This window comes from Ammospiza nelsoni, chromosome 3 (genome assembly GCF_027579445.1).
Source record: "Ammospiza nelsoni isolate bAmmNel1 chromosome 3, bAmmNel1.pri, whole genome shotgun sequence".
NCBI classification, from domain to species: Eukaryota; Metazoa; Chordata; class Aves; order Passeriformes; family Passerellidae; genus Ammospiza; species Ammospiza nelsoni.
In genome coordinates this window covers 52,661,205-52,783,100 of record NC_080635.1, presented here as the reverse complement: position 1 = coordinate 52,783,100, position 121,896 = coordinate 52,661,205, and the positions used below count along the sequence as shown (strand labels likewise).

The 121,896-nt window shown below is 38.0% G+C and overlaps 1 protein-coding gene across 4 annotated transcripts; it reads right to left on the bottom strand.

Moving 5' to 3' along the window:
* Positions 1-3,307: 3,307 nt before the first annotated feature.
* Positions 3,308-113,773, bottom strand: ADGRG6 (adhesion G protein-coupled receptor G6). Of its 4 annotated transcripts, XM_059467641.1 has the most exons (26): positions 113,574-113,773; positions 107,943-108,043; positions 70,581-70,922; positions 65,307-65,927; positions 60,544-60,612; positions 57,406-57,489; positions 50,180-50,265; positions 48,751-48,803; positions 48,617-48,670; positions 39,145-39,287; positions 38,343-38,457; positions 35,286-35,347; positions 33,689-33,896; positions 33,060-33,225; positions 29,669-29,809; positions 26,495-26,611; positions 25,350-25,395; positions 23,575-23,681; positions 20,787-20,914; positions 19,222-19,490; positions 17,532-17,646; positions 16,213-16,496; positions 12,242-12,343; positions 10,143-10,295; positions 8,106-8,152; positions 3,308-6,059 (listed from the first exon to the last, which is right to left on the bottom strand). In XM_059467641.1, coding segments are annotated over exons 1-25 (3,582 nt in total). In that variant the 5' UTR covers positions 113,576-113,773; the 3' UTR covers positions 3,308-6,059; positions 8,106-8,138. The 4 variants fall into 4 exon arrangements, with proteins under 4 accessions (XP_059323624.1, XP_059323622.1, XP_059323623.1 ...); XM_059467639.1 differs by lacking the exon at positions 8,106-8,152; XM_059467642.1 differs by lacking the exons at positions 3,308-6,059; positions 8,106-8,152 and adding an exon at positions 9,324-9,871.
* Between the last annotated feature and the right edge of the window lie 8,123 nt (positions 113,774-121,896).

Genomic DNA, 121,896 nt, shown 5'->3' with positions numbered 1-121,896 from the left:
GAGGCTAGAGCAGGCCATGTCCTTCCCTGCCTTCCCTGCTCCATCTCCCCCAGGCAACTTCTCTCCCCTTAGCTTGGTGCTGGTACAGTGTGCATTCAGAGGGACATGCCAGTGAGAGTCCAGGGACAAGCCAGAATTGCAGATGAGACATTTTAATTTCGACAGGGTGCCATTTTCCAATGGAGCAGCTTTCTGGTCAGCCCTGCCCTATGACAGCATGGCCATGGGGCAGCTGGACAGCTCGCTCTGTAGCCCAGTAGTTCTACACCTTTCTTGAGCTGACTGGGTAATATGTGCCGTGGGGAAGGAGTATCTGAACAGAGGATCCAGCTGACAGCAGATCTGTTCCTATGTCCTTGATGGAAAAAGTGGTAGGGAGGTATGAATTTATGTGCCACTGTCAACAGAGAGCTGCTGGAGTTTTTTCCTCCCTGGACAATTATGCATACAGTGAATTTCTGAGTCACAGGCTGACATTCCAGAAAATCAAATTGTTTGCCCAATAGTGGAATAAGTACAAGTGTACAAGCCTGAAATGGTGAGCTGATTCTGTTCGCTCAGCTGACAGAAGTGTTGCAATTGCTCGTTCCATTGCATCTCCTCTAAGCAAAAAAGGAGATGTAACAACCAGCGAGAAAGAATTACAGAGAGACTTTGTATTGCTCTTTCCACTAAATATGCCCAAATGCAGGCAGACAGCTCTCTTCCCTTACTTCCCTGAGTGCAGAGTGTTTGCTTTATCTGGTGATGTAACTGATTGCTAAATAATAGACAAACCTGGTATGAACTCTCCTACTTATTTCTGCGCGGGTGCACATATGGAGGAATCTTTCTGCATTTTTCACTGGATTTATAACTAGAAATATGCCACTGCCCTCTGCTGGAAAAGCGGGAGCCAGACAAGAAGAAAAGAAAACCAGAGCAGAATCTTGTGAATGCAAAATATTATTGCATTTACTGCACTTGGTGCTGGAGACACATGAAATGCAGCAGGACAGGGACAGTGGGAGTCTTCCAACCACTAGACAGAGCAGGATCCACTCCCCTACCATGGCTGTCTTATCCCCTCACTTTGGAGGGCTCCCAGACTGGGAAAAACCTGGCAGTGGAAGAAAGCATCAGACCAGAAGGTAGCAGCATTTGCTCTTTCTCCTGCACTTAATGTATGGAATACAGTTCGAATTTTTGAGAACCCCTTTCTATCTAAAGGTATGGTTTTTAAGAACTCCTACCAGCATAGCTGGGATAAAAAGTGCCCAGTTCAGACTATCTGTTACAAGCTAAAGAATCAAACTGCATTTATTTTGTAAGGTAGATCACTCAACACACCTTGAGAGAACTTTGTCACTCAAAGGGCTGTGGTTAAGCACAGATGGTTGTGGTTAAGCAATCCATAAGGACAGTACCAAAATGTGCACTCATATCATGAGTACTAAAACTGTTCCCTAGTGAGAACAACAGCAGAATTGGCTTTGAGTGAGCAGATGCCTCTGGGGAAGGGTTATCCTTCCAGAAAACATTTCCATGGGATTTATTTAGCCATTTCTGGTGTGGTGCTTATCAGTCTGATTTCTCAACCTGAGAAGAATTAGCTTCTTTGTGAACAACAGAAATATTATTCTAGATAAGTCTTCAAGCATGGAAATGCTGGAATTGTTCCCTTGAAGAATCATGAAAGATTTTCAACTTAAAGCTGGAGAATCGAAAACAGTAGTTCACAGTGACAAATGCACCAATAGCGATGGTGGTGTGTCCTACCTACTCCAATGGCCTTGTTCCCATTGTTGGCCAGGGTGACACAACCTGGGCAAGGGGCAAAAAATCATGTGAAAAGTGTAAGATGCAAAGTAGGCCTTGGCAACTACCTTTTCCCTTCTTTCAGTTTCAGTTTCCCTTTCTCTTCTTTTTGTCCCTCTCTTCCTTTCTCTAGCACTACAGTAAATGGTTGTCCCGAGGATGGAAGTGTCACCATGGTTCCAGGAGCTCTGACAAATAAATGGACCGAGTAACCAAAGCCCAGCTAAGTGGAAGGTGAAAGGGAAAGCCTCCTTAGCACATCAGTAGCTGGAGTGCTGGGCATGAAAGCATGAAAAGTCTGCTCCACAGACTGGTTTGCATGATTGACTTCCCTGGCATTAACTTCCAAAACCCTTTGCCGAAGTCGTTGACCCCTATGTGGGTTTGCATCTTTATATACAGCAAATGCATAAAAAGTTTTTATAATGACTCCATGAATGACACATTGCTGCCCTGTAACTCGGTAGCTGTCCCTGAAGTTACATAGATGTGTCTGATTATAGCTCAGCCTTTCAAAAGTAATAAAATGAAGTGGCATTTTATGTAACTCAATGGGTTACAGTAGGAAGCTGTTAACAGTAGAGGATTAAAATAAAATTGTTCTTGGTATTTAAAAAGTGATGAAATGAGGAGAAAAATAAATCCACCCCCAAATGCTGCAAATCACTCCTTACAAGTTTGGCATCTGCCAAGATTCTACTTGGGAAAAAAAACCTAGGCTCCTTCCCTCAGAGGGTCCTCCCACACTCTTTGAGGCATAAAGCCCAAGGGCAGTGTTCACTGTCCACAGACGCACACAGACAGGCTGTACACAGTGCACCCAGCAGCCTCATTATGAAATTACACTTTTCCCACGGGGTTTTTTACATGCTTTCTAAAAGAGACCTCTTATATCAATCCTTGTATTCTGTGCATTTTCGAGACTTAAATGCAGGGGAGCAGATCTGACACATTTCAGCATATTTCCATCTTCTTTAGAGGTAAGCAAGTAAAGGTAGGCCATTAGTGTGTGACATTTGTTGTTTATACAGTAGTGTGTATTTATCACGTGATTGGCTGAATCAAATTTTTCAGCGGTGATCAAAGTATTATAGGTTGAATGAAAATATTGATAATGAGGGACTACATCCAGCTGCAGAGAAACAAATAGAAAGGAATAACTCCTGAGTTTTAAATTATTCATTTGTATTACTTTAAAATACCAGCCCAGCATATCGTCAGTTGCCATGATTTTCTTTTAATTTCTATGCCATGACTGCCACCGTAAATAAATGAGATTGCATAACTTCCAGGTCATTCACTGAATGTGGCATTGAATAAATTACAAAAGGGAAAGGCATATTCTGCAAAATGTGTTCCCCTGATGAGATGGAGTTAGTCTTGCACATTTATTTCCAACATTTTGGCTAGGCGTGTACCTGTCTCAAGTACTTAAAAAAACCACAAGATTATTTTCCAGAGTTCCACTGTGTAATTTTTGCCATTAAACACTAAAAAGGAAAAATAAAAGTCAACCATTCACTATTAAAAGACTTTAATTATTTGGAACACTAACATAAAAATGTTTACTTGAAAAGGTTTCTTTCCATTTTAGTCCATCTTCAAACCTGTTACACTATATTTCACTGACTAGTATTACAAATTACACTGAAAAGTTTCCTCAAAGTTGCAAAAGGTAGAGCTACAGTAAACTGTTTCACAATTTACTTAGAAAAAACATATAAGAAATTATTCATTCCCTCTTCTTCTATGATGAAGCAGAAACTTAGCATTAAAGTAACAAGAACAGTCATTATAGTGCTAAGTATATTTGACATATTTAACCTCACAAATAAATAAATATGTACAAGGGAGGTTACAGCATGTCAACTACAAAACAGAAAGCTTTACATTGTAGAATTGAGAGCATTCAAGAGCAGCTAAGTGACACAGACAGTTTATGATTACTACATGGTAGTAAAAAAAGAGAAAAAAATCTTAATTCAGCAACAATACAGGTAGATGTACATTAAACTGATAGGTTACAGCTCAGCTTCATTCAGGATGCTGTGGGTTTTTTATTTATATATTTTTCATCTGTTATAATTTATTGATTCCTCATTTTTTTCAGGAATGTTTGCTTCTCCTTCTCTTTACTTTTGAACATCTTAATCAGGTAGAAATCTCACAGTAAGCTGCTATTACCTACAGTAGTTAAGCAAGTGGGAAGATAAAATATAAGTTCAGTAAATGCTTGTACATAATCTCTCTGTAAATTATTTCAATTATTAAAGATATCTGACAACACTCCTCCCTGTTATTAATTACAGTTTGAGTGAACGGGGCTGACCTCCATTCACACACCACAAATGTATTTGCAGTTATGAGACTGGGGTTTTGCTCAGGTCTGTGTAGTGACAGCGGTGCTCCTGGGTGGGATCCATCGGGACATCCTCCTCCCACCAGGTGTTTGCAGCCAGGGGAAATGTGCCGTTTGTGCGGTCACAGCATTAAATGATCTCTGCACACAAAAGCACGTGCAAAGAGCAGAGAAAGCACAAACCCACGTCCCTCATCACTGAGCATCCACCTGCTTGGCAACCAAAAAATCTCAGCACAACTTTATGCTCTCTGAATGCAAATAATTAAATACGTGGCTAAAAATATTTTGGCTAAAAAAGGGATAATTGAAAAAATTAAAACCTCCATTAGGAGACATTCTCCTCTGAATGCGGTACTTGAAAAAACCCTTTATGTTTCAGCACATGCCTTCAGAAACATGCGCAGCTACAATTTTTATAAAGCTCGTCATGGGGTGAAACATGGTTCATGATGAGAAATGCCCTTTTGGCACTCAATGTCACTTGCTAATATGTCACACATTTATAGAGAGTAAAACAAGTAAGCATTTTATGCTCTTGTCTGTTCTCTGCACACAGCCCCCAAGCCCCTCAGTGTCGTGGAGACAGCATAGCAATGTGAAATCCCTTAATATTGCCTGAACATTTAAACTCTGTGCATCCAACAACCTCAGTCATGTCATCCAACAGGGCAACAAAGGGATACTGATAGTGTTATGTGCCCAGAAAAATGTTATTTATTTTTGGTAAACGTGTTCCAGATTATCCTAATGTTGCAATGCCATCTGATGGAGGTGTCTATACATACAGTATATGTGAAGTACAGAGATTGACACTCATGGGTTTACAAAGAATTCATCTTGCATTTAAATATTTAGTCTTAAATTTTAGCACCGTCCATAGCTTTTAGATTGTCTCTGGTATATGCTGTCATATTTACCGTGTGTATTGTTATAAAAAATATGTGTAGAGAGAGTTTTAGGTATATGTTTATATAACTATATATAGTTGAATGCCTTTTTGTTATTTTGTTTTGTGAAAAAAGAACACTAAACACAGACTTGAGATGGAAGACACTGCATTTCATGCATACCAATCAATAAATGCTGAAACACAACTCTGCGTAAACTGTTTTTCTATGTATATGGATACAAATTTGCCTGCATTTACAGCATATGCTGTTTTGGTGAGTAAGGTTTGCATGATCAGGTATATTTAGGCAAAAATGTTTTAAAATAACCCTTTAAGTGGTGGTAGGGTTTTATTCACTTATGAATAAAGAGCACTAGACATTCAAGAAGCAAGAATCTAACAAGTGCCATAGGGAAAATCCATATTTTTCAAAACAAAAAGACCATCATAAAACTTCTCAATAAAAGCTTGCCTGTACTGCATGACATGTCTGCTATTTTCTCCAGGAGTCAAGACTTGCTTCTGTTTGGATTATATTATTTTAAGTTAGGCTTGTGGTTCTTCAGTCTTACAAGATTATAATTAGCTGTCCAGGCATCATGCTGGCTGGTACACATTTAAAAACAGCTCAATACCATGGTAAAAAACTGTCGTTTTCCGCAACAGTAAAAACTTTAAAAAATCAGTCCTTAAGTGGAAGCTGTTTGCAGGAGAACACTATAAACTGGGGAAAAAATAATTTAACAGATCACATTTTATGACATTCAATATTCTCAATTCCAGGCAGACATTTTGTATTCCTTTGATTTAAAAAAACAGCAAATCAGAAACCCAGTTAGAACTTTGTGCTGCGACTAAATGTGTCGGACATAATATTTTTATAGAAGCTGTCGGAGTGAGGATTGCAGTATCCTTTGACTTTGTCTATAACCTGATGGACAGGGATGATTGATGTCTGTTCTCCATCCTCCTGGGCAAAATTTGAAGATGGCTTGTCAAGAAAAACATTCTCTAAGAGGAAGAAAAAGCAACAAGAAGAAGTTAGAGCCTCTTAAGCAAATTCACAGTTCAAAAGATGTGTCACTCCCACATTGATATGCCTTCAATTGCCACTACTGCTGAACTAAATTACTGCCCTAAAATAAGTTTTTGGCTTGAGATTGCTTCTTCTAAATTCTGTTGCGATATCTGGTTTTGTGGGCAGACCTTTCAGGTATCTCTTGAAATTATCCCTCTATTATTTTGCCTAAAGTGTTACTGACTCCTATGACCTTTTAACATATTAATTTACTGCTGATGCTCTGAATCTTACAAACTAAAAATATTTTGATAGCACTGGATCTCCATAAATAGTATCTCCACATAATAAAGTACTGTAGAATGACTGTGAACAGATTTAATTATTTCAACAGTGGATGCTTTGAGCTAGGCACAGAAATAATATAATCTGCGCTGAATTTAGCAGAGGATGTCTTTCCTCCTGAAGCAGATAACCAGAGCCAAAACTTTGTGATTGCCTAGCCTCACCTTATTTTTTCCATAATGTGCAGGCTGAAAACTAAGGAGCAGAGGATGTAAAACAGGGTCTCCCTTCAGAGTCCATGAGCTAGATGTCAAGGGTGAACTGAAGAGGTAAAGAAGCAAGGCAATTCCCAGCCAGACTGGGAAAGTCCGCTTCAGCGGCTCGCATTCCTGCTGTTCAGAGAACGGTCAGTAGGTAGAGCTAACGTAGCGAGAAATGAGAAGGAGAGAGCTTGTCTCTCATTTTCTCAAGCATGCTGTCCTAAGCGAGCTCTCTGTCGTATCTCTTCCACGCAGTGAAGCTGGAATAAATTCCCTGAACCTGGGCAAGATCTGTACCACTGCAAGCCAGCAGTAAGGTGGAGCACCCTGGGAAGAAATGTCTTCTACAAGTGATATTTTTGATGGCTGTTTACAAGACCTCAATGAAGTAATCTCCTAAAATTCCTTGTTAAAGGATCATTTAAGAATTAAGCATACTACTTGAACCATGACTTCATAAAAAACTTTTCTTAGAAATAAACCAACTAGAAATGAAAAGAAAAGTAACCCATCCCTGGAAAAGTCATGATGCCAAGCCATAAAAGAGCACAAAGGAGAAATGGATTGCAGACAGAGAAATCAAAACAGTTTCACTCATTAAAACAGAAACAGGCATGTTGAGGCTTATCAGGATGAATTTTCAAAGCACGCAAGAATGTTCATGAATTACAGTGAGTAACTCCATGTCCAATGGCAAATTTCTGAGTACTGAGAGCCTTTCAAATGTATGCATTTACTAACCAATGGCTTCACATCTAAGTACAGGGTCAAAATCATGTATCCCTGAAGTGTGAGCTGTATGACCAAATTCTCTGCAGAGATCGTCTTAAGTTCTGATTCACTGAAGTGTTACAGAGAATATTTAAGTACTTTCTATAAGTAGTTTGGTTTGGGTCTGTAGACAGCTGAGGCACAAGATGCCGTAGTGACCTCTTTTGTTCACCCATGAGGGTTGATGCATTTTGTATTCAAGCAGCAGTTCATAGGTTGGCTTTCAGGCATATATAATTCATCATTAGGAGTTATTTTGGGTGCTAATGGATATAAAAATCTCAATGTCTAGAAGATTAATCCAGTAATGGCCACAGACCAAATATAAATATATTAAATTTTCTGTAATAACTTTGATAAATACTAAAGAATCTTCTGGAACCCAATCAGATTGGTTTTGCTTTTTAATGTATGCTTTGTGTATGGGTAATTTCAGGATAATCTCCTTTCCCCATACTACTGCTCACAGGCATTAATTTCAGGACATTAATGTCCGTTTTCTAAAATGGTATCCTCTAAATGCTGTGTGCCCCATGCAGAGTGCAGACACCCAGAGTTTGAAGCATGCTTGTCCTTTGATTGAGCATCAGTGGTGCAAGATGTAATAGAAATAAGCAGCGTTTCTGATTAGCAAAATCCTCTGTGTCAATGAGGACATCATGCAAGAAGCATCCCTCCACCCTGTTCCAACCATGCATTCAACAAAAGCAATTCTCACTTTACCTGTAATGCTCCACCACTGATGAGGAAAGGGCCTTAGAAGACATTATCTACACCACAAACACATGAATGCTTGTGTCAATTCCAGGGAGCACATTATTACCGTATGTATCAACAAGACTTGCCAAGACATGTAGCTATGGCATTCTTTGCCTGCAATTTAGCTAAGTTGGCAAACTGAGAAGTTCAGCTGTATTAACAATCAGAATCTGAATATTATTTTATATTACTTTTATTATTTTTACACATGAGAAGATATGTCAGTATTTAAAAACCTAGTGTTATCAAAAATTCCCGTGGAGTATCACAATAACATGTATTTTGGAGAACAAAGTGAAATGTATTAAAATTAAAAAAATAAAAAGAAAACTGTTGTATTCTCTTAATGTCCAAAAATTCTTCATATTAAAAACTTTGATTGCATTAAGAACTGCAATCCTTTTAAGCAATAATTTACGCATGGGATTAAGCTAATAATTTTTGAAGAATATATATGAGCAAGTTTCTTTTAACTTTACTATTTCTTATCTGGAACAGTTTATTTGTTTTGCTTCAAGAACACCTTGCAAAAACTCCAGCACTAAGTCTTCTTAATTGATAGCCACATATTAAAGATGCTGTTTGTGGAAGACTGCTGGCAGAAGTGCTCCTGCAGGGAAGAGATGAATGAACAGGGCAGCTGGGTGCACTGCACACCAAACCTGACCTGGCAGCAGGGACAGGCAGCCCAGGGAGGCAGGCACCAGCCCTGTGCTCTCAGTGCAGTTGTGAATAGCAGTCCTGAGAGCAAGCTCAGGTGCTATCAGTCATCAAGAATTTCTAAGATACTTCTCATTTTTACTGTATTCAAAGCAGATGTACTTTCTGCATGTCCTTGATAAAGTTTTAAGCCCTTAAAATGCCTGATGCACAATCCCTCATGCTAATGGACACACTGAATCTTGGTCAGTGAGAAAACAACAGTGTAATTAATTTTAAAAAAAGGAGTGTTTGTGCCTAACTGGAGCAGGTAATGATCATCAATTAAAATAATAGAAGGTATTTCCAGAAAACTATGCCATGCATCAAGAAAGGTGAGTGTCCCATCGTAAATGAGACATTGGGGGCTTAACAAAAATAATTAATACTTCAGAAATAACATAACTTGCATTCTAATGAAATCATCTGCTTCATATCTGAACATATTTTTCTGATAAATATTTTAAAACAAGTAAACACACCTTCGAGTTAAATATGGTCGCAGATTTTATTTCCACTATATTTATAAAATAGTATTGTATAATAATGCTATGTGACTTTACACAGGACAAAAACATGCAGTCACAAAACCAGAGTAACAAAAAAAATCTGAACTATATAAGTGAATTTCTGAAATATTATCTCAGACACAACCAAACTTGCAAATCATTCCAGCTGCTCTCTTTCTTTGCTCCCTTAAAGTCTTAAGATTAGCACATTTTCACGGTATGAGTGGAATACAGATGATGCCTTTTATTACATATGCCATTGATATCTAAATAAATAAGCAGTAGATACGGCTATTTGCAGAAGGGCAAGACAATGCATACTCTGGGAACACAGTATCCATTTCCGAGTAGGCTCCATTTGTCGTTTTACCCATAAATGTTTTACAGTTAGATGAAAGGAGTTTAACCAAGACAATCAGCTGTGGACTTGAACTCTGAAGACTTGATTCCTATTTCCAGCTGTACTGCCAGCTTTCACGTTACCTTGGGTGAAGAACGCCATCTCTCTGTGCTTTGGCTACCCTGTGTTTACAATAGGATAATAAGCAAAATTTGCTTTCATCAAGCCTATTTCATTTAGTATGGGAACATATTGGAGCTCAGATCTATATATTGGATATATTGCACATTAGGTAATGGTTCTTATTAAAGAGTAACATATATTTAAAAAATACCGGCACTATATGAATTGATGAAATTTTCTCTCTTTTACCTTGGGGTAGAAATGCTTGCTGTGCCTTTAACACAAACCTGTGTGCTCACAGATGCACTGGGTTGCAATGCAAGAACTCACCTGTATGGCTGTTTCGTTTGCAATATGTATTTGTCGTAGATTTTGACTTGGATGTTAGGTAGGTTGAATTGGAGCCAATGGAACTAGAGGATAAGGATTTCCCAAGATTATCGGAACTCTTCTTTATAATATTGGTTGCTGTTTTGCTCCAATCTAAAAATGATTGAGAAGTTTTACATTTAATAACTACCGTAATAAATACCTAATTTTTTCAATTATGATTATTTCAAATATCTGATGCATTTCTTAGTATTGCTTATAACAAATACCCCTTCCTTTTCCTGTTAGGTATCCTCTTTGGTTCTTAAGAATGATAAAAGTATTCCAACTTGATTTACTCTACTAAAACAGTTGAAATTGGTGGCTCTAACATTCTAACAATAGTTTGTCTGTACAGCAGAACTGCAAGTATGACCTGGCTTTCCAGAATGCAGAAGAGCAGAGGAGCTCTGTAGCAGTATAGGGCTTTCCAGACCTGAAGAGCAAAATCCAAAGGTGATAGGATCATTTACAATGATCTTATCATCCGAGGGCTTGATCTGCAGCTGCTGCTGTGGAAGATACCACATACTAACAACTAGCTTGTTGTTTGGCATATTGGTGCACAATTTACATAATAAAGTTTATTCAGTAGTTCACATTTAAAGAATTTGGTCCAAACATTAACACAATAGGCTCCTATGCTGGAACAACTTCTAAAATGAAATTAAATAGCTAATACCATTAAACTGACTGAAGAAAACTAACATTTAAAAACTCACCACAAATATCCCAATACCAGTAGAATAAAAGTAGGTAACTAGTTTTTGTACCATACAATTTTGGTAAGTGCAGGAGGTTTCACAATTTAGTCATCTTGCTGTTATTCACTGTTATTTCACTTCAATTAAATTCACAAAATGAAAGAGAAGTCCAAGCCAAAGACACGTGGGCCATTTTAGTCTTGATTTAAATCAAGTCAAATTATAGTAAATTGTTGCTAGAGTGTTCAGTTTTGCAAGTTCACATTTGATTTCTATTTCACTGTTCTGCCTGAAAACAGTGTCAGGTTCATGGAGATTAAAACCAACCCATGGAGATAAACTGGTTTACGCCAGACATAATGACATCACATTAACCATACCACTGAAATATTCAAATCCTTAATGTTTTTATTTCTACCATATTCATATTTATTTCTACCATATTCACAAGCTGCCCAACAGCAGCTCAAAAAAAAAAAAAAAAGGAAATAATTTGATCTATCTTTGTTTATCAGTTCAGGAGTTACAGGATTAATCACATAGAAACTGAACATATGAAATAAATTGGATGGCTGATCAGAATGAAAATGATTTTCCTAGTTTGTATTAACCCTTTGAAATAATGAATGAAGTTCTCTTACTACAAAATGAAAGTTTACCATAGAAAGCAATGACCTTATGTCACCTTACACCAGCTGTAGATTTGAACACTGGTCCTTGAACAAGAACCATGTGAGAAAGAATTATATGGTCCAAATCACCACATCAGACAGCAAAGGAAGAGCCAGTAGCCTGAACAAAGCAGTCCTATGGCCATCCAAGATGGCCAAAGGTGCAGGAAACTGTAAGTATAGTGGCCCAAGCATTGGACTTCTCATGCGTCCAAACCAACATCTCTCCTTTCACTCTGACTGTTCCGGATGAAGGTGAACTTCATTTCTAGAACCTAATCAGGCTTCTGTTAAGGGAATTTTCTACATTTCTGAGTCTCTAATAGTCTCTGAATTCAGTGGCAAAGGACAGGACAAAAAGGCAAAGATTAAAGCAAAAGAAGTCGTAATATTTCTATGCAACTTTTTAGAATTGTTCGCACATCAGCTTAACCATACACGCAATTCAAAGTCAACATACTTTATTATAGGAGAAAATGAATAAGACTGGGCTTGGAATGACAAAGTTTGAATCTCTGGATTTTTTATGTTTTATTTTATTTTTAGGGTCTGATGGGCCTTCCAAAACCATCACCCATATCTGTGGCTTACCTTGTATGATATTAAAATAACATAGCAAGCTGTTTTCCTGGACTTTTATAGACAAATGCAGCACCTAAGGAGGGGAGCAGTGAACTGCCTTTACCTGAATTGTCTGCCAGTCGGAATCTGCCACAACAGAGATGTCTCCTCCACTGTTTCTGCACATTTTCTTTCATAGCACAATGGAATACAAATATAAACAAACCTGTGACAAAAGAAAATGAACACCAAATGAAGCATGTACTTATAAACAGATTAACTGAAATTTGTAATCAGAAGACAATGAAGTACAAACAAAAAAAAAATCATCTTAATATTTTGTTATTGCTATCCATGCATCATTTAAGAGGTATGGAAATTAACTAAAGTTTTCCCATCTTCTAGTTGCCATGTAAGTATGTGTAAATATACTCTGTATATCAGAATACAGAGATTAGGATGCCTTTTATTGGCATTGCTCTGTGTTCATGTTTTTTTCTTTCCTTTTTATTTTTCTTAGCGGAAAATGATTGAAAGGTCCTTTCTTTGAGGCAAATGACTATTCTGCACCCAACAGGACTGCAAGAGAGAGAGACTGCAAAATAAACACCAACAGTATTATATTAGCAAGGAGATATTTTATCCCCTGGATATGGTTCTCTATGTACAGAACTGTGGGATGTATTCTTTTAAAACCAGACATCTTGTAAATAGCATTTAGGGGTGTCCTAATGTAGTGGGTTGAGTGCTGGCCAAGTGCTGAAAAAGCACACATGGATTTATGTGCATCACATGCACATACTTTAATGATTATGAAAATTAATATGCTCACAAGTTCTGATTAGGAGTCCAGCTTCTTGCTCCCAAAGAAAACTAACAGATTTTCATACTCAATTGTAATAAATGTGTTTAAGAATGTTTTTGTGGAGTTGATTTTTCTCATGAAATTTTAAAGTTTTTATTTTCAAGACAGGAGATAAGCATCCTACCATGTGATAAGGTAGGTCTTAACAGGGCGTATGATATGTTTTCATCACCTACAGATGTACTTTGGAGCTAAATATAGTAGTTGGAAATGCTCCTGAATCTTCTCAGGCTGGCACTGGCTGTGGAATCTTTTGTTGTTCTGTGGCTTAGCCTATTTCTTGTTTTACTTGTACTGTCTGTGAGAGAGCCAACCCGAGGCTGAACACCTGACAGCAAAATGCTATTGCAAGGTTCCTCATGATTTTATCTTAGATGTGAATAAATGCTACATAATGTGTGCAAACATGGTCAAGTAGCTTCCTCTAAAACCATTTCTTTATGATCATCATGACTAGTTCTGAACACTAATGTCTACTATGTTTCAGCTGTCATAACACAATGGCAGGGTATAGCTTGGATTATAATGTTTTGGAGAATCAAATTATCTTGTCTCCTCCAAACTGCTGAGGCCTAATTTTGCAGTAATGCATGTCATTGAATTGGACTTGTATTTGCTTATCAGGCCATGTTGAGACCTCTGGAATCAGTTAACTACAGGTAGGGGCTGGGTCATGAGACACAATATTTCCAAAGTTTTTCAAGAGCTGATGGGGAAAAAAAGGAAAAGCACATTTTAAAAAAGGCATGACCTAATGCATCTCAAATGTGACCTTTCTTGGATTATGGTTACTGTATTAGCATTTGGTAAAATATTTTTCTGCAACCACTATCAGCTCTTATAGGGCTGGTGATATGAAGCTGTTTGTGGCCCAAAGTTCTTCTTAGGGCTTTTACACAGCTTACAAACTTAGTAAATCAATGCTTAATTAAACTGCAGTGAATGTTCTGAATATTTAAAAAGAAAATGCATATTCCATAGTAATGCAAAACAAATGTACTGCATTAAGTACTTTGCCTTTGCCCTGTCTGGGCTTGGTCTCCAGAATTTTTTTCTCTGTATTTCATTATTCATTAAGTTTACAATGTGCTTTTAGTAGTACAGCTTTGGTTTTGGTTCCCAGAGACAAATCAGACTCTAGGCTTGGTTCTAACTTGGCTCTGACTTGAAAGTATTTGGCTTGTCCAGGCATATATATAAAATGAGCAGCCAAAAAAGAAATGTTCCCATATTTTTTACTCTGAGCGTCAAGGAGAGAGCGTCAAGAATTTCCTTTGTAGATGAAACAGCAAAGTACAGTAACACTAACAGTTGCTGCAATTTGCTTTTTCATTGCCAGTGCACAGAAAACTGCTGCTGGAGGCTGCTGGTATGGCTTGAAATACTCATGCAGCTTTCAAAAACATGAGAGAGAACAGATGCATTTACCAACATCTCCATAATTAAGCTGCTAATACTGATGAGAAACTTGCCATATTGAAATGCTTTTTGCTGCTAGGGAATGCTTTCTGATACACATTTGCCCCATTCCATCCCCTTACTGCTACATGAACACTGCACCAGTTATATAGGATGTGAAACATCCTCTTCCTTTATTCTTTAGCTTTGCCTAGCTCTTTCTGACACAGCAATAAGTACCTTCAGAGAGAAGATTTTTATCTCCTATTGCTTGATCTGACGTGCCTGAGCATAGACGGCATCATCATTGCTACCACAATCCATGAAAATCTCATCACTCTTCTTTTTACATTTACTTCTCATCTTTTTCAGTTTCATCTTCTGACTCAGCTGTGTTCCAAATATTCATCTTCCATTAAATAGTGCCATTACCCCACTTAGGAAGTGTTGATCAACCTTGTATGCACTCTGCACATACAAGCTTAATTGATTGCAGTGGAAATTCTGGTTACAGAGAACTTGTTCAATTTGACCCTTGGCAAGATTTTCAGAATTTAAGTCTTTTTTCATGTTCTTCCCATACTTCTGATCTCTCTAGGCCTGTCTGAATTTCTAACACAGACACAATGCTGTAAATACTTCATTAGGCTGCTAGGGGAGTATCAGAATGCGTCCTTTGGAAAAAACAGTCTCTAGTAAGAACACCACATCCAAATATTTTTTGTTATTTTGCTTAGCATTTTAGGTTGAAACTGACCCAAACAAAAACCCACAACATGATTCTCTTTCCATGAAAGCTCAATAAATCTTTCAGCACAGTAAATGCATCTCAACTGTATCAGATAAAATCGGCACAGAGAGATATTAAGTACTTTTTCCGTAAAGAGAAGATATTTTGCTGACCCTAAGAAAATTTCATTTTTATCTCAATATTTGTGTTGCATAACATGTTTCCTTCAATGACATTCTTGAGTTTGCTTTTTGGGGTTTTCTGGGTTCCCATTCCCCTTCCCCCCAGCAAGTTTAATTTTTATGTCAATATGTATGTGGCATAACACATGGGCTTCCAATATCCTCAAGGTTTTCTCTTCATTGCATATTTAGCTGTTCTTTATAGGTGGATAGGGCAAGCACTAGTAGAGAATTTTATGGCAATTGAGACATATGCAAATTTTAGCTCTGAGTTAAATTTTTATAAATATCAGCTATATAATTCTGTAATTTATAACCACATGATTATAATTTACAGCATTTTTTAGAAAGACAAGCTATGCTGGAAAAGTGAAATATTGAAAACTTGAGTAACAGAAAGAAAAATAATCTGACTGTAACAGTCACTGGATTTTTCTTAAGCAAAGAATATCCCATATGTCTCTGCTATCTCTCCACAATGAGACAGGACTGAATTTTATTTTATGAGTTTCTCATGCCTTAATAAAATATTTATGAGTTTCACAGATTCCCTACAGAAATAAAGTAAGGAAAAAGGCTTCCTATATTTGTTATAATCAGTGAAAGGAAATGCTGAAGGTCATATAGCATGTATCTCAACAGAGAACACTACAGAATGTTAGCTAGGGAGAGCTCTATTTATAATATAGCTCATTTTATGGAAGAAGACATTGAAACCATAATTAATTTACATAAGATATTCAAACACCTGTAGCTGATATTGTTATTCCACATAAGGGGAAACTAATGATGGTTAAATATCAAAAGAAAACCTGGAGAGCCTGGGTATGAGTTTCCCTGGTCCAATCACTGGGCATAGCATGCCCCAGAACAGTAATGGATCAAATATTATTCATTCACGGCACAAAAATTCAGCTTACCTTGCAATGAATTGAAAATTGAGAAGAGGTACAGGAAAGCAAGAGTTAAGGGACCCCAGGCAAAAAAGGCAAAGCCCCATGTCATGCCCAGGAGGAAGGTCAGGCTGACCACGCTGCGGAGATTCCTCAGGATCTCTTCCTTGAGGCTCCGGTTGGTTCTCTTCCCATTCCTCCCGCAGATTTGCACCATCACCACGATGAACATGGCAACATTCATTAGAAACATGATTCCAAAGTAGCCGGCACAAGTCACGTAAAAGACAACTTCATTCTTGATCCAGCAGCTGCAAAAAAATTTAAAATAAAATAAAGTAAAATAAAATAAAATAAAGGAGCATTTTTGGTTAATGGAAACTGTCCTTCCATTAATCATACAACTAAAGGAAAATGAGCTGATTTCTGATACCACCGATGCAGAAATATAGTGTAGAATGAAACATTTGTCCATTTTCTGTTTGGAAACAGGATGAAGCCCAGAGGCATCTTAAGTGACTATGGCCTATAGTACTAAAATATGAGAAATCTGAGGGTTGTATCACATTTTAGTTAAAACTAGTTAGAAAAAGTGGGAAATGGTGGGAACTGTAATCCCATCATGAACAAAGTTCGGACTCAGTACACAAAAATTCACTGCTGTCATCTGTGTGAAGCATTGAGTGCTTTAGAAACAGAATGGGCAAACTTGGATCTTCACTGTCAAAATCTCAAGTTTCTACCACTGGAGCTAAAGAAGAACTTGAACATGACTGTAGAAGAAGCAGGACTTTTGAGGTAGCCATTTGACAGACAGCCATAGGAGAGCTCTAACTAATTCTTCTTGCAGCAAATGGCCTGAAAGCTCAGCATGAAACTATAATAAAATTTAAAAAATTCAAGTTTTATTTATCATAATGAGGCTTTGCCAGGCAAGGAAAAGAGCACTCACATAAAAATTTTGGCATTTGGAGTTATTATCTGGACTTCAAGAGAAGAACATAGAGGACTATTGAACTACATTGGCAAAAGGCTGCTTGATTTACAAAGGAAACTATTTTTATACAAATTCTTTCTTTGGTCTTACCTAGAAAAAATACTTTTCATTTAAGACAAACCAAAACAAGTATTTTTATTTTATTTTCATGAAAAAAACTTTTGCCAGAGGCATGTTTGTTCCTGGCATTGGGTAATGCAGATTTACCTCCAATTTTCGTAACAGCCTTCTTCACGTTACAGATCTTAATCATTCAGAGTTTTGCCCCTTTTTGCTTGTTTAATGCACCATTGACTTTTCCAAAGCAACTATAAATGCTAAATTTCAAGAGATCAAAAGAAATACTCACAAGTCATCTCCTCCTTGCCCGCTCGCATCTCTGCCATATAACTGTTTGCCATAAATATGACTTGCATTTCTATTAGCACTTGCTAAAACAATTGCTATCACCAGAGCTGGCAAACCTGTAACACAAGAAAACTCGTGAGCTGTCAAATCTCCTAAACTTTCAAATTCACAGGGCTAAGCTGAATTACTGATATCTCTATCCCTATTACTTTAGTGCACAGCATCCTGAGAAAACTGCACTGAGAAGGTAGAAGGAAATAATTTTCCAAACAGTACAAGTATATAGAACTATCAAAACAATTAACAGGCATTAATGAATAAGCCTTGTAATGTTCTGTAAGGTAGAAGAAGTTTGGTATGTGATAAAGAAAATAAAGTAAAATAATTAACTAAAGTAAAATAATATCCCTTAATTGCCCAAAGTTAAATTTGCAGCTGCACACAGGCTCTCATCATACAGAGAAAAGATTAACAAATTATTGCAAAAATAGGATCTAGTGGAGGAATTTTTTGAGGTATTTTTTTATGCTAATGTGAATTCATAAACTTGCGTAACTGGGGAACACGAACTTAAATCTGTAATTTTTCCACTGTTTCTTTCAACCACATTATATTATCTGCGCCATATTATATACCTTCTACAGCACTATACATATTATATGTGGTCCCTTTGCTTCCGTAAAGCAAAATATGTATTTTTTAATAAAAAAGCAGAGGGAGTATTTGGGAAAATGGACAACTACGCAGAAGAAAACTCTGCAGAAAGGTACAGCTCACACAAAAGAAATGCATGTTTCCTGATATGCCTTATTTACATGTCTTATCCTTGCTATAACAGAACAGATTCAAAGGGGAAGAGGTTAATTTGCTTTTCCGACCACTCAGTCGTTGTCCTCTGCTGAGGTTGCCAAAGAGGATGCTAGTTGCCAATGGAAAGACATCAATTATCAGCTGCACTGAGGTCAGTGCTCTAGCCTAAGGTTAATGGCTTTGCATTGTGTTGTATTATTTCAAACACAATATGCGCATTCAGGGAGAAACCACAGATTCCTGATACAGACAAAAATGAAGAATAAAAGTCTTGCTGCCTGAGCCTTGCAGTTATTTTTCAGTATTACTTTTTCCATTTCTGTCCTGCTGTGTACATTGCTTAGGGCAGCCAGGATCTCTTGGTGGTTTAAACGCTGTGCTGAATCTCAGAAAATTTTGGTTGTTTGTCATTCCACAATAGGCTTTGTGCTTGTTGGCAAGAAAATTTAAGCTGGAATTAAAGTTTTTGAAAGTCAATGCAAAATCTCCATAGGCTTTGCAGTAACTGCAAAAGTTTCTGCATTCATTGTGTGACACAGTGCTCCAACTCTGACACAGCACTCACATTTCCCCTCTGCCACTCTGGCCTCTTTGGAAAACAAGACCAGTTTATCTGGTCTCTCCACTCATTCTGGGGCTGGGAGCTGCCCTGGGTGGGGAGCGCCAGGGAGAGTGTATTTACACAGAAGCACACGGGGGAACTCTGTGACAGAGAGGGCTGGCTGCTTGCCGGCACTGCTGCAGGCTGGGGAAGGAAACCACACACTGATATAAATTCTACTCTGTATTCCTGATAGAGAGCTTTTATATAGCAGCATTTACAAAAAGCATTTTATACAGCAGCATCCATCCTATGTAAAGATTGTGTCTATTGAACTCACCCCAGCCAATGATGCAAAACTTCAGTATGTATCGCCGTATGTACGTGTTGAACACCTTCACTAGAGCAATGTACATGTGAACAGCTTCCAGTCCCATCCATGTAAAGGTGGCCAGAAGAAAAAAGTGCAAAAGTGCAGCCACAGCTATGCAGAGGCCATCAATATCAAAGGATGCAATCCAGCCATCGAGCAAAAAAATCAGGTTAAGAAAGAGCAGGGCTGTGCTCAGATTCATCAGGATTTTGGATGGATAATCTCGTCGTAGCTTCCTAATGAGAGAAGCACAGGTGCACATGATTAACTTGCTGCAATTACACAAACTACCTCCTGCAGCTGGGCTTACCCCTTCACAAAGTCAATAAAAGCACAAGGAACCCCTTCCAACTCAGTTTGTGCAATAAGACATTGTGTATTTCTGTGTGGGATTGTTGAAGGTTTCAGCTGCATGTGGTGGGAGTAAGCTACCAGTTCTTTGGGTCCATGATGAGCTAATTAACTGCTGCAATATTTTAACAACTGATTTTTTTATTAAAAAAACCCCAAACCTTTAAACTAAATATAAACCAGTACTTTTTATTGTAAATGAAAACAAAAATAGTATAGCTGACCAGAAGGTCCTCTGTGTTCTATTCATATGTGGCCTTATATGTTAGCTTAGTTTTTGGAATATATTGTCCAGTGGATGTGGTTTTCTGTTTGTTTTCAAATAGTCTCAGGAAGAGCGAAAAACATGTAATTTTTTTAAACTGATCCCCACTGAAATGTGCGTAATAAGGGGCAGCAAACAATTTCTACCAACTTGAACCAGAACACTACACTATAGGTAATGTAATAGGAATGCAATCACTGAAGATATTTAAAACTTGAAAAGTCCCTTCTTCAGCCCCCCTTCCCCCTCCTGTCCCCAGAAAATTATCCTTCTTTAGCAGTTACTATGTCCTGCCCTGTTACTGGCATAATGCTTTCTTTGTGTTGACATGACTTCATTTTCTCTTTTTACTGTTCACAGAACTGTACCACTGCAAAATTTTTGCTTTCTCTTGAGTCACTTTCACACTTCAGCAGGACTTCTGTCGAAATTGTTGTAACAGTTGAAATTTATGTTCATTTTATCTCTTCCCACTTCTGTCTTAAGGGCTATAGAATGTAATTGCTCTAGTTGGAAATTTCTCTTCTTAAATTTGGAAATTGTTATGCTCACATAGGCAAGCTTTGGGGTTTTTTAGTAATAAAAAGCCTGTTTGACAATTTTAGAATAATATCCATCTGTTCAAAATCTAGAGGATTCTGTCTTGCCAGAAGGAACATTTTGATACACATTCCTCTTATTCCCCGGTCTTAGCAGCACAACACATTAGAAACTGGAAGAAAGACTCTGAACTTCTGTCCCCTTGAAAAAGTTTCCACTTTACAACACTGTGACGCTGGTTTTGCAGGTTTGATTTTTTTTCAGCCATGGACTTCCCCTCCTAGGGAAATAAACCACACTAACCACGTAACTAATTTATTTTATTCTGCACATACAGATTCTTCTTTGTGATGTTCTTCACGGAATTAGTACTTACTCGAAGGCAATGTATGTCAGAAGAGTTGCAGCTGAAAATATAGCAGATATTCCACAGCCTATGTAAGTGATAAAGGTCAGGACCTTGGTGTTCTGTGGGTCGATTTGCGTCACGGCTCTCTGCAGGTCCTGTGAGAGAAGGAAGAGACATTGGCCATAGGCAGCATTTCTGCTGCGAGCACAGCACTCTTTCTTGGTAATGGGTCGAGTAAAACTGAAAAAAAGCACTCTGGCAATACCACTGTAGCCTTGACACTGGGGTTCATTTTTGCTGCGTGTTCTCGGTCTGCAGTTGTTACACCTCTCACTTCCTTCCCACAGCTCTCCAAAACATTGTGCTGTAAGTATTATAACTTCTGGGAACAGCAGATAGAGCCTGATTCTGATCCTTATAATTCAGTACTAGGAATTGAAATGTCCTTCTCTGGAAAAGTCTCCAGTGTCCAAACTTTTTAATTCTGTTGCTTCTATACAACTCTTTTTCAGAAGATGCAAGATTTAGAAAAATACAGCTTAAAAGTATTCATACTGAAATGTGCAACATTGTAGGGAATTTTTGGCCTTTTTGTTATTTAAAGTCCATAGGAGTCGATGCAACTAATCATGTACAGGTGAAACCAAGGGCAAGCTATTGCATTTTGGATTTAGGGTCTGTTTTGATATAAGAACTACGCTTTTAAATATAATTGGTCAGAAAAGCAGTGATAAAGACAACAGGAAAAAAAATTGGAAATGAAGCAGGATTCTGCTTCACAAAATTCCAGGGATTTTCTTTTTTTTCTGTCTAACTGTAACTGACACATGGTACCCTCTTAGAATGAATGTCAGTGTTATTTCCTTTTTTTAAGAGTGTTCAGATTTATATCACAGTGGAGAAAATGCGTGCAAACACTAAGATATGGTTATGTCAATTCTACAGTCATTTTCATTGCTGTCCCTAGCAAAACTAGCTAGCAAAAAGAAACATTAAATGCTACAAAACTTTGCATGTTTTGTAGGAAGAGGCAGGAGCAGGTTTTTCTTACTATCCATACCAGCCTTATATGACAGTTTATTTATATGTAAGGAGATTGTTTTTTGGAAATAACTTAGTATTTAAATTAAAGTCAGAAAAAATTATTAAAATGGAAAAGCAACTAGAATGGTCAAAACTATGTAAAAATCTATTGGAATGCAGCCCAAATTCAAAGACCTTCTGCCTTATTTCCTACTGCCACTGAAGCATTCAGAGAAGAGAAGGGGCTCATTGAATATATCCTAAAGAAAGCCTTTTCTTAATCCCTTTGGGGATGAAAAGGGGAACAAGACCATCATTTAGCTTGCAAGAAGACACAAAATTTGTGGCTTTTCCATATCTACATCTCAGCATGCTGTGACGAGAGCAGTTCTATTAAGAAGGGTCTGGAAGGCCAAAGCTGAAAAAGTCAGTGTATGTGGCTCCCTTGTGTGGTTTAAGTCCTATTTGACACTGCCACAAGTTACTTCAAACCCCAAATACTTCCACTTAGGAATTATTCCTGCTGATTCCTCCTGGTGACCAGGAGCCAACATATTTTCTGCAGCTATGTTTTACAGGCCAAAGAATGTTAATTTCAGCTGGAAAAAAATGTATCAGCCCATTATTGAGCATAAACATCCACCAAAAGTTCAGAAAAGATAGCACTATTCCATTTTTTTCCTGTTGGGATTTTTTTTTTTCTTCTGGAAAACACTTCACAAGTGCGAATTGCTGGAGGCAGCTGAAGGCCGGAGGCTATGCTGCTGAGGCTGAAGTGCCCCCATACGGTTCCCTCTTTCATCTCCTGGACAGACACTGCTCTGCCAGCCACCCTGACTGGAGACTTTGCTTAAGGCTCTGACAGAGTGGGCCACGTGTTCTGTACCAGTGCTCCGTGAGCAGCTTTCTCCCAAGAGAAGGCCTGTAACATAAGGCATCCCCAAAACTGAGTAAAGGCAAGTAAGAAAACAGCCAATATGGATTTACACATTGTGCAAAAGGTGCCACTTCATAGTTTATGACATTAGATAAATCTTGTCAAGTTTGAGAACTAGATTTGCGAGGGACAAGTCAGCCTTTCTATCTAAGGATGAAAGAGAATTATTGTGCTCCCTTGACTTTTCATCCTCATTACTATTTCTGCTGTCTGGAGGATGTTTTTCTTTCCCTGTTTTTCCCTACAATGATTCATTTTTCTTTTTGTTCTGAAAACAGCATTTCTAACTATTTCTCATGCTTTTTTTTTTTTTTTTTTTGTCAGATTATACTGTTAAGGGATATGTCAGAGATACCCTAAAACTTAGGACTCATTAAGATCACTTTTTTTCTCCTGTCTCTCTAGGAGAAATATTAGTACTGAGCCTTAGTTGTATTAAGTTGGATATTATAATATGTTATTTGTATTTTGGTATCATTCAGAAGTTTTATTCTCAGGTCTTTTGTGGCACAGTATTTTTAAAACATAGAAAAATCTCATGGGTATGTTTTAATTATTTAAAAAATAATATTTAGCTACTTTTAAAGAATTTAATAATGATAATAATAACAACAACAATACTATTCTTCCACTGCTAACTTTATTCGTTATCTCATTCCTGAATCCTTATTGCTAGCTACTTTGTTATGACAAGATAACTTATGATAATATGGGGAAATAATGTATTATTTTTATTATAAATTATATGCAAAAGAAAGAACCCAGGTAACAAAAATGTGAGTTGTCTTGCCACCAGATAAAGGCTGTGTTGCTGTTCCTGGGAAAAGTAACATGGTGAGTAGTGAGCTTGCCTACCATTAGCACCCCAAAATGTGTGAGGTGGTTGCATAAGCACACAGTTTCATTTTCATTGGACTCTGCATCCACCTGGCAGCCCGCAGGGTTCCAGCCACCACTGCCACCTGTGGAAATGAAACATGAGAAACTGGTGTCCAACAAACACACGTCAACCTCTCTTTTAGAAGATTTCTCACTTCATCCTGTGCAAATGCAGAACTGCTTTCTCAAATTGAATGAGCCAGCATTAAAAACAACTGCAAGAGAAGCAGATGTCAGATTTCCTAGTTTCTGCAAAGAATCACCCCAGATGAGTGCCCAGAAATGGACTAATGATGAGAAGCAAGAGATGGAGATGTGTAATAAAGGTAGGGAGCTTTTTGGTTGGTGAGTAAGACGTGGGTCGCGCATTAAGACACGCCTTAGTTTTACCCAATAATAAGATGGTTTTAGAACTCCTTTTCCCCCCACTGATGTGATGTCTACACCTGCCTGCCTCCCACTCATCTATCCTCAGGCACATGAAGGCTTTTACGGCCCAGGAGCAGAGGGTCCCACCCTTCCTCTCTGCAGCACGTAATGCAGAAGCTCAGAATGGGTAATCCCAATGATCTCTGGTGGCCTTAAAAAAAAACATGAAGTGAGCTATTCCCAACCCACACTCCACATGAAAAGGCCATTCTGAAAAACAAGTAGAAAGATTTTGGTTTTAAAAATTAAATGTTGAAAAGTAAAAAGTGTTTCTTTATTCATTTTTTCCCTGCCAAAATATGAGCTAGTTTTGTGAAATCATTCTTATTCTCTGACTCTTAAAGACATTTTTCTCATGGCTCTTGACAAAATCCAGCCTAATTTGCTCTGTAACTTCAAGACAATCAAACACTACTCAAATTCAAAACATTCTCCAAAAATACTGTGAAGAATACTGTGAAGATGTTCCAAAACCACTTAAAACTATTCTCCACTCAAGTAGACACTGAAAATAGTTTCTTCCCTCTCTGTGTGTTTCTCCTTTAATGTGATTCTTAAGTTCAGCTTCCTAACTAGTTTCTATGATTTTTTGCTCATTTTAACCCTCACGAATTCTTCTCAGTTGCTCTGTCTGTATTTCCTACTTTGAAATACAAATTTGGATGTTAAATTTTATTTCTTGCAAGACTCTGTGTACTGAACCTCTCCACCCAAAATCCTCAGCTCTGTCTGTTTCATTGTAAGGAAGAGAAACTTCTCAGCAGTGATCTCTAAAACAGAGACATCTGGAAATTCATCCCAGAGGACAACACGCACAGGTTTGGCACTAGTGACCATTCTTTGATGAAGAATGTTCTAAAATGTTCCTTTATTAACATGAGTCTCTGTATGTGACCAAAAAAAGCTTATAATCTGTAACAGTCACAATCTTACACCTATATAACCCAGTTCTTAAAAAACTGAACAGTTAAAAGTATGGCTAAGAACCATTCATGTGTCTGAGTAGCATTAGAATTTAATTTGCTCATACAGACAGATCAGAGAAAAACTGCAGATATGGGAAAAATTGGAAGAACTTAATGGAAAAAATGTAAATGTTAAAAAAACATTTACATTAAAAACAAACTTTTTAAAGGAGTATTTAAAGTTTGCTGTTACAAGTAACTTTGTTACCCAGAAGAAATTATACACTTCATTGATGGGACTTTATTGAATCCTGAAAGGATTGATTTAGGAGCAAAATAGCCAATACTGCAACCAATTTTAAGACTCAGACATATTTATCCTCCTCATCAAATAAATTACAGTATTTTCAAACTTACCATTTTTGTTCATATCCCAGAAGACACAGGTAGGTTTAGGATCTTCCTAAGAACAGATGTAAAAGTAGACTTTGTATATCTCTTCAGACATAAATCTCATCATTTAAAACAGATGTTGCAATGCATATATTTTCATTTAATGAGCTGAAGAATCCATATAATTAGACAGTTGAATATTTGCCTAGTGTCAAATTAGAGTTTTTTTCTGCTAGAAAAACAGATTTGTCGAAATTGCAAAATCTAGAGCACTGCTTCTATGTACTGTTCAACAGTTACTTTTGCACATCCTCAGAATAATGAACTTTTCTCATTACTGAAGTTATCCATGAATGTGATGTCTTTATATAATCTGAATACTTTTACCTGTTTACTGCCTTAGGGCTTCTCCATGAATCCTCTACATAAAGCTTGAAAATGTACAAATGACTGCTGAACCCATGTGTAGGTTGTTTTGCCTCACCTTAAAATATTCATTATAATGCAATGCAAGACGAAGTCAATTCAGCTGTGACAATTACAAACCAGGTTCTCATTACATAAAAAATTTACTTAGGTATTGCATTTTAACATTTTCTTTAATGTTTCAAGTGCTAGTTCCTCTTTTGGATTAGATACTGAGAATGGAGTCAAGCTCACACATTTTCTAACTGGAACAGTATGTGCCAAAAGGCTGCATTTGGTCTGCATTTCCCTAAATTTACTGTAGTGATCTTTTATAAAGGTGTTTCTGTCCATTCCTCTGATGAAAACCACATAACAACAAAATCATTCTGGGAACTATTAACAAAGCAAATAATGTTTGGTCAAAGAATTTAAGTAATCATGAAGTTACAGTGTAATAAATTGTCATGAATATGGTCATTAACAAAGGTTTCACCAACAGTTATTGGCACAAAATTACTTCTGAGGGGCAGAATCAATTGTTTTGCAGATACATGTTAGGTCATGAATGGAGTATGAATGTATGAGGATGGGAGAGATTATTTGTTTCCATGTTGTGCTTGCATGCTTTTGTCCTAGACTTCTTAATTTTGATTTGAGTTTGATCTTACTCAAAATCCATCCATATAAATCAGGTTATAATATTAGCCTTTACCATATATAATCTGCATTCCTCTTCCTCTGAATAATCAGTCTTGTTTTACCTGAATTTTGGTATGCTTGATTGTAACCTTCACATAATCCTGAAGATCCTGAATGGTTAAGTTTCCAATACTGCATGCTACCACGAAACTGGTCAAATTGGCAGGATTTTCTGTATCCTTCAAGAGATTTAAGAAAAATGTAGTAAGTGCTTACATGGCACATAACATAAAAGCCAGAGTACACAGTTTCATTTTTGCAGCGTGCCAGAATAAGTAAGTTGTCAGCATTTCTGTACTTTTGATCACACAATATAAGAATCTTACATTTATAAAATCAAATTATGGGTTAGTCTCATGGAAGCTTTCCTATTTTTCTTGTAGTCATAAAGCACAGGCACAATTACAGACAGAGGTTAGAAGGCAAACAAAATTATAACTCAAACAATGTGGCAGATAACAACCCATGATATGATTAGCTCATTTCCCTAAACAAGGATGAACGAGCTCACTTATCTTATTGTTGACACGGTCCTTTAGTAAAGGCTAAGCTTTTAGTGAATAAAATGTTTTCTGGATATAGTTGCTAAATCACTCTCAATCTTACAATGAATGACTATGAAGTAGTAAATAAATTCAAAGCAATGTTACATACTGAAAAGGATAGCATTTTCTGTAAGGTCTTATTCGATAGGAATTGAAATAGAATTCTGACATTATCACTGACCAGTAGGATTTTTAACCTGCAGCTGACAATTTTCCAGAAGAGGTGGTTTCCTTGGAAACGAATTATTTATTGAAATGGGAGTGCATTAGCAGCGCTATTTTCTTTTGATAGGCTTCTATTGGAACCTGCATATTTACATGCCTGGTTGGAAAGCTTGGTTACTGCCTGTGGCAGATCTTAATTTAAAAAAAGTTTAGTCAAAGAATTTAAGAATTTATTGCCACTCACTTTCCCTCCCAAAATCTGGTCTGCCAAACTCCTGAACCCTTGATTCCTTCCATTTAGGAGTTTTGTTAACATAACAAGACGTCAGGTTTCAGCTCAGCACTGGGCTTGTGAGATCCCACCACTCATGGGAGACACAATAGCTCCTGTTATTATGTGGATATTATCCTGAGAAGAATATTTTATTTCCCAAGAAACATATCCAAGAATTTTCAGACACAGTATTTCAGATTATACTGGTGCTTTGTGGCAAAATTTCCTCAAACCTTAAAAACTGAAGAGGAAAGAAAATGCAAATCTCTAGGCAGTTCTTTAGTATTCAGACAAGAAAAAGTCTCTTGGCTACTACCTAAATTTGAGCATCCAACAAAGTCTATGAAAGTCCTTGGACATATTTCCACAGGTTTCAGTGGATTCTGTCTGTAGCAGATAAGAAAAACGAGACACAGTTGGTCTCTTTAGTGAAGGCAATTTAATGTATTCTTATGTGTGCTTTAAAGTAAAATACAGATTTCTACTTATTTAGCCATAAGGCTGTGTTCAGCTGAAGTTCAACAGTTCAGGTACAGATGTTTACACTGAACACACCTGTGTTTGATGAAGTGAATCCCACCCTGAACAGCTTTTATTTAGCCCTGTAAGTAAGGGAACCATCTATAATGAATTACAAGCCAAAACTTACTGTAATTCTCTCAGTTGCAATACAATAACCCCCCACTTCCAATAGTGCAAAGTATGTTTCACTGTTATGTTGAATTCTTTTAAGGAAGACAACTAATAGCATTCAGATATTTGTAATTGCACATGGAAGAAATATGAAATGCAATACAAATAAAATACTCTTATACTAAGGGATAAAGTTATTTGGTTTGAGATGGCAAATTGAGTTTATTTGTAGGCCTTATTTTAATCCCCTTTTTCTTTAACTTCCTTTATTTTTAGACTTCCTAAAAATGTGAGGATTGCACATTTAAATTCATTGTGTTAAACACATCACCCACGAAGACTTTGAAAAACACATAAAAAATGAAAGGCATTTTAGTTGCAAATTAAGGTGCAATTTTTATGGTTTTTGTTTTTCAATGGCTTATTAAGTACCACTTAGAAACGCATTCTGGCACCATTAAGGGACACATTCTGATTTCATATGATTTTATGCCATTATGACCAGCCTCCATCTGTATTCTTCTGGGTTTTTTTTATTAAAGATATTCATCCTGTTTTTCTCAAAAGCAGGCTTAAAACGAATACAATTTAAAATAAAAATACTTTGGGGTGTATTTCAGAAGGCAACTGTGGGTCATGGGTATTTTCTTGCCTAGATTATCTGAAGAATCTGGATACACTGCCAATAAAAACGATAATATAGGGACAATACAATACTACGGAGTTCTGCGGATGCACAAGGGCCAAAGGTCACTTGAAATACTGATGGGAAAACAAACTCAAGTCTTCTGAGACACATTCTACAGTTCACCATGAAACAATGTTTCCTTCTTAATTAACTCTTTTTTTTTTTTTTTTCAAATAGCTGTGGTTTTGGTTTTCTTTTTCCAAGCTGCAAACTCTTCCTAACATTTTTGGCACCTACCATTCAGGCACTATTTACAATTACCATTTGATAAGACACAAAAAATAAAACATCAAATCTACATGAGCATGTTTAGGTTTCAGGTACAAATATTGTTCTCCTTATTCCTATTAAAATATGGTATGCTTATAAGAACACAGGTATGAAAAGAATAGTGTGTGTGTATATACAGATGAACAAAAATTCTCTGGCTCCTAACCATCAGCTTGGGATTCCCAACTGAATATAGAGCAGTCAGCTGGATATGACTGCTAACCAGCTCTTAAAAGGAAAGGAGAGTACTTGGCAGTGTTATATGCCAAATTACCTCCTGACAGAAAAGAACCTGTCTCCACTGAAAATCAAGGAGTTATATTAATGCATTTTAACAGAATTAAAGGCTTTTTTAAAGGCCTTTGCTGCTTTCCTCTGATTTTAAGCAGTTGGGATACAGTTTTCCATAGATTACCCTGAGAAAAGGTTTATTTCACATGTGAGAGGAATTTGCAGTTAAACCACTGACTTCAACTCAACTTGGGCACTTCAACTATTTTGTTGCTCTGAACATAAGACTGTCTTTGGTGCCTACATTTGCTGTCATCTTTTAATTCCTGTAACTCATTAAATGCTGTGAAAGGATTACATTACGGGAAACTTTTAGCAGATGGCTTTGATTCACCCTATCTGTAGTGACTTCAAGCACATTAATGCTTACCTGAAAAAGACCATTTTTATTGAAGAAAGTAAACTGAGCCCTGGATATAACTTCAAACTCATCTTGACTTAAATTCTTCAGTAAACTTGGTGGCAGAACAACAGAAGCGATGGCACTTGTCTGATTCTTGTCAAAATCTATCTGTTAAATAAAAACAACAGGAGAACATCTTCAAACAATAAAGAAACCATATGTCGTCCACAACTGGGTTCACACTCTTAAACAGAAATATCTAGATATGGGATTAGAACCAATCAACACTAAAATTACTTGTGTCTACATTAGAGTTGATGCAATAAATAAACTTTTTAAAGGCTAGGGAGGTTTCCCACTTTTCCAGCATGAGATCAGCCTTCTGCTACAAAAGGATATTAGATACAACCAGCAAAGAAACAAACTCCTTCACTGTTATAATGATGATTTGGAAACAATGAAATGGTAATTATGACAGTCATAACCATTTTCAGTGGCATTCAGAATAGTTTTCCTCATAGCAAACAATGTTGAGAACTATAAGATATGCTCTGAATCTTTGTTTATTAAATTGTATTAGTTGCCTTGATCTGCACATCTGAAATAATTTTCTTATGAGCTTTTATAGTTTCTCTGGAAAGCAGATTTAAAAACTATTAATGTCAGTTTTCCATATTTATTGTGCTCTGTAACACAAAAAAGACACTTTCTGACATCATATAAATTTAATCTTTATAGACAATGTATCAGAAATCTAAAAGCCCTCTGTAGCCCAGGAATATAACAAGTGAGTAGGAAATAAAAGAGGATGCAACCCTGCATTTTATTAGCAATTCTGTGACTGATGCCTTTCCCACCATGGCCTACTCAAGGTGTGGCACCATATCCATTGAAGGAAGGGGAACAAGCCAGCTCACAGTATAGTAAAGCCAGCTCACTCTATAGTAAAAGCACTTCAGAATTTACTGTGAGATATGGGAACTCCCACTACTGACTCCCCCAGAGGCATCCTGGCCATGTACTTATGCCTCTCATGGACAATTGTGTCATTCTAAAAGCACCATTAGCTAATAGAAAGTTAAAAGTCATAGGCTATTGACAGATTATTCACCCTTGGAAATCAGTAAGAAGTAGTCCACAGACATCTCCTGACAGGGATAAATGCAGTTCAAAACCAGGTTGATTCTGCCACAGTAAACAGAAAGTGTGTACGTGATAAAGATGTCCCATTAGGCACTGTCCGCAAATAGAGTAGAAGAGGCTTCTCCAAAGAAGCATGGATATATTACAGGAACAATTTAATAATATGAATCACCAAAACCTAACTTAGTCAAAGTTTTGGCAAGAAACATAAAGACACAGGGGACTGAAATAGAATCTTTCCAAATTGCCATGGATAAATTTGCTTGGTATCTACTTTAAGAAAAAAATACAAGAAAAAAAATATCTGGAAATATTCTGACATACAGCTTGAAGAGTTTAATGTTCCCTGATGAGCCCAGGATAGATCATCACTACACTGGTGAAAAACGTGGGCTTTCACAAGGGAATCTCCCTCCAGCAGGGACAGAAAATATCTTTCTGACAGGCATGGAAAATATAAATGGTGCCCACAGCTGCTGCAACTTTTCTGGTAGGAAGGATGCTAAGAATTCTCAATCAGCTGTTGGAAATGTGAAAGTCTGAAAAGAAGCTCATGTTCCAATAGGAACAGTATAAATAATTTGACGAAGTTTGGATTTTATGATTATTTAGACAGTGCTGTAATAAATGATTCCTGGACGAGAAAATTCCTGGATGTCCTCAAGCCACAGATGGTAATTCCTGTTCTATGTATGATCATCTAAAACCTGGCTTCAGAATTTTCCTTTCCTCTTTCCATAAATAAAGGATGAAATCTGCAGGAGAAACATTCCTTTGATAACAAAGAACTATTCAGCTTCACAAACAGCTATTGAGCTTCATTAATATGAGAGCTAAACAAAAGTAGATTTATAATCACCAAAAAATTCTGATAAAATTGATTCAAAGGAATTTTAACTAAAATATCTAGGAATATAGATATGTGAAAACTCAAGTACATTAAATCTATTTTTTATCTATTTAAAAAAGCATTTGAGTTTTGATCCAAAGTTTACATATATGCACAAGTACTAAAGACTATTATATTACTACTACTTCTTCTAGGAAGTAGACATTTTTCTGTCTTCATTCTTTTTTTGATTTTTACAGTAGATCATATTTTATAAAATGATCAGACATTTATTAGGATTGTTGTGTTGCCAGTTTGCAGCAGAAATTTTTTTGTTTCCATACAATACTTATACTCTAGTGATCTATACAGTCTTTAACTGTATATATAATGCCATATTTTGTTGAATTCAGTTTTAGTTCCTCTGGCCCAAATGATAGCAGATTTTTTTCTTTCTGTGTAATATTTTCTGTGTTTTTCTCCAAGTAAGACTCAGTGTACTTGAATGGTTAAACACCCAGGAAACTGAGATTACATTACCTCGGTCACAGACTTCCCATTTAACTGTAAAATATTAAAATGCCCTGCATTTTTAAAAGCATTTAGGTGTCTTAAGACGTAGTGAAATTTATAAATTTTTGGCACCTCATCACTACTGATTTCAAAACGACCTTTGGAAAATCCTGTTGGTGCTCATGTGCTGCTCAAGCAGTATTTCAAATTTTAACACGTCTATTTTTTTCTATTTGTGGGAAAAAAAGCAAAGAAAAAATATTTTTGAGGTGAGGATAAATATCTTAACTGTAGTATCCTGTCTAGATCTTGTAGCACTGGAGACCTTCCTAAATTTTGTGTGATCTCTGTTCATTTTATTTTTTATGTCTAGGCTGGTAAAGCTCCACATGAATGACTTGAATGCCTCAGATATCCTAAATGGTACAAGCCAATCAACCTATGTGTGGACAACTGGATTAGACTTAGGTTTCTGTTAGCATTTAATATTTAAACTGTACTGGAAGATTGAAGAACTTTTATATCTGCAGAAATCTATATGTAGATACCTATATATAGGTGTCTTATTTTAAAGCTGAAAGACATCAAAAGAGTTGTTAGATATTGTTTAGTGGTCAGTACCACGGATTGTTAAAGGTTATTTTCCTTTTTCACTAGAAAAAATACCCCACAAAACTAAAAAAAAAGGTCAAGTGTGTTGCGGATTTATAAGCCAAATTACTTTTTATCTGCATAGAATGTGAATTTATCTGTGTTTCCTGTCACTCAAGGAAATACTACATTAATCTGTTATCTGTTTGGATGGTTGTAGGAAAAAGGAAATAGAAAGTAGGGGGAGAACTGGGAGTTGTAAGTGGATTTATAGGAACCACAGTAAACACACTTGGAACAAGAGGCACATTTCATGTTCAAATACAGCTGCTTGTTCTGTACCTGGAAATCAGATGCATTATTCTGTGGACTGACGCTGAAAGCACCACCTTTGAATGAAGTTGAATTTATAGAAGACACTCCAAGTGCGAGATTTCGTGTTGAAATACTCATGGATGGTCCAGCAAAATGGATCTTTAAAGCCAAGGCATCAATAGTTTTTAGAGCTCTAAAAACAGAAATAAAAATTACTCTGAAAACTGAATACAGGAAAAAATCCCACCTATGCTCTGCATGCCCCTCACTTAACAAGATGATCCTCTTGTTACTATGCTTCTATTACCCATCTGTGTATTCACAAAGAGAGTGATGGACTGTAAATTTATGCATGTTTCTTGAAAACAAAAGCTTTTGACTGACAGAAATTGTGTGACTACATATCACTGGTCCTGAAATAATTTTCCAACAATACCTCTATCTATGCTGTGTCATGTATCAAAAGACTTGTTTTCCATCCAAATACTTTTTCATGCACACTAAAAGAAGCAATATTTGTGTATCTCTTTTGGGAAATTGTTTTTGATGGAAATCAGAAAACTTTTATTTTCTTGTTTGTCTATACATGCAAGAATGAATCCTTACAGTCTTGCAGGTTGCTCTCAAAAGCTTTTCTCAAATGCAGAAATACTTACTCTGAAGATGCGGCTGCCAATACACTGTCTGAACTGGCCAGAATATTGGAAAAAATTGTCACCACGGTAGAACCCAGAGATTCATCAATTTCTTCATCGTTCACAATTTTTTTGAGCTTCTGCACAACATCATTTACTTTGTCTGAGGTCAGCTGCTGCCCTTCACCAGTGAGATTCAGAAGCTGATTGGCAATATCTGCTGCATTTTCTGTGAGCATACAGAGTAAAGCAAAAAGAGAAAACAATGCATTACAGTCCTGAAGTAGTTCAGAAACACAAATTTTTATCATCACTATTGTAAGCTAGGGTATGTTCTATGGTATATGTAATGAACATAGGATTTCATCATTTTGTCAAACTTATAATTTTTTTAAAAAAGTATATAGGATGTGCTAATTACATACTATCCTCATTGGCTATGTCTTTCTTTTCTTTGTTTTGATTTGAGTTTGTAAATCAGAACTATTTTAGAAAGGGGGGACTGAATGAAAAAGAGAGGAATACAATGAATAGTATCTCTTTTTTTTTCCTCCTTATGCTATCCTTTCTTTTTCACTGGGAAAAAGTTTCACTCTTGAAGTGAAACAAACGCATCCAATTTCTCTATTACTGAAAAAAGTGTTCACTCTTTTAAGCTTTCTGAAGAAAGTCTGACCCCCTTGCAAATGCTTCAGTTCTTTCAGAGGATGCTACTCTTACTTGTCAGAGTCCTGTCAAGCACAACACACAAGAAAATTCATTACAAGAATCTCCCTGATAAGGAAATTTTGATAGCATATCCAATGGCAAAACATGTTAAACTGTAATTTCAATGCCACCTGGACAGAAAACTAATATAAACACTAACCTTTAACAACATCAAAACATTTAAGATTTAGTGGAATTTGCAAATAACATTTTGAAAGATCATCCTTTTTAGTTTCTCAACTGTCTGTGGGTTGTTTTTTATAATACATTTTTCTGATATATTTACTTTGGAATGTTCATTTTACATCTTACATGACATGATGTTTTTCACATAATTTGAGTGCAAGTACCCAATTGACTGAGTGAGGCAGCCAGGCTCCCTAGGACACCAAAGAGGCTTCTCCAAGACAGCAATTCAGAACAAGAGCTTACTGTAGGTGCTCTGCATATTATACATATGACTGTATAATTCTCTTCACTAGCTTTGGCACTAAAAAAGGGACCATAACATTGTTGTCCTTTTATTTTATTACTCTTTCATGGCCAAAATGACATAAAAGGGTATTTTAGAAACAGAGAAAAAGTCTGCAAATATCTCATTGTAAGTCCAGTGAAGAGAGCAGGAGTCTTTCCCCGGCAGGCATTCAAAATATTTAAAAATTTGTCCTAACTTGAATATCAAATAGAGGCAAGATACAACCTTCCTTTACTCTTGATTAAATTGCCTGAAGAGTTTGATTTAATTCAGTAATTGCTCTCCAGAGCTCTAAATGGGTGAGCTGAATTGAACTTGGGTGCACTTCCCCAGAGTTTAATTATTTACTTTGCACTGATTTTTGAGAAATATTTTTAAACAACTTAGCATAAAGAGAAAATATATTCTTCCAAAGACCAACACTAATACACCCACCTGTGCAATTTCTAAGATCAGGTTGACCCCAGTAGGATGTATAATTCTGCAGACCCAAATAGCTAAAGAGGGAAAATGAGAAAATTCATATGAAATATCATAACAAAATTACATAAATATTTCATAATTCTTATGTACGTTTCACAGTGGTCCACTCTTCTCAATTCCCAATATTTGTAGCAACATGGCTCCTAGTGAAACACAATATATACACTTGACAGTGAAAGTATATGATTGATTAAAAGATAGTGCTGAGAGAAATCCCAGTTTTTCAGTGGAAATTCTGGCTTTGTGTTTCAGGAAAGACCCAAATATTGACACAAACTATTATGCCTGTATTATGGTCTAGGCATATGCTGTTTCTATAATTTCTCCTTGATATAAATGGCTTTGATCTAGCCCATAGCAAGACATACTGCCTCTCACAAGAACATGCACAGGAGCCACGTGAAGGTATAAATTTATTCCACCAATGAAAACTAGGGTAACTATTGGATTCAGGTTCAAAGTTAGGGGCAGATATACCGATTTCTTTTTTGTGGTTGTTCTTAAAGACTTACCATAACAAAATACAGAATCACAGAATGGGTCAGGTTGGAAAGGACCACAGTGGGTCGGGTCCAACTGCCCAACTCAAGCAGGGTCATCCCAGAGCACACGGCACAGGATTGTGTCCAGACTGTTCTTGAGTAACTCCAGTGAGGGAGACTCCACACCCTCTCTGGGTAATCTATTCTGGTCCTTGGTAACCCACACAATAAATAAGATCTTCCTCACATTCAGGTAGAACTTCCTGTGCATCAGTTTCTGCTCACTGCCCCTTGTCCTATTGCTGGGCACCACTGAACTGACCCTGGACCCATCCTCTGGGCACCCTCCCTTCAGATACTCAGACATTGGTGAGGTCCCCTCAGTCCTCTCTTCTCAAGGCTGAACAGGCCCAGCTCCCTCAGCCTTTGCCACCCTATAAAAATGGCTCCAAAATTTAAAACACTTATACCTCAGTTTTCTTTAAATACAATCATGCTATCACAGCATGGAAAGAGGAAGGATGGTAAAGGGGAAAAATTTATCCCTTTACTCAGCACATGATAAAATAACATTATTCCTCAGCTGATCACATTTATTGTAACAACACAGGTAATCATCTACTGTGGAATGCAGATGACAAGAAGAGACTTTTAGAAGAGCTTCCTCTTCTCTCCAAACAAACAGTGTTCCATATTGGCAAAAGCTAGCGGAGGCACAGGAAGACACAACACAGGGCAGAACACAGGAATTATTTTTTTTAATGAGAAGTGCCATACACAATCATTTGTAGACCACAAATGAATAATAAAGATAAGCAACACTTGAACAGTAAAGGCCAGAAACCTTAATTTTTAATGATTCTGAGGCTCTGACATAAAAACAACTTGATTTCTGCACTACCCACTGTTCAACAAAAGTTGGTCAGTCAGAATCAGTTCTTGTACAAGATTAGGAGGCTGAGGAAGTGAGTTATTTAAGTATAATGCGGGTTGCTTTCCTGTTTGGCACTGAAACTCAAAGCTGATTCATATCCATGTTACCATACTATTTGGAAAAAGTAAGAGATCTGGTCCTCTCAGAACATGTTCCAGATGCAATGTGGGTGGATACAACTAATATATTGCATTTAATAGTAATCTTCCTAAATACTGAAGCAATTAATTAATATTGCATCATCATAACCATGTTTTAGGCACTCAAAGGAGATCAAAGCCATAATGTTTTGGTAATATATTAACAGAAGTAATAATATTCCCCTTTTACAAATAGGAAATGGACATACAGAGTCAAAGTCTTTTGTAGATGTTTGCAAAAAACCCCTTACATTGGAGAAAATTTCTTAAACCTTAAAAACTCAAGTTCAAATCTTTAAGCATAAGATTATCCCCACCTTCAATTTTGACTAACTACTGGCAAAATATTTGTTACACAATTTCTTTTACTTTTCCCCTAATGAGATGGGGTGTTTTGCATTAAACCAAATACACGGATCATCTTCATAGAGTTTTATTCTAATTCTTACACAAGTTAGATAGTAGTGGTGGAGTGGTAGCAAATTTGAAGCTTTGGGTATGGTAACATAAAGGTCACGGCCAAGCGCAAGGTCCTGCATGCGAGTCAGGGCAATCTCAAGCACAATTGGAGACCTGGGAGGAAAAGAGATTAAAAGCAGCCCTGAAGAGAAGGAGTTGGGGATGTTGGTGGAAGATGCAGCCCAGAAAGCCAACCACATCCTGGTTGCATGAAGCTGCATCCATCTCTGGGGCCTGCAAGATAAGAAAACTGTGGACTTGCTGGAGCAAGTCCAAAGGAGGCCCACAAAAAATGATCAGAGGGCTGGAGCACCGCTCCTCTAAAGAACCTGAGAGAGTTGGGGTTGCTCATCCTGGAGAAGAGAAAGCTCTGGGGAGTTTCCAGCACCTAAAGGGGGCTACAAGAGATCTGAACAGGGACTTTTTACAAGAGCATCATAGTGATAGGACAATGGCAAATGGTTTAAAACTGAAAGAGATTAGGTTTCAGCTAGATATTAGAAAGAATTTTTTTTAGTTTTAGGGTGGTGAAGCACTGGCACAGGTTGCCCAGAGAGGTTGTGGAAGCCCCATGCTTGGAAGGGTTCTAGGCAAGGGTGGATGGGGCTCTGAGCAACTTGGTCTAGTAGGAAGTGTCCCTGCCCAAGGCAGGGGGATGATCTTTAGGCTCCCTTCCAACACAAACCCATTCTATGATTCTGTGACTTGAGTAAAACTGTTTCATTCTGTAAGAAGATTTTATTTTTATAGTCCCATTAAACACGTATTAATTGTGGGCCTCAATATGCCCTACAGAAGTGGTAGATGAGTTTTTTTCTTATCAATGAAATAGAAAATATTACTGCACCTCCCTACTCTCTCGCGGTATAGAAAAAATCTTCTTGATATACAATACTAGACAACAGCAGCCATTATATATAACTAAATAATAACTATATATAACCAGAAGGTTGCATCAGAAACAACTCATCTTCTCAGATATTTGAACACCTACCAAGTTCTTGATGCAGTCTGAACTGAGCTCCCGTGGCAAAATGTGAAGTTGGTCACAGTAGGCCTGGTATCTGGCCAAAAATAGTTTGGAGGGTTTTCTTCAGCTAAACATTTTTCTGTAAAAATGAGCATATCAGTGTTAATAATGAATTTCTTCCCCTAATCATCTTCCATTTGTTGTCCACAGCTCATCAACCAGCCTGCAGCACAAAATTGTCTTACAATGAAATGCTTGGTTGTTTGCAATAGAGGGGTGCACAATAGGGAATCATCCATGCTGCTGCTGCTCAAAGGTAAGACCTGAATGTGTCTGCTGCATCCATGCATCCAGCAGCCTCCACCTCCTCCCTTCCAAAGGAAGGGCAATCTTTGCTAGAAGCTGAATGGGAAGAGATTAGAGCTAAAAGAAGATTGATTAAGGGCAATTGTTGTCAGAAACACAAACACCATTGAGAAGTGGGGATGAGGGGCCTTGGAGGTCCAAAATGTCTCATTTTAGCTCTGGCTGTAATGCATATTTTGTTATCCTCAAACCACCAGAGGAGTTGTCAGGAACCTCCAAGCCTCTTTCAACCAGACAGCAAGACATTGTCTGAAGCAATTTGGACAAGTTTGTTTGCATTAAAAGTGGTATTTTGAGCATGGCTCTTTGAGATTAGTGGAACAATTAGGTTTATAGAGACAATTTAAAATCTGAAACCATCATACTGTTTGGAAATGTGTGATTATTTTAACACAGAAGATGCTTATTTATGAACAAGCAAAAAAAAATTTGTTGTGTAACAAAGCTGAACACTACTCACCCACTGGATCAACATCCACAGTATGAAGTTGATATCCCTCTTCCATGCTTCGATTGTTACTTATGAGCTTCTGTCGGATGTCTTCCTCTTCTAAATTGATGTTGTTGGTAGAATTATAAACCAGAAGAGCCAAAGCACTGAAACTGCAAAGAAAATTATCCAAGTGTTTCAGTCAGGAGAGCAGAGGCCAAATGTGTGGAAATAAAAATATCTGACAAACTCTGGTTTTCTGAGTATGGAACAGTGTCACCAAAATAGTGTTGCTCATTATCTGTAAATTAATATTTAATAATTAATATAGGACCATGAAAAGAAAATATGGCTGGGAAATTTCATCTCCTAGTTACCTTTAAAAAGCACCTCATCAAAAGAGCTAAAAAATGTTCTCAGAAGAGTTCAGAAGATGAAACCATAGAGTTGTAAATTCTAAATGGGCCCTAATTAATTTTAAACATCTGGTTGCTAATGGCTTAGGAACTTAAGAGGTGATTCATCCCACCTCACAAAACTTGTCAGGGTGGGACAAGTCATCCTCCAGAGGATCCACCTCTGGAATACAGAGAAAGACTAGGAGATGAACAAAGAACAGATGCCTAACATTTAAATCTTTTAAGTTTTTTTATGGAGTGAAAAACACCCTGACATACTTCTGAAGCTTTTAGTCATAATTAGGAAAGTCGAGTCCCTCAGATGACTAATCGAAGTTTGAGCACTAACAGTTGTTTCTGTATTGTAGCCCACTGCTACTTTCTTGGACATCAGAAGTAGTTCAAAGTGCCCAAGACTCTTTCCTGTGAACAAAATAAAACAGTCCCCACCCTTGTCCAAAAACATTGCTTTTCTGGAAGAGAAATCATGAACAGCAAACCAGTTCTAGCAGGACACAGGAAATAAGCTCAGAGTGGAAGGCACAGAAATTTCCTCCTGGGACAAAAGGAACTGCTGGAGATGAGAATATGTTGGTACCCAAGAGCATTGCTTGTCTCTGGCTACTAGGAGGTAAGCCTCTAAAGCATGGAACATTGGATGTCCATGGAAGCCAAAATGTGGAAAAAAGGAAAAAGCAAACATGCTTTGGGCTGTCTTCATCTAAACCTTGCCCTTGGATACCCATCAGCCTGAATAAAGACAGACCTTTGGAGCGTGTGAGCTGTTCCTGGCAGCCTGGGGAGCGGTGGCACTGCCAGCACACATACAGTGAGCAGGGCACACACCCATCAGGGTGCTTCCACCCGTGGGCCCCTGTGCCACAAGAAAGCAACAGTGAGCTAAAGGGGCTTGTGGACTATGGGAAGAAGAGTAGGAGAAAAAAATCTGTAGGGGTACTGAAGAGGGCCAGTAGGGTTTTCAGGTAGTCCTTCCTAGACAGACCAGGACTTCAGCTAAAAAAGTCTTTCAGAAAGACATCCCCATGATGACAGCTCAGAACTGCACTTTCCAGATGTGTCTAATTTTCTTGACATATTCAGTGCTTTACTGGTTACATGTTGCTGGAGAAGAAAGATAAAAATGTGACCACCTGCAGGCTTGGCTTTCTCCTTTCCCACTGGAAGTATTTTAGCAGAGAAATTCCAGCTATCTCAGGCCAGGTCTCTCCTTCCCTGCTCCCAGAGATACTGAGTTCCTCCTAACATTCCTTTGGTCTCTGTAGGGTGTTTAACATTTATATGGCAAACAGCCTCAGTAGGGTGGATATACATTAGCAGGCTTTTTCTGTATACCTCAGATATGTTACCAGCACAAATTTATTACAGCATTTATTTTTAGCAGAAGTATGGAAATTGCCTACAGGATTGCCAATTCCTTCAGCCCTCAGTAGTTCAGGCCCAGAGTCTCCTGGCATTTAACCATCTTTCCTAAAAGATTCTGGCTTCAGTCATCCATTCCCTTTACTTCAGAAGAGGAAAACTTAATATACTGATGCCACTCCCTACCTCAGCACTCTGGCTGCAGAACGGACATCCTGAACAGCCACCACTACTGCTTAGCTGCCTGTTTCTTGATTCCCAGCTAACCAAACTGATATTTAGTATCCATACCTGTGAGGAAGGACAATGCCAACAAAAGAGAAGGGATAATGATAGATGAGGTAGAACTGGTTGCAGTTATATTGAAAAATTACAGAGAAAAGTATTGATTGTGAAGCACTGGCAAAAAGAATCCCTTACAATCTGTTGTTTTCTGAGAAACTCCTAAAGCACAGGTCATGTATACTGTATAATAAGAGCCTACTCCATAATATGATGAAAACAATTTCCACAAACTTGTCAGAATGACTCATGCTAGCTTCCCAGACTAAATAAATACCTTTTAACTTGACAGCTGACGCAATATGAAGTTCAGTGCTTCCTTCCACTTTTGTCACACTCAGATCTCAGAAAGAAAACATTATAATGGTGAAGAGCAAATTCTCATTTTGGGAAACAGTATGCCTGCATTCAAATAAATGGCAATGCTGCCATGCTCTGCTGGTGTCCCTGGATTTGCTACATCCAACTTTAAATCTTTTATTGTGTGGCAAATAAAGGCAGATAGATTCTCACAGCAGTAATCAATTACAAATTCCACATCATCTATAGTAACCTGTACTGCCAACCTGTACTGCCTGTTACTGCCATCAATATAATTTAAAAAAATGGACAGTGGTGTAGGTAAACACAACAGGGATTAGTATGTTTCTCTTTTCTTTGACTGAAAAGGTGACAGCTGGAGCAAGCAGGAAAGCTTGGGAAGACCAGTGCCTATCCCACTTTGTCCTGGTCTGTTGAGCTAAGCTGGCTCAGAGAGAGGAATTTACGAAGCTGCATCCTCATCAGAGGCACAGGAGGAGGTGGTGGAGCCTGTGCTGCCATGGCCCGGACCACAAAGCCAGCTTTCTTCTCCGGCAGCGTGACTCAGAGCTATTCCAGGACAGTGTGCCTACACGCGGGCTGTGGTCGCGCTGCTGCGCCCTGTGAGCAGCCCGGAGGAAGGATTAACAAACCACGGAGCCCTGCAGCACAGGCTGCCCTGCACCTGGAGAGATGCAGCTGGTAATTAGCAATGCACATTTCTCCTTTCTGTTGTACTACACAGGCTGAACTAATACTGAATTACTGCTGTTGAACTGTTTCACAAGTCACTATTAATTTCCTTCAGAGTTAGTATAACTTGATTTAAAGAATATAAACAACTATTTTTAAAGAACCAAAATACTTGCGGAATCTTAATTTCCACTAAAAGTCCTGGGAATTTCAGAGCTGACTACCCTGGCATATTTTAAATAGTTTTCAAATGTCAACATTAAATTCTTTGCTAATCTCATGGTTTTGTTTTCTCTGAAGATAAGTGGTGATGGATAGCTATAACTGAAGACTGACCACACAGGTAGGCCTTCAGAGTCGCTTGTGAGGTTTTATTTCATATTTGCGAGGTTTTTTAGATAGAGAAAGGAAATCATGAATTTGACTTTATGTTTTTAGAAGGTTAATTTATTATTTTATAATACTATATTATATTAAAGAATATTATATTAAACTATACTAAATAATACAGAAAGGATATTTACAGAAGGTTAAAAGACAATAATGAAAACTCATGACTCTTTCTAGAGTTTCAACACAGCTTGACTCTGATTGGTTGTTAAGTTAAAACAATTCACATGAAACTAATGAAATAGCCACCTGTTGGATAAACAATCTCCAAATACATTTTAAAGCAACAAAACACAGGCAAAGCAATGAGATAATTATTGTTTTCTTTTTTTATCTGAGCCTTCTCAGCTTCCCAGGAGAGAAATCCCGAGCAAAGGGATTTTTCCAGAAAATATGACAGTAACAGTTTTAACTGCTTCACATTAACTGGACAGACAAAAAAGAGCTGACTGTTCCATAAGTCACTCAGTGAAGGTGCAATACAAAGAGCAGATGAAATGTTAGAAAACTCGCAGAGTAAGACAGAAATAAGTTTGAAAGCAGAGGAAAACTAAAAGAATTCCACAGAAGCATCTGAGTTGCGAATAACCTTTTACTCGAGGTGATTTTGACTGCAACACATTAAAGTGTTTAAAACAGAGAGCAAAAAGATATGACTTAACAGACACATTCAAAGAAATGTCAAGGATGAAGAGTTTCCTTTCCCTGGAGAAGGTGATGTTATAGTTAGAATATAAAATCTGAGACTTCATGACACAAAACTAAAAATTGCAGCTACTTTTTGGACTACTAAAATAAAAGCATCCTAAGCCTTCCTTTTAAGTTAATGACCCTTGTAGCAGAAGAATTTTGCAAGCACCATGGTCACGCCTTGGCTTGTGTCTCTGGGTCTTGCTCCTCCTTGCAGATCTGGTGTGGGAATATAATCAACTACAGCCTTTCAACAGAAAGCACTTTTAATCTGTGATAATTTGGTATGAAGGCTATTCATTACTAGAGAATGTTGCAAAGTCAAACCAGAAAGGACTGGAATCCCTCACATGGAACAGCTGGTCTTTGCTGAAATGGGTTTTTGGCTACACTTGCATTATGTTCTGGAACAATGAAGAAAACCCCCATTCCCTATTCCCCAATACATTGCTTTTCTAAAAATGGCATCTAACAATGTCAGATCCTCACTAAATCTAGTTAAAGTCAGTGGAAAGACAAAATAAGTCATTGGAAGCTGGAAAAGGGCAGGAAGCTTCAGCAGGAGACTAAGAAGGGATCATCCTTCAGTCACTCAAAAGGAAATTCCAAATTCTTGAATCTGTGATGAAGGCTTTCTTCACAGGTCATGGACAAAAGATGCCAACGGGGCACTGTGGAGAAACCTGAGGATTTTCACTTGTTCTTTTTTGATTGGTTTTTCAAACAGAAATATTACATATAATGCACATGTTATGCAGCATTTTGAAATATTTCTCAGCCCGAGTTAAGGCTGTCCCTTACTACCTTCAGTAACACTGAAATTGAAGTTGTGTGGAGTAGAGGAGGGCCAGGTCCAAATCCTTCGTAAAACCTCACCGGTAGAAACCCAGAAAACTTTTGAAATAGGAACAGACATCACAGATTTATTAATTTATAACAAGAATAGCAAAGTTATTTATTTAATAAAAAATAAATTGAAGTAATCTACAAAGAATGTAAAAAGCCCAATACTTTACTTAGGACTAGAAACACAAAAGTTATGCTGTTCTAATGTTGCTACCTCTTGTCTAAAACCATTACACAATCTAATTAACATTTTATCCAAGTGTATTACACTTTCCATTAAGCAAAACAAGACCCAAGACACACAGCATGCAGGGGCCTGAATATGCCTCACTAACATTGGTGGCAAAACTCCACAGACTTCAAAAGAGCAAGAGTGGGCATGGGTAGCTCTGATTAACTGCTTTCCACTCTATTTTTATTTCCAAGACAAGGGATTTCTGTTTAGATTTAGTAGTTTTTACACAGATGGCTACTACTGTGGTTTTTAATTTGGATGAGATGTTTAACAGTGCTAACATTAATAACGTTTCCCATAGAAGGAGCAGCCCAACACTGGAAATAGGCCAAAATGATGACAATCAAGCAGTGATATTGGAACAAGCATAAACTTACTGTATGTTAAGTGGAGAAAAATTCATAAATTAATTAGGGCCTGAATTCTCAAAACTGCTTGCAAAATAGGAGAAGAAAGGAGAAGCAAGGGAGCCGAACTCTTTAATAAAGACCATTTCCCCTACTGTGAGGCAGCCCTATGTAGTCATCTGACAAAACCTAAGATCAGTAGGACTTTTCTGAGAAAACCAGCAGCAGCAGCAGTCACAGGAAGTTTTGACAAAGCTGCAGAGTCATAAAAGGCAAAGAATTAATGAAAGAAACAAACACATTTATAGTTTATCTACAAAATTGGTTCACATGCATAAAATCCACAAATTGGCTTAATTTTCAAAGGTTTGTGCAAAAATAATGGGGACAAAGAAACAGCTATATCCATAGCTCATGCTGAACTCCTGTCTATTTTGAACAGCTGCCCTTTCATTAAGAGGCAGAAATTGTACAACCAGGGGAAAACATGAACATTGACAAAAAGTCAAATATAGCTTTTATAAGACTCTGTCTATTAAAGTTGTTAATAATCTACCAAAGTATTAGCTTGATACATACTGCTGTCATCCAGAGATGTCACGGTATTAGAGGTGCTGATAATAATATGCACTTTTGGACTTAGCACTCTGTCTCTCATCACTGGGTACATAAACGCCTAGCAAGCATGGTGTACTTTGGATTTCTGCAGCTCATACAACATAGCAATGAAAGAGCAACAATCCACTTCAATAATTTTGTTTTGTTTTGCTCTTCTCCTGAATGCAGTAGTTTAAAATATTTTTTTGGAAAACACCTATTTTTAATGTGACAAATTAAGCCAGCTTCCTACCTCCCACTTCCAGCTACTATTTCTTCTGTGAATCATTCTCTCTAACGATTTTTCCTCTCTCATATGCAAGAACACTAGGTGGGGAGAGTGACAGCTGTCCCAGCTTATGGATCTCAGCTCTCTCAGCTTTATGGATCTTCCTTGATGAGGAAGCAGTGTGGTAAATATGTGTGGAGCAAAGCAAAATGCATAGAACAGGCTTGGGGATGCTGGTTTTTTGATTTTGTTTTTTTTTTTTTTAACTGCTGTATAAAATACTAATCCAAAAGGAATGCAAAATATATGTGATCTGAATTACAAGAATATGAATTCATGTAAAGAGAGGAAAAACCTTCTCAAAGAACAATTTTAAGAATTATTATACTGCCTTGGAAAAAAAAAGGCTATGATCTTGTAGAAAATTCAGAAAAGAGAAATAAGGCTTAGTGAGTTAAAACTAAAATATTAACTTCTGTAAAATATAAAGTCAAGGCCATAATATTTCTATGTTAAATCTTAAATTTTAACTGTGGAGTGAATTTCTGTTTAGTTGAACATGAAGGTAAATAAAACAAGAAGTACTTAAAAACTAAGGGAAATAGTAGAATGTCTAAGACTGCAACAGACTTATCCTTGACTATCCAAAATGAAAAAATAAGAAAATACTTGGGCAACTTTCCACAGAAACAATTTATAGGAACATTAAATTAATAGTAACTGCATGAAATCACACTGAGTGAGTTACATTCAAGAATTCAGCCATAACATTTCAGTGAATCCCCTAGGCAGCCAGCAATTACCATTACTTCCACCAGGTATTTAGAATTTCTACCCTCTATACTGCTAATCTTCTATACTCACAAGTGTTACCCTAGCATCTTGTAGGATTTCCTAAGAATCCTATTCAGGAAACATCCAAGGAAAGTCTAACAAAGAATCTTGACAAGAATTATCTGTAAGCAGTAGGAAAAAGGTTTGCTTTATGGATCTTCAAAAATTCAACAGATTTCTTCCCCACAAAATTCAGAAACAGATGTGTGAGCCTCAAAGAAGCAAGGAACGGGGAACTAAACCTAGGAACACTGAAGACTACTGGGAAGCTAATCCTTTTCTGTTTCAGAAGGGAGGGACGTACAATCATAGATATATACACAGAAAACCTAAAGATGCTTCAACCAATTTTTTTCAAATGTTTCTTCTGTAAGAGGTAAATGATGCATGAAAATGTATTCAAGACATGAAAGCTATATGAAAAAGGCAGAAAATCATGTGTGTATATATTTCTATATATGTGTATATACATATACAGTGTGTAAAAAGCGTAATTTTTGTAAGTCATGTATCAAGTACCTCACTTACATTTTTAACTATCCTTGCTTTATCCCATCTGCATTTCTAGGTTGAGCAGGATCCTGACTTGTCTTTTTGCTTTGTTTGATTTTGTTTTGTTTTGTTTTGTTAAGAAAACATTCACAGCATGACACTCCTGATTATTTGGAGAACATTAAAATTTGGTGTGACATGACCAGCATTTATACTAAATTATTAAAAATTATGGAAAAATGCCATTTGACCTTGACGCAAAGTGCACTACAGCCCATGAGAAGACCAGTTTCTGATAAGACGAGGCCTTCCTTGGAAAATAACATATTATGAACATGTAATTCCATTGCCTCTGAAATTATATATAATGAACAAAAGAAATAGAGATGGGGTTACTTCCCCATAAGAGTAATACATTATGAGAAGTAATTTAGTGGCATATTCACCGTATGTCAAAAAGGGAGGCAAAGGAAAGGAAAGGGAAAGGGAAATTACTGAAAGAGTTTCTGCCTCTTCAACTGTTTTTTGAGTAGACTAGGGACAATAAAAAACCAGAGGTCAGGATGGTGGGAAGGTGAGACAAGAAGAAACCAGGTGTACAGCTCAGCTGCTAGACTCATAAAAAGATACAGAAATAAGGATGGGGAAAGCTTTACATTCCTCAGCAATCTTGGACTGTTGGTAAGACCCAAGGTGTGGTCTCCGCTTGAAAGGCCTTGCTGGCATAACCATATCATTTAGAAGTGTGAAAAAAAATCCTACCCACATCACTACACCCTACTGTAAATGTAGGTCAAGCAGCAAAACAGCCCATTCAGAGACTGGGCTTACAGTGTACCAGTTAAAAGGTTTTGCTAATAAAAGCTGTCTTTCTGCTGTGGCTATGTGGGAAGGAGATACTACCTTTCTACAGATCTTTTCATGTCTAGGCAAACTCTTGAAAACTAGAAGCACCACTAACTACTTCCTGATGGTAAATTGGGAATATTGGTCTGATATTAAAATGATATTATCATGGCAGTTCTCAAGAGTCAGCAGTTAAAATTCTTAACAGGAATTTTGCCTACACTTCAAAGACATAGATCCCATACCCACTTATTGCCCCATCCTCAGAAGACTAATTATATTTTGGTTTCCTCTCCTTAATTTGGTCCTAAGATTCCCTCTCTCTCCAGACATCCCTCAGAAATCAGCCTGCTGCTTTCAAAGAAGCCCATAGAGGCCAGATTTTCAGGGGGTTGACCCATCTAACTTTCTCTGGCTGCCTTTGAGGTCGTTCCAACTCCAGCGCCTCCAAGCCCAGCAGTAGTCAGGAAATGAGAGCATATGGTAAATAGTTTAACTCACATCATTTAGCTTTCAATTCTAGCATGATTTTTCAGTGTTTTCCATCTAGTAAGATGTCTATTAACTCAAGAGTGTCTGGTTCAAGAGACAGTGGACAGATACCAGTGTACCAAAGCTTGTTGCTAAGGAAAGCTGGGTATGTAGTACAACTTAAATATCCTGAATCTATTCAGTTTTGTGACAGATGAAACCTGAGTTCTGAACAAATTATCTGTTAGGGTTTAAAGTGTGATAGGTTTAAACCAAAACAAATATGATAACCACTATTAGGTTTCTAAGAACTTTCAGAACACTGAGATTGTCAGCAGTCATGTATTTAGAGACCTTCAGCATCTGCCAAATAATAGGCAACAAATCCAATAATAGACAATAAAGCCTCTTGTAAAGCCTCTTGCAAAAGCAGCTGTTGCCTCTATTGAGAAAATGTCTTTCAAAATATTACCTTTTAATACTTCGTTTTTGTCTTGCTCCCTCTCTTATGGAGGCAGGGTGGATGCTATAAAAGAAACAGACATTAATTAGGGTGGATTAATCCTCCAAAGGAATACAACATGAATATCTTTCTCTTTAATTTACCTGATATTGACCACATACACAGTGTAATTCCAGTTCTGGAAAGTACGGTTCAGCTGAAAAACAGGAAGACATTGATCACATGAATGGCGAGATGTTAATGGGGCTCTTTGTTGCTTAAAGCTGTGTTAGAATTTCACCCTTCAGCCCCTTGAGAAATCCCCTTCAGTTTTGTAAAGCAAAGAAAACACTCACTTTTCAGTGAGGTGACTGTTGTACAACTGGTAGTGAGAGATTTGGCTTTTTTGTGGACAGAAGGAAATTTGTATGAGGTCACGACAGTGAACAGGAGAGTGCACAGGATCCTGACTTTTTCTTTTCTCCCTCTCTTCCACATCTTAAATCCTCAGATACACTTGGAATAGACTAACTGAAAAAGCTATCGGCTAAATTTTACCTGAAAGCCTTCAAACTTACAATGATCTTCTTTGCAGACCTTTGTACTCTTTATTCTGAGTGTTCAACAGCTGCTCAGTTTTCCTCCAAGAGATACCTTTGCATACTCTTGCACCTTTCTAGTTTCTTTGGCTCAGGCATCTATGTACTTTGCCTGGGTACTGCTGCTAAGGGAACAGCCTTGGAAGGTGTGCATGACTGCAATTCTGTTCTGTAGATTATTTTATATATATATATATATATATATATATATATATATTCTGGTTTATGGGTTCCTTTGCTTCTGATAGCTGAAATCTCCAGGTTTTTTAAATGAAAATAAAAAAAGAATAGTTGTTATATTTCATGATGTTGTTATATTTCATGATATTCACATAAGTAGTTGGCATAAAGGTTTTACAAATTGTGTGAGTGGGACTATGTGAACTGCCAAAAAGGACAGGGAATATCCAGACAAGAAGAACTTCTAGAGGCAACATCAAAAATTCCTCACCCAGAGACAAGCTTATATTTGCTAAAATGGGCTGAAGAACCAGGGACTACTAGAAACCTCAGCAGCTGACCTACGGCAAAAACCTTTTGAAGTAGCAAATGTTAGGATAAATTGGAAAAGTTTATTGCTTCACACAAATCAACACTGCTGGGTGTTTCTATGATTTCTGCCATAATATAGCTTCAAAACAATATTAGCACTTGGGGAGAAAGTTTTTGTCCTGTACAGTGATGTTTGAACCCAAACATGTACCTCTTTTTGTGGACAATTCTGATTTCTCCATACTTTCCAAAATCTCACTTACTACCTACATTTCTTAGGAAGCTAGCTAGTATAGTGCAGACATTTTAAATTAAATCCATAATGCTGAAGAGCCCAAGCTAGACCTGAATTTATTACTGCATAAATAAATAAAAGAAAGATATTCGGAGAACACATGTGAAGCATTTTTTTAGTAGTCTCATTTTTTGTGATTTTCCAATCGATAACAGTGATGGGACAGATTCATATAGGTAATCACATAGGAAAGAAAACTAAACTTACCCATTCTGCAATGACATCATGTACTTTTGACACAGAGTTGGAGTTGGAACTAGAGACAACTATTGATATCCTGTAGAATAGCCCACCTGTCCATTAAAAACAGCATCATAATGTTAGAAACTGAGCAAATTTAGCTTTTGAATAATGAGATTTTAGCTTCACGATTAATATAAAAATTGTGCTGAACCCCAGATACAAGGCCACCTCACACTCTCGTTGGCATTTAATCTCTGAAATGAATTACCCCTGCAGGTCTGGGCCCATTCTCACTAGTCCTGTTGATTTTGACAAGAATTCCCTCCCCCTCCATATTTTCAGAGGCACTTGAAATGTGACATGGAAACTCACAGACAACATACATCTAACCAGTATTTTGCATATGCCTCTAATGTGGTGTGTAAAATCAAGTTCACAACAGTGTCAGGAATTTTAAAAACTATTATATTTAATGAAGTCTGTAAACACAGATAAATTCTGCTCCTAGACATATTGTTATGATATTGTTATGTGTTCCAGAATTGAACCACTGCAGATTGGAGTTTAAATATTGTGAGAGCAAATAAAGCTCATCAATTAAATGTAGCAAGGTAACTGAGGACAGAATTAGGTGTGAGAAGGGATATAGAGCTCTTCTTTCCAAAGTACAGGCTTGCTCTGAAGCCTGGCAACGGCCAGACAGTAGAAGAACCCATATTAGCTTTACAAAACTGGCAGCTGAACAAACCATCTTTCAGTCACAAAATGTGTAACACTTGGCTTGGTGCAATTTTATATTCAGAAAACTGTTTTGAAATGGCACAGTGTAAATATAAATTCTCTTTAAGCTCATGAGTGGGTAGGCAGCATTACAAGATTTCACATCTAATAAATAACATCAATTCATTTCATAGTTATGCTCTGTGTTAAAAGTCTGTACTTTCCACAAGCCTATTTTTTTCATTAAGCTACCAAATATTCTGTAAGCTCTAGCTGGGTGAAAGTTCCCAGGATGTGGGGGAGGTTTAAGAACTTCTGGATCAATTCACTTGCACTTATGTGAATTTGTGGCATTGCTTGGTTTTGGGCTGTTACCAAGGCTGTGGGTCTTGATCACAGACACATGCATTTATATAATCTTATGTAAATCTTAAAGAGACACTACATAGGACAGAGCAGGACATGAAAATAATTATACAGAAATCCCTTTCTGTCTCAGATTGGAAAGGAACTGCTCTATCTTTTGGAAACGAAATAAAAGACCTTTTATTCTAAGTAGAGCAAATGTCATAATTTTACAACTTCATAAATAATTACTGTACAAGAGCTTGAAGTAAAGGCACCTGGAAAAAATTTGACATGAGTATTTTCCAATTTAAGTGTGCATGCATTGGTTACTATTCATGAAATGGTTGGAGAATTGTTCTTTCTTTACAATATGGAATTAATTATATTAATAGTAAGACTGGTAAAAAAATTCCTTTATGATAAAACAGTAAAGAAGATGGTTTACTAGACACTTTCTTTGGTAAGCTATGATTAAATTTTTGATATGAGCAGAATGAACTTTGTTTTGATTTACTTCTTTAACTCTCCTGAGGAGACACACAAATTTGGTGCATAGTTTAATCTGAAAATGTGCTTTAGCTTATTATTACTGCAATGGTGTAAAAAAAAAGGATTAAAAATTATATCTTTGGAAGTAGAAATTTGGACTTTGGGCAAATTGAAAACACTTGCAATGCCTCGATGTCCTTTGTATGTATATATCTCTGTATAAACACATATTCAATTTTAAATCTATAATGCACCTTTTATATGTGCCATACAGATACACAGATACAGAAAGTATGCATTAGATACTCTTGTTAAAACTCATATGTAATGATTATCTAATTATAACCTTACTTAGATAATTATGTATAGTGACAAAATCACCTTAATATAGGAATATGCAAAGTATTTTAAAAATCATACACAGTAACTACAAACTAGGCAATAGATTCAAGATCTCCACCAGATGGTGACCCAAAGCACTTTTTAATGAGGCATAAAAAAAAAACAAACAAGAACTAATCTGCATTTTAAAATACTCTCAGGAGACTGCAAAGTAGATAGTAAAAACTAAAACTTATTTATCCCTCTTCAAGTTAAACAGTTGAAATCCCTCCCCAAAATGCTGAATGAAAACAAAAAAAAAGAAAAAAAAAAAAAAAAAAATTGGTGATAAGTAGCCAAAGAAAACTTGAAAAAAAAGAGAAAAAAATAGCCTGGAAAACAATGCTCCTACACCCACCACCAACTACAAAAATATAATGATCAATCAAATGTCAGTATTTTTAAAAATATTCAAACTCTGAGTTTTGAAAAATCTTCTATTTTTGAAAGTGAAATCCTCAAAAATATGTCAGTAAAAACCATTCATATACTCCCAGAAAACAAATTGTCATTAAATCATATAAAATAGATAGAAACCATTATATTATCCTCACAGTCTCATGAGAGCTGTCTTAAAGAAGTACACAGATATGAGAAATCACACATTAATGACATTTACTACCACTAAGATGTTACAAATTCCCTTCTACTGTAATTATATTATTATTCCAAAACATCTTCATATGCTAAATGGTCCTACATCTAAAGGATGAAAGACAGCTACTTCTACATTCAGTCTACAAACTGAATATCTAATAGATAAGATGATCAGGGGTTTTTCTACATCTAACTTAGCAGCTTGACATACTGTAGTGGAACTCGGGTCGACACAGGCAGCCCAGCTCAGTGAAGAAGTCGCACAAACAAGGCAAAAGGACTGCAGCAGAGCTAGTAAGTTGTTTCAGTGGTGGGTAAGAGGTGCTGTTTTGGCTTGTCCCAGATGGCAAATTGGCCAAGGAATAAACATGGGCTGAAACTGATGACTCATGGTACGTCACAGAAGAAAGTGATGTTTGGATCTGCACGAGAGAGTGATGGATGGCTGCTGCAGCTCTCGTCAGAGTGCCTGTCAGGATGGTCTCTTTGTGCTGAATAAAAACTGTGCTATAGGAAGACAGCAAGGGTATCACATCATTCATTACTGCAGTTCTTGATGACTCCAGAACAGAAGAGAGATTTGCAAGTTGTCCATAATCAGCATTTTCAAAATCCAAGGCATTCGCAGTAATGAGAGATATTGCTTCTCTGTTCTTGCTAAAGGGTCTGTACACCTCCCCCTCTGAATTCCATTCAGAAAGCTCCAGTATGTTTGTTGATGTCAGAACAGGAAAATCCCTTATGTTTTTATCACTGTCAATGATTTCTTGTTCTACTGCCCAGAGAGAGTATCTTGGACTGTCCGCTTGATTTTCAATGGAGTTTTGTCCTAAAACAGTTAGATGATTTCTTGGTGTTTCTGCTGTTGGCAAGTTTAACTCTTCTACATCCCACTGAGGGAGCAAGCTTGGAGAAATTGTGTCAAGATGATTTTGAAAACTTTGTGGGAGTGGAGGTGTGGAATAGGTGTTAGGAGTTACACTGTCTCTGAACTTGGACTCTGAATGAAGAAACTGCCTTAATTCCAAAGACACTGGAAAAAAGTCAGAACTCATTGAACTGATGCTTTTTAAAAAAATACCTGCATCTTTTTGAACTTTACTTCTTGGTTTACCTATGGTATTTGTCATAGCATCATTCTCCAGAAGACTTTGAGACTGCTGTGTTTTGTGCGTTCTTGTACTGCTTGTCGAACTCATAACTCTCCAAGTAACCTGAGTCCCAGATGTACTGATCAAGAAAGGAGCTTGGCTATCCCTTGAACCAGAAGGCTGAGTTCCTGAATGTGTTGGCAAGACAGAAACAGGCTGATGCCTATTGTTTAGGAAAGTCATGTCAGTTTGATCACTTACTATGTCAGTTTGAATTTGCATGTGCACACTATCTGCAGAGTTTTCAAGCACCTGATCAAAAGGGCTTACCTGTGCCCATACAGAGGATTGAATGGAAGGTGCTTCCAGAGAAGGAAAAAGAAAATAAAAATAAAATTCACTGTTGGAAGTCACAGTTAGGTTTGCAAAGCTCATTGTTGACTGCAATTGTGATATTGACCGGCCATTACTTTCTGAAATTCTCTTTGAAATGCCTGGAATAAATGAACTAAACGTTTGTGTTTCCAATGCTGATACATGACTAGAAAAATTAATTTCTTCAGCTCGGTGATCTAAAAATTTAATGGCAGATGTTTGTTGAAAGATATTGTCAGAGTTAGCATATAAATTAATGGACAGCAGTCTCTCTGTTGGGGAAGGAAGCAGTTTATTAAATGAGAGCCAGAAATTTTCTGATGGCTCCTCAGAAAACAATTGAGATGATTCTTCCAAATGGTGGGAAACAGTCCAGAAACTTGCTCTTAAAGAGGGGGATATATCTACATATTTTGTTGGAAAATCCAAGTAATCTGATTCCCAGGAGTCAGCAACTGGATTCATGTTCTCTGGCTCTAATATGGAAAAAACTGATTCTTCATTTTCATTACTACCATGAAATGCATCCAAATTGTTCTGCAATGCTCCATTTCTGAGGGTCTCACTTGGATTTTGAAAGTATAATGAATGCTGTAAATAATGAGACCAGTAATTACTACTCGCTATAAATATGCTGTCACTTTTCAAATATGTGTCAGTCAACAGCTGTTGATAAACAGGCAGGGTTGTTACAACATGCTTAAATACTGAGCTTGTCCAGCCTGGTTCTACTAGAAATGATGAAAATGTTAATAGTTCTCTACTGTGTCCTTGGACTGAATATGTCAGTTGGCTGTCATGCATAAATTTTGTGTATGATTTTTTCATGTTCTGAAAAAAACTTGTTGGTTTGCCCTGTAGAATCTCCACAGAGGTTAAATTTGTAATGCTTCCTGAGTGATAGTCTTTAATGTGAACAGATTTGCTAAACTGAAATTCACTGTTTGCTGATAGAGTAGAAAACATTTTCCTGTCAGCACTTCCTTCTATCATTTCCAGGTAAAAATTTTCAGGTGCCAAGTTTAGCAAATCTAACCTACTTTTTTGGAATGGTGGTTTCTCATCTGTAGGTGGTACAGACAAGCTAGAAAGAAAATGTCTGTCTTCTTGAGTATCAGAGGTGATATGATGATGAAATACAGGCTCATTCCACCACTTCCCAGGCTCCAAGACATTGCCTGTATGCCTGAAATTGTTTGGGTCGCTGTTGGAGGATGAAATCCACAGAGTTTCTTTTTTGTGTTCATAAGCAGTGCTGCTGCTGCTGCTGCTAACAGGAGAGTGGAACGATGGCTCAGAGTCAGAGAGATGGAGCCTACTTGCCAAAGTCTTTGCTAGCTCTGCACTGGGATTTCTGCTGTGAAGAAGAGGAACTGCTGCATTCACAGGCAGCTCTGTAGCTGCATCGGCTGCACCAGAAGTACCACGCAATGGACTTCTAGAATAATTCAAAATATTTTCGTTTGGCAACTGATTCATAACAGTATAATCTAGGTTGATGTTTTCTGTATGAGCAGACAAGGTTTTGTTGCCGTTCTCCTCAGAAGAAGCTGGTGTGGACAAAGCTGGAAGGAACAAGCTGTTGTGTGGGCTTTTTCTCTCCGGGTTATCATCTGCTGAATTTTTACTGAAATGCTGGGGCCTTTGCTTCACTGGCCAAACAATTGGGGTTGAGATAATTCCTATTGTTTTGATCCCTTCTATCTTAGATTCTTGCTGCCTCTGTGGTCGTGAATGGGAAAATTCAGGTGAATTTCTCTTCATTCTGAAGATAACTGTAGCAGGAAGTCTGAATTCCTGCAGGTCTGTGTGTAGCAAGCCACATAGTTAATGGATTAAAAAAAAATATATGTAACTTAACTCTCTGTTCTTGGTCTAAAAATCAGCTTACCAAGAGTGGAAAATGATGCTTGTTAGCTGAGTGAAAATTTAATTTGCTTCTACCTTAAGTGAACTTGGCTTATTTTCCCAGTCTTCCTACTTTTTCTCTGGATTTTCAAAGCTGGACAAAGGACTTAATTGTCAATTTTTTATTCATACTATTAATAAGATTGGGTTCATTCTGTCATTAAAAAAAAGCAGAATTAACTGCTCATGGTGAACACTTGTGAGTAGCTCCACAAAAAAGAAGTAAACACTACTTGGAAGAAATTTTCAGTATTTTCTTCTTACTTCTACAGCTTATTAAAACCAAACAGACTGGATTCAGATAAATTCTTTCACATTATGCACTGTACTGCCTGATTGCCAGCGTACAATAAATATCTGCCAAGAGAAAAAATACTTCAAGAGTTTTAAGTCCTGCAGTAACAACTGATGGATTGGGGAAAAAAAACCACCCAACCAAAAAAAAAAGCAACCCAAAAACCAAACCACAAACCCCACCCAGATTCAAATTTATTTCTGTGGAGTGCACTGAAAAAATAAATCTTAAAAAAATATACATTTAAGCCTGTGATGAAAATTGGCAAAATCTATCTCTGTGTTTAACAACCAGCTTTAACAAACTAATAAATATTTTAGCAGCACTTCACAAAATGATGCTCAGTCTTTAGGAGACAGTGATATCACAGAATTTGAGAAAGCCTCAAAAGAAATCCTGGCTTTATTCCTGTGCTAATAATAGGTTCATTTACTACCTTATTTTTTCCCTTAATCTTTCTAAATGAAAAGTAAATGATATCTGATACTGTCAACATTTTCCCTAGTAAAGTCCGATCCAGCTCTTCTTTAAGTCAGTGGAAAGATTTCTGTTGACTCAGTGGAAGTGGCTTTGCTCCATAGGAATGGTTCCACTTGGCTCCTGCGCCTGAGGAACAGCGAGGAACTAGTGAGGAGCAGACAATCCGAGCCTACTAGCACCCTGGCTGCACCGGCAGGAGCTGCACAGTGTCTGACAATCTGCAGCCTTGAAAGCCTTCCACAGCACGGTTCTTTTCCGAACCTTTCCAAACATCCCTCTCCCTCCCCTTGTTCTTTGCATCCTTAAATGCAATGGGTGACACAAAGTTAGTCCCTTTCACAGAAGAGCCAGGTAAACACGAAACAAACAAACACTGAGTTTGGTTCTGTTCTCATTTACATCATTCTGACATGGTCCAGAGATTTAATCCTGGGTTATTCCGTGAAAATGAGATCAGAACTGAGACATGACCCTTGACATTATGATGGTAGGAAAAACACACCTAAAAATACAACAAATTTGCTTTAGACACAGTACAAGGAAAAATGTAACACAGGATTTCTTACCATTGTTTGGCTTATCGTTTCTATTAGTATCGGGCATGTTAGTGGTGACAGTGGGTGGTGTAGGAGTAGTAGCATTTACAGTAGCTGGTAATAAAGATGAGAAAGAGGTGAACTTGAATGAAATATGAATGTTAATAAGGTAAGACAAAATGGGAACAATGCATGACAATGTAAAATGAAACCATCTACACACAATGCCATAAATGTTAAAAAAACACATTATTTTTTTCTGTACGAAGTGATGAATAGATAAGAACTGAGGCCCCAGTCCTGCAATCCTCACTTGCACTCACTTCAGTGGGAATTTTGCCAGTGTAAATTTTGCAGGATCAGTCCTGCACTCCTTTCATAAACTCAAAATCCTCTCATGAGAGCCTTGGTTGTGTGAAGACCAGAAAATAGGGAAGTTCTAAGATGCATGCACTTAGAATGCTGCTTGTGAAAAGAATCTTTGCCCCTCCTCTGACTGAATATGACAAACAAATGAGAAACTAAAACATTCATGTAAGGATTCAATTAACTCCACTGAACTCAAAACAATGAAGAGAATTGAGATCAGGCTTGGAACAGGTGAAGTAAAATACCTATTTTGAAAGACTTATGTAGAAACTCAGCTTCACTCTTCCCACTGACACCAACAGGAGTCACTCCACAAAATCCTGGAGAACCAGCTGAACACTTTTCAAAATTAGAAGGAAGAGCCAAACCTGCAAATTTCCCCCACGATGGACTCAGAGGGTATATGTGCTAGAAGAATTCAAAGATCATGCCACTAAGTTTTCAAATAATGGTTTGGAAAATAATTTAGTTTTGTTCAGTAACTCCCAGGGAATGCTAATCCATTCACTGATAGATTTTTTTTCCTGAAAACCCTTATTTAAAATCTGAAGGTTGGTATGGTAAAATCTCCCAGTGTTATATGGCTTTGGAAGATTTTGGAAGAATCAACCTAGGAAGTTTAAGCCGTTATATTTTGGACAAGAAATCACATTTTTTTATGTTTTGCTAAGTTGATTTATCTAGCTTTTTGAGTCCAAAAGTCACAAACTTGTCACAGCTTAGGGAGCAGGTTCATGTTCAGGTTAAAAAAAAAAATAGGGAAAGAGAAGGAAAAGCTGGACATTGGAACAAACAGATTCTAACTGGGAAAATGAGCATATGAAGTTACACCTTGAAATATAAAAAAAGCTCTTCCATGAAACTTCAGAGGAATTGTCTGAGGAATAATTTACAAAGTTTCTTACAGATTGTGTCTTACAGCCAGTGCTGCTAAAGGAGGCATCTAATGAACAAAAATGTTTACTAAGCATAATGGAGAAATCAGTTCTTTCATCAGACATAGCTGACATAACCTGGCATCCACAAACTATTTTAATGTTGTTATTGCACAAGACCAAACAAACAAAGGAATCCAAACTGGCCTCTCAGGTTAGACAAAGTCTGTGGTATTGACAGAAAATAGACAGACATACTTTTATGATTTTCATTATTATGACAATCATTATGATGATGTTGAATGGGATAAATCTGATCTGGCATCTTATTCCAAAGTGACAAACTGAACACAAGGGACACTTTACCAAATACTTTTTAGAGAAGGAAAGAGTATTACCTTCATGAAAATACTCATAATCTTTATTGAAGTCTTTGTTGATGGTCTAGGAAGTTACAAAGGCAAGTTTGAAAGGCAGCATCTTTTATCAGAGGCAATATCTACCAGACAAGTTAATAAAGCTGGGACAAAGGATGAGGTTTTTAGAAAAGCAGGCTTGTTCAGCAGAAAATGTGTCCATTTCTGTAGCCATATTCACTGATGTCATGAAGGATATTTTCTCCCTTCCATACCATACTATTTAATGGAGGAAAACACTCAGAGATCTTCCAAAAGAATGGACAAAGATATTTATACAGCGATACCCTTTACATATAGAAAGACTAATATTGAATAATTGTGGATGCCTCATTTACCCAAACTATTTTAGTTGCAGTATTTGGATTGTACTCTGCTTTGTGAATATGATGCCTGAAAATTCCTGTTTAAAATCTGATCATGGACGTTAATGGCATTTCACTTTCCCCAAGGAGACAAGTACAATATGCTCCAAGAACCTGAACCAAATTACCTCAGGAAAATCTGGGAAAAGTACACTGAAAGCTGACATAGATGTCTTACTGGCTTTCCAAGTAGATCGCATTTCCCCTTTTATTTTTAAGCCAAATCTGATTTATTTTAAAATATTGATTTTGAAAGAGTTCTAAGACTTCTTGTTCTCCTCTTATATATATTTTATTTTCTCCTGTCTCTTTCTTAGACCATATCTGGAAAGAGGTTAGAAAGCTAGATATTTTTGGTGCAGTTGCTGCTGTAATTAAAGTTTAACATAGCATGCCAACACATTGTAAGGCTGGGGTTCATGAAGGCATCATGGAAATGGGCTAATGTTCTATGGAAATTCAGCATCTGAGCAGAACAGAACAATCCTTGCATGCCCATTGATTCATGTGACATGGAAATCTGTAGGATTCACCTATTCCTTGCATTCAACTGAACTGACTTTAAAAACACATAGTGAATTTTCATATGTGGCCATTTTTACATTATTAATCCATCACTAAGTGATGTAGCATGTGCTTCTTTCTTTAAAAGTTGCTGAATTTTGCAGTCTGATGGCAATTATTTTATACCTGCTAATCTCAAAGTATCTAGCCTCAAAAAAAAAGTCTTATTGAAAAAAAGCCCTGAATAAAAGTTAGTTTCTTTATTTACATCTCGTTTTTTTGTTTTTTTGGGTTTTTTTTCACAGATTTACCTACTACTTATAGTGGTTAATATTTTACTGTGAAAATGTGCAAGAGGAAAAGAGGTAGAGAAAGAAATGAAAGCAGTCAGTTAATTTAGCTTTGAAATAATTGAGACTATTTGGAAAATGTATTATCAAGGGAGTGATCACATTTTTTCCACATATTGTACGAACAGGACACCCACATACTAGATGAGACTAAAGAATTCCTTTCCTTGCTATTTTTTATTGCCACGCACCCTCTTATAAACAATAATAAAAAAGAAATGGAATAAAACCCTGAGGCAAATCAAGATTTCCCAAAGATGAAACTGTGAAAAGGATCTGGGTTTCTTACCTTGGCAAAGGCTTCCTAGGTTTGCACAACTGGTTGGTTCAATTGAAGAAGAGGGAATTAGGTATGAGCCTTTAAAAGGAGAAATCAAATAATTCAGAAAGGGTTAGTTACTGAGCCTAAAACACATTATATCACACAGCGACACATTCCTCTTCCTAATTTCTCTCAGTTGCAAAACTGACACTGCCATTTGCCTATAAAACTTACAAGTTTTCAGTATCTGTTGTAGCTCAGGCATCCTTGAAAACCCTGCTGACTCGCAAGTCACTCACGTATCCTCCCGCGGCTTTCTCAGCTTTCACTGAATAACATCACATTAAAGGAATGCAGCTTGTGTGTGCTCTGTGAAATGGGTTTAAGCAAAGGGGTCAGTATGGCCATGGGATTTATGTGATTTTCATAACAACGTGTGCCTTGGAGGAGTGACCACGCTCTGCTGCTGCAGCACAGGCTACCCAGCACACACTTGTGAGTAATCTGCCTGGGACAGACACCAGCCAGATAAAAGGTGATTAAACTTGCTCCTCTGCCCTGGGCAAGGGTGTGATTAATATGCTGGTATGCATGACTTATAAATAGATAATGTTATAAGTCTGTATCTCTACAGAATTATTCATAACAACAAGCATTATTACACTCTGATGATCTGGAGACAAAACCAAGGCACCCAAGAATGGCTACAGAAAAAGAACTGGTGCAACTGCATTAATTACACTTCACATATCTCAGAGGTTCAGCTGCATATACAACTGCCTTTGCACACTGTGTTGAACACAATGAGACCATAGAGCTCTGGCAAAATGTGAACCTACTAGGAGTTTTGCCCTTTTGGCTTTTGCTTTACCACTTCAGAATCATATTGAATCAATGAGGTTCTCTCATGAAACTCACTATCCTTCTGCAAAATTAAATAGCCACCACGCATCAGCTTGTAAAGATAGCTAAGAAAATATTTCCTATGATGCGAGAACAAATGAAGCATGGAGCTTTGACACAGAAATTGTAGCATGACACAGATACCACTACGTGTGTTGCCAATAAATACAGGGTGTAATTAAAACAATAAATATTAAATGATCCTCAACAAATATTAAATTTCACTGAATTTTTTTAGTGGATTAAGAGATAGAGGCAAATTCACTTTCTTGGTACAATTCTTATGAACTCCAGGAAGAATGTTCTAAGTGAGCATACTGCCCCCTTCATGAGGTAGATTTTTCTCCCAGAATAAATTTGTTAATATTAAACAGTCAGTATCAGAACCTATTCTGTTTCACCTCTGTTGTGTAACATGGAAAGATGACCTGGGATTTGGCTGGAAACACTGTGGGTGTTCATATTTGCTTCACTGAGTATTTTAAACAAGACTGTGATTTTATTTGGTGAAACTAAAAAAAAAAATCAAATCCAAATCTACAAAACATTTAAGTCAGAAGACTATTGCATTGATTTTGCATGGCAAGTGTCTGGCAGCAAGGAGGTAGCAGGGGCAGTTCTTTGAGAAGCCTCTCACAGAAGCTTTCCCTATGTCCAGTGGAGCCGATGCCAGCCAGCTCCAAGATGGGTGCGTTGGCCAAGACTGAGTCTGTAAGCTGCAGTGGTAGTGTCTCTGGGATAATGGATTTTAAAAGGGGGGAAAGTTACTGCACATCAGCAATTGCAGCCAAGAGAGGAGTGAGAATGTGTGAGAGCAAAATCCCACAGACACCAGGGCCAGTGAGGAAGGAGGGGCAGGAGGTGCTCCAGGTGCCTGAGCTCAGATTCCCCTGCAGCCCCTGGTGCAGACCATGGGGAAGCAGCTGTGCCCCTGCAGCCCATGGGGTCTGTGGTGGGGCAGAGACCCACCTGCAGCCACCACATGCTAGAGCAGGTGGATGCCTGAAGGAGGCTGTTACTCCATGGAAAATTGGCCCTGGAGATCACTCCTGGCAGGACCTGTGTACCCATGAAGACAGGAACCCATTCTGGAGCAGATTTGCTGACAAGATTTGTGACCCCAAGAACTTGTATTACAGACACATTGTGTGATACATCTCACTTCAAATGTCTAAAACTCAGTCATCCATATCTGCTAGGCTTTATAGCCAGTGGAGAGGAACAGGCACTCTCACAGCAAAAGAACTTTGACTTCACTGAGATATCTTTTCCAGCATGAGATGCACTGACCTGTGGAATAGCCTTTTTGATTCTACTATTCATAAACAGAACTGAGGGCAATTATCTTAGCCTGAAACATTGGCCAGCTGCCTAAGGCGGACACATCCCACACTGAGTTAAATCTGAGAGCGAAATTAAGGATTCCTTTGGCCTTTGGGAATGAAGAATCCATGAAATGCACATGAAAAGACAAACAATTGCAGGCATGGACAGCTATGTGGCCATGTTACCCTTAAATTGAGTAGATCCTATCCTGCTATAGTTGTAGCCAGTGCAGGCTTCAGAATCAGAACCAGAAGTTGATTAAATGCTCCTCAGTTTGCCGGCACTGAACTCTGAACTGGTGGGCAGTAGCCATACTTCTATCATTACCTAGGTTACTTGTTTTCAAATAAGTCTGGATGCCTAGGGCTGCATATGCATACCTTTACATGCAATTTGCACAAAGGCATGGCAATAAAACCAGAATTCTGTCAAGTCTTATGCAAACACCCCACCACAACTGCACAGCTGTGAAAACATTAGTCTAAGGAATAAACTAATAAAAGGTAAAACTATGAAAAGATTATCTGAAACAATTTGCCCGTGTTTTATACCCCATAAATCTACTTGTAAAAGCTTTGTCTGAGAAACTACAAAAATAATACCCCTTGAAAATGTAAGCACTGCTCAGGCAAAGATATGATGAGATCACTGCTAAATGCTTGGTTTGCTTTTCTTTAAGTTACAGGCCACTTCCTGGTGAAGCATTATTGGAGCTGTGTGAAAAACTCTTTTCTGCATAAATCCTTTCACTGCTGTTAAATGAAGCCTAATTAGAGTCAGCTCCCCAATGTCAGTGGTTTATTCATGGCTGATAGCCTGACTCATCAACTCTCCTGTTGAAGGCTGATTTTACAAAGAAGGCTTTTACTTGAGAGGAGGAAGGGAAGACAGTTCTAACAATTTCATCTCTGGGATTAGTAATGATCTCTGAAATGGCACTGCACCCAGAATTTTCTTTTAGGAATACTATGGCTCAGGAAAGCCTGCATCACAGAGGGTGATTTCGTGTCAAGGAAAGAAAAAGACTGGCTAGTGAGTCAGTTTTCTCATAGGCTTATTTAGAGGCAACAACAATATTTATATGTAGATATATTTTAAATTACTTGTATAGATACTGGGCCTAAAGCAGGAACATTAATATACTTTTTCTAAAACTATGTTCTGCTGCAGGAAAACTGCTGATAACTCACATCCCAGGGAATAAGGTTGTAGAATGAAAAAAATTCTATCTACAATATCACAGCTGTGATATTATATTTGTGTCTTAGGATTGTACAGTCTTTAGCAGAAACAAGAACAAGACTCCTACTCTAGACAAAATTAAATGATATCACAGCTTTTACAGAGATAAGTTGTTTGGTAAACAACCTATGGTATGGTAGACATCATGGTGTAACAGAGTAAGAAGAGCATGATTTTCTGGGAAGCTATTCAGTTTATACCAATAAAATAGAAACAGCTCTTTTTTGTCAAAAAAACCCCAAAACCAACATTATCCAGAAAAAATGTTTTTGTTCATCACTCATGGTCAGATCAGCCTTTTCTTTGTTCTGGTAGAAAAGCAAAGGTCCCTAGTTGCTTGGGGTTTCATACAGGTGTTGCTTAATTTTTTTTAGCAGTGGCATGTTGAGATCTTTCTGAGTAGTTCTAGCTGTGATTGAGCATCACACGCTTTTTATGAGTACAATAAAGCAAGCAAAGCAGCTTTTTTAGCCACCTTAATCCCTCAGGAGCTACTAGATACAGAAGCTAGAATCCCTTAGTGACGGCAGCTTCTCTTCTAAACTAAGGATTCTCAGAATGCTGACAGATGCTCAGTCGAATATACAAAAAACACTCCAGGACATTTATGTGAATCAAGTGTCTGAGACATAAAATGAGAATAGGTTGGTAAATGTATTGAAATTTATCTTCTGGAGTAATCTCCAGGAAAAAACACCTTCAGTAAGTACCAGTTAAAAAGGACTGATAATATGTCGTCATGAAGAAAAAAATCTTATGATTTTTATCTCTAACTCTTCCTTCCTGTCCATCTCTTCTAATTTAATATTTTATTCTATTTTCCTGTCACCTATGCACTGCTTTTGTCAATGCTTTCGCTGGCTCTGCATATACAGCACGAGGCTAGCATGGGCTCCTCTGACTAATCAAAGGGCCAAAGGGCAGGTACAAAATCATTTAGTAATTAATTAGCTAACATACATTTTTTTCTCCAGAGACCACAGTAATCTTATTTGAGGCTAGTAGGCACTCACCGTTATTCCTCTTTTGTGTGAGCCAATACGGAGTGTTTAGGAAATCTTTGATCTGCAGATCATTTCAAGCAGCAGCTCAATAAACTTAGGGGATTTGTCCTTTGCCTTTAAGGAATCAACTCCATACTCTTTCAAAGCCTCTGTTTGTGGTAAGAGTTGTGCTAAACTCTAATAAAGGTAAGACCTTGCTATTTTTCTTTCATGGGAATGCTCTCATTTTTTTCCATCTTGGTATGTGGTATATTCAGCACAATACAGAAGAGTAGGGGGGGAATAAGCAAAAAAGTTTTGGCAAGGCATACTCACCACAACTCAAATTGTTTTCTGCTTTCAGCGCTGAAGTTGGAATACTCCAGAATTCATTTTCCCAGTCTACAATGTTCCCTTTCACATCGCAGCTGAGGTTGGCCAGTGTTTGCGCATTCATGGTGAAATTCCAGAGGCGGAAGTTGTAAATGTCCCCATTTAGAGAGCTCACTTCATTGCTGTTAGAGCCCAGCACCAGCCTCCCATTTCCAGGGATAACTTTGTCATAGATCTCTGGACAGTCCACCACATGATAGGTGTTTTTGGCATATATACCTACAGTGCCCGAGAAGCTGTCCCATACAACACACAGCTGTTGAAAGGTTCCTGTGAAAAACTCTGCATTTCGGGGCAGTGCATTCTTAAGGATGCACTGTGTGCCTGAGATGGACAGAAAATGGCCTTTTGTGGTCTTCCCAAAGCTGAAGAGCTCTCTCAACAATGCATCAGTGTAGGAGAAAACCCTCCAGTCGTCATTGTCATCGCTGTTGCCCTTGGTTGCCTCAAAGCACAGTGTAAACTGTCTAAGCTCTGGCACTGAGACGGTCTCTGCCACAGACACAGCATCGATGTCAGGAACCTGGGGAATGATGACTTTCTGATTCCTCAGAGACACAGCAACTAGAACCAAGAGCAGACACGTAAACTATCAAAGAAAAAATTCATCATATAGGAATAAAGGCACACTGGCAGCAGGGGTTAAAGTAACATTCATTAAATCACACATTCATCAGGTCGTTTTTATCACTGTAATACACCAGAAGCACTCACCAAGGGGAATCTGACTTGGGAGTGAACTCAGCTGAAAATATGCAGTGGTCCCTTCAATGTCACAGAGAAGGCTGTGTGACACCCAGCTAACAACCCCCTAAGTTGTGTTAAGAGCAATGTTAGGACATATTACCTACAGACCTCCAACTGTGCTTCAGCTCACTTAATAAAAATTACTTCTCATTCATCTAGTAAGGATGCATTAAGCAATGGAATAAACCAGTTATTAAGCAATGGAATAAACCAGTTATTTGAAAAACACAGTATGACGTGCTTTTAAGATATATTATTTAAATTACTTGTCTGCATTACTGCATTACACCAGTGAAGTTCGAGCCTTTCTTCTTGTAAATATCGCAATAGAAGAAAGGCCCCATTACATTCCTTGGCAAACTGAAGCCATTTGTTGCTGAATTCAGCTAATGGGTATTTCTGCATAGTATTAGGCATCTTCTCATTTTGTCTCCAGCAGCTTTCTGGTCGAATACTGCAATTGTGTGCTCATGAGTATTTCTATGCAAGCTGTTCCCTATTTACTAACAGCTGGGTCAGCAGTTTTGGACTTTGCACAAGTATCTAGAAATTTCTAGTCCTACAGCAATTTATATATTGCTGTTAGAATATTTAGGCAGAATTGCTTTAATTGTTGTTAAGTATGCTCATTTGCATGGGCAAAATAACAACCACTAAATGAGAAAGTATCGCATGACACATACTTTTTCTCCATAAGTACATGAATGAAAATTCTGTTCACTGTATTTCAGAGAGCACTGTTTTTCAAAAGAGAGCGTCAATGTGCTCAGTTTTATTGCCACATTTATGGCAGCACAATTCTTACAGCAAATTTCTCCACAGAAAAGTTTCTGGCTACCAGACGTGCAAAGGTGTCTGGTACAGATTGCAACAGCCCTCGGTTTTATTCTGGCTCCTCAGTTCTGCCTCAGACCCATATCTCCTGCAAATGTCTGCTACCTCTTACACATTTTCACAGTGCATATGCTGGAAATGAAACTCTTTCTTGCAGAAGGTGAAAAATAACTGCCACAGTAGTTAATTCCCAGTCTCCTCTGGGATTTATCAGTGATGTCACGACACATACACTAATTACTACACCTATTCTCTTCTCAGATTGAAACAAAACGCTTTCAAACATGAGAGTGAGACCTGAGGGAAGGATGACTGTCACTTCAAACCCAGGAAAAGACACAGATACATGGTATATAAAGATTCTGTGTTGTCTGAAGTACTGCAAATTCCCTTTGCCAGCTGCTTGCAAAGACTCTGAGCTCCAAACTACCATATTTGGATATACACAAGAACATAATTTGACCAATATATTACATAGTAAAATAACATAAAGCATTGCACATTATCTGCCAACCCAGCAACTACATAATAGGAGGGAAGAGAGAAAAATACTGGGCTTTTATAGTTACTGGATTTACTTCATAGATTTATTTTTCTTCCCAAGGGAAAAAACATGCTGTAACAATTTTATAGATAGAAAATGCGTTCAACTCTCCATTGAAAACAGGGGCATTTTTTTAGCTGGTTAATTATACCGTAAAAGCTCCTTTACGTAACATGGAAAGTGTTCCAGAAGAAGCGTAAGGATTCAAGACTCGAAAAAGAAGAAAGCTTATTCACATGGGCACTATCCAGACCAGGTGGTCAGAAAAGTTATGGACCACCTGGTCACATTTAAACAGTGCAGAAAGAGAAATAAATGGACGGACTTTGCTCCTGTACTGAAGATGTCTACTCCATTTTGCTGAATTCATTGTACAGATTTAACCACTGGCAGCTTCCCCATATACTGAAAAGACAAAACTGACAAGTATTTTGTCCACATGTAGAAAACCGAATCCTGCCATCAATATTAAGAGCAGATCACTTTCCTAGTTGCTGTGGCAGAGTCAGTCATCACACCAATGAATTTAAATGTTAGTATCAGAGAAACTAGTTATTCTCTGAGGAAGAATATACATATATTCTTGGAATACTCATCCAGGTGTTTCAGAATGCTTTCAGAATGATGCTAAATTTTTTCTCTCAGGAAGATCCTGAGATGAGCTCAGCTGTGTAGAGGATGATGTGAATAATGCCAGGGTTGTGGGTTTGATCCCTGTATGGGCCATTCACACCACAGCTGGACTTGACGATTCTTCTGGGTGCCTTCCAACTCAGAGTGTTCTGTGATAACTGGATTACAATGGGTATGGGGGTTTTTGACAAATTCCCTTATGAGGAACATACAAACATCTACCTTACTTGCATCTCACTGTCTCACATCTTATACACCCCTTCACGCATAAGCAAGCCAGGAGTCATTGGCTCCATCTTGCAGGGAACACATGGTCTCCTGCTAGCTGATGGGCTTTTCAGTACAATTTGGTGCTTAAAAGGAGCCTTCTGCTGTTTCTAGCTCCCCAGCTTTCATCTTCCCTGTCTCTGAGGCTGGAAGAAATGTGTCAAACTTTAATGAGGTCTGCAAGCGTCCACATACAAACTATGTTTGGGGGTGTTTTGATACTACCTCAGCAAATTGTACTTTTAATTTGGGCCACTGCAGTCCTGTTTAACTGTATGCTAAATTGCCTTGAGCACCTTTTGGTGACTAACTTCTACTTACTGGTAGAGTTATTACTTACAGTTAAGTGTTACTAGGAAATGATTTACCATGACAGCTCTTCAGCTGGTGTAAATTGAGATAATTCCCCTAAGAATGACATAGCTAGATTGGTTTACTGCAGCTGAGGATATGGCCTGTCCATCTGCTATTGGTGTGTTGCAGGAGGTGGCAGGCAGGAAACAAACATTTGTGTGGGTGACCAATTTGGTATGTACAACAGGACTCTGGAAAACTCAGTTTGAAACTTAAATAAAACTGAGCAGTCACACAAAACTTGTTCTATTCCCCAACTATTCCCTCCCACAACTCACTCTCTTATGCCTGTCTTTCCCCACATGTATTTTGTCTTGTATACATGCTGCATATTAGGATGTTTGTATCACTAATGTATTTTAAAACTTCATTTCTAGATAGCAAATCGTGTGTCTTAGAATGGCCTTTTACTTTCAAATTTTGCATTACTTTCTGAACTTCAAAGTGGAACAAACTAATTTTATTATTATATATAAAATATCATTTCTTAGAAATGGAAAAAAAATATAACAGCATTCCCCTAGTTCTGGTAAACACAGCTGAGGTCACCATTGCATCTTTTAATTCCAATTGTAACTCATCTCTTACAGTGATACTTAAACATTAAAGCATTAAATATTTTGCATAATCTGACTGCATGTTTTTTTTTATGATCCACTTGATTTTACAACTTCTTACAATACAGCAAGAGTTTTGTTTAATTTTGTTAATTTGTTAAATAGAAAGCCTTTTCCAATAGAAGCCTTTCAGAAAATTTGCTTTGACTTTCATAAGAAAACAGGTGCTCCTACAGTTATTACTACATTATTTTGTCAGCATGAAAGGACCTAAAGATAAGTAGACCCATTTTGTCAGCATGAAAGGACCTAGTAGAGGGAAGTATTTTTAGCTTCCCTGTGATGTTACCTTTTTTCTTTTCAGGACTGCACACAGATTTTGATGACATAATCATGTCTACTTTTGTCTTATGATTCCTGGGATTTACTATCTTAATTATATGAAATGTGTAATAAATATTTTTAAATAATCATGAGGAAGATGTGCTTGTGACTGAAGAGAGAACAAGCAGAACAAACTAATTCACCATAACCTTGAAGTGGAATGAACAGTGAGCCACACATGGGGCCTGGCAGTGACTGTCCTAATGCCCTTCATTACCTCACTGCCCTTTACTGTCTAGTTAATTCTAATTAATGCTCCAACCATAAATTATTTGTACACTTGTCTTCTAGGGAAGAAAGCATGAGTGTCTTTTTAAAACCTTTAAAACCCTTGTTACATATTTAGGGAAGGGAAAGCAAGGTCAAGGAACTGGGATGACAGGTAGCCATTTTGCAATGTCAGCTCATCCCTGGGAGTTTGTTCCAGAGGCTGGATGAACCCTGAGAAGTTCTGCTTTCTGCACAAACTTCTCCCCACTGCTGGGAGTTACACTGGGCCACAGGACCAGGCTGATCTTTCTGGCTTAACAAAGTCGCCTCTCATGCCCTCCTTTTAGGTTCCTCTGTCCCTCTGCAGGTGTGCTGACCTGAAAGACACCTGTCCTGCTTCCAAATCCTCCAGCATAATTTGGCAGGGAGAGAACTGTCAGGCCTAAAATCTTTGCATGTGAAAGGTTTTACTAACACACTTCTTGTCGAGTCCTGGAATAAAATATCTTTGATCCACAGAAAAATAAATTAACTAATAAAAGATACAAGATAACCCTGTAAAGTGCAGCCTCACCCATTCATTCTCTTCTTATGGAGGACTTGATTTCTTTGAGAAGTCATTCTAATCCTTACAGGACATTTCCTTATAACATCTATAATGGGATGAAATGCTTTGGACTTACTTACTTCGTACATAGCTGGCATTAAAACCTTTCTTTTGGATACTGAAGTCGCTTTTAAATGACACAATCATTTCATTTCCGGTAGAATTATAGGATAATCCTTTGGCAGTGATGCCACAAAGGTTCATTGGGCTTTCTCCATTGTCTAATGTCAGTGAATCATAAATGCAGCCTGGAGCTTCTTCAATGTCGAAATCAATAAATGTTAGCTGGATGATAAATCCATGAGGCGCTCGGATGATCCACCTGCACGCTTGGCTGTTGGGATAGTCACTGGGGAAGCATGGCGAAGTGAAAACCCCAGAGGGATCAGTCAGCACAGTCCTACAGTCATAGCATCCATGAGCTGACAAGGAAAACAGAGAAAAGCTGGAGGTCAGGCAGAGATGTAACTTAAAAGTAAAGTAACCATCAACACAAGAACTAAATGTATGTCTGTACATAAAAATAGAGGTGGGAGGAAGAAGGGCAGAAAAAGGCCTTGTTTCTAGTGGGGAAAATGTTGGAGGAATAGCATAGGAAAAGCATATTTTATGTAAGAAATCCTATAGCAAAGAAATATAAATTATATTGCTAAACAATAATTTGTACACGTGACATATATATATATATACATTTACCATGCATATTGGCCTGATGAAGGCAAAGTAAAATCAATGTTTTTCAATCCAGAAAGGCAAATAGTAAAACTGCAACTTCTAAAAAGATGACTGGTATCATTCACATTTTTTGGCTGCTGGTCTGAGTGTAGGTCATCCCAACAGCTCTATGACATGCTGTTGTTTCCAGAGAAGTGTCCCTGGAAAGGAGCAGCACAAGAGTTGGGCTGAAGAGCAGCAGAAGCAGCAGTCCCTGAAGGTTAGTCATCTGCATTTCCAGCTGATGCATTCCACATCACCCAGAAGGGTAGCAGTGAGCTACTGGCTTTTGAATCAACAGTAAATTACTGTGTCCTTCCCATGCTGACTCAGCTCCATTGACATACTTGTGGCAGTCAGGCTTTAAGAAATTCTTACCCTATTTGTCATACTCTTTTGCTCACCTGCTGTGTTTACTCATGAGAATTTCAAGCCCAGTTAGTGCCCAGGGTTGCATTTCTTGTTTGGTTAACATTTGCTCGTTTATCATATATTTACTTAGTGTATTATACGATATTATTACCGTGAACTGCCTGCTGCTGAAATCTGTAACAGTTTGCCAAAGCAGCACTGAGAAAAATAGGTGGGAGCTGAATATCACCAAGAGATAACCAAGGAAACTAACTGGCCTATTTATGCTGAATTATTTTGCAAACATTTCATCAAGCCACAACCCCGTGTTAAATCCTACAAGGATGAAAAAACATGAATTATTAGTTGCTCAAACTAAAAACAACCTAAAAAGTTGTTGAGTGTAAATTACATACAGAATAGTTATAAAATAGGAATAAATGCAATTAATTCCCCCAAAGAGCCCTTGATGTTTCTTTCCAGAGAGGGTCCTTGTATTTTTCAGTCACATTTGGCCTGAACAAATGGACCCTGACTCTGTGAAGTTGCATGCCAAAAATGCAGTTTACATCTGCAGTTAGAATTTAGAGGTATATTTTAAAAAGTTTTTATAATTTTTATTTGCAAAGCATGAATTCATATGGCCCCAATGAGGTAAAGAGACTGTCTGGGCTCTCAGAGCCAAATGCAGGCTCGTTACACTAGGAAAGCTCAGTGGGACACTTCTTTGTTCAAGTGAGAAAAAAATGTTTTCTGAAAGATTTACAGGTAGCAGTGGGAAGCAGAGGTGGTCCTGGAATTCAAAAACTTGATCTGCGAAGTACAAACAAAAGCCTACCCATTTTTAATTTCCCTGCAAATCTTTACAGTCAGAGGACTATGCTCACCTGCCCTGCAATCCTGGTATTCCATTTATTAACCAGAGAGGGAATATTTACTTATTAGTGATTATAAATCCTGCAGTTGTAGAAACAGATGACAGCTTCATCCCGTGGATTTTGCACAGATAGGTATCAGCTTTCAGAGAAGCACCTTAGACTGACACGAAGAGGGGCAGGAAAGCATGCTGTGTGCCACAAGCCACTGCAGGCAGTCTCCCAGTCCAGGGCAGTGAGCCCCTACAGGGCAGAATCCCTGTAAGAGGGCTCTGGCCAGAGCAGTCTCCAGCTGGAAGGCTCCGTGATCCAGGATCCTGACTGCCAGGATGAGGGCTTACAGGGGCTGGGGATTTGGCAGCACACCTCACTCACTCTCCTTCTCATTCCTGCCAGAGAAACAAATGACACAGAGCTCTCTGGGCAGATGAGAAGTTTCCTTGGGCACTCAGATGGACTTGAAATGAGGGACTAAGGTGTTAAGTGATGTAAATACATACAGGAACATGGGTGTTAATGTACACTGGTTAAAGTACACTTGTGTTAATGTACACTGTTAATGTACACTGGTTAATGTACACTTGTGTTAATGCATACTGGTTGATCCCAGGACACCTAAAGTAATCTTGAGGGCATTATAAGATATTGCCAAACCAGATAAAATATGCAACTTGTCAGTAAAAGTGTATGTCCTTAATTGGTAGAATATTACACTCAGCCTGAGACTGGAAAAGTCAAATTTGTCCATCAGAGAGAACTCTGATGTTCTTTGTGTTTATTAATTCTATTGATCATCTGCAACCAAAACCAGGACTCAGCTTTTCTATTTATCTCTGTCTTTTGAATATTTATCATTGTTACTAGGCTGCGTGAAAAGAAAAAGCCAGTACATATAACAAAAAATACTCTTATCCCCGATGTCACAGTAAATATTAATAATTTAATCTTTGCAGAAATGTATTCTAACTTTATTACATCCATATTGTTTTTTTTATTTTACAGAAAAAAACCAGGTATTTTCCTACCCTAAATTTAGGTAGGAAAACAATTGCTCGAAACTTTGCATGCACAGAAGAAACAGATTTGGTAAGTAAAATGGTTGGGTTTTTGTTTTAAGTGGGTTGGCTCCATTTTGGTATAGTAGCTATTCTGTCCATGACTGCAATTTGAAGGAGAAATATCCTGTTTTCATGCAAATGTCCACAGTAGTAAGTAAAAAGAAAAGAAAACAAACAACAAAACTATATATAAACAGAATGGCTTAAAATGGAACGTTTTGCACAGCTTCTCATGAGACACTTATTTTTCTATAAACATCACCTATTTTACTCATTAAAGAGAAAAATTGCTGTGGCAACGTTAGGCTGTCAGCCAAAGCTGACAGATATTTTGCAATCCCATTGGCCCAGAGCTGTGGAGAATGAATACTTGTTGCAATACACACCACAAACATTTCTAGAAGCAATCCAAGATATTTTATTGATTTTAATGGGAACAAATTTAGCTATGATATTCCTGGTTAGGAACCCCACATATCCATAATCTGCCTGTCAAGTAATTTTCACCACCATAGACCAAAGGAAACTCACTGTCTAAATATAGTTTATACAATAAAAGCCTTTCTCTTTCTCCCCCTCCATTCTTTCCCAAATCAAAATGAACACCCCTTTCAAATAGTGAAATCAAGCACTTAATTTCAACATTTCCTAAAATGAAAGCTTCACTGGGCAATTCATTTGTTTCCATCATAAGAATACACTGGAGTATGGCATCAATGTTTTTTCTGCATCATACTCATACCTCCCATAGTAAAGAATATTGAACTATTTAGTGTGATACTTCAACACAAAACTGAAAAGGGAAATTAACAAATTCCTCTGGAGCTAGTTAGAACTTACACCAAAGTTATCTAAGTGTTTCAAAAATGCTAACTGACTTCAGAAGTGGAATAGACTGTAGGGGAAATGGCTTTTTCCTATCATGGCATAGAGATAATGGGCAAAAATGGAAAAACTTTCCACAGATTTTTGGTTCCTCACAAATGAAATAAAACTACTGATTTTCCTTAACTACTTTGTATTTGTACAGGGTTTTATATGTGCAAAGCACACTAACAATGACTTTAAACTGTAGCTGGGAGAGCACTTTGACAATCTGGCCAACTGTAGGAAATCAAAAAATGAGTATTTAGTGCCCAATGGAAAATTTGGGTGAAAGCAATTTGACCACTTTTAATAAGAACTTATCAGTAAAAGCAGGAATAAAATCCCATTTTCACAATTGCCAATTTTCCTAACCATGAAACCATTCCCTCTCTTCTAGTATTTTCCTGACTATTTTACATATATATCTTTTAACCTGTGTGAGAAATACCCTATCCTAGTCTTTCCTACACCATGCTCAATCATCTGACAACTGCCATAAAACTCAGGGGCTAAGGAAATCATATCAGACTCATTAATGATTGCACCACACAAACAGTCATGTGTACATGCAAACCTCATATCCTATTAAACAAAATTAATTGCCCAGCTTGTTCTGTCCACTGCTTTTGCCTCTTTAGAGTCCCAGCACTGAATTCCACCATATGAACTCATCAAGACAACTGCAAGTACTGATATACACAATTTCAAAAGCGACTTTCATGAGTCATTTTTGGGAAGCTAAAGCCACAGCCAGACACAGAGCTACAATGCCTAACTGTGGATTTGGGAAGGAAACAGTCTTGATGTAGTCTTATCCCATACGTACGTACTTCTCTTTTAAATTTTTTTTCTTGAATGACTAACACATTCCAGCATTTGCCTCCAAAATATGTGCTAATATTCATTCATATTTTTCTCTAATTTCTCCCACTTCTCTCCATTGTCATAGTTTACCCCTAAAACCTGTATTTTGTCCTATTATACTTAGCATTTCTTTCTCAGGCATGAGTTTTGACCTCTACCTCTCCATCTGCTTTTATTTCTCCACTTATCCAGCCTTGGTAAAGTGCTGGACAACAAATTTTGTTCAGCCAAGAATTTTTACAAGAGTGCAAAAGCAATCCAGTTTGGAACACTGTCTATTTCAGCCTTAAAGACCCAAATTTTGTGAAGGTTAGATCAAATGAAAACAAGGTCACTGTGGGGAAAAAAGCCTGTACTTGCAGTTTGTGCATTATCCAGCTTTTTTTTACACTAAGTTACACTTTGCACTGGAACTTTCTTTTCACAGCTGAAACACACAGAGTTTCCCACCTGAGAGGAGTGCAAATGACTCCACATGCTTAGGCAGTAGCACAGGATACCACTGACAACTGGGGTGGGTTGTATTAACACTACCAGTACTTTTTTAAAATACAATAAAGGGTTCCCTCATAAAACAAAATACTTCTGGATTTCATTCTGGCATAAAATTAAATCTACTTCTCTCTGTGGATTATACAATTTTTATAGGAAAACATCCTGAAATAAACCTATGTAGCTCTGGAATTGAATTTTCAGAAAAAAACCCCAAATATTTTGTGTTAAGTCTAGTCATATTCAAGTGAGCAACAAAATCTCCCCTGCCTGACAGAATTAGGCCAATTCTAAGCCATAGAAAATCTTAGCTAGAGTGCCTAGCACTTTAGACATAAAAAAGCAGTACATAATTAATTATAATTTGCTTTCATGTTGACATCTGGGAACTTTTAAGCACTTTACATATATTTTAAAAGACAGTACTAACAAAGATAGTAATTTGAACTGAGAAAGAACAGGCAGGTGACACAGCAGAGGTACTTCCAAGTGTGTGGTGATGCCCAAAATAAAAGAGAAAATTTACAATCATTTCGTGTCACAGCATAAAAAAACACCTAGTTCGATGAACACTGGGTGGAAAAAAGTTTTCCTTTGTAAGAAGCAATTAATTGTTCAGGGTTTTTTCTATTTCAAGGATATCACAACACAAATATGGCCAAACATTAGGTTAGATGTATTTATGACTGCAAATAGATGGGTGAATGAGGTCAGCAATGGGCACACCTGCAGACAAGCAGAAGGGCCAAACCACCAAGATGTGGGTGGGCTGGAATGGCTACAGAACAAACAAACCCGTGTTATTCCAGCAAGACACAAACACCAAACCAAAAACAGCTATCCTATGGCATAGGCTTGGAGAGTAGCTTATCTTCACCTCAAAAATAATTTTGAATGTAAAGGCAATCTGTAGATCTAGAAAAATGCCCATATGCAAAGTGGGAACATATTAACTGCAAAGAAATGTCCCATTATTCTCTCTGAACATAAAATAATATTCTGCTCTGCTTACTCACATTTAAGCTAGTAATGAGATAAAACCTTTTCAATTTGTTTATGCAAAACAGGTAGCCTAGCACTCTTCTGGAGCCTCTGCAGACCAAACCATGTACTCTGCTCTCTGTGCAACCCACACTTTGATTGAGCTCAGTCTGGGAAAGTTCAAATGAGGAGATGTGGCAGGTTTATTTTTGCTTCTTTATTTACTTTCCGAATTGTAGAAGCTGTATGATCTCTCAAAAAGATTTTTATTCTGCTACACTATGCTGATAAAAATTACTATGGTCCACACCTAACTTAATGTTTGCAGCTACTGTAATTGTCAAATTAAACAGAAAATCCTAATTCTATTTAAACATTCAGATTTTAAAATAAAATAAAGGATTATCTCTGCAATAAACAGAAAGGAAGTAAGACTCTGATGTGTACAAAATTTTGTCCCTTCACAAACAATGTTACCAGGTTGAGGTCTACTGCTTAGAAATATGACTGTGATTGTGTATAAATGCAGATACCCCTGGATTTGTAATCATCATACGGAACAGTATCTACTATAGCATTTCTACAACGTTTCTACAACTTTTCTAAAGTTTCTAAAACATTCCTACAACAGCTCTAAATTTCCAAAAGTTTTGGGCAAATCCTATAACCTCACAGATATGCTTTGAATTTAAGCACGGACTTAAAATTCAGCAACTGTTAAAGTCCTTTTCTGCACAATGGTGTCTTTGAGTTCTGTACTTGAAGCTTTGCAGTCCTGTCTTCAGCCTTGCAGCCCCCTCAAGTCTGAATGGGGGAGCATGACTCCCTGACTGCTCTGTCTGAAAACCACTCGGGAGGCACCGCACAGACCCGAGCAGCGAGGAAGGCTGTGCCATCCTCCCCAGGTCTGACCATTTTCTTTTCCTTTCAATGAAAGGAATAACCACTGGACCAACATTGGTAAACATCCATTCAGGGAGAGAGATCCACTCTCAAACACAGAGCATGCTTATGGAAATGTGGTTTCCATGTTACTAGTAATGTGGATTGAATTTGGTGAGAGAAGGAGGTAGATTTTTTTACACCAAAATGCAATGAAATAGTTCCTTCCAGACTTTGAATTTCCTTACCAAATTACTTTATGCCTAAAGATCAGGAAAGGTAAGGTTTAATTCTATGTTGGCCATGAACTTCCTAAAAATGTCCTTTTATTCCCTGGCTTCCCTACTTAAAAATATAAGCATTATTCCTCTGTGTAGGGCTCAAACTCATCTCACCACCCTTTGTTAGTAGGATGTTACGCTAACTTTCAGCTCTGCAAAGGCATCAGTAGCAGGCTTTGATGCTGGACAGTTTGGGTGTGGAGAAATATATTTCACTTCACCCTTGAGTTTTTTTTACATTTCTCCAAACACTGAACAGTCAAACTGCAGGTCATAAAAATCCCAGGCAGCGTAGTGTGGGTCATCAAAAAATGGAACTTGGTAAAACTTAAATAATTTTTAAAAACTTAAAATTTAAATAATTTTCAAAATGTTTAATTTTTTAAAATATGTTTAATGATTTAAATAATTTTAAAATAATATTTAAAAATAATTTTTAAATAATTTTAAATCTATTTTTTATTATTAATAATAGCTGTAGAATACAAAGAATTCCCAACAGGATAAATATTACAAGTTTTTCTGTGAAATCATTTGCATAGATTCATCAGTAATATAACCAGCATATTTTATAAAATAAAATTTTATAAGCCTTATATGAGTGAAACTTTACATTGTTCTTCTGCAACACATAATCAGATATATTTTGCAGAGCACAAGTACAATAAAGTTGTAGTTAGCAAGAATCTTTTGAATCTGTGTTAGTCTTCATTTGCAAATGTGACTCTTTTGTTTGATTTGTAAGGAATCACTATTTTAAGCACTATTAAAAACTCAGTCCAGACCCTCATTCTGCATCATTCCCATTGCCTCATCTTCAGAGCACTCCTTGTACCCAGCAAGAATTTAAAGCCTCCATATTCCTGACTGGAAATAGCACATAACCCTGGCAGAGTCTTTTGTAATTCAATGAAAGACAAGATTGTGCTCTCACAAAATAATTCAACAATTTGGTTTTGGCCACTGAAGCCAGGAGACAAAGAGTGTACTATGCCCTGGCCAGTCCTATCAACTTGCCTTGCATCATCGTTTGCTGATGCATTATGTCCTGCAATATATGCTTTGAATGGATGAACTGGTTGGCACACCTAGGAATAATAAAATGTAAGGAAAAAAAAAATCTCCTTACAGGCTAGTATAGAGACTTATGTGAAAGTGTAATTGTTGTCTATGAATTCACTTATTATTTCTGCTTCCTGTTGCTCTAGCCCATATTGTTTATTAGGTTATTAGCAAATTATATTTGTCATCACATGGAATTAGAACTGATTATTTTCTCTCTTTTGTAAGACAAGAACAAAGCACTTAATGAATGAAATGATATGTGGCAAATTGAAAACTGATAAAAGACAATATTTTCTCTTATGTAACAATGCCAGCCTGTGAAACTCGGACCTGAAAACTATGAAAGCAGGGAACATAAAACTCAGAAAATGCACAGACATTTTCCCAAGTATCTAACAGGATCTCAGAATCCCTCCAGACATAAAATAATTGATGAGACATAACTGTAAGAAATTGTAAACCTCCAGGCTTATGTTTGAAGTCAATCTTAACTAACTACCCAGGAACAGCATTAATAGCTCCACCTTGGTTGTGGACACAGTCCCAGTCTCCTGCCCATATGGCTGCAGCTCAAGGCCAGCCCAGGCCTTCTCCAAACCCTTCCAGGGTACGGCTGAGCAGCCAGCACAGGTCAGAGGCCATTGCCAGCATGCAACCTGGATGCAGCTACCCCAGTTTTTGGAACTGTGTGCACTTGAGACACAACATGAGCTTGGCTCTGAGGCAGAGAGCAGCCCTGGGCATGTCCCTTTCACTGGAGTAAAAGTGGCCACGGCACTGAGGGAGAGCAGACAAAGCCACGTGAGACCGAGCACAAGGCTCTATCTTGTGTATCTTTCATAGGAGCCAATTGAGAAGTTCTCATTAGTTTTGATGTTCCAACACTACACAGAAATCTGGGAGAAACAGGTGGTATTACATCCTGTTTCTAACATGACAATCAAAATTATCTTTCAGGATACGCTTGAAGTCAGTAGCAGTAATAATGTAACAAAAAAATCAGGAAGAGCAAAGCTTAATTTTCAAATCAGGTTAAGATTAGAAAAGCAGACATGAGAATAGTAAATTACTGACTTGGGAAGCATTTACCATGAACACAGGCAGCAACTAGCTACTACTAAATCCAGGAGCAGGTTTTTCACTAAAACCAGAAATCAGCAGAGCCTGATTTGCACTTCCTCTTGACACAACTGTGTAACATGATCCTACACTGAGATTATGTTATTTGTTTTTTTCATAAATAAATATGTAAGCAACAGCTTGGCTTCTAATCTTTTCATTAAGCACACAGATGGACTGGAACTTTACACAGGTTTAAAGAGTATCATTCGTTCATATGCAGGCTGTTGACACTTTGGACAGGACATTTCAGGGAACTGACATCTTGACTTCTCAAGATTAACATCCTATCCAGTCCTCAAAGGAGTCATCCAAGTACTGACATTATCAGTATTTGTTATGTGCTGGATCTCTAAAACTTTATGAAAGTCTTGAAGAGGTAAGAGCTGAAGCTCTGGAGTGGGATGCCCGCACAATACAGAGACTATTAGAGATTCAGTGTGTTTCAAGATGCTCTGTATTGCCCCAGGCCCCATTTTATGCTGGAATTCAGTAGGTATTTATTTCTGTAGGGTTATCATTGCCAGTAAAATGCTCTGACCCCTCTTGATCACTCTAGCACAGATATCCTACTCCCTGACAGCAGCTGACTTTATCACAGCAGTGACTCCAGCAGGTTTTGATTGATCTGGGAAATTGAGGGAACCAGCTACAATAGAAGAAAATACGTTCAGAGCCAGGGTGGGGGCCCTGCACTGCCTGTTTCCCCTTAGTTGTTTGGGTTTGTGCCAATGAAAATGGAAGTGGAAACAAACACACTGACTGGGTAAATCAGCCCTGACCCATATGAGTGGAGTTCACAGTGTAGACAAAGTTATGGATTTCCCCCAGAGGGAGGGGGTAATGTGAAAATCCTGTGTTACACCCATTGTAACTTAAGAATATTTTCATTGGCATTCCTGTGATAATCTTATAAAAATAACAGAATTGACTTGCTAGTTTTGGCTTGAGCTGGACATTTTTTTCCACAGAGTAGCAGAAGTTTGGGACAAAGAAAGGTATTGACAGTTCAGTTTATATATGCTGGTTTAAAAGGCATTAACTAGTAAGTATACAGGTGAGTGCATTAAGCACATAAGCTAGCATACATGTAAGTAAAAGGAAAATTAAGTCAGGGAAGGAATAGGCTAGGAACAAGTGAGAGGTATTTTGGGAGGTTGCTGCATGTAACCTAATGTTTTTCAATCTGGGATCCACATATCACACTCCATCACAAAACGTACTAAGATTTACAGGAGGAATGGTGATCAAGAATGTTGTACTTTTGTCTGCTCCAGCCAGATGATCTGGCTGCTGGCTCCTAGCTGCGCTGCTGCTGCATTGCTACGATGAGGATCACATCCTCAGCTGGAGTAAAGCACTGGGTGCAGTTAGATCTAATACCAGGCTGCGCAAACTGAAGAGCTGTATGGCTAAATACATTCTCAGGTACCACTTGTGCAAAAACATCACACTTCTCTGGGAAGTAGTTAAAAAATTGAGTGGAAAAACAGCTGACAATCTTTTAGTGAGCAAGAGTGGTTTGTAGGAGCTTGAATTCCCACCAAACTGCACAGACATGGGTTAAAATAAGGTTACAACTAGGCACAGGTGATCTTGGTAAACTCCGGTCATACAGATGCACACATTTCTTTTACACATACACTGGAAACAGACTAAAGAAGTTGTTAGGATTAAATTCTTGGGTAACAGAATATTCTGTGCAGTGAAAGTAGAAAATACTGCATTTACACCGAGTGCTTTACCCAGCAAATCCAACACACCCAATATCCAAAGCAGTTTCCATTTGATCCATGATACATTCAAAATGTTTTATTATTTATAAGAGGATAGGTCAATTGCAGAGTTTTCTTTCTGAGGCTTCAGTGATGGAATGTCTTTTCTGGCTGCTACTATCAGTATTTTGAATAGTCATCTTTTTTAAGTCTTATGAAGACCTCTAGAAAATATATGGTAGTAGGGTTATTGTATGGTTTGTCAATTATATTCTTCAAGCTTTGTCTGCTTACAGGTCAAATTTTGTGTCCAGATTTTTAAAATAAGTTTTTTACCTATTCCAGAAAATCTGGTATTGGTTACATGGATCTCTTTCAGTAGATGTTGAAACTACATTTTGCTGTTGTTTAACAAATTATAGAAACTATGAAAAATTACTTTACACTGGAATTCACTATTATAATAAAATACCAAGGCATTCTAGACATACTGGGAAACACCAACTCAAAACTGATTTCATACAGAGTCTGAAAGACTTTAAGCATTTTATTACTGTCCTCTCTGTGAATTTTCAAAGTAACTATTTCGGTATTATTTGGGCTACTTATATTTCAGTACTTTAGTGTTTTCTGGGTCCTTTTATAAAGTTATTAAAAATAGATACTATTGGTGATATATTTGTCTCATCTGATCTGCAAGATGTAGCAATCTAAGTCAAAAACTTCGGGATTTTTTTTAACATTACAAATTTATAAAGAGTTTTTCCTATTACACACAGAAATATTTTGTTCTACTCCATCATAGAAAATCAGCCATTCTTTCACACTCCACAGACAATAATATTCCAAGTTAACACAATGAGTTCTGCCCAGACCAAACTGAAAAGATATCCCGAATAAGGATATCAGATATTTTCTTGTACACTTTCAGTGGAAGTGTGAGGAGACTGGAAAAGGTTAGAGCCTCTTTGTTAAGCCAAGATTTCAACTTTTCTACTTCATTTAGGGAGTTTCTGGAAGTTAGTCCAGCTACACAAGTAAAAGTGAGATCAGAATTTACCTCTCAGTATTTTTCATTGATGAGAACAGAATAATGCCATGTACAATATGGCAGACTAATATCTATTGTGGTAGGGAAGCGTGTGCATTTTGGACATTTAATGCTACTCTGATATCTCTAATGCTGTTTTTTTCTCTATATTCTCAAGCAAGCCATTCATTATAATTTTGAATAATTTCAGTTATACAGCATCTAAAGCTGCTTTCTTATCATATTGTTTTTATCAGATGTAAAGATGGAAGGGATTGGCATACCTAAGTCAAAACAGTAATTCCTTCAGTGATGTATTATTAGTTTCCACCCCTGGTATGTTGGTGTATTTCTCTTCACATAACAGTTGAAAAGAAAACTTTGTGAACACAGACTGCAAAGTCTTGTGCTGACCAGCCAAGTGTCTCCTTACTGCTTCCATTAAGCTTACAGTGACTGATCTTTGTGTGACTATACCTGAACCTTTTATTTTTCATCAGTCGGGGCTATGTGATTTATTTTTCTAACCTCCATCCAGTACTGCAACTGCTCTAGACACTGAACTCCCACTGCAATCAATCAAAAATTCTCCCCACACATTCCAGCGCTTTTTCCAACACTAAAGCCTTTTTCTACAAGTTCCCTAAATAAAAATATTCCACGGATGAATGGACTTCAAAATTTGGAATTTGATTCTGATCAAACTGCATACATTTAACTCCTTGAGTATGGATACTATGTGCCTCATCTCCCTTTTTGCATCTTGCTTCTTTACTGAAAGAAACCCCCAAATTTACAGGGATCAGATCAGAAAGAAATTATTAACTGTGTCCTTTTTTTTTCAACTATTACTGCTTATCACATAAAACCTGAAAATATTTTCTCCTTAATCAAGAAAAACTACAATAAGCTTGACTAAGTTTGACTTTAAAATCTCTCTGCTAGTTCCTAAAATGCTTTGTCTTGTTTTTAGTATTTGTCTTAAAGAAGAGGTTTACAGCTATTGGAGTGATGTTTTTTAAACATGTCTACAAAAATGTTAAACTGGTCTCTGTGTTAAAAACATGTACAGCACTTAGTTACACAATACTCTACAGCTTCAATCTCAAATACCATGAGAAATCAATTCTTAACTGAAAGAGGAATTCTGAAAATAGACTTCTTGTTTGTTTGGGGAAACTTCTTGTTTCACCAAATCAAAATCAGCAAGTTATTCAGCTTAATATAAGACCAGGAGTGTTTTCTTAGTCTTAAGAAAACTTGCTTCATGGGAAGGAATTTATTTTCTGTAATGGTTCTGCAGTCATCAGCATTATTTGAAAACAACATCCAAAGCACTGGCCATTTAATGGAAACTGCAGTTTTACAATTGACTTGCTCTGCAATTTCTGAAACCAAACCAAGCCAATCAAGCAAAGGAAACTTCTTTCATGAATCTGTTATTTACATATAAAGCAGACAGGAAAAAGGTATTTTGTTAGCTCTGGAGACACTGTTTAAGGAGGTTTTAAAAGATTAGGAAGTATAATGACAGGTGCACAGTGTTCCTTAAAATGAGACGGGAAGTGAGTATGAGAAAATTTTATGGCATCATCCTTCTATAACACTAAGTGAACAAACTGTTCTCTCTTAAAAATTACTATACACTCACATTTACAACCAAGTATTGTCCCTTCACTTGACCTTTAACACATTGTACTGCATTAATTGCCTTAACTATTCAATAAAGTAAGCCAAGTACTGGGTAGCTTCCATATTCCTTCTGTGTGAGGTTATTTTTTAAAATATTTTCCCAAAATATTTAAACTCTGCTGTTGTTTTGTGTTAACAAAGCTCTGAAGTTCAAGCAAGCCAACAAGCAAGCCAACTTAACATCCTCACTGTGCAACTTTTCAGCTGATCTCTCTAACAAAACCTACCTCCACACACACCAGCAACTGTGGTACTCTCCTTAACACCATTTCCAACACCACTTAATATTACATTTCAACTGTTTTTAAGGAAAGCCTATTTCAAAGCCACAATTAAAAAGATACCTTCTTATTTAGAGTTGGAGTCCATTTATCAATTTTCTGTCTCTGCACCCTAAATATGAACTAATAACAATATGAAAATAATTTGATTATCTAGACAGATTATCTGGACACCTCTGAGAATTGAAGCCCACTTTGACTGCAAGTTTTCTATTGCTGAAATTCTCAAACCCACAAAGATTTACTCCTTCAGGATAATAAGCCCTGGGTCTTCCAGTGATGAAGCCTGGCAGAGATCAAAACTAAACTGGACCTAATAAAAGGAGTAAATATGGAAGAGACACTAATCAAATTCAAATATTGAAAATCTGACTCTGAAGTCCCAAGAGACCTTAGAATTCCCACTGCTTTCACATTACTTACCTTTTACTATAGTTTTTAAGCACAATTACTCTGATTCTGCAGATACTGAAAATTTTAACATTCACAATACCGTAGTTTTTGAGCTATCATTTGAACAAACAATGTTGCAAGCCCAAAGATGGAAACATAACAGCACGGAGAGTATAAGCCTACTTCTCTTAAAGAGGGTGGGGGTTTTGTCTCCTGAATGTACATTTACTTGGCAATAACAGTCAATAACAAAAGTAAGGAGCAAATAGTTAAAAGTGAGTATTGACCAGAGGTTGATTATTATGAAGAGTTAACTGAAAGGTTTGGAGGGAGAATCAGAGAGAAATATCTCAGTGTTACAGAACAAAGTGATTAACAGAAAAGCAATTTGCCATGTGTGACAATAAAAATGCAGCAAAATATAAAGCATATGCCCATTGCTTTATATGCAATTTTGCTACCAGTATGACTCTTCAAAATGCACCAAGTAGAGCTGCAAGGTGTTTAACTCACCTCCTGCGAGAACAGAATAAAGCAGTGTTCTTGGGGTTCTCTTTTTTATTATTTTTTTTCCTAATTTTGCCTACACACTTGCTGTGTAAACAATTAAACTGCAAACTGTAAACTTGAGTTCATAAATGAACCCATCCATGACTTCTATCTCCGCTCTTTCAGTGTTTATCTCAGTGACCACTTCCCTGTATTGAAGATTTACTTCTGGGGCTATTGAAGCAGATCAGTGCAGTGTTCACAAGTGGTCTGAGAGTGGTGGGAACAGTGGCTATCTCCCACATCTGCATCCTATCAGACTGTCAAGTAGAAAGTTACCATGAACACCATTCACTGTTGTTCACCCAGATATTTTAGATATTTTATCAGAAGTGAAGAGGAACACTTAAAAATAGGAACTAGGGGCAATTAGTTTAGAAGTTCTGAAGAAGCAGGTTTGTTTAAACATATTAAACAAATAACATATCAAATACATCTATTTTAGTTCAACATTTAATGCTTAATAAAAGCTTTTTTCCTTTCATCATCCTTGGCCAGACCATCTAGTTATAGGCTTCATTCAAAACTCAACAGAAATGCTCTCACAGCAGGATTTGGATCACAGCCTTTAGACTCAAACATGAAAACCAATAATTGACAATAACAAAACCTCATCAAGTGACCTGAATGCTGGTACTACATAGTTTCTGTCAGAGAAACAAATTACCTACCTTAGGATCCTGACACACAAAGTTCAACAGAAATATAAAAGTTCCTTCAAGTGAACACCTAAAGCATGGGTTTAGCAAGTTTTATATGGAAAGCATACTACCTATGAGTGACTACAATATCTGACCAGAAAACAGCAGAAACAGAGGGGAGAAAGCTGTGTTTAGTCCTCTGCATTAATAAACCTACAGTGTTGGTTTTGAATCATTATTGAAGGTGGTACCTACCAGGCATACACAATGAAGAAAAAACCTGCAGAAACAAGAAATAATCTGAAAAATTGTTCCAACATCAGTGTCCTGTGTCCCTCTAACATATATTTGAATGCAGGAAGTAATAAAAACTGTAAGACAATGAAGCAGATCACAGTATTTTTATAGAGGGAAAGAAAAACATTAGTGCAAGGCTTCTTTTGGGCAGCGTGTTACCTTTATAGAGATAGTGTCAGAAAAGGCCAGACGTGGTCTAAAAACATATAACTGTTGTTTGGTGAGTTTTGGCTCTAACACAGAGTCCCAAAAGGAAAACTACAGACACTGAAAAGACTGCAGCAAAACACCACTCTACTTGCTAAGTCATTGTATCATGGTACTCACAGAATAATGGATCAGAAAAAAAGCAGACAAAAGCGGACTTTATTCCCTAGTAGGGAAAGAAGTGAGGGCTGTATCTGACTCTCCCTGCCTCCTAACAGTGTTTCCTTCTGAATATGATATACTATGTCCTGATAGGAATTAGGAAGAAGCAGATTAATGCTGCACTGTGTAGGTTGGAACCTGCTTTATAGACCTGCTTAAACACAGCTCAGCATACTTAACAAGTTGGTAAGTGTTCCTTGCCATACCATGAGGGTTTTTTTGCAGGGCATATTTTACTTATGGAAGCAAGAGAAGAATGAGTCACGAGTGATTTCATAACAGCTCTGCAGAAATTAGTCCAATGCCATGGCTGTAGGAGAACTAAGCTGGACAGACTGTCAAAGCACAGAGGAACAAGGAGAAAGAGTCAAAAACCACGAGCAAGAAGCACAGAGTAAAAAGGATAAAGCCTGTATAAACAGGAAATAAAGGAAGTCTTGCATTTCAACCTGACCATGGTGTCTAATTGCTATGGATAAGAAAAACTGAAAAATTCCTTTCACACTATGTACGTATATAACCAAATAGTCATTTTACTCTACAGTCATGTTCATCTAAATCCACCTTGCTATTGTTCTGTAATAGCATTATTTCTTCCACAAAAGCCAGTGACTAAGCCCAGAACTATGGCAGACTCCCATGGTAACAATGGCAGAATTTTTAGGCAGGTCATCTGACTTTGGTCAGGAGTTCAGTCAATAAAACTTATTATTGCTCTCTTCAGGGTTTTTCTATTTAAGGACTCTCAGCTGTTGGGTCAATTAAGCTACAGTCAATATAAAGAGCTCCTTAGGGAGAGGATTCCTTCTTATTCTCATTTTCAGTTGACCCTAGAGCCGAGGTCTGCAAAACTGCTGGTCTAGAGTTAAAACTTTATTGTACCTACTTCCTTAAGAGACAGGCTATTCCAGATCTTCTAGCTCTTGTGAAATCTATTAATTCTATTTTAGTAGCTGTGTGGTTGGTACTAGCATCAATCATTGCAAGTTTTTCAGCAAAAGTTGCTGAGCAGTGCGTGCAAACCAACAGGGAACTCTTCAGTATGGCTCAGGATGGTTTCAGTACAGCTCTCCCACAGGGTGCATGGAAAAGCTGAAAAATGTTTTAATACCTGCAAGTGTTAAGTCTAATATGAATCTTATACCTGGTCAGCTGAGCCAGACATTAATTTGGTGCAGCAAAGAAAAACTGAAAAAACTAAAAAAATGATAGGTGCAATCAGCCTTCTGAAAAAAGTAGTAGAAAAAATATTCTGCAAAGTAATTTCTGATAAGTGTCAAAACATTTGATTGTTATTGCCTTTAAAACTTTCAGAAAACGTTTTTTTAAAATACTGAAGAAAATTCAAAACAATTATTTAAAATTTTGATTTTCATTTGATTCAAAATTTTGATTTTCACAGCAATTTTTTTCTCCATCATTAAAACAGTTAAGCCAATATTTTTATCCTGTTCCTTTTCTTTAAAATTAATACACCTTCAAGTTTCAACAAAAACAATATATTTTTGGGAGAAAAATCAATCTTATTTAATAACAGCAACTCAATTCCTCATCCAAATAGCTTTCCAGTAACTCTGACATCTTCTTAGTAGTTTTCTTAAGTGTTATTATGCAGCACATTCTGCGGTGAGACAGAGTGCTGGAGATCCATTTGTAGTATGAAAAGCTTTTGGGTGTGCTAGACAGCTCTCCTGCGACTCCCATGACTGCTGGCTTTTCTCCATCCAGGCAGTTCGGATCACCTCCTGTAGTCAGACTCAAAACTATTCAGCCAGAACAGCCAAAACAGGCTCTGACAGTATGCAGGACTAACAGCAATTACAACATTTTGTAGCATGTGGTAATTGAGTCATTATGATCAGGCTGCAACAACTACATGAAGGAAAAGTTCTTATAATAGCTCTGATGGTAACTGCTTGCATATTTCCTTCAGTCTGGACCAGTTATGAAAGCTGCAGAGCAGAGCTTAATGGTTGGCTGGAATGCATTCCTTCCGACAGAACCACTCTGGTACCTGTGACCTGCGTGTCTGCGAGGCCACATAAACAAAAAGGTGATGTCAGCCTGGTCTAAACACCTCTGAAACTGTGGTTACTGTTCCACCACTGAAGATACTACACTGCACTACTGAGTAGCAATGGTGGCAGTCTTACAACTCTTTTCAGAACGTCTTGTATGTCTGCTCCAGCCTGAACTCTAAACATAACTACAATGTAGCACCAGCAGCAATTTTAAGCAGTTTTTAGTTGTGGAAATGGCAGAGGATTGTTTGTAAGTAATCAGGCAACTCCTAGATTCTTCACCAACTATGACTTGCAAACATTTGCCAGAAGTGCTTTCATTTATAACTAGACAGAGAATTGCACCTTTTCTTTCAAGCTTCCTGACTCTACACAAGTGTGACCTCTGAGGCAGCTGACAAAACAAATGCAAAATAATAACAGAGGCAAAAATATAAATAATTCAGCCTAAAAGAGCTCATCATACAAAACCTTCCAAGTGGGATAAATCAACAAAAATAAATACCACCATGCTTACATCCAAACCTTATCAATAGGGAAGAATGGTCTTACTTTACCTGTCTACAGAAAAAGGGTTGTGAGGAAGGCGCTTCAGCAAAGTATATGGGAAGAGCGGGTTGAGTGATACAGGCATGATGCAGAGTTATCACCAGAGCTCTGGAACGTCAGCCTTGCAGTACCGACTGCTTGTAGCACTACAAGGTGATAAAAGTGTGAACCATACATTCACATCCCTTACCTAATGGCAGCAAGGCAACCCTACACCTTATGTAGCAGGACTGCAGTAGGTCTGCTACCCACAGCAGAATTCTGCTCAAAGCAACTCTCTGCTCTGCCTGAAGATCATCCTTCTTCAAGGTGTGTATCCCCACCAGTAACCAAAGGTCCAGTTTCACTTCAAAAGACAAAGCTGCAGCTATAATGGGAAATCACCTTATTCTGGTTGTAATCTGTGACTCTTAGCACAGATGCAATGTGAAATGTTATTATTTCATGAAAAATTATGACAATAAAAAATCCCATTTCCAGTCTACAAATATTTAACTTCACTTTGTCTCATAGGTAAATCTCCTCTAAGTCAATTTTGGTTTTCCCTGCCCATGAAAATGTTGCTACTTCATTTACAAGCAACAAGCTGCCCTGTTTTGAGAAAGCAATTACTTTACAGGAAGTAATAGCATCAGAAGTTTCTTGCCATTTGGATTGCTAAAAAACCAAAACTAGCACAACAGTGTTATCTTCTGCTTAGGGCTGACATCTGCATGGTCTTTCAAACAGAGGGGGTCTAAAAACCTCAGTGTCAGAACCAGCTGATCACTGAACTGCCCACCAATAAGAAATAATCTATCCTTATATACAAGGATATGAGGAAGTCCTTTTAGGACTTTTAGGGAGAGGTAGGACATTATTCCTATGGCTACCAGCTCTGTACTGTGCAGAATAACAGGCTTGTTCCCTCATTTGTGAGAAAGAACTTATAGCATAAATAGTGGATTGCAGACTATCTTGGTTCCTTCTGCATCACAGTTTCTTTCTGTCTCTTCTCCATTTCAGAAGAAAGAAGAAATGAATCCATTCCTTCTGCAGTGATTACACTTTTCTCCCCTTCACAGTCTGAGGGAAAAACAGTCATTTGACACTTTCAACAGAGATTGAGAGGGTGGTCTAGCTATTCGTTGCAACTCAAAAGATTGTTTAGCTAGTGATCACAGTTGTGAGGGATTATCACTCCAGTGAGCTGCTCGAAGCTTTCATTACATTTTAACAGAGGACCTGAAGTACCACTCAGTCCTTTCCACTGCTTGTCAACATGATCAAACACATGTTATTATTTTCGAGCCCATTTTTACCAGATGCAGTCTTAGTCTAGAGCACTGCAACAGGAGTGTTATTACAAGTCATACATCCTAAAGATTTGCTAATAATGTTAACACCTGTACAGTTTGCTGGTAACAGGCAGTCAAGTAAAACCAGCTTACCACAATTTTTCCCTCTGACCAGACCAGTGCCTTGGCTACCACAAAGGAGCTGTGGTACAAAAAATGCTAGAATTAGTGGACACCTGGATAAATAAAATCTATTTGGGGAGTCAACATGACTTCTGTAAAGTGAAATTTTGTCTTATAAACTTCTTGGAGCTATCTGCAGGCTTCAGTTGTGCTATGTGGTCTAATATAACCCCGTTGACATATTTCCCTTGGATATCCAGAAAATTTCTGGCAAAGACTTTCACCATAAGCTTTAAGAGCCATTAAGGAGGCATTGTATAAAAAGCAAAGTTTTGGCACGGACAAGTAACTGGCTAAGAAGTAGGGCACTGGTGCAAACTGGAAGGTGTAAAAACATAAAAAAAAATCACCAGCAGAGTCCCACAGCAGTCTTTGCTGGAATCTACACTAATTAGTGTATCCAGAAAGTATCTGGAAAAGCAGTAGAGGAGTACAGACAAAGTTTGCTGATGATGGAAAGCTGCTCCAGACAGTAGATACCTTGAAGGCAAGCTGTAAAGAAGAGAAAAAGGAGTCTCCTGTAAGACAGAGGGACTAGGCAATAAAATGACAAATAAAATTCAACATAGATAAGCATGACAGTGCCCTGAGTGCACTAAAAGCCCTTAATTGGCTTTCAGTTCTTGCTGAACACATGCTGTAGGTGTATCTGTCTCTGGCCTTTGTCTCTGGCTGCTCCTAACAGGACTCTCTGGATGCAGCCTGGACTTGCTTCAGGACCTCAGCCTGTCTATTAACCCAGCCCAGACATGGTGAGACTGCATCCAGCCAGTGAGGACCCTGTCTGTGCTGGGTCAGCCTGGCTTCCAGATCCTCCTCCACCATGGAGGAGGACCCACTGCTCCCAGCCAGGTGACAGCCCAGGGCACATGTGGATGTCCCAGCCTGGGTTTAGTGAAGCTGTTGAGCCACAGGAAGAGGATGCATGGGTGTGGGCTCTGGGTGGAGATGGCCAGGGCAAAAGAGGGAGTATTCAGCTACTCTCAAGCTGGGAAAGAGGCAATGTGATGGAGAACAGACAAAGATCTACAAAAGGTCTGTAGGTGACAGGGAAAAGAGAGATAAGGAGTACCTGCTCACTGTCATCACTTAGTGACCCTTTGTAATAGAAGGTTCAAAGTAAGGAGAACAAGGTGGTCCTCCATACAGCAGGAAATGGACACTTGGCACTCCCTGCCTGAGGACAGCTGTGGATGGGTGAGTTCAAAGGGAGGGGGCAACTAGCTGGCAGAAATGCATTGCAGACCAAACAAGCAAGCCACGCCAGCCTCAGTTAGATCTGCATTCCCAAAATGGAAAGAGTTGGAAACTGGGAGTTTTGAGGAAAAGTATCAAGTACACAGGCTTTGCTTTAACTCCTCTATTCCAGATGCCCAGGTATGAACACTGGGCTGGTTTGACCCCATCTTAAAGTAACAGACCCACATCTCTTCCAAGGGCAGATGGGTATCAAAACTTGTCCAGAGTTATAGGAAAAAACTGATTTCATACAATCTGTAATCTGAAAACTGACAAAGTTATTAGACATTTCATAATTTCTAGAAGACTCATTTGTCTTACAACTAGCTACATGTCTGGAGAGTAAGAAAAACAACCTCAGCTCTAAAGGAAATCTTTTTTCAATCTGCTGTCTTAAGGATTAGGATCCTTGTTCTTTTTGAGGATGTTGGCACCAATGTCACTAAGGAAGCAGGGGGTGCTTGGCACTGCATGCCAGTTCCAGTCTTTCATCTAACAGACTATCTTAACATCAAAGATATCCTACCCTTTACTAACTGTATTTCTTTATTTATTTTAATTATTGCTGAAGAAGTAGGAATCTCTCCACAAAGCTCTGGGCACCCTGCCATTAACACTGATACACAGAAAGATTGTATGCATTTCAGAGAACCCCATTTCCTAGAAAAATGCCACCTCCCCTCAAACCTCGGTCCACACTGAACTGCTCATCCAGACTAAAACACTCCCCAGGTGCTCCTTCAGAAACTAACACTGCAGAAGTAAAAGCCTTAACATCTTTTCCCTAGATAGATATTCTCTTGTCACTCTTGTACTAAAGAGTAACATTGAATCCGCTATTCCTAATGCCAAGTGGTTTTTTTTCCTATTTCCAACAGGACAACTCAAACCAATCACCAATAATCTAAAATTACATTGCCTTAAAAACAAACACAAAAAGCAAACAAGCAAGTTAACCCCCCTCTGCCGCAAACCCAAACCAAACTGCACCCATGTACCACCCTAGAAAAAATACCATGGAAGATTAAGAAATCATATTTTTTAAGTGTGTAACCAATTCCCCTGAAGTTATATATAGAATACAAAAATAAAGTGAAAAAAAAAATCTTTCGGGTGATAGAAGCATGATGGAGATACAACAATAAAATATCTCTCTGTTCCTATTTTCCTTTTTTATTATGAAATACTGTGTTACCTAGGTTGTACCGAACCAGGTTGCAGTTGTTTTAACAAGGCTGCAGTAAATAATTAAAAGAAAAAGGAAGTTCTAGACCTAAGCAAATTGCTTCACAGGGAAATAGTTTGATTACTCCAATCACTGTCATCTTCAGCTTCCTTAAAATGTCACAAAAATATAGTGGAGAACACCTTGATTAAGTGGGAATGCATGAAACAAGAAAAATAAGTAAGTTACATTTTGTTAAGAGGACTTTCTGCTCTTCATATGGGATACATTAGAATTCTAACTAAAGTATCTCTAAGACTAATTATAGTTTTATCTACATATACACAGACATCTCAACAATATAAACCCCTCCCAGAAACAGACACCATTAGGGTTGCACAATCAAGGACAACTGAAGTTAGGAAATGCCAGAGTTAACCTTCCTCTGGCCCTTGTGCACAGATAATTGAAAAAAAATCTTCAATTACATAATCACATACTACTGTTTTTGCAGGATCTCATTCAGTGCACAGGAAGGACAAACCCCATGAAATAAGCAACTTTGCAGTAACCTGCTTTACTTCTGTTCTTCGATGTGTTACCCTCAACCTTGAAGCGATTCCAGTTCTCTCCAGAGGCATTATCACTGACTTCCTCATGAGCTCTTCTGTGGTGTTCATTAATGCAACATCTGAACCTTTCTCCAACGGTTATTTTATTAACAAAACTTACAATATGGCTGTGATGGAAGAAGTATTCTTAAACTCATTTTACAGAAGTATATCTGGGGAATATCAAGTTCAGAAAAATCTTCTGATGTTAGGTGTTTCAGACATGCAAGATCTAACTTACTTGTGATTTGCAGCATTTTATAGATGTTAATATAGTCAAAGACAGTTCCTATCCACCTCAGCTGCAATCAGAGATGCAAATCATTCTATAGGTGTAAATTAGTGACAGAAACTGAGACACATTAAAGATAGGCACGATATTCATTTGCTGAGCCACCCATAATAGAAAATAGTGACAGACTTCAGTTTTCTAGCACAGCCTTCAGCCACTCTTGCCATGAGATCTTTTTGCAATCCAGTTCCTCATTCAGTGTATGTATTTTACCTCTGGCCACACTTTAGACAAAGACCTCAAAAACCATATTAGTTTTTTTTTACCTCCTGGCATATCTACTTTGTACAAAACTGATGGCCTGACACAAAAAGCAGGTGGCTTTGTAATACACTCTGCATGATCACCATGGATGTGAAAATGGAAAAATCCATAGGCAAGCTGAATTCTTCAAGTCTGTTGTTTCCTAATTACAGGGTTGACAACTTTCTAGACTTAGTATTTTCTTTTATCTATTTTCTTACTAACGTTTTATTCTATTATTTACAATAAGTCAAATTTGAAAACTACAATTTTGTGACAATCAAAGGAAACCTTCCCTGCTGGTCTACCACACAGGTTTCTGACATATCAACTAAACTAGCAACTGTTGATTCTACATTATAATTCTCTATTTCACTAGCTGAATCCCAAGCTTTTCCTCACCTCCACATAAGACAGGAAATTACTGCAAAATAAAAATACATTAATGTCTTACTCTTTGTCAGAATTGGTGTGATTAAAAGGTTGCATTACTTTAAAGCAGTAACAGACAAGTAAGAGCCATTTAATAGCATGTGGCATTTCAGAAATAAACATACTGTGTCATAATTAGAAAAGATAGATTACAAGGATATGTCATTACCCACCTATAATTGGGAGCCTGGATATTTACTCAAACCTCTCTTATTGCTGCTGATAAAGAGTTGCTCACAATGAAAGCCATTATTCATTCAAGTCTCATAAGATATATTTTTCCATGACCAAAGCAGCCTATACTCAATAACATAATTTACTTAAAGTGTGTACAAAGTCTTTGTGCTCTGTGGCTGGATTTACAAATCTGTCAGCGCACACAGGAGATCCACCTGCCCAATCCAAACAAACATAATATCATGTTTCTGTATGGACATTTGTCCTTAAACTTATACAAAATGTTAGTTCAATATGTGCTTCTGTTAAAGTTTAAGTTGTATCATAAACATAATGTTCTAGGATAATTTTATAAGTAATTTTTATAATTTATAGTAATTGCATATTTTAAAGTAACATCAAAGAATAAGTAGCTTTATTTACAGCAGTACACAAGCACAGGCTGATGCTACCTCCAGACTATGTATCTCCAGCAGTGATAATGCCAATTACTACTTATTTACTTAAGAAAGCTCGTCTTACATGGAGAAAAGTAATAAAATACCACCATTATTATTATTTCATATTTATCTTATGACTTTAGGTGGGCAATCCTCTTTGAGTTATATTTGCATTATAGCTTTAAAAATAGAACAGGCAAATTGTCAATCTTACTGAAGGCTTCATATGTGTAATACATAGCATAACCCCAAGAAAGGTCCATAAGGGAATGTATTTCCCAGATCATTGTTTAGACTGGGCATATTGGTCTTTGGTGGGTTTCATAATTGTTGACAAATTGGTAAGTACAGCCCATCAGTGGTAGATAGCAGTGCAGAATACCTCCCTGCTTCCCAAGGAACTGGTTCCTGGATGTATACAGCACCTCGGCCATACAAAGTCTACTTGCACAGCATTTGACTGTCATTTTTGTTACCATCAGTATTTGCAGGCACACTTCTCTCTTTACACACCGACACCATAATTACTATCAGGAATGATATAAGAGGGATAAACAGGGACTGTTGTGAGGGCCAGAATAAAAAACTGAACCACAAACATGAAGAGAATTAAATTATGACAAAGTATAAAGAACAAATTGCAAGTACCACAGAAGAGCTTCCTGGCAAGAAAAAAAAAAAAAAGGTTTAATCAACCGCTATTAAGTAATTTATGTTTGTGACTCACATTGGTCACATTTTGATGACCAGATTCTAGTTTAAGACCTTTTTGTTATTACAGTATATGACATTATTTTTCCATTCTGCTGTCCTTGTATCATTTCTTATATAGAATTCTGCAAAGGGAAACTAATCAAAATCTAATGTGAAATACCACAAATTGCTTGTAGACTTGATTTTCCTTTTTTTTTAAAGTTTGGCTTCATCCCTGCTAATAAAAGATGTTTCTTTGGATTTTCACGTATTTCAAGTGAATAAACACAGTAGCTGATTAAGATAAGAGGCATTGTAGACCTCACCCTGAAGATTAAAACTCTGGCCAGGCTGAGCTGTCTTCTCACTAGAAACATATGCAATAAAGTAAAATAAGGGGAAAGCTGAAAAAATCATGCCACTATAAACAAAAGCAATTCACTTCAAAAGGGAAAACAAAGCTTTCTTCTGTGCATTAGGATTAAACACCAGAGTGGATGTCTGGATTCTTATGATATTTTAACTGACTCTGACAGTTACTGAACAATCCCCAGTCTGATGTATTAAACCTAGCTGAAAAAGAGAGTGATAGAATGTAAAAATGCTGGCTTCTCCTTTGCTCAGTTTTTGACAGTGCTGAGAATATTCAATACTGAATCTCATAGAATCTGAGGTGCTCTGACTCCCACAAATGGTACCATGTCCCCAAAAAACCAGGAACATTGATGGAAGAAAAAGTCTTTCAGTATCAATCCTTCCAGAAGAGTTTGTGCATCTGAATTTTTTTCTGGAGCTCAAGTAAATTTTAAGTACCAAGAAAGGATTCACATGACATGGGGATTACACAGACAAAAAACAGAATACAAAACCCTCTTCCATTTCACTGGGTGAGATCACAGTAATCTGCAGACAAAACCCACAAGTTACAACATATAATCATTGCCAAGTGTACACAGCAACTTTTCTTTCCTTCTTTAAGCCTTTTTCCTTTCTGAACACTGAACAGCAATGCAGCACCATGCAAATGAAACCTTTTAAAGCCATGGGGCAGAACTTTGGCTTCCTCTGACAGAGGAGCACTGCTTGGCCAAGACACCAACTTCCACATAGTTTCTGTTTGGATATTTGGGGAGGGGTTTTCCAAAGGGCTCCACAGTGATGTAACTCTGCTCTTATTCAGGGATAGTCAAACCTGCACAGACTTTAGTGGGACCCAGTAAAATGAATGTCACACAATCCATGGAGGAACCACCAGAACATATACAGCTGAACATCCACTTAAGAATTTCCTTATATTTTAGTCCAGAAGTTGTATAAAAACTATTTGAAGATTAAAACAGATTTGTCTCAATTTCCCCACTCCTAAGCATAAAAAAGCACAGCACAGACTTTCTATGAAATTATGTCATTCTTTTCTCAATCATATTACTACTAAGTTATTTTCCTTTACTTTCTTGAAAAGAATATTATTTAAGAAAAATTATGCTTTTAAGAGAACATGGCAAAATTTTTAAATTAATGCTGTAATTTTCTCCTTCAGATTCAGAATACTTATTATACCAGAGAAATTATTAGTATGATAAGGGAAGATAAATGTTTTGAAAACAATAGCTTTAAAAACTGGACTCTTCTCAGCTACATTTCTGGCATCTGCTACATTCCATTGCTATGATGTGCTATTCAGAATAGATTTATGCAGCCAAGCATTTTTTTCCTAACATCTCAAGTTCAGCTATTGATTCTATGATTAAATGGCCAGTAATTCAATTTTGTTAAGCTCCAAAAAAAGGAACAACTGCAAATACTTTTGTTAAAGGCAATAGCCAAAGGAGTCAGTAAGCACAGGAGTTGTGTAAAACAGAATACTTGTATCACATACATCAACACTGCCAATAAATAAGGAAACCCACCCAAAAGTAAAGACAACTATACCAGATATTATTTGCAGGTAACTTCTAAGTTACTAGATCTTGGCCAGAGATTTAGAAACTTACTGTTTGTTATTACTCACATGAAAAATATGTGTATATTTTATTAGAGAGAGGGTGTGTGTGCACAGAAAGATGTTTGCCTTTTTAATCCTCAGTCGTATCTTTTGATTGCCATGTGCTACTGGAAGGAGAAATTTATCTTTCTACCCATGCTACTTCTGCCTTTTCGAGTTCCCCAGAGACCTTTCCAGGAATGAAGAAGTGTTAAATGCAATTCATTTGTATAGTAGTGAAATAATCACTCAACAGTGGAGCAGTTCCTCATATGCAGAGACAGACAAAGGGAAGGCCTGACTGGTGGCATCTCTGACATACAATGCCTTTGCCAGTTCCAATGGCAAGATTTTAGCAGAAGCATAGCCAATTCAAAATATGATCAAAATACTAGACCTCACAGAAATAGTAAATGGCCAAAATCTGACTAGTCAAAAAAAAAAAAAAAAAATACACTTTATAAACCAGTTATAAAATAAACTATCACCAGAGCAGCTAGTGCACATCTGATGTACCAGGCTTACCCATGTGAGAGAGGGGGCACATTATTGGTATTGCTCTGCTTCCTTTAAGTCCCTTTATCAGTCAAACATTGTTTTTTTAAACTCCACAACTTCTAATCCACTGTACAAATGATGCAGTTTTTCAGCACCAGCATTTTGCCCTTTTATTTTTGTGTGTATATTACATACATACATGAAATATAATGGTTCTTTAAACCAAAGTAAAAGCCCAATATAAGTTAACACCACTTGGGTGATTTGTTATTCAAAATATTGGATGGGTGGGCACCCATACCAGAATAAAATCTGTTATTTTAGATTTCATTGCAAAAGACTGTTCCTTTCTGTACTTTTAACAACTCATCAGACAAGTGATTTCAGGATTCTCTGTACACTTTCAGTTTCTATAAAGTGCAGTATAATATGTAACTATCATACTTTGGATAGGGAAGATATTTAGACAGAATCAGAAGAAAAAAAAATTAAAATTTAAACCTGTTTATTTTCCTGTAAATTCAAGACAATGAGAAAAAACAGTTGCCCTCACACTTAAAAAAAAGGCACAGAGGACTGGGTCACTTGTACAAATGCCTCTGTGATAACTTCAACCATGAGGTCTTTCTCTCCACCTAAAAAGCAAGTTCTGATTAAAAAATGCCTTGACTTTCATAGTATTGATTTGTCACTGCACAGTTCTTAATTAAGAGAGCTCTGAGAAGTCAGAGCATGCATCTGAACAAAACAAACTCTGTTCGAGGCAGGGAGTTGCAGCTTTCTGTCTGACACCCGCTAAGAAGCATATTCATGAGTGAAAAAAGATGGAACTAGAAAAAAATCTGATTGCATTGTAGCCTTTCAAAAATTACATTAGCTGTGTGACAATCTTTTCATGGATCTACCCTGTGTTCATGGATCTACCCTGCAAGCTCTTGCAGATATTTAGCTCTGGAAAAAAACTGTACTGGGAGACTGCTGGCCTGCTTTGGGGAAATCCAAAAGAAAAATGGTTTCAAAATAGGAATTTTCTGTCACTCTTTGAGTAAATTATTTTACAATACACACTTTTTCAGTCTAGAAGAACTTGTCAAACATTAATGTCTTTGAAAATATGCCATGCTGACACTTCCATACAATATTAACTGTCTTAACATCTTAATTAATACAGCAGTAGTTTTAGAGGATTATGCAATCTGAGTGACCACTGTAGTGGCCTCTATTGTCAAAATTGACTATTTGCTGCATTGGAATTTGATCAAGCCAGTAAATAACTGAAAAGATGTTCAGAAATTACTGAAAAGGAAATTTACAGAATGGGAATTGGTAAATATCTTTGGGAGCTGAAATCTTGGGAACAATTAGCAAAATCATTTCCAACTAACAAATTGAAAACAGTTACCATACTGTTCAAGCAGCTGTAGCCCCAGAGGGGGTTTATTTTTCCAGGGGGAAAAATAAACCAAAAAACTCCACAAAACCTACAACATGAAAGATCATAAAAGAAGAGCACAAGTTCATAGTGGTACCAAAAATGTAGGAGTGGAGATGGGTTTAAAGTGGAAAGTGGCTTGATCTTTTCAGAGACAGCAATTAAAATAGACTTCTGTGAAAGACATCTGGAGGCCAGACTGCATAGGCAGACTTTTAACTCTGAATTATACACTTAATTTTCCTGCACTGCAGCAAGAGTTAGAGCTTAGTCTGTCATTTACAGGAACTGGGCAGACCAGCAAGCACTGAACCCAGACAAAACAAGAGGGGTTTCTGGAAACCCTCCCTTCCCTTGATATGCATGCTCATAGAATTATAGATGTTCTCATGGCTTTATTAAAATAAATTATATTGTCATATCTAGGGCAGGACAAGTAGTTTTGGTTCAATGTATCACAGCAAGGGATGTACTTCTCTGATGTAACTTATCATTATTACTTTAATATTTTTGTTAACTTTGTAGAAAATGTTAAGTCTATAGCTAAAACACTTTTTTTCCTCCCACAGCAGAGATATTTTTTTCTTCCATGATGAGAGAAAGAAATTCAGACTTAGTACATGAGAATAATTTAATCAGATGTTTTTCATACACAGTCACAATTCCCTCACTTTTTTTTCAGATTCTTGAAAAATAAACATCATATATGTTTTTCTTCATTTTAGTATTGTATATCTTTCTCAGACATCTCTGTATTGTGGTTGTGTGCAAATGCAAATTTGAACATTTCTTTATCAGAAAGTGATAACTGAGGCCTTGCTCTAGTTAGCATTACATGTTACACCTTGTGGAAAAAGCTTAAACAATCCCACTAAGTAAACAAATACTATGCTCTAGCAAAAATAATCATGGACATTAAAATAGGCATCTAAAATCTGCAAGATCAGCCCTTCTGATTAATTGAGAAATGCTGACTTTACAGTGGTAATTACTCACTTCTAAAAGTCCATTAGGATATTAAATCAACCAATTTAATTACACAGTATTAATTGTGATACCTATTGAAATGCACATCACACAATTGCTAGACTTGTATGTTAGGAACTTCTACCTGGAAAACTTCTATTTCTAGTTAGCACCTTCACGATACAATGCTTCTCACATTAGTAATCCACAGGAGAAAAAAAGTGGCACTCACAAAAATTCAGTTTTTTAATAAGACAGAAACACATCTTGTTCTAAAGTTTTCGTTCACTTTATTGAGAGCAAGTGACAAATACCATAAAAATATTTTTTTCACATAATAACCCCTATCAGGGCAGGCTTTTGTAAAGCACAGTCCAGATGGCCACAAGTCATCCTGAGCCTAGTTTTGGAGATACTGCTAAGGTAGGTACTTTTATTATGTGTTGTGATGAACAGTATTGACAAATATTCGAGCTTGTCTTGGTTATGATTTTTAATTTCTAACAGTGAACAGAGAAAATGAAGCAAAAATAATTTATAAACAGATTCTAAAATACTGTAGGTTGTAAAGATTGGACCTTCTGTGACAGGTTGCTCCTTCTTTGAAGGTATAGTGTTTACAGAGAGGTACATTATTTAGCCTTTGTTCCAATGAAGGAGTGATGAGACCCTGTACAATGAGGTCGTAGTCAGCTTAGAAATGCCTGAGCACATTCCATATCAGAGGAGGGGGAAAAATCACTGTGCTTTTAAGGCAGTATCGTCTTGGTTAATGCAAAGAGGTTGAAACATTTAAGGAAAGGAAAAGAATTATCAACACCATCAAAAGATTATAGCTAAAAAAAGTAAACAGAAGTAATGAAAGGCAGGTTCCTGTGAAATTCATTTCAATAGTAATTTACTTTTATATTAACAAACTGTCAACTAGGGGAAATACAAGAAAGACAACTAGCAACTTTTTCTCTGCAAGATTTGTATGAATAGAAATTCTAAACACGTCTCAAGCCAGCAAAAATTTAGATATTAAACAGAACATAAAAGAGATAGCTTATTATATGTTTTGTTTAAGCTAAATTAAAATATATGAAAAAACCCTGACAGAGAAAGAGGAAAGAATAAAAAAAACCTTGGAGCAGTTCATTAAATACATAGATTCCTTCTGACTAATCTCTCAATTACTCATGATTTATGTATGCCTCTGTAAGGAAAGACTGCCAGACTGAATATTTTTTCCAAACTTTTAAAATTTCCTGATGTTTTCCATAACTTTGAGAAATAAGAATTTCCATGCCTGAGTCAGGGACAGAACTATCGGTCACATTTACCCTGCTCAGCAATAAATGCACACCCACTCCCATCCCTGGGATGCCATGAGAGGAGTTTGACAAAGCACCAGTAACAACTTTATCAAACCACCCCCTGCTGTACGTGAGGATTGGACTGCATTACTGCCTTGCCACTTGGGCTCTTGCTCTGCACATGGTAAGGAGGAAGATAAGGGAATGTGCTGACAACCATTTCATCGTTTGCCCAGGGATGGGATCTTTGGCCCCTGTCTGGGGTAGGCAGCTTGAGATCTGTGGTGAAAAGACCACACTTCTGTGGGATCTCAGCACCTCAGGATGGAGGTGCAGAGAGGCCGAGACCACCCTTGGGGGGCTCGGGAATCCTGGAATGTTGCCAGAAGTGTCTGGTGGCAGGATTTTGATCCTACACAGGAGATGAGACCTGTATGAAGGCTGGGAGGAATTCACTGGGTGAATGGTGAAGGGATAAGTTAGTTAAAGTGTAAAACACAGGGTTTAGGATTTTGGTACAGGGGGGTCTAAAGAAGTAAGATGGAGGAATTGGGGCGTGTCCTGTCCTTCTTCTTCTTCTTCTTGGCCTCCATCTTCTGTGGTGGTGGTGGCACTTTGGGATTGGTCATTACTAAAAGTGCACCGGTTAATAAGGGTAGAAGGTATTGGGGAGAAATGATAAATATTGTACACGTAACTTCGAGTATAAAGATAAGTGACCGCCCCGGGGGCTCGCAGTGTGCCCATGGCTGACTTGCTGTGCAGACCTCTGTCGGGCTGAAAGAAAATCTTTTAGATAAACAATTAATAAACACCGAGACCGAGACAAGATCAGAAGTCTCTCCTCGTCCTTTGAAGCGTCGGCTCTCCAAGGCCATCCCTGGGCCTTTCCAGGCCACCAGAACAGCAACACAGAAAACCTTACACACTTCCTGACTTGGCTGTGCCAGATAAAGCCCAATCCATTTTCATGGTGTCACCAACTCTTGCTGCTAGCGCTGGTGGCATGAGCAATACTTCCCACCATTCTGACTTCCCATCTCTCATTAGGCTTCTGGACCCACAGATTCACCCTGAAATCCTCCCATAAAAAAGGGAGGACTTGATTCCCTCCTTTACCTACGCAGGCACAATTAAGGACCATAACAGACAAAGATGATCTTATATTGAGGATCATCATCAGACGTGGGTGAAGGACCTGCCTTCAGATTTTTTTTTTCTTGATGAATTAAATACAGAAATTTTTCTTTGAATCACCACTAAAATTTAGATTCCAGGGGCTGTAACAGAATTGAAATTTACACTTTGGTGACCTGCTGAGAATTGATTAAACTGCTCTGAGGACATGGAAATGAGACACCAGTGTACTTTACTGATGGATGACCAAAGGACAAAGGTTCATTTTGGCATTAGCTACAGCCACAGTAATTTTGTGGTAACATCAGCATGGGGCATAATGCAGAAATAGTGTAGTAAGAATTATAGATGTCCTCATGGCTTTATTAAAATAAATTTTTCCACATTCTGAATAAAATTAATTATGGCTGCACAGCAGTCAAAACTTAAAATATTTATTGACTCTTATAAGTCAATATATATATATATATATTGACTATAAGTCTACTAATGACATAAGAAGGTGAAAACTCTTATGAGGATATTGCTATCTCCTCAAATGTTCAAGTGTTGAAAACTCTGGAATTCCAGTGCTGACAAGACACTCAATAACTAGACTGGAAAATAATTATGCAAACTGCAATCTGCATTTAAGATCACTGAGAAAACTCCAGTTCTGCTCCTGAGTTACTATAGAGAGCGCAGACAACTCCAAAAGACAGCACAATATTGAAACAATAGACATTTTATTATGACAGCAGAAAAGAAAAAAAGCAAGGGGGGAATAAACTGAACGTTTTTGTGAGGTTACACACACCTGAAGCAACTGATTTTCCTTACCATACTGAACTGCTGCTTCTTTATGTCAGATAAATTGAAGCCATTGTGGCAGGACTAACAGCAAAACAATTTTTTAGACACAGCAAAAGCACTGTCATATTCCAAGATGTGCACTTTCCAATGGGTCTTCTCATTTCCCAGATTTTTAACCAAAAGAGATTCTACAGGACAATGATTCAGAAGGAACTATAGATATTAGGGAAGTTTGGAAATTTTATAATGTATTTCTCAGCCCCAGGGAAAGAGGACTGTAGATTTAAGCCCTTTCTGGTAGATATTACTATACATTTCCAGGGATTGGGATTTCCCAGTCTTTCTTGACATCTATTTCACTGCTATCTAAACCTTTTGATGAGATGTCCTCCCCTCATTTATCTTCTTGTAATTTAAGCCCATTTCTTTTTGCCTTTTCAACTTGAAAAGATCAGTCTATCCCTTCCCACTGCACCTACCTCCTGAAATACTCTCAGTTCTTATGCATTCCCTCTTTTGTCTATTAAAGACCAAAAAATCTTAGTTCTTTCTGTTTGCCTTCATTAGTTACATTTTCTAGAACTTTGTTCACTCCATTTGTTCTCTCCTGGGCTCTCTGAAATGAATGAAATGTAAAAAGGAACAAAAAGTTAGGAATATCTGAGTCTCCTATAAAAGCAGATGTAACTTTGTTTAAATTTGTTTTTTAAAATTCTGTTTAAAACACCCCCATTCCAACATCTGAGCTGCCATGCAGCCCTTTCACTGGAAGACAGGCAAGCTGTTTACAAGGGAGGTGAGACATACACTCATCACAGGGAAACTGAGGCACAGCTAAATGACCCACATAAGACTATCAGGGGCATCTACCTCAGACAGGAATGGAACCATGACAAGTTACTAACTGAGCTGTGCAGTAACTTCGCCCTGACCCACAACACATAACCTGAAGCCAGTGTGCCCAGACTTTAGGGCTGCCGAGTTCTTAACTAAAGTACATGCTATATTTTTATCATTATTTTTGTGTTAATAATTTCTTTCTGTTTCAAGTGTCACAATCCATCCATTGATTCCTTTGAGGTACTGGACCTATTGCACCTGCTTGTCAGTACCTTACCAATCTGTGGCTGAATATTCTTTCCACAGACCATCTCACTCCTGTTCTAAGTTTTCTGCTGTGTAATCCCTCTCCTAAGCTTTGTTTCTGAAAGCATGCCCAGCATTGTAGTTTTCCTCAAACTAAACTATAAAATTATTACTTTTGCATTTTCCATGTCACAGTGTGACTGATATCTTTATCCTTATGAATAGCTCCTGAAATAATCCATAAAACCTGGACCTGATGATCTTAATCCCTTGCTTGTATGTAACCTCCTCTGGGCAAAGCTTAATAAGCACCAATAGCTTTCTAAGCTTACAGCTCACTAGAGAATCTGGATGAATGTCAGGCTTTTATGAGATTTCTACTGTAAATTCAGTCAAGCTTAAGCTGCCAGAGAGATTATGAATACCATATGAATCCACAGCCAAAGTGACCAATACCTTTTAAGAACACGAAATAAAAAATGCAGGAGCAGCAGCGTTTCCTGCTTTGTCTGTCTTGCTCTATTAGAAAAGGTAGATGAAAAGATTCCATTTTGCAGCATAACCTATGCTTTAACATCAACATAAAAAGAAATACAAACCCCGAGGGTCTACAGGCAAGTACTGTCAAATGACAGGTTCCTGTAAAGGTAAATGTCTCGTTTTCATTTCAGTTGAGTACTGAGAACAGACTGCCCATCATCTCTTTCACTACTGAGCAGCAAACATCTTTCTATTAAACCTGGCCATTTCCAGTGTACCTTATTTATCTACTTATTATTCAGACTGACAGGGAAATATTTTTTCCATTTATTGACAGTTTTGAAGATTTCAAATCTATTCCTGTGGAGGCAACAAAGGAAAAGCCCCCACAGGGATGCACTTGAGACTGGAACACTTTGGCTGCTTTTACAGTCCAATGGCACCAATCATTTTATTGCTGAGGAGGTTAGCCAGGGACATATATGATTTTATAGAAGTGTATCCTGGAGTTTGGCACAGGGCTTTTGACCTTACTTGTTCAGCAGCAGCACAGCTAGCCATGGTGCAATTAGCTGACTGCAGGGTCGGTTTGTGGTTGGCTTTCTCTGTCCTCACAGCACTGACTGGGACCTTCTGGCTCACAGGGTGTAGGTTTCTGTGTCACCTACACTTTCAGTTATCAATTATTTGTTATGAAGAGGGATTAGCAAAGGATAACAATTTTGGCATCCTAGTGTTCTAGTCACCAGGTAACAGCACACAGCACACGTAAATTAGAGGAGGTTTTGCTGATTTACTTTGTGCAAAGAATGGCAGCAGCATGGCCCAAGATCAAGTATGGACCAGGAACACGAAGACACAAAATCCATCCGTCAATGGAACCACAGGTGAGAGCAGATCCTAAATGCATTTCTGGCTACAGTTTAATGGAAATAGAAAACACCTATTAAAATGATATGAATATGGAAAGTGCTACTGCACACTGACAACATTGGTTTTTCTCTAAAAAAATTGTAGGTTTAAAAATTAAAAAAAGCATTTTTTAAAAAGGAAAAACATTACCAAAGAAGTTAGAAACCCTTTCTATATATAAACAATCTTTTTTTCCAATGGCAAGCCTGTCAAAGCAAAACTATCCATCTGATACAGAATTAGCTGGGCACCACAAGCTGCTCCAAAATTTTCATATGCTCCAGAATAAACTCCAGACATCTTTTTTCCAGCAAAGCAGCTGGATCTCCTAAAATACTTTGCACTTCAGTGGTTAGGACAAGACATTTACTGAATGAAATCTCTCATTCATGTGTTTAAAGAAAACAGTCAAAATGTTACATTATGCTGTGCTGAAGTGTCACCACAGATCAAGATGATGTAAAGTTTAAACTGATGGTTCTTTACAGTGTGCAGTTATCTTACATATAACTTGCATATAATTTGCTGAAGAACGTTTCTATTATTTGAATCATAAAAGCTTTTAAAAATAATGAGCACACTCCAGGTATTTTACCACTTTGAACTACAGGGAAGGGTTATTAAATGCACAATCTGCAGGCACAAACATTACTGTGGAAAATGGAAGAACTACATGATTACCCACAGAATTTCAACAACCAGAAGAAATTCATAAGAGGCAGGCATTAACAACGTAAACACAAAGAAAGAGCAAAATTAAAGAATTCAAAGAAGAAATTCAAAGGAAAAAAATAGTGACAATTAAAAACACCACAACTGTAAAAATGGCAAAAATAAAATTCAGCAGTAGCAGAACACAGGACCCTAGCTATAAAATCACAAATAATTATCATAATGCATCACTTTCATCAAAGTGTTATATTGTACAGAATTCAGCCATACATAAGCATAATCCTTGGTCATTAAAACTTTGGCTCCTGGATCATTTATTTATACAAGAAGATAAATTGCTGACTTACCTGCTTGCTGCATGCATATAATATATGTGGTAAACAAGCAGAGACAGTGATGCAGCTTCCATTTCCAGTGATAGCACCACATTTCACTTCCATGAGACATCCTGTGGGAAAAAAGAAAAGCAACCAAGAATTCAGGGAGTTTTACAAGACAAGAAAATGAGGAAGACTCTGTTGTTAGTCAAACTAGTAGCCTGCAGTAAATAAAGTAGTGAAAATTATGGATGGCCCCAGTATTGCTTAAATGGAGACAAAAGTCTGCTAAAAAGGGTCAGAAATTATGTTGTCTGGTTCTCAGCAGACAGCAAAATGGAAGACTGGTCAGCCTTGGGCTTCTAAGCAGATAGATGTGGGTGGTATTTCAGTGAAAAAAAACAAGAAGCACAGTCTGAAAAAGTTAAGTTAGAGGTTTTTTTGAAATATGAAATTTTACACATATAAACACATTTATTCTATTTAATTATACATCATAAATATATATTTATTATTAACTAAATAAAGACAGTAGATTATAATTTGCCTCTACCCTTAACAAAGCTTTCCATTTTTCAGTTGTAGTGTTTTGACAGCTATGATATCTTCTGCTGACAACTTTTATGAAAATCCTGAAACTTTCCTTGCCAAAATCTAGGAGCTCACCTATGCTGCCAGAGGAGTCAGGGACATACTGATTATTTCATAAAATAAATGCAGTTATAGAAAAGTCTCTACCAGTTATAGCTTGAAGTTAAAGTTTCCTTTCCCTTGCAGGCTAGAGGATATTTAACGGCTAAACCAAAATGCTTCCTCCACTGTGGGCAAAAAAGGAAGCAAAACTCTTAATAAACTTCTTCATACCTTTAACCATGCACCCAAAATGAATGGTGCTCCACTACATTCACGTCTCGTTTTATTCAACAAGTTAGCAGCAAGCAAAAGGAAGTAACAAGTAACGAAATACAACATGCATTATTTTGACCAATTCCTTCCTCTCCCATTTGGTGATGATAACTGGCTTTTGTTCAGTAAGATATTATCTCCCTCTACTGAGGTAAATAAGGACAAAACTCTTCCTTCTTCTCCATAGATATTGCTGTGAACCCACCAGTAAAAGCTGGGGGCAGATATAAAACCATTTCCAGTGTAAGCTTCTGTTTATTCCCCAAGTGGAAACCACTGCAAAGGAACAAGTAATATTTCAGCTTTAAAAGTAGTAATTCATCAAAGCACTCCTGTGGGCTAGATGCCAATGGGTCCAGGTAAATGACACTTCAGCAGACTGCTGCAATCAGTTAGGCTTCCCTTGAGTGCAGTGCTACACAGCACAGGTATCTGGTTACAAAAGAAGTTAAATTCTTTGTGGGTAGTTGTATCAAATTAGGAATCTGAAGCAGATTTATTTTTTCTGAGATACTGCAAAGTCACACTTGACAAGTGTTGAAGGCAAGCTCAGAAAACATGGGGCTCCAAAATACAAGAATCTCTTTGATGAAGCCAGACATACAAAACTGGATTATCAAACAATAGAATTATTGTCCTTCCAGTTAGTGATCCAAAAATCCCTATTAAAATCTCAACAGTAGAAAGCTGAGGTTTTGGAGCTGTTACTTTCCAATGTATATAATTCATAAATCCACAATAACTTTAATATTAATTTAGAAAATTGAATTTGAACAGAAGTCCTTTGAAGACATGAGCACAGTTACACACACACCCAAACACATACGGCATACATATATACTCACAGAGTGGGGGAATGGAAATGTTGGGGCTAACAGCATGACACACCAGAGATACAAAAGAATTTTCCTGTGCCCACAGAAGAGTTTGCAGATGAGATACATGGCATCCTGCTGCTTAATCTACCAATGCAAACTTGTAGAAGTGGTTGCATTACTGGTTTTTGTTGCTGGTTTGTTTTGAGCAAGCACATTAAACAGTTATTAGACTAGGAAACAAACAATTATTTATTAATTCAGAATAATTTTGTGTTAAATTACATGAAACTGATAAATTGTCTTTATCATCACTTTTGATACCACTGTGAGCTCAGCCAAAGATTTTGCTCATTTAATAATGGGAGAATCCAAAACAACACATTTGAGATACTCAGGGAAAAACAACATGACAAGTTTCTGCTGCTTAGGTCTGGTGTGAATGAAATTCTATGTTAATCTGAAAGAGGTATTTAATCTGGCCAATTTCTATCTGTTACTGTTTACTTGCATTGTGGTAATGCTTACAAGCCAGTACTCCGTGGTACTCGAGAATGATAATTTATAGTCTGTTTCCTCACCCTCACCCATGTAAAAAGTGCTAGTCAAGAAAGATTTCAAGAACATGGATAAGCAACAACAGAGCAGAGCATAAATAAGTGCAAACTATAAGGCAGAAAGGAGTAGCTATAAAGACTTTCCCCCAGAGTAAAAAGCTAGATAACTACATAACTGCTATTAAAAATACACAATTCTCCACCAAAATAAATAAAACAAATATATAAAAAAGAGCAAACTATCTCCTCCACTTCTCCACTCTCCATTGAAGGACAAAACAATTCTCTTTATACCACATTGTCTCAGTTGACAAGAAAAAGGTTTATCAAACTCCGACAAGAATGAACACAGAAGCACACACTACCAAAACACCCCACTAATGTGGGCACCATGAGTCAGAGCTGTTTCTTTTGGAGAGGATTGCTGAAAAACTGTTTTACAAAGCATAACCACTAGCTGAGTGCTATAAATTAGTGAGGAAATCGGTTAGTTATGTGTTCCTAGGATCTTGCAGAGCCAAAAAGTCAAAATTCAGAAAGCTGACTTCTCACAGCCTTACACTGTGATGTGTAACACTCCTGTTCACACAAGAAAGAAGTTGTCAGGGATGGAAGTCAGATAATTGCCAACAAAAGGGCTTCTTCCCCAACAAAATCAATCCCTGATATTTTTATAATTTGACATTTCGGACAATAACTGAAAAATATTTCCGAGGCTTTAAAAAAACACAGATATTATTCACCTCTTAGTAGCCACCATATTTATTTTAAGGTTCTTTTTCTTGGTTACTAGTGTTAATCAACATCTAGAAGCGAATACAAACAGCATATGAATAATTCAATAGAAAAATCTGCAAACAATAACTCAATAATATTCAATAGAAAAAATCAGCAAGTTCTGAGCTTGTTTATAGCTCATCAAGGAACGATATGGTCCCCTGACAGCACTGATTTGATGACCCAAGAGACCTCTTTGGTCTTGTGTTATTTTAAATAGTATTAAAAAGATGTGTTCTGTCATTTAATATTCATTAACAGCACAGGGGATGGATATCAGAATAGCAATGTAGCAAAACACACCAGGAATTTAGGTAAGCAAAGAGATGGACCCTGCAACAAAGAGATGGATCTGTAACAAAGATCTCAGACATGGAGACATGGATTATTTCAGTCTTTGTCTTTGGTTACATAAAAATTGCTGAACACTGCTCATAGTGAGTTTTCTTCTGTATTTTGTATCAGTTTAAATGAAAAAGCCCTGTTCTGTCCCCAGCTGGTAACACACTAGCAGCTCTGAAGAAATCACTCTAGATTGTCGCAGAGCCAAAACATTTCACCCAACATATTTGGGAATTATTAGGACACCTATGGTAGGAGTACATCTACTACAGATGGATATAGTCTAGAAACAGGAATCCCTCTCAACTTTTTGGGTTTTTTTGAGGGTTTTGGCCTTCTGCAGAGTCTGATTTTTCTAAAGTCTGAAGTACTAATTTTTCTGTGGACTTGCATTTCCCAGTGCACTGTGTGACATGGCCATCTATGCACTCCAGCTACCAGTTCAGTCCAGTCTAGTCCACAGCTACTTTCATTTCCTATAACATAGGGAGACAATGAGCTTATTCACAATTCATTTCAGAAGAGCAAAATAGACATGTAAATTATCTAAACCATAAATGGATAGTAACTTGACACAGTTCAGGATGGAATTACTGGGAGTTTTGCTACATCCAACTACTAAATCTTATTCTACAGGCCAGCAGCCAGCTAGCAGACAAAACAGCATTCCCTTTTAGGGAATATACAGCTCTGCAGGACAACATACACAAAATGTGAATAATGCTGGAGTATTTAATTTGTAGACTGTATCAACCCAAAACACGCAATACAAATTGGAATACACCATCTTCTGTGTTCAAAACTTTGTCAAAATTCCCTGGAGTAGGATGTGAATTCTGCCTCAGGCACGCTGACATGACTTTTTTTTGGTCTTTGACATGTCTAAAGCTATTAAGGAAAAACATTGCTGACACTTTAAAATTAAAAGAAAGATAACATCAATTTCACAATTTTTTTCTCACACACATTGTAAACAAAAATATTTTCATTTTAATCACTCCCAAGTAGAACTTCAAGTGAAAGATGATTGTAACTCACAGTTTAGTTCCCCAAGATTAATAGAGAAGTTGATTTTAACTCTGAAACCATCACTTTAAACTGTAGTACATTAATGTCTTGAAAGATTAATTACACAATACCCCTTAAAACTTTCATTTTGTTAAGCACTACTAGTTCCTAATTATTCTTACAGCCAGCTTTGAAAACACCCTCATGCTCATCAAAAGAGATGAAAAAAAAAATAAGACGCTGCCTTTTAATTTAAACAGTATCAGCCCTATCAGATCCATCTAAGTCCCTTGACTTTTCTTTCAAAGGGAACTTTTCCCAGTTGCAGGCAACAAATCTGCTGGTTGTTTCCAACCCGGTAGCACCGCAACACTAAATCTTCAGGCACTCCCGATTTGTGCCTTAACTTGACGGCTCTGTGTGAGAGCCCCCTGCCCTTTTCACTTGTACCGATTGTACAGGACCTCGCTCCTGGCTGTGAACGCACCGGCGGAACGCCGAGCCCCAAACCTCAGCACCTCGCCTTACCTTCGGCGAGGCACGGGCAGCAAAGGAGAAATACCCCGGGGAAGGCGGCCGGAGGCCAGGGCAGTGTCCGGCCGGGGCTGGTGCGGTGCGGCAGGAGGGGGAGCCCCGGCCCGCCCCTCGCCCCCGCTCCGTGCGCTGCCCCCGCTCCGTGCGCTGCCGAGAGTCGCGGCGCGGATGCGAACGCTTTGTGAAGCCCGCCCTGCCCTCCCTCTCCCTTCCCCTACTTTTTCCCTACTTGTGCTGGCACCTCACCTGGAGGGCTGCCTGGGGTGCCAGGGCTCCTCGACGTGAGCGGCCGCGGCCCCGAGCCGAGAGGCCGGGGCCGGGAGGATGCGGAGGCACCGCCGCTCAGGGCAGGCGGCCAGCGGGGCCAAGTGTTTCGCTACTCGCCCGCAAGCACGGGGAAATCCACCAGAGCGGTCCCAAGGACGGGGTTAGGGCGCCCTGGAAAGGCAGCGGCCGCCGACGGACACGGAGCCCGGACGGGGCAGAGCCCTGCCAGCCCTGCCTTCCGAGCTGCCGGCTTGAAACTTCCCCGCTTCCCCATTCCTTCAGCCCTACCTACCTGCACTAGGGCTCAGCCCTGACATTACTCACCACCTGCCCGTGGGTGGTGGGAAGCCCTGCCGAGCCGCCCGGGGCTCCCGGCCCCGCGATGCAGCCCCGCTCCCCCAGCGCCCCGGGCGGCAGCCGCAGCCCTCGCCCCAGAGCCCGGAGAAGGGACTTACATGGTGACATTACGGGGCGGCTCTGCTCCGGCTCTCAGCAAGCATCCCCCCGCGCTGCCGCTCGCTCTGCCTCTGCCCCGCTCCCTCGCCGGCTCCTTGCAAAGGTCATCGCTCGTTGCCCACCTCTCTTCCACGCCCGCGCCGATCCGCTCCTCCTCCGCCGCGATGCTTCTCCCACCCCGCGCCGCGGCGGGACCTGCCTCTCTCTTTGCACAAGTCAGAGAAACTTCGGCGCGGAGCGAGGCCGCCCCGCCCGCCGCCCGCGCCCCGCGGTCAGGTGGCGGCCCCGGCGCGGCCCCGCGCCTGGCCCGGCCCACCGCACTCCGGGGGCAGGACGGGCCCGGGAGCCGCCGCCGCCGGGGCCCCGGGCAGCCCTCCGAGGAGCTCTGGGGACAGGGATGCCCACCCCCGCCCGGGAAAGGCGCTCCCCCGGCGGCACCTCACGGCGCCTTCCGGCTGACCCGGCTCACTGGTGAGGGGCTAGGCCAGGCTGTGCGGCCCCCAGGCAGCCCTCAGGAGATGATAGCCGCAGGCACAAAGCCGCCCGCGAAGGACATGGGCCTCCTCTGGGATGATTCCATACTGGGGACGCTGTCCTTGCCGGTCGCAGCGCCCTGAGCGTGTAGCAGCACCTCGCAGCAGCCCGGTGGCAGCCGGGCCCTGGGGACAAGCACACGCTGCATACCCACCACATTGAGGACTGCAGAGGGAAGTGCACATCAGCCCACCTGCTCGCCTTAAGAAAATAAACCTGTCCCACTGTGTCCTAGAGGTGCTGGCACAAACTCCGAGGCACTTAAAGTGCGTCAGTTTCCTTTGAAGCACCGAACACACCAGGGACACGAGATGGGTGGGTGGAGATGGCGCGGCTCTGACCCACTTTAAAGCGTGTGAGGCGGTGTGCTGCACCCACAGAATGCTAGCCCACACCTCAGTCCTGGATAGCGCTTTTGGAGGATGTAGTTTGCACCATTTGCTAATGATCCTGAGTTCCTTTGCTCAATTAAAATCTGTGGGACGTGGGACTGCACTACAGGTAGGTAGGGAAGCATTGAAATGATAGCAAGAGAGAAACAAAAGGCCATCAGAGAAATCCAAAATTTTCACGTACTCCATGGTTCTGAGCAGGCAGGATTAGGAAGGATGGGGAAATAAAAGACCTGGCACAGTGAATCATTCAATGAAGTTATCAGCATGCAATGACAGTTAAAAGCAAACAGTCCCCATTAAAAAAAAAAAAAAGAAAGAAAACATCAATAAATTTTTCATGAACTTTATACTGAACAATAATATTCACTTATTCTGGTCAATTTTTATTCTCTGTCCTTAAAACAAATCTATAGGCTTGTTTTCATTGTAAATTCCTGGCACTGAACATGGGCACAAGAACTGCTGGGACTGGGTTAGCCAAATCCACATGGGCAATAGTGCAGGCTTGGACAATGTTAACCTACGAGTTCTTGCTGCTGGGTTTATTGTACACCTGCAGATTATTGCATTTACCTTCTGTGAACAGCAAAGTCTGTGCTTCTAGAATGCACAGGACTCGCTGAACATGAGCTCACTATCTCCTGGGCATATTGAACCTACCTGGTATGAGATGTACACAGTAAATGAAGAGCATCTGGAAGAAATCAATCTGCCATTCATGCCCAGATTAGTGATACATGTGTAATGTTTATCTGCTGTCGTTGGAAACTTATATCTTCCTTTCCTACTTGGAAGGCCTTAGAGGTGACTGCAATTCCAGAACCTGGCAGTCAAGCTAAAAAATAAAAGGATAAAAAGGAAAAAAAAGGAAAAAAAGAAAGAAATCATGGGATTTTCCCCCATCATATTTTTGTTCAGCTATTTCTTGGTTAATTCTCCTGTTCTGGTTTTGCTGTCAAACACTTTTGCAAACACCAGTCTGCTTACCCCACCACAGCAGGAGCACTGCTGCTTCTGGATCCCAAACTGAACTCTGCCCAGCAAGAAATGCCTGTGATGTCCAGTGGGGATAATGTGCAGTGCAGATTTTCTGGACAATGAAGTAGCACGTTTCTGAAGACAGTCTCAGAGCTGCACAGCAGTGAAGGGAACCCGATCACTAATGAGAAAATGCTGATCATTATCTGGCAGCAGCTCACTGTGCCACATCTGCCTTTAATCAATAGTGAAACAACTTGGCATGGTGTGGGTTGGAGAGGGCTGCATTTCTGGCTGCTGCTTAGCAAGAGTGAGAGTTTCTGTGTAGATCACAGTGATTTTAAGATCTGTGTCTCAGCATGAGAAACCACAGGCTACATTACAACACTCAACTCAGGTTAACATTGCAGGCTGTCTTTTGCACAATGTGATTAAGAGGAAAAAATTACAGAAGTCTGGGAAGCAGTGCTATAACCAGAAGGGTTCTTTATATTGATATCTAGTGAGCAGCGCCCGCAGAAAGTCAAGCAGCTCTTTGTATTCTTTTCTTACCCCATCTGTAGTCACAATGTTGCTTTCCATTTATTTTTATTACACCTCAAGCAAGTGGGGTCTGAATATTCCTAGGTACAGGGGTAGCATATTCTTCAAATATTGCTGAGTGTTTCATGAATATTCTGAGATGATTAGTGAAATATTTTGCATGAGTTTATAGGCCCTGATTTTTATGGTTTTGTTCATATGTTTCTATAAACTTACTAGGCTAGTGTGATTTCCTGATATTTTGTGCAACTTTGCATCGACTCATTTAAATATAAGAATGTTAAAGAATGCTTCGTGAAATAATAGTATTATATTATATTTTATATCTGGATATTTCATTTTAATATTTGAGACACGTGATTTGTCAATGAACTTTTGTTTTGAAAGTCTCTTCTATATTATAACAATTGCATTTAGGAAAATCTGTGTTCATTTTCTAGAGAAGGGCAAATACTGAAACTTTATTGCCTGTAACAGTGTAAAAGCGAAAACAACCTGAAACAATAAAAAGGAAGCTGAAAATATTAGTGCATTAAAAGTGCTATAAGCTCATGAAGAAGATTCAAGATCATATGCATTCTCAAACATTCCAAGGGAAAATAAAAAATTGGATTTGCATTCTGCAACTGTTCCTGGCTTTCTCTCTGGTCATTCTCATATCTTGAAGAAAAAGGTTACAGCTGAGTCCAAAAGTTTAAAGGTGAGTTCCCAAATGCTGGTTTTGAGGATAGAGGTTTGGGCATCAGTATATAAAAGGTGAAGCAGCAGAATTGATGTGAATTGTTGGTAACAACAGTTCACATCAATTAAAGGATTCAAGAATTCACATCAATCCAAGAATTACTTCAGACTTTTGATGTATAGCTCTGTTTCATGCTGCTTTTACATAAACTGATCTCATAAATTACATAGAGTAATCTCTCTTGCAGCTTTTCCTTTCTGAGAATCGTTTGTCCCTCTAAAGACAACTTAACTAGCTCCCAGATTTCCCAGCACCAATCAGCCTTGTTTGCCCCTTCCTGGGCCACAGCTGTATCCACTTTTCACAGTCCAGAGGACAATCTGACCAGACCTGGCTTTTCTACTTTCAGAAAGTCTCTAAGCAGATCATGTTTCCTTATCTGAGAGAGTAAGGGCCTTACCTTTCTGTTTTATGTGTAAATGCGTCGTAAAGAGGATCAGGAGTGTCTTTTTCTTTATTTAGTTGGCGATTTTTTGTTTTGTTTTGTTTTGTTTTATTTTGTTTGGTTTTGTTTTTCTTTTCTTTTCTGGAGAGATGTTTTCCCTTCCAGTTTAAAGTGCCATCCAGAGAGGGCTCATTCCCATGAGTAAGATGCTGAAAAGGTGTCAAGTCAGTTTTCACTGTGGGCCTTAATGCAGTGGTTTCACCTGAGTGCTGGGCCTGGACAGCTGGGTGCTGGGTGAGTGACCATGTTTTAGAGGCTGCTAACCCAGTAGGTAGGGGGAAATAGCACACAAGTTCTATGCTTAACCAAGTACCAAGCCAGAATGATTTCCAAGAACTTGGGAGGCAAGGGAATTGTGAGGAACATATTGATTCATGTTCTTAAGCGGTGAAACTGCCTGTAAATTACTGCACTGACCTATATGTTCTTGAATTTAAGTATTTGCCTCTTGAAAACAAGCATAAAGTGAATTGTAACTCTAATGTATTTCTACAGTGCATGTGCAGGATTTCAGGGGTAACATACACTCGTATGTTTATCTCATTTGGTGCTTTCTCTTTGTGCTTTCATGTGCATAAAACTTAGGCTACGAAATATTTCCTGTCAGGGAGGTTACCACCAGCTAAAATGCTGTACTTTGTGCCAGATGAGATGTCTTTGATGAAGTGCTGAGAGCATGGCATATACAGTGCCTGCACACATTGCACTCCATAAAATTCTGTAAAGTCTGTGACCTCAAACAAAGAAAGAGACAGATCAGGCAGCAAATTAATTTGGATGGTTTTCACGAAGCATTTCATGTCTTTGATCACTGTCTTGTTTTCTGAGCCCATTTCAACTCCTTATTTTTGATCAAGCACTCCAGGGGTCCTGAACCTTAGCCTGCTGGGGCATGCTGCCACTGGTGTTTTTCCACACATTTCTGATCTGTGTGGGTGGGAGGATGCTGGAGGTCCCAGCTTCCTGAACTTTCATTTCTATAAAGGGGAAGAGGAACCTCATAACATTTTTGTAGCTTCAGATGAATGAACTTGGGAGTGGTGCTCACTTTGCATGGTGATGCACTCTCACTATAAAGAACTCTGTAGGATGACATTATCAGTAAAGAGGAATCTGCAGCCTGAATCTGAGCTGGTGTCTGGTGTTCAAACAGGAAGATAAATGTGGAAGAAAGAGCTTGTAGAATAAGAGGAGAATCTGTCATTTGAGTGTGATACATGCAAGAAGAATCTGTCATTTGAGTGTGATACAAAGCAGAGGGCGTAGAGGCTCAGTAGTGAAAAGAAGAGCTTCAACAAGAGATAAATCATCTTTGCCAAGTACACTTTGAACTTAATAGACAACAACCAACAAAAAAAAAATTATAAAATTATTTACCTATCAATTATTTTGTCTAAAAATGTGCCTCTGTGGCTACAAGTAATTTCTGTGCTGAGTTCATCACGTCCTAAACTGCCTCATCTCCTCAGCAGATCAACTCTGAAATTAGATCTATTTAGAAAAGGTAACACTGATAGCTAGGGTCTCTCCCAGAGTACTGGGAAGAAACACACTGATTATTTTGTACAAGACTATTTTCCCACCAAGATCTACAACCTACCAAGAGTGTACTACCTACTCATGAATGAACAAATACTTGGCTGGAATAAATAGTCATCGCTGAAAGATTCTAAAATGGCACCAAATTTAAATTTTTCTCCACATACGTTACTTCACAAATAGCCAAATTCTAAGGAGCAACAGGTTTCAGCTGAGCAGGCTATATTTTTATGGTACCAGCTGACTTGATTCATCTCTAATTCTAGATTCTTGATCTTTTTTTCAGTCATGCCTTGGCCAGTTTGGAGGAGTTAAAAAAACAGCCAGTCTTCACCTATTTTGAGAACCCAACTTTTCCTTTTATACAACTTCTGGGCAGGATTTCTCACTTCCGTTTTCTGTCCAGATGTTAAATGTTTGGAGCAACTGGAAGAAAAGCTGACCTCATGGTATTTCCATCAGGTTCCACTAGTGGAACAACTGGAAACCTCATGAGGAAAGCCCTTCTCTAAGTGTTCAGACTAGTTTTGCAGACTCAAGAGCTTAGGAAACTTTGGATAAGTTTTCAGCAAGTATCAAAATATTTGGATGCTTATCAAAACTGAAGCCAGAGGGAACTGCACGAAATTCATTCATCACTCTTTATAATAATATCCCAAGAAAAAAATCATAGGATCACATAGAAATTGAAATAATTGCATGTAAATCATAAGCAATTAATTATTTCCCGTGTCATAAAAAATAATATACTTCCATGCAGAATGGAAATTAGATGCTAAACGCAACATTTGAATTAAAAGAAGATTACAAAGAGCTGAGTTGTAGGGTGAAAGCAGAAAACATTAAATCTTTCTAGCTTTTAAGAAAATGAAAGAAAAAATGAGCTAGTTGATTAATTAGCTATCCACAGCTCTTTTGAAACTTTTCACTGTGTTCAGGCTGAAACCGCAGGAATTTCACACCAATGTTTTAAAACACTACTGCGAAGTTGGTTTTTTTTTTTTTTTTGAGATATGATTAAAAGTCCTTGCAATTCCAGTTTCCAATGAATTATACAGAAAACCCAATCAAACAAAACTACCCAATATTTTTTCAGAAGTATGTGAAAATTTGACCTGCCTTCAGAACTTAAATTCCATCTCCTGTGCATATGCATTATGATAAGTAACAGAAGCATGTACTATCTGTTCCGCAAGACAAGGAAATGAGACAGTTTCTTGAGCCTGAAGAACATGGTGGAGTGATACAGGTAACACTTTGTCTGACAGACTTCAGCTCCTCAAACTAAATAATTAGGAATTCTTTAAAAGCTGAACTTAGTAGGACAGACTCCAGTGTGAATTTGGAGTAGTGATTAAATCAATGCTATGGACTTACAGGCCCCAGTCAGTTTGAGAACAGTTAATTGAAATTAAAAAGTGTTTTCCATTAAAAGAATGATCTGAGAAAACCGTCCAGACCCTGAACTTTTCAATGTACATTTTGAATTACCCTCGCCATTATATCTGAATGGTTGATTATACAGTACCCTTGACTGAATACATGAATTTACTGTAATGTTCCAAAAAGGGAACTGACAGACAGAGAGATTAAGGGCAAAATTACAGAAAAGTACCCCCATAATAACTGTCCAGCCTAAAAGTCTTTGGGTAATATTTTCCCTTGTGGTTTTTTTGCTATATTTATAACATTTCTGAAATTTTTAAAATGCATTCCTGTAGAGCTCAGTCTTCCTCATAGTAAAAATTAATAGGGAGGTGGAAGTGCATCAGTAATGATTTTTTTTCAATCTAAAACACTATGGCAGCAGTAGGAACAAGTTCTTCATATCTTCCTTAAAATGTTTTTTCTCTGCTTTCAGCTCCTTTCTCATGTGTTGTTCCCCTTTTCTCGCTGGTTGCAGGTATTGCATGCAATGAAGAGGCATCTCAAATTCTAAAAATAATTGAGATTCTTGTAGGTGCATGTATAGACTCCTATCAGTGCGCACAGCTGGAACCTGGAGGAGGCTGTGGTGAGAACTGAAAAGTTGTATCACAATATATATTGTTATATGGCTACTTAACCATGTCCAGCTCACTGAGCTCCAATTGAAACTGGATCACCCACCTCCAGAACCTCCAGTTAAGCCACCATATCTTACTTCAAGTTGACCGGACACAAATACAACATTCTGCAACTACAGGAGAAAGCAGATAATCTGAAACAGGTTATAATTTATTTACTCAAAGGAATACCACTGAGATGTGCCCAAAGTCACTAGGTTAATGTTTATTTTTCTAAACCCAAACATGAATTTTTCCATATGATGATGTAGGAATCCACACCTCTGCTGACCTCCTGGCTATTTCTTCTTTGTGTCTTCTCTTTTCCTTTCTCAAGCAGAATATAATTGAAAACAAAGGTAAGAAGAGTCAATGAAAAAGCCCTGAAAAGCAAAGGCACAACCTCATTAGGAGAGTGCTACTGGAATAGGAGTATGTTTTTGTGATTGTGGGGGATGAGAGCTATCAATGGTTCCACAGACCAGCTGCAAAACAGGGAAAGGAAATCAGCAGTGGAAAAACAGACCCCAAAGCCTTATGGGCAGCTTTTATCCAGAATTGTCATGGAAGACCTATTCCAGCATCTGAACATGTTCAATTCATTGTGAAAATTGAGCTAGACACATGGTTTTTATTTATTTCTTCTTAAACACAGCTGTAAGTCTCATCATGGAAACGAGACTTCATCTATTTGTACTGCAATGTCAACGTTCAGTCCCCTGAATTTTTCATTTAGTAAGGGGTAATTAAGACTATGTTTGTAGCCTGTTCTTTTTACTTGCCATAACCCAAGTCACACTTAATTTTCTTTTAAAAATATTTTAAATCCTGTGTGAAATTTTATGCATTTTGTTCTGTTTTTACTGTATAGTAAGACATAGTAAAACATCATACAGTATAGTCTCAGCAACACAATTAATGTAATATTATAGTGCTGTTTCTATGGGGCATGTGTTAGGTGGTTATATGAATACTTTTTTCTTTAATTTAAGAGAGAATGCATGAGAAAAAGGTTGAGGTTCATGAGGAACATGTTTCTCATATTCCTATTTCTTCATGAGGAATAAATAAGTCCTGGAAAATTTTGTGGGGAAGGGGAAA

Excerpts from the sequence above, each read along its gene's own strand:
- ADGRG6 (XM_059467639.1), bottom strand. Across the intron at positions 19,491-20,786 it reads CTGACATACATTGCCTTCGA|GAAGCTACGACGAGATTATC; the intron begins GTAAGTACTAAT and ends TTCTCTCATTAG. Across the intron at positions 17,647-19,221 it reads GTTTTGCATCATTGGCTGGG|GTTTGCCAGCTCTGGTGATA; the intron begins GTGAGTTCAATA and ends CTTGTGTTACAG.